The following is a 144,179-nucleotide window of genomic DNA, read 5'->3' as shown; positions in this document are numbered from 1 at the left end:
CCTGTAAGGCTCCATTCAGATGTCCGTATGTGTTTTGCGGATCCGATCCATGTATCAGTGGATCCGTAAAAATCATACAGACGTCTGAATGGAGCCTTACAAGTGGGTGATCAATGATAGACTCCCTGATCCTCCCCTATCATTGATCACCCACTTGTAAGGCTCCATTCAGACGTCTGTATGATTTTTACGGATCCACTGATACATGGATCGGATCCGCAAAACACATACGGACATCTGAATGGAGCCTTACAGGGGGGTGATCAATGATAGGGGAGGATCAGGGAGTCTATATGGGGTGATCAGGGGTGAATAAGGGGTAAATAAGTGACAGGGGGGGTGTAGTGTAGTGTGGTGCTTGGTGCTACATATTACTGAGCTACCTGTGTCCTCTGGTGGTCGATCCAAACAAAAGGGACCACCAGAGGACCAGGTAGCAGGTATATTAGACGCTGTTATCAAAACAGCATCTAATATACCTGTTAGGGGTTAAAAAAATCGCATCTCCAGCCTGCCAGCGAACGATCGCCGCTGGCAGGCTGGAGATCCACTCGCTTACCTTCCGTTCCTGTGTGCGCGCGTTCACAGGAAATCTCGGCTCACGCGAGATGACGCCAATCGGCGTTTGTGTGACCTGGGAGAGCCGCCGCGATGACGCCTTTCGGCGTTAGCGTGGCGGCATGTGGTTAAAAAAAAAATATTGAATATTCGCGATTACGAATATATTTTGCAATATTCTAAATATTCGCGAATTCTCGAAGTGCCGATATTCGCGATTAAAATTCGCAATTCGAATATTCGTGATCAACACTAGTGACATCCCGACGCGCTGGAACTCTACCTTGTATATGCTCGATAGGCTGCTCCAGCAGCAACGTGCTGTTAACGACTACCTGTACGAACTCTGCAGCAGAACAGGTTCTGGGAGCTTGCATTTTTTTCACCGAGCCAGTGGCTGTTCATGCGCGACGCATGCAGACTTCTGCGGCCATTTGATGAGATCACCAAACTGGTCAGTCGCAGCCAGGGTGCCATCAGGGACATCGTACCTTATGCCTTCTTTCTGGAGCGTGCATTGTGTCGTGTCATTGATCAAGCCATCGAGGAGCAGGAGCTGGAAGATGAGGAAGTCGCAATGCTGAATGAATTCCCAGGGGGCTACTCCATCTGAGACAAGTCAGCAGGAGTCTGAAGAGGATTCAGAGGAGGATGGTGGCTGGGTGGAGGAGCAAGAAGAGCAGGCTTTGAGGGAGACTTTAAACTTTTCAGGGATACCTGGTGTTGTCCATGGCTGGGGGGAGGAGACCGAGGATGACATTCTCCTGGGCGATGAGCAGGAGCCAGGGCGCTCCACCGCTTCCAATTTAGTGCAAATGGGGGCCTTCATGCTCCAGTGTTTGAAGAGGGATCTCCGTATAAAAAGCATAAAGGGCAAGGACCACTATTGGGTGGCAACGTACTTAGACCCCCGTTACAAACACAAAATGGCGGACATATTACCAGCATCACAGAGGGCTGTCAGAATGCAGTATGTCCAGGCCTTGCTGCGAGAGATGCTGCATTATGCTGTTGCGGGCGCTGGCAGAGAAATTTCCACCCACAGCGAAACAGGTGCAGCTACCAATCCTACCGAGCCTGAAAGAAGAGGGCAGTTTGAAGATGTGTTGGTCATTTCGGATATGAGATCCTTCTTGCAGCCAACCCATTGACAGCCGCCCTCCAGATCCAGCCTCAGGGAACGCCTAGACCGACAGGTGTCCGACTACATCGGGTTAACGGCCGACGTGGACACTCTGAGAAGCGAGGAACCCCTGGACTACTGTGTGTGCAGGCTTGACCTGTGACCAGAGATGGCACAATTTGCGATGGAACCCTTGGCTTGCCCCTCGTCGAGTGTCCTGTCCGAAAGGACGTTCAGCGCAGCAGGGGGGATCTTGACCGATAAGCGCACCCGCCTAGCTCACGACAGTGTGGACTACCTCACATTTCTAAAAATGAATGAGGCATGGATCTCAGAGGAATTCAACACCTGCGACGACCACTTTTAATTGAATTTCCTCATGACACTCCACAAATATCCACCACCACCCAGAATAAATAATGGTCCCTGTCTTAGGTAAATACAGCGGCATAAAAGGCCTGTCGGGTGAATGCCTAATGTTTGGGGCCTGTACTCCACTGGCCTGCAGTAAAATTGATATCCATTGACCGTCTAATATACCTCCAGCCACATAATCACTTGATCATTTATGTACGGTGAATGCATAATTTTTGGGGCCTGTAATCTAACTGGCCAACAGTAAAATTGTTATATGGTGACCGCCTAATGTACCTCCAGCCACATTATCCATTGTTCTTTTCTGTCCGGTAAATGCCTAATGTTTGGAGCCTCTAGTCCACTGCCCTGCAGTAAAATTGATATCCAATGACCGCTTAATATACCTCCAGCCACATAATTACTTGTTCATTTTTGTCCGGTTTATGCCTAATGTTTGGGGCCTGTACTCCAGTGGCCTACATTAAAATTTTGATCAATTGACCGAATAATGTACCTCGAGCCACATAATGACAATTTTTTGAATGCTGCACTCCCGTGGCCTAAAACAAAATTGTTCTAGGCGCCAGCAGGGCACATTTCTGAGAATTTCCCTTTAAGACGCATAAAAATGGCCCCTGATTAAAATACATATTTTGGGGGGGAATTTTTGCCATTGATCCCCCTCTAGTATGTCACTGTCCATGTTTTGGGACTATTTGTGCACTTCTAGTAAGTATTTGGTGGCTGCAAATATGACCTGAAGGTTTTTTAGGTTCGCCTGCCATTAAAGTGAATGGGGCCCTCCCGCGAACTTGCGGTTCACAAACATTTGATCACGAACGCGTTCGCGAATCATCCCAACTGATGTTCGTCCATCACTATCCAAGACCACTCCCAGAAATGTTACACTTGTAGAAGGTTAAAGACAGGATTTTCCTGGGTTCATCACCCAACTTAAGTCTGTCAGACGGGATAAAAATATTTTTAAATCAGAAGTTAAATGATCGACTGAGTCGCTGATGACTAGAAAGTAGTCTAGGTATGGTGCTAGAATCAAGCCCTCCTGCATCAGATAAGCAACCATCTCAACCACTAGTTTGGTAAATACTCTTGGGGCCGAGGAAATCCCGAAAGCCAGTGATATGAATTGGTAATGAAGAACCCTTTGTATCCCTGATCGCAAATCTTAGGAACTTCTGGTAACTGTGATGAATAGGAACATGGTAATATGCGTCTTTTAGATCGACTGTGCACATAACGGCCCCTAACTTTATTAGTGGAATTATGGATTTCAGAGATTCCATCCATTCCTGAACTTTCTGTATACAATAAATCGGTTTAGACTGTTAAAATTTATTAGATTACGAAAGGAGCCCTCTTTTTTCGTCACTAGGAAAAGTGTTGAGTAGAAGCCTTGTTCTCTTTGAGAAAGGGCAACAGGGACTAGTACTCCCAGTGTTATCAAATCTCGAACTCCTTGCAACACATTTTCCTGGGATTTTCTGGAACCTAAGTTGGTGTTCAGGAACTTTTTTTGGGGGGGAGGACAGTAGAAAACTCTATTTTGTATCCTGATCTTATTATTTCTAGGGCCCAAGGGTTTGAGGTTATATTTTCCCAGGGAACTAGGAGATTCTGCAGTCTCTTCCTTATTCTGGCATCACTGTCTGTCGCCAGATTTACTTTGGGGATTAAGGAGGAAACTCCTTTCTCTACTTCCCTTTGGGTAGCTCCTGCGGCCCGCTTTTCTCTTGCCCCTGTAGGACTTGTCCTGACTAGAATAGGGGCGAAAAGGAAATTTTCTTTTGTATGGCTTATTTTCAGGAAACATCGTCAAACAATTTGGATTCAGAAGGATCGAACAGCAGACGGTTCTTAAATTCTTTGGAAATGACCAGCCTTTTCTCAGGATCAGACCACTCTTCCATAATCATTTCTCGTTTATTGGGAACACTCTGGAACGTTTAACTCTAAGTCTACCAAACATTTCTTCCTGTATGGAATGTGCTTTCTGGACTTCCTCAACCCCCATGGTAGCAAGAACTGCCTTTAAGCGGTCATTCATTTCATCAGATGAAAAGTAGAACTTCCTATTTCCCTCTGACACCTCTCCCTCAGATAGGGTTTCGTCATCAGCCCATTGCTTGGAAGAAGACGCGTCATCTCCCATGCATTTGGAATTCGAGGAGGACACTACCCTCATTTTTAGTCGCTTAGGGGGTTGAGTTCCCTGGGTCATCTCTGTCATAGTCGACATGGAGGACCGTATTCCTTCCTGAATCATGGTTCTGATACCGTCCATATGTGATGGTTGCTCCTCACGAATAACATTAGATATGCAGTCCTTGCAGAGTTTTTTTTTTACACATATGACTCAGGTAATCTCTTGAAGCAAGAGATACATTTTAGAGGCTTTTTAGTTTTCTTCTGCGCCTCCTTTGCCTGAGGATATGAAAAAACAACCCATTCAGGAGGAATTATACATAGAGTTTGGTGGAGACACCCATGTGTAAAAAAAAAAAAAAAGAACACCAAGACTAAGTGCTCACATATTTCTATGTGCATAAAAAGCACAGATATAGATACATAAAAACAGATATCCCACAAGGGGAACTTACAGGAGGAGCGCTGGGGCATCAAGCTCCCTAGGACTTTGCAGCTCAACATATTGAGACAGTGGAAGTATCACTCAGACCTCACATCAGCATTTGTCCGTGGCTCCCCGCTGTTCTTTCATCCTGCTGCGACTGCCTCCCGCTCCTGTGAACTTCTGGGTCGTACCACATGAATGCCGCAAACGGGAAGTGACGTCATGTGTCTTCAGCATGCCTGCACGCCGGCCACGCTACCAGCTCAACCCACAGGGGGAGAGGAGGAGCCAGCAGCCCGGGAGCAGGCTCTGGATGTACCAGAGCGAGCCCTCCTGATTTCCCCAGCCCAGCATTAGCATGTGCAATGAGCAGGACCATGGTGCGGTTACACTGATGCCAAATTATGCAATGGGTCAGGATATGGGTATAGTAGTCTATAGTTTTGTTTGTGACGCCAATTGCAGCGTGCGCAGGGTACTGTCACAGGGTCCTTTAAGGTGTAACTCACGCCCCAGGTTAGGAATTCCAGAGTGGTGAAATGTCTCTGTATGGTAGTAGTAATGGTGTCAACGGTGTCTCCTACCTGGGTACGGCTGGACTCCTGGCTCATTTGCAATAAATTGAGTGTGGTGCTAGTAGGAGTAATAGAGGAATTTGCAGCAGAAATTGAGTTCCAGACCGTTAGATGCAATTCAAACTTGTCTTTACTGAGGGTAACTTTCATCCAAGCAAGATACAGCTTTACTCTTAGGTCCCAGCAGGTATTGGCAATGGTTGGCAGGAATTTATCTTCTGCTCTCTCATGTACCTGGAGCTTGCAGGAAAGGATGTCTGCTTGTTAGCTCTATACTGTGGCAGGAATTTGGCTTCTGCACTCTCTATCTTCTGCTGTATGGGGACTGACTAGCAGAGGAGAAATATGGCTTATCCTGGGTCTCTGGACTTTACTCACAGTTATCTTCTCAGGGTATGCTTTCTTCCTGGAATTCTGGAGTTTGTCTGCTTGCTTCATCCAGCCAAGGCTACAGGGCTCAGGCTGGGGATGATGATCAATGTCTCAGCCGAGACAAGATCCTGGCTTGATTCCCTATGCAGGGGGACTCCTGAAGACTAACACACAACCTTCCCCAACAGGGGTGGCTGGCACACTAACTCTAAACTCCTTCCCTCCCCATGCTACAGGATATAGGCACAGCCCACTCTGCTCACAGAGGGGGGAGCTAAGCTGGAATGAACTATTCCAGCCTAAAAATAATAAACTGAACCTAAGTTCTTGCTAACACATTGCTGCCACCTGCTAGTGAACATGGAAATTACAGCAATATACATTTAACAAGGTTTATAATGCACAGTTGTGAGGATATAATGTAAAATTACATCACATGACAAAGTTAATGCTCTTAGGAGATTATAGCAGGGTAAAAGAGTTTAGTAACACAACTCTGGGATGTTACATTCCCCCTTACTTCGAGTTAAACCGCCCTCGGCTTATGCTTAGAAGGGGAGAAACCAGCTCTGGGGTAGCCAAATAAATACAAAGTGCTGCATGTATTACATATAAAGACATACAAAGACAAAAAATATAACGGCTACCCGAGGTTCCTGCCCGCATGAGTAGGGTGTCCTAAGTAACAGTTTCCCTCTCGGAATAACCAGTGAACCAAAGGTCTGCACTAAGCAATCACTACTGACTAACTTTGAAGTGTTCTGAGCTCTGTAAACACCAAAGGAAGCATGGGGGAGGAATTAGCGTCTCCATGCACTTCTGGCATTCACAGGAGGCGGGTATAGTAATTCCATGAAACTCCTGGAAGACACCTCAGGATAGGAGCAATCCTGAACAAATAAGCAGGAAGGAGGGGTCAAAAACTCCTCTAACCATTCCCGAAGCAAGCGGGGTTACCCGTGTAGTTACTGGACCTGCCAGGACTTACCACTTGGTCCTACCCTGGATACCTATGGGTATATAACACCGGGTGTAGGCCATTAGTATTAAGCGTCTGCAGAGGCAGTCCGTATAAAGGGGGGAGAGAACAAGAGCTGTAAAATAAGGCACACAAGAGTAAGTTGCTACATATCTGGTTAAGTGCAAAGGTTAAGTGCAATTTCACAATCAATAAGTACATGAGGTCACATTGCGGCACCTAAAAGAGAATACACACAATGGGCATATGATACTTGAATGTTACATAACATGTAAACAATAGTGCATAAACAGTGCAATAATATCACATAGAGATCACAAAGAGCTCAGGTACACGTTTGAGTCTTTTCTTTGGGTGCAAGCTTTTTACGTTGCAGTAAACATTTTGGAAAACAGTGCACATATGTTATGCATTTATTAGGGCAATAATATGCTCAAATATGACTTGAGTCCTTTTACTTGAAGTACTTGATGTAGAATCATCTGGAAACAGGCAAAAGTCAATTGTAATCCACAAGAATAATAGAGTTAATTGTAATCCATTAGGCAGTATAAAATGTCATATAAAACACATAAAAGCAGCATATTAAGAACCGTAGTTCCATAAGGCTATCAAGTAACCTGAGAAAGGGGACAAAACAATGTGCAATCTTTGGCACAACGTGAGATGTGAAAGATTGTTGAAGGTGAAGATGGCAATATAACAAAACAATAACGAACACAGGTGCACTCTGCAGTAATACTAAATCCTCAAACCGATTTTAAAATTGAGAGATTAGTCAACATGTCCCACGGTGTAGAACATGTCTTAAGCCCGGACACCGCGACAAGGTTTCTCAAGTAGCCCGGGACCCTACACTCTCCAACCTGAGCCATATGGGCAATACCAGGAGCCAGTGGGCAAATTACAGGAGCATTGGGCCGACTCACAAACAACTCACCAGTTACCTCCAGCATGTGGCCATGCCTGCAATGGGAGGAGGGAGGAGTCTGTGAGTCCCACTCAAGACTTGCTGATATGTCCCAGGCCTCACAGGTGCACCTAAATGTGACCTGTAGATGGAAAACAGGCACATTTAAATAGGAGTTTATACACCTCCAGAAATCTATATATACAAACTAAGAAGACAGGTTGGCATTAGCAGGAGGTGCTTCAAACCCACATGCAGTTGTGCATATATATAGGGGAGCAGATCCTGCATTTGTGGCCCGTTGCTAATGGCAATCCCCAGCAAAATGCATACAATGGAGGATGCCCGCAGCGAACCACAAGTACCACAATAGACATCCTACACAAGGTAACAAGTGCGGATGTAATAATTAATATAACAATATAACAAAACAATAACGAACACAGGTGCACTCTGCAGTAATACTAAATCCTCAAACCGATTTTAAAATTGAGAGATTAGTCAACATGTCCCACGGTGTAGAACATGTCTTAAGCCCGGACACCGCGACAAGGTTTCTCAAGTAGCCCGGGACCCTACACTCTCCAACCTGAGCCATATGGGCAATACCAGGAGCCAGTGGGCAAATTACAGGAGCATTGGGCCGACTCACAAACAACTCACCAGTTACCTCCAGCATGTGGCCATGCCTGCAATGGGAGGAGGGAGGAGTCTGTGAGTCCCACTCAAGACTTGCTGATATGTCCCAGGCCTCACAGGTGCACCTTAATGTGACCTGTAGATGGAAAACAGGCACATTTAAATAGGAGTTTATACACCTCCAGAAATCTATATATACAAACTAAGAAGACAGGTTGGCATTAGCAGGAGGTGCTTCAAACCCACATGCAGTTGTGCATATATATAGGGGAGCAGATCCTGCATTTGTGGCCCGTTGCTAATGGCAATCCCCAGCAAAATGCATACAATGGAGGATGCCCGCAGCGAACCACAAGTACCACAATAGACATCCTACACAAGGTAACAAGTGCGGATGTAATAATTAATATAACAATATAACAAAACAATAACGAACACAGGTGCACTCTGCAGTAATACTAAATCCTCAAACCGATTTTAAAATTGAGAGATTAGTCAACATGTCCCACGGTGTAGAACATGTCTTAAGCCCGGACACCGCGACAAGGTTTCTCAAGTAGCCCGGGACCCTACACTCTCCAACCTGAGCCATATGGGCAATACCAGGAGCCAGTGGGCAAATTACAGGAGCATTGGGCCGACTCACAAACAACTCACCAGTTACCTCCAGCATGTGGCCATGCCTGCAATGGGAGGAGGGAGGAGTCTGTGAGTCCCACTCAAGACTTGCTGATATGTCCCAGGCCTCACAGGTGCACCTTAATGTGACCTGTAGAAGGTGAAGATGGGGTTAAATATAGTTGAAGATGGAGGGAGTCCTTACTGCACATGACCATCAGGGTGAGGACGAAATAAGGCAACCTGTAAAGGAAAACATTAAAACAATGCCAACGGGTCCTCACCCTTCAAGAACAGTCTGTGACGTGGCTCCCAAATAGTTCAGGTGTTGAAGAGAAGGGCATTTAGAGAAGGACGTCCAGGTCCTCCTCGCTGCTAAAGCTACTGAAGCTCATTAGAGGGCGCTCTTGCCTCTGGTAGCTTAATTTCGCAGCTGTAGTGGTGCGCCACTGCCCTCTGGTGGTGCTCTTGGTATTTGGCTGAGCAGACAGCCTGGTGAATGCAGCTGTGACATGCTGCAAACTGGGGTCCCTAGCCGGTGCAGAGGTGGACAATACCTCCGGCTGAAGGGGCTCTGGTAGGCAAACTGAGGGTGCCTGGGACAGCTTCCAAGGTAGGACATATGGCTGCACCCTGGGATTGAAGGTGAGAACTGAATTATTGATCTGGCCCACCCGTAGGGTTGGTGTTGCGGCCAGGTCAGGGATGAGGGGTTCAGGTTCTGGCTGAGGCTGTTCTTTGAACCACAACCTGCCATCTTTGGTCTCTTGAAGGCACCTAACTCTCCCTGCAGAGCCTGGATCTTCCTCCCAGGTCGCTGGGATAACTGCAGGGGACAAAGGTTTGGCCAGGAGGGTCATACCGGCAGCAAACGGGCCTTGGATGGAGCGCATAGAAGTATACTCCACTTGATCCCCTGTGTACAGGTTGTGACGGGCCTGTGGTAGGTAGTGGCGCTTGACAGAGTGGCGGCCCACAAATATTTCTTCCCCTGAATGGCTATCTTGTTGGAAGCCCACTCCTCTCTCTACAGCGAACCATAGTACAGTCCCTGTGCGCCTGATGAGCTTTGGGTCACCGGGCCGTGGGTCATCTAGGACTTTCTTGACCCATTCCTCTATGGCCGACTTGTATTCCCAGGCCGTCTCGGCATCAGCAGTGATTTCCAATGGGACTTCAGGATTTAGGCGTCCTGCTCTGGAGGTGTTGGCTCTGGGCGGCGGAGTGGAAGTTCCGGCCACCTTCGCCGCACCAATATGTGTGTGTGGTGGAGCTGACCTGGGCCTACCAGGGGTATCGGAGTCCACTGGGCCTGATGCAGGGGCAGCTTCGGACCGGGCCTGGGCCTCAGGGAGCGCAACTGCTCCTACCTGATGTTGCGGCCGGGTGGCCGGTTCCGATGCCTCCTGCTGGTGCGCGGGGACCTCCGTGATAGGTGACTTCTCTTTACCAGCTGAGAAACTCTAATCTCTGGTGGGTGGTCCTCATAGACGGGGTCTCCTCCGATGACCATCTGGTCCCACTTAGGTGAAGGGAGCGCCATGTTTCCTGCATCTCCTCTCTCACTTGGTACAGGGAATGAGGGTGGAGCCCAGAGGAAGGAGTCTGCACTCCCTTGGCTCACATTGCAAAGTTCTTGGTGGGCATGCTGCAGGATATGGGCACAGCCCACTCTGCTCACAAAGGGGGGAGCTAAGCTGGAATGAACTATTCCAGCCTAGAAATACTAAACTGAACCTAAGTCCTTGCTAACACATTGCTGCCACCTGCTGGTGAACATGGAAATGACAGCAATATACATTTAACAAGGTTTATAATGCACAGTTGTGAGGATATAATGTAAAATTACATCAGATGACAAAGTTCATGCTCTTATGAGATTGTAGCGGGGTAAAAGAGTTTAGTAACACAACTCTGGGGTGTTACACATGTGGCCGCCGGCAAACTGGGGAGCTCAAAGAAATGAAATGAGCTTAAGGTAAATAGGAGAGTGGAGACCGTTCCTACAGGTCTCCCAAGAAAAAAATAACAAATTTCCACTTCATTTCCCTGACGTGCAGGGAGACTCTTCTCTGCCCCTGGCCTCAGTAGGGACAGGAAACACTGGGGAATGGTGGTGGGATGAGGCTGTTTAACCAGATGATTCTACATCAAGTACTTCAAGTAAAAGGACTCAAGTCATATTTGTTCCTGCCCCTACAGAGGTCAGGGGTCAATCTCCTTGTGATGCCGTCATGGTGATGATATGGAAAAACTGATCCTGTAAAAAAACGGATCCTGTGCATCAGTTATGCACATTTGGCATCCGTTTGGGCCATTTCTGTCTGAGATCCGTTTTTTTTAATGGAAAAACTAAAGTACTGCAGGACTTTTTTCCATCAAAAATATCAGATAGAAATGGCTCAAACGGATGCCAAATTTGCATAACTGATGCACAGGATTCGTTTTTCCATCAAAAATATCAGATGGAAATGGCTCAAACGGATGCCAAATTTGCATAACTGATGCACAGGATTTGTTTGTTTTTTTTGTTTTTTTTACAGGATCAGTTTTTTTTCTTTATTTTTCTGAAAAATAACGGTCCCTTACTCCCTTACTGAAATAAATTAACTTTTCAATTATATTCTAATTTATTTAAATGCACGCATAGTGCACCGAAATGCGTTTGGTCTGATAAGAGACAGTACATGGACTTATGATATCCAAATAAGCTGAAAAAGACTTCTTTACAAAGAAAAACTACAGGTTAATATCCATTAAGCAGATCGCAGACCGCTGACGTAACCATCCAGCTGACCGGAACAACAGGCTGTTCCTTCCAGTCGCATAGAACGTCACTTCCTGCATTGCGTGGAACACAGCAGAGATCCAGGAAGCCGCAACAGAGAGAGACGCCGAGGACGCCGAGGACCACGTGCGCACCAACGCCATCCAGGACCGGATCATCGCTAATACAGACATTCTTCTACAACAGCTCCCTGAGACCCAGATTTATGGGGTAAGACTGTTCTTTTATCCAAGGTGACTGTCTTCCATGATATAAGCAGACTAACATCAGTGCAATTTTAACTTATTTTATGCAGACCACCCCACTTGGTCTTTTTACTTATATTGTGCACACTTATAAGTTTTAAATAGGACCTCTATGCAGACTGATCACCTGCACCTGCAAGTAGGTCAACCATCTTTTATACAGAGGTATATATACAGTATACTTACCTACCTATCATTTTAACTATCAGCTATATAGGGATATATATACTGTATACCTATCTATTTATCCTACACCTTGTGGCCAAGACATCACTACGATTGATTGATACATTTAAGTGGTGTATTTTTATATGCAAATTTTATATGCAAATCTCTATATACAATTAATAAAAAAACGGTTATATACCATATTTGTAATCTGACCATCTATATACCCAGCCATCTGAGTGCCCTCCACCTCGTGAATTTCTATAGTGTACCCAATACTTTGGCAATAGGTACTGCCATATTGGAGAGAGCACCAACCCGTGAGCTGTTGTCAGTAGAGCCTCTGTAATCCTCTTTTTACTATACATATGCCACAAAGCTTTTCAAAGCTGCTGAAAGGCAAATATGCAGTGAAAAAATCATCACTGCGTATGAATGTTATCTATTCAGCTGTACGTCCTACGGGTGGTACTATGTATATACTACAGCTGGTACTAACGTTGGCACTGTTACCAAATCCATTTTGTACTATCAGTATTCTTTCAAACAAAATGTCCATGCTCACTGTGTAGACAAAAGCTATCCAGACTAAACCCAGCGCCCTCCTCCTAAACTTCCTCGTTCACGTGCACTAGCATGAGAGGGGGGAGAAGACATGGATGCCGCCCCCACAGAACAATGTTCTAGGTTAGTTTTCATGGCCAGCAATTGTGATATTAGATGAAACAAAAGCAAATAAAGACTAATAAGGAGATTGTGTTACATTTTGTTAGTTGTTTTTGATTTGTTTTTTTGATTCTGGGTTTAAAGCATAGGCGTCTTCCCCCCCCCCCCCCCCCCCCATTGTGGAAGCGCTCATCTCCATAGTCATCTGTATCGCCGTCCTCAGGACAGCGATACAGATGGAAGTGCTGCAGCAGGGCGGGGAGGGGAGAGAGAGGCGCGTCCCTTCCCCGTTCCTCTGATACTAGGCCTGCAGCCTATCAGAGGCCGATGCAGGCGGCACGATAACGTCATCGGGCCACCTGAGTTGTACAGCGTGGGACACGCATCGCATTGCTACCAGCCTGATGGAGGGAAGTATAAGTGTTTATTTTTTTTATATAGTACTACTACTGGCACATGATTGGGGGGCATCTATGGGGGCACCTGTTACAGGCACATAATTGGGGGGCATCCATGGGGGCACCTGTTATTGGCACGATTGGGGGGCACTTGTTACTGGCACATTATTGGGGGACATCTATGCGGTGTGAGGCAGTGACAGACCTCACGGCTGCTAGGGGAGAGATATGGCAGGAGTTTTGTAAAGGGAGAATATTAATTACCAAAATTTATGCAAATATCAATAATTAATATTCATAAATAGGAGGAGCCGTCTACCTGCCTATTTATACCTTTAATAAAGAATAATACTATACTTTCACTTTACCTTACGCTAATCACTAAACTAGCTGCATGCGCCTTACTAACTACCGCTATTAACCACACGTTACACAGTAGATATAAATAACACACAATATTTATTAACACCTACAGTACATAACACACGCACTAACTATACAGTACTAAAAATACAGTACTAAACTAGACTACACAATCCCAAATTCCACCCACAAACTAACTATACATTACAAAAATACACTTACATACACACAAATATTGGTAACCCACCCGCCTGGCTACTCACCATCCCTACGGGGTAACAAGGGGTTAAACACACAATTGTGGCACTGCAGGGGTAAATACATGCAGGCCAAGGAACACAGGGTTCTGGGAAAGGCAGGGTAAGGGGTAACCCAGGAAAGGGTTAACATGAGGTGATTTCAGGGATACAAGGGTTTAACCCAGAGGTCTGGGATTCCACTGGGGCAGCAGGGATAATAGGCAGAGTACTGGGGTACAGGGACTCTGCAGTACAGGGCTCTGCTGGGCACTGAAGGGGTTATTGGCAGGGGCAGTTGGAATGCAGGAGTTAATCTGCAGCTGGGAGTTCAGCAGGGGTTCAGGGCAGCAGCAATGCTGCTGGGGTTACAGAGTCCTTCAGGGGGGGTGCCGGGGGTCCTGCGTCTGAGCGCCGGATGCGCTCTCCTTCAGGGGGGGGGGTCCCGATCTTGTCTCCTAGTGCAGCGCCCGGTATTTAAACCCCCGCGGCGCTCGCTCCCGTTTTCCCGCCCTGCACGCACGCCTGTAGCCGGGTCCACGTGGGCTGGCGCGGTGATATGACATCACTGCACCAGCCCGCGCTCCCAGGCAGGGGGATCCTTTGATCCTCCCGCCTGTGGAGATATCGCACATCCCTGGCACTGTAATTACAGCGCTGGAGGTGAGCGGCACACAGGTGCAGCATACGGGTAGGTTACCCGACACTGCTAGGTTTTATGTGTATTTCTCTTTAAGGAAGTTAGGCCTGCAGCAGGCAATGCAGATTCCAGTCAGCAGAGGGAGCTCCCAGTTCAGTATAAATAGGCAGGGCCTAGCCTAGGAAGGGAGTTCAGAAGTTTCTAGAGTCAGAGGAAGCTGAGAGAGAGACAGAGGCCAATCCAGGAAAGCAAGAGGTACTCAAGATAACAGAGGAGGTACTTGATAAAGATAAAACCAAGGATAAACGCCAGAGCTAGGGTATTGGGCCTTGGAGAAGATTTTCTATGTTCCAGGATCAGTCAGGAATAGAGTGCAAGCTCCTGTACTGCAAGTCCTGTGTTTAACACTCTGAAGTCACCTTGCTATGTCTATATTGCCTGCATCAAATGTACTGCAACAAACTGTCTGCAAAGGAACTGCGTTTCCAGCTATGCCCATGTATGATGACTACTAAAGTTTGAGTTCTGCTTTAACATCACGTGGTTCCTCAGTTATTCCTGCTATCAGCAAACGGCGTGCCACCGTTTAATTGGCACTGGCGTCACGAACATTTCCTATCATCACCTGCCCTTGCAGAGAGTCAGCCGTCTCAGGTTAGTGTCTATTGCACTACAACACCCACCTCTCTTTTGGCGTCGCGAACAGGATACGCACGCTTTCTAGTGCAAGAAGCGTGAACTTTGTGCCTTATACAGTTGCCCTGTGACCAAAGTGACAAATTGCCTGTTTATTTAAAGTGGACTTTGTGGACTGAAAAACATACCCAAAGTGTACCTAAAACCTCTAAAAAGCGCTGTGCAGTGTTGCGCTATCAAAAGGAAGAAAATTGCTGCTTTGGAGTGTGGTTTTGTGGACTTTTTACAATCCTGCTTGCTGTCAGTGAATGGACAGCGTTTTGCTAAAGATGGCCACCGGCCGCCTGGAGTAAAGTTTCCCGCGCTGCTGAGGACCTTCGTGGGCGGATCCCTGCAAAGACACAGAGAATCCCGCCCCTCGTCATCATCGCACCGCCGCGGCCCTGCTTCTTCTACGTCACCGCGTACTCAGGACGTCCGGAATCTCTCGAGACTTGGACTGCGCAAACCCGGCGATACCGGTAAGAACTTGTAACCGGAGGGAAGGGGATTGTTCCGGCCCCTTTAGTCGCCAGCGGCCATATCTCAATAGACTACCATGTCAGAACCGGGAGTGCCTGAGCAGCCGGCCCCGGGAGAGCTTGCGGCTCCTAATCATCCTACAGCCCCCAGCATGATGCCCTTTACCATGCCTTACTATTTCGGGGCCCCATGGTTCCCCCGCTACAGAGGAGAGACCCATACCCTAAGGGACTTTAAAGAAAAGTTGCTGGCATTAATTAAACTGTACCCCATAAATGCCGACCAGCAAATGGAAATCCTGCTAGCGCAGCTGGAGGGAGCTGCCCGCAGGGAGGTATTATCCTGGCCTGCTACTGAGCGGAGTACTCTAGAACAGATATTCACCCGCCTCAGGGCCACTTTTGAAACTAGGACTGCCTCAGAGATAAAGATGCACTTCTTTGGCAAGAAACAGAAGTCCGGTGAGTCCCTCCGTGACTATGCCCTATCACTTCAGGAGGCTTTAGGGGCTGTAATTCAGATAGATCCCAAAGAGGCTGATAACCAGGACCAGACCCTGAGGGAACAATTTATCAACGGGGTGTCTAGTGAACAAATAAGGACCCAATTAAAGATGCTGTCCGCCCAGCACCCTAACAGTACCTTTCTGGACTTTAAAGAACTGGCTATAAAAATTCTGGGGTCTGCAGTATCTCCTGAGTTGAGCACCCCACCTGAGTCATCAGCCTGCAGGCCAAAACCGCTTATCACTAACCGAGCTGAGGCCGGTCAAGCTGTTCAAGTGTCAACTACCGATACTATTGCCATGCTGACAGAGCAGGTAAATCACCTCACTAAGAGTCTAGAGAAAGTGTGCAGAAAAATAGAGGAATGGGAAAAACCCATAATGACAGAAGAAGAATTCCTGTCACCTCCTAGGCTGTTCCCACCTCCTTACCAAGAGACTCACCCCAGGGATCCTGGGAGGCGTAATAGAGATCGCAAGCGGCCCGTGTGTACATACTGCAAAAAGCTGGGACACACAGAATCCACGTGCTGGCAGTTAAATGGGCAACCCCTGAGGCTGAGGACCACCCCTCGGGAGGTAGAACACTAGGTCCAGAGGATCCAAATTGGATGCCACGCTATGTAGGATCCCATCCTAAAATCAATATAGAGATCAACGGGGTCCCCTTTGAAGCCCTATTAGATACTGGGTCTCAAGTCACTACTATTCAGCTGCCTGCATTTGAAAAGTTCTGGGACACCAACCAATTGACCCAGCCGCCTGAATCCTGGGTGGAGATTATCGCCAGCAATGGCAAACCAGTAAAGATTCATGGATACTGGGAACCCACCCTGCAGGTGGGAGAAGTAACCTTACCGCAACAGGGGGTGATAGTAGTACAGGCCGGCGACAGAGGAGGACATCCTGTCATTCTAGGCACCAATGTCTTCAAAAACTGTTATTCAGAAATACTTGCCGTATTACACCAGACTTTGCCCACTGCTTCCTCTGCATCCAAGAGGGTGATTCAAAAGACTATTACTGTGTTAAGTGCCCAGCAGAGGTTTGCTAATGGGAAAGGAGAAATTTGTACTGCCAGGATTCGTGATATTAAGCCTGTGACTTTGCCTCCTAATTCTCAAACTCTTTTATGGTGTCGTGCTGTCCTGGGAGTCCAAGGCCGAGATTATCCAGCCCTGGTGGAACCAATCCAGATGGAGGATTACCCTTATGTGAGAGCTGCCAAGTGCCTGGTGAACGTCTCCCAAGGTAAAGTACCTGTCCGTCTGATTAACCTGAGTGATCATCCTGTTGCGCTTACTAAGCATTGCCGTGTTGCCCAGCTGTCCCAGGTGTCCTTCCAAGACATCATTCGTCTTCCAGTGACAGAAAAGCCACCAGCTGCAGTCAGCGGACGTCCGTCGGTGACCCAGCCACAAGTGCCCTGGTGGGAAGAGCTCCATGTGGGGGACGAGACTACCCCCCAACAACAACAAGAAGGGATTATACAGCTTGTCAAAGAGTACCACCAGGCCTTCAGTAAGCATGCTACGGATTATGGAGAGGTGAGTGCCATACAACACACCATACCTACTGGCTCTCATCCTCCTATCAAGGAGAGATACAGACCTTTACCGCCTACTTCATATCAGACTGTAAAAGAAATGATCCAAGAGATGAAAGACTCTAATGTAATCCGGGACAGCCGTAGTCCGTGGGCTGCACCCCTGGTCCTTGTAAAGAAGAAGGATGGTGGTATCCGTTTCTGTGTGGATTATAGGAAAATTAATCAAATAACCCACAAAGATGCATACCCACTGCCCCGCATTGAGGAGTCACTAACTGCTCTGGGCTCCTCTGCCTATTTCTCCACATTGGACTTGACCAGTGGCTACTGGCAAGTACCCATGGCCCCTGCAGATAGGGAAAAGACTGCTTTCACCACTCCCATGGGCCTGTTCGAATTCAATTGTATGCCGTTCGGGCTATGTAATGCCCCAGGAACTTTCCAGAGACTAATGGAACGGTGTTTGGGTCACAAAAACTTCGAAACAGTGCTGCTGTATCTAGATGACGTCATTGTGTACTCAAAAACATATGAAGACCATCTGAAACATTTAGCAGAAGTATTTGAAATCCTTATCAAATATGGCTTGAAGGTAAAGCCATCCAAGTGTCACCTGCTCAAACCTGCAGTAAGATACCTGGGGCATGTGGTAAGTGGAGAGGGCGTGCAACCTGACCCTGATAAGTTAGCGGCTGTCCGTAATTGGCCGGTTCCTACTACTGTCAAGGAAGTGAGGGGTTTCCTTGGTTTTGCCGGCTACTATAGACGTTTTATCCCCCATTTTGCTCAAATAGCTGATCCTATCCAGGAACTTCTGAGGGGACAACCCAAGAAAAGTCCTAGAACTCCTGTGCCCATTGAGTGGAATGAGGAAAGAGAGATAGCGTTCCAATTGCTAAAAAAGAAACTGACCGAGCCTCCTGTGTTAGGTTATCCAGATTATAGCAAGCCTTTCCATCTTTATACCGATGCTAGCAAGCGAGGCCTGGGAGCTGTGTTAGCCCAAATCCAAGAGGGAAAAGAGAGAGTGATAGCATATGCAAGCCGCTCCCTGAAAGGAGCTGAGAAAAATGACCAGAATTATAGTTCCTTCAAACTAGAGTTCCTGGCATTAGTGTGGGCGGTGACAGAAAAATTCAAGGATTATCTAGCCGCCACCCCGTTCATTGCATTCACTGACAATAACCCTCTGGCACATCTAAATACAGCTAAATTAGGGGCCTTGGAGCAGAGATGGGCCTCTCGCCTCGCCAACTATGATTTCTCTGTAAAATATCGTGCTGGACGTACTAATGATAATGCTGATGCTTTATCCAGGCTTCCCACAGAGACAGCTCCTGATGATGTGCGAGATGCTTGGGAAGATGTAGAGATGCCGGCTTTCTATAACAAATTTGCTCAACAGGACCAGGCTCGAGCTACCAGTGACAGAGATGCAGTTCCTTCACCCTCCAGTAGGCCTGAACCTAAAGAAGAAAGGTGGGTGAAACTACAGTCTGAAAGTAGAGTGCTGGGTGAGTTGTTGGACTTCATTACTAGTGGCAGAGCCCCTGAGAGGATTCGGCGTAAGAGTGCAGATCCTGAGCTCATCAAACTGTGGAGACAGCGCCATCAACTCTTCATACAAAAGGGCCTGTTACTACGGAGAAGCCTAGACCCAGTGTCCAACGAGAGAGTGCACCAGATTCTCATACCCCGACGAGATGCAGGTATGGTGTTGGAGATGTACCACAATCAATCCGGTCACTTTGGGGTCCAAAAGACTGAGGCTACTATCCGCCAGCGGTTTTACTGGGTGGGCATGAGAGAAGACATGGAGAAGTGGTGTCGGGAGTGTGTAGCCTGTGCCTTAAAACGAAGTGAGCACCATGATCAGAGGGCACCAGTGAGACCCATTGTAAGTACTCGTCCTCTTGAACTTGTCGCCATCGACCATGTGAAACTGGAGCCTAGTCGCTCAGGGTATGCTTATGCCATGACTATTATTGACCATTTCACAAAGTTTGTTGTAGCAGTGCCTGTGAGAGACCAGACAGCCAAGACTACAGCCGAAATGTTCTGGAAGCACTTCCTCCTGCCCTATGGATGTCCAGAAAAGATCCTCACCGACCAAGGACCTGCTTTTGAGTCCCATCTGTTCCATGAACTGTGCCGCTTACACAACTGTAAGAAGATCCGGACAACGGCCTACCATCCTCAAGGTAATGGATTATGTGAAAAAATGAATCAGACCTTGATAGAGATGCTGAGGGCCATGCCTCCTGAAAACAGAGGAGATTGGCCTAATCTGTTGCCACAGCTCATGTTCACATACAATCATACCATACATTGTTCCACCGGGTATACCCCCTTTTATTTGATGTTTGGGCGCCAAGGGACATTGCCTGCTGATCATTCATTGGACATACACGTACCTGATTGCATTAACCCATTACCTAACACCGACTGGGTTGCTGAACATCAAAGGCGATTGAATACAGCCAAAGCCATTGTTCAGGAACGTATGGACTATGCTAGGGACCGACAGCAGAGAGATTATGATCAAGCAGCCCATGCAGAACCCTTGACAATAGGGGCCGTGGTATGGTTAAAGAATAACCGCCGTACCAGTAAATTGGACAGTAAATGGGAGCGAAGTCCCTATGTTGTCACTGCGATCCCAAATGGTGGAACTCACACTTATAAGATCACCCGGGAAGACAAGGGATCACAAATTGTACACCGAAACCAGTTGAAGCTCTGCCTGACACCAGAACCTAGTGCCGAGAGTTCTGGATCTGAATATCCTGTGTCAGAGTCAGCAATACAGCCCGAGGATCCTATGCAGGCTGTTAGTAATCTGAGGTATGACGCTGATCCCATGCATTGGCTTCTGACACCTTGGTTGAACTTGCTGGTGCCTGCTCCGGCACCTACTGTAGCTTTAGCTCCGGAAGAGCTGGTTCAAGATGCCCCGGATCCAGTTCCCCCTCTAGTGGATCTAGTTGTTCCAGTTGTTCCTGACCAAGATCTCCCTGATGGAGACCCTCCTGTTGCTCCTCTCTCTTCTACCTCGTTGCTAAGGGAAGAGGAGACCCCTGTATTGAGAAGGTCTACCCGGATGACCAGGGGACGCCCGCCAGTCCGTTTAGGAGACTTTGACTATTCTGGTGGTGTCTCCTCCCAAACAGTTGCTACTGGTAACACCTTGCTGGACATTTGTGCGCAAGAATGGACTCCTCCACGTGAGCCCTTGCCTGTGATACACCCACAGGAAACCCCTGGGTAGTTCTGTTATTATACTGCCACCAAAGACAAATGGACTAACCTGGTTCACCCCAAGTCCGCTGTGCCAGGTCAGCGGCCGTGCCTAAGAAGCAAGAAGACGCCCCTTTCCCTTGCTTCACTTATTTATGAAGTTACCAATATTATGTTTTTTATGTGTGAAACAATTATTTATCATATTATAATGTAATGTCAATGTTATGTACCATGTTATGCCGATTCAGGAAGGTGTGTGTGAGTACGAGGCCTTACTCACGTTAAAGTCTGGGGGTGTGCAGCATACGGGTAGGTTACCCGACACTGCTAGGTTTTATGTGTATTTCTCTTTAAGGAAGTTAGGCCTGCAGCAGGCAATGCAGATTCCAGTCAGCAGAGGGAGCTCCCAGTTCAGTATAAATAGGCAGGGCCTAGCCTAGGAAGGGAGTTCAGAAGTTTCTAGAGTCAGAGGAAGCTGAGAGAGAGACAGAGGCCAATCCAGGAAAGCAAGAGGTACTCAAGATAACAGAGGAGGTACTTGATAAAGATAAAACCAAGGATATACGCCAGAGCTAGGGTATTGGGCCTTGGAGAAGATTTTCTATGTTCCAGGATCAGTCAGGAATAGAGTGCAAGCTCCTGTACTGCAAGTCCTGTGTTTAACACTCTGAAGTCACCTTGCTATGTCTATATTGCCTGCATCAAATGTACTGCAACAAACTGTCTGCAAAGGAACTGCGTTTCCAGCTATGCCCATGTATGATGACTACTAAAGTTTGAGTTCTGCTTTAACATCACGTGGTTCCTCAGTTATTCCTGCTATCAGCAAACGGCGTGCCACCGTTTAATTGGCACTGGCGTCACGAACATTTCCTATCATCACCTGCCCTTGCAGAGAGTCAGCCGTCTCAGGTTAGGGCTCTTTCACACTTGCGTTCTTGTCTTCCGGCATAGAGTTCCGTCGTCGGGGCTCTATGCCGGAAGAATCCTGATCAGGATTATCCTAATGCATTCTGAATGGAGAGAAATCCGTTCAGGATGCATCAGGATGTCTTCAGTTCCGGAACGGAACGTTTTTTGGCCGGAGAAAATACCGCAGCATGCTGCGCTTTTTGCTCCGGCCAAAAATCCGGAACACTTGCCGCAAGGCCGGATCCGGAATTAATGCCCATTGAAAGGCATTGATCCGGATCCGGCCTTAAGCTAAACGTCGTTTCGGCGCATTGCCGGAGCCGACATTTAGCTTTTTCAGAGTGGTTACCATTGCTGCCGGGACGCTAAAGTCCTGGCAGCCATGGTAAAGTGTAGCGGGGAGCGGGGGAGCAGTGTACTTACCGTCCGTGCGGCTCCCGGGGCGCTCCAGAGTGACGTCAGGGCGCCCCAAGCGCATGGATCATGTGATCACATGGATCACGTCATCCATGCGCATGGGGCGCTCTGACGTCATTCTGGAGCGCCCCGGGAGCCGCACGGACTGTAAGTATACCGCTCCCCCGCTCCCCGCTCCTACTATGGCAACCAGGACTTTAATAGCGTCCTGGGTGCCATAGTAACACTGAAAGCATTTGGAAGACGGTTCCGTCTTCAAATGCTTTCAGTACACTTGCGTTTTTCCGGATCCGGCGTGTAATTCCGGCAAGTGGAGTACACGCCGGATCCGGACAACGCAAGTGTGAAAGAGGCCTTAGTGTCTATTGCACTACAACACCCAGGAACACATTTCTAAACACAACTTCAGTACGCTGCACAGGGGCATAGGAACTCTTTGTTCTCATGTCCCTGTTAGGCATATCATCTCCGGCTCTCCCTAAGTATATATATATATATTGTGGGGGGGGGGAGTTAGCTTTTCTCCGGGGGTCATTCTCACAGATACGCCTTTAGGACACCAGGTTTCAGGTCCAAACAGTGTATTTATTGTGCAACACCAGCAACACTCGCCCGTCCAGGCTCTAACTAAACAAAGTTTCCTGACTCACCTAGGTCCCAGTTCACACCTGTGAACTCATGCGGCTTTGTCAGCCAATGTCCCACAGCCTCCTGGCTACAGATTCCAGTACGCCCACTCTCTCCAGTTCAGTATTTCTTGTGGGGGATTGGGGCTCAGTAGTCTGCCTGACTATGGCCCTGCGACCCTCCCAGGCGTCGCTGCGTCCCCCAACTCCAGGCTATCTCCCAGCCTTGTGGTCCCTCAGCCTTGCCCAGCTGATAGCACACTGACAGAGCCTCCAGGCCTCTGTCCCCAGGTAACACACTCCACCCTTCCGACACCCTGGGAGGTGCTTTATGCCAGGCTGATTACATCCAGCTTGTCTCACCTGTGGTGGAACAGCGGTGTGGACCACACTATCCACCCCTTCCTTGCCTCTAACCTGAGTGAGACCTGTCACTGTCTCACAATATATATACACACACACACACACACACACAGCCAGGTCCATAAATATTGGGACATGGACACAATTCTAACATTTTTGGCTCTATACACCACCACAATGGATTTGAAATGAAGCGAACAAAATGTGCTTTAACTGCAGACTGTCAGCTTTAAGTTGAGGGTATTTACATCCAAATCAGGTGAACGGTGCAGTAATTACAACAGTTTGCATATGTGCCTCCCACTTGTTAGGGGACCAAAAGTAATGGGACAGAATAATAATCATAAATCAAACTTTCACTTTTTAATACTTGGTTGCAAATCCTTTGCAGTCAATTACAGCCTGAAGTCTGGAACGCATAGACATCACCAGATGCTGGGTTTCATCCCTGGTGATGCTCTGCCTGGCCTCTACTGCAACTGTCTTCAGTTACTGCTTGTTCTTGGGGCATTTTCCCTTCAGTTTTGTCTTCAGCAAGTGAAATGCATGTTCAATCTGATTCAGGTCAGGTGATTGACTTGGCCATTGCATAACATTCCACTTCTTTCCCTTAAAAAACTCTTTGGTTGCTTTTGCAGTATGCTTTAGGTCATTGTCCATCTGAACTGTGAAGCGCCGTCCAATGAGTTCTGAAGCATTTGGCTGAATATGAGCAGATAATACAGTCCTGATCAAAAGTTTAAGACCACTTGAAAAATGACAAAAAATCATATTTAGCATGGCTGGATCTTAACAAGGTTCCAAGTAGAGCTTCAACATGCAACAAGAAGAAATGGGAGTGAGACAAAACATTTTTTGAGCATTCAATTTAATGAAAACAACAAATAAACTCAAACAGGCTGTTTTTCAGCTGATCAAAAGTTTAGGACCACACCTCCAAAATAAACCTAAACCCCCCCAAAACAGAAATCCAACTTCCAAACATGAACTCAGTAATGAGTAGCTCCGCCGTTATTGTTGATCACTTCAAAAATTCATTTCGGCATGCTTGATGCAAGCGTTTCCATGAGGTGAGTGGGAACATTTCTCCAAGTGGTGAAGACGGCCTCACGAAGGCCATCTACTGTCTGGAACTGTTGTCCATTTTTGCAAACTTCCCTTGCCATCCATCCCCAAAGGTTCTCAATTGTATTTAGATCAGGGGAACACGCAGGATGGGCCAAAAGAGTGATGTTATTCTCCTGGAAGAAGTCCCTTGTCCTGCGGGCATTGTGTACTGTAGCGTTCTCCTGTTGAAAAACCCAGTCGGTACCACACAGACGAGGGCCCTCAGTCATGAGGAATGCTCTCTGCAACATCTGGACATAGCCAGCGGCCGTTTGACGCCCCTGCACTTCCTGAAGCTCCATTGTTCCACTGAAGGAAAAAGCACCCCAGACCATTATGGCGCCCCCTCCACTGTGGAGCGTAGAAAACATCTCAGGTGGGATCTGCTTGTCATGCCAGTAATGTTGGAAACCATCAGGACCATCAAGGTTACATTTTTTCTCATCAGAGAATAAAACTTTCTTCCACCTTTGAATGGGGCTCAATACCGGAAAAGAACTGATTAGTTTTATCCCCATGCATTCTGAATGGAGAGCAATCCGTTCAGGATGCATCAGGATGTCTTCAGTTCAGTCGTTTTGACTGATCAGGCAAAAGAGAAAACCGCAGCATGCTACGGTTTTATCTCCGGCGAAAAAAACTGAAGACTTGCCTGAATGCCGGATCCGGCATTTTTTCCCATAGGAATGTATTAGTGTCGGATCCGGCATTCAGAATACTGGAATGCCGGATCCGTCCTTCCGGACTGCGCATGCGCAGACTGAAAAAAAAAGGTGAAAAAAATAAATGCCGGATCCGTTTTGCCGGATGACACCGGAAAGACGGATTCGGCATTTCAATGCATTTTTTCGACTGATCAGGCATTTTTAAGACTGATCAGGATCCTGATCAGTCTTACTAATGCCATCAGTTGGCATACGTTTTGCCTGATCCAGCAGGCAGTTCCGGCGACGGAACTGCTTGCCGGATCTCTCTGCCGCAAGTGTGAAAGTACCCTTACTGCGTCCCACCTCAGCAGCGATGGCGCGCTGTGAGAGACCCTGCTTATGCAGTTCAACAACCCAACCACGTTCAAAAAGGGAGAGTTTTTTTGCCTTTGCCATCACAACGTGTGACTACCTGACAGAAAATGACAACGAATCCACATCTTTGCACAGATTTGGCCTTTTAAAGGCATGTGGTCCTAAAATTTGGATCAGCTGAAAACAGCCTGTTTCAGTTTAATCGTTATTTTCAATTAATTGAATGCTCAAAAAATGTTTTGTCCCACTCTCATTTATTCTTGTTGCATGTTGAAGCTCTACTTGGAACCTTGTTAACCACCTCCGGACCGCCTAACGCAGGATCGCGTTCCGGAGGTGGCAGCGCTGCGCACAGTCACGCATATATGCGTCATCTCGCGAGACGCGAGACTTCCTGTGAACGCGCGCGCTCACAGGAAAGGAAGGTAAGAGAGTTGATCTCCAGCCTGCCAGCGGCGATCGTTCGCTGGCAGGCTGGAGATGTGTTTTTTTTAACCCCTAACAGGTATATTAGACGCTGTTTTGATAACCGCGTCTAATATACCTGCTACCTGGTCCTCTGGTGGTCCCCTTTGTTTGGATCGACCACCAGAGGACACAGGTAGCTCAGTAAAGTAGCACCAAGCACCACTACACTACACTACACCCCCCCCCCCCCCCCGTCACTTATTAACCCCTTATTAGCCCCTGATCACCCCATATAGACTCCCTGATCACCCCCCTGTCATTGATTACCCCCCTGTCATTGATCAACCCCCTGTAAAGCTCCATTCAGACGTCCGCATGATTTTTACGGATCCACTGATAGATGGATCGGATCCGCAAAACGCATCCGGACGTCTGAATGAAGCCTTACAGGGGCGTGATCAATGACTGTGGTGATCACCCCATATAGACTCCCTGATCACCCCCCTGTCATTGATTACCCCCCTGTCATTGATTACCCCCCTGTAAAGCTCCATTCAGATGTCCGCATGATTTTTACGGATCCACTGATAGATGGATCGGATCCGCAAAACGCATCCGGACGTCTGAATGAAGCCTTACAGGGGCATGATCAATGACTGTGGTTATCACCCCATATAGACTCCCTGATCACCCCCCTGTCATTGATTACCCCCCTGTAAAGCTCCATTCAGATGTCCGCATGATTTTTACGGATCCACTGATAGATGGATCGGATCCGCAAAACGCATCCGGACGTCTGAATGAAGCCTTACAGGGGCATGATCAATGACTGTGGTGATCACCCCATATAGACTCCCTGATCACCCCCCTGTCATTGATTACCCCCCTGTCATTGATTACCCCCCTGTAAAGCTCCATTCAGATGTCCGCATGATTTTTACGGATCCACTGATAGATGGATCGGATCCGCAAAACGCATCCGGACGTCTGAATGAAGCCTTACAGGGGCATGATCAATGACTGTGGTTATCACCCCATATAGACTCCCTGATCACCCCCCTGTCATTGATTACCCCCCTGTAAAGCTCCATTCAGATGTCCGCATGATTTTTACGGATCCACTGATAGATGGATCGGATCCGCAAAACGCATCCGGACGTCTGAATGAAGCCTTACAGGGGCATGATCAATGACTGTGGTTATCACCCCATATAGACTCCCTGATCACCCCCCTGTCATTGATTACCCCCCTGTAAAGCTCCATTCAGATGTCCACATGATTTTTACGGATGCACTGATAGATGGATCGGATCCGCAAAACGCATACGGACGTCTGAATGAAGCCTTACAGGGGCGTGATCAATGACTGTGGTTATCACCCCATATAGACTCCCTGATCACCCCCCTGTCATTGATTACACCCCTGTCATTGATCAACCCCCTGTAAAGCTCCATTCAGATGTCCGCATGATTTTTACGGATCCACTGATAGATGGATCGGATCCGCAAAACGCATACGGACGTCTGAATGAAGCCTTACAAGGGCGTGATCAATGACTGTGGTTATCACCCCATATAGACTCCCTGATCACCCCCCTGTCATTGATTACCCCCCTGTCATTGTCAACCCCCTGTAAAGCTCCATTCAGATGTCCGCATGATTTTTACGGATCCACTGATAGATGGATCAGATCCGCAAAACGCATCCGGACGTCTGAATGAAGCCTTACAGGGGCGTGATCAATGACTGTGGTTATCACCCCATATAGACTCCCTGATCACCCCCCTGTCATTGATCACCCCCCCTGTCATTGATTACCCCCCTGTCATTGATTACACCCCTGTCATTGATCAACCCCCTGTAAAGCTCCATTCAGATGTCCGCATGATTTTTACGCATCCACTGATAGATGGATCGGATCCGCAAAACGCATACAGGCGTCTCCCTGGAGCCTTCCAGGGGGGGTGATCAATGACTGTGGTGATCACCCCATATAGACTCCCTGATCACCCCCCTGTCATTGATCACCCCCCCTGTCATTGATCACCCCTCTGTAAGGCTCCATTCAGACATTTTTTTGGCCCAAGTTAGCGGAATTATTATTTTTTTTTCTTACAAAGTCTCATATTCCACTAACTTGTGTCAAAAAATAAAATCTCACATGAACTCACCATACCCCTCACGGAATCCAAATGCGTAAAATTTTTTAGACATTTATATTCCAGACTTCTTCTCACGCTTTAGGGCCCCTAGAATGCCAGGGCAGTATAAATACCCCACATGTGACCCCATTTCGGAAAGAAGACACCCCCAGGTATTCCGAGAGGGGCATATTGAGTCCATGAAAGATTAAAATTTTTGTCCCAAGTTAGCGGAACGGGAGACTTTGTGAGAAAAAAATTAAAAATATCAATTTCCACTAACTTGTGGCAAAAAAAAAAAAATTCTATGAACTCGCTATGCCCCTCATTGAATACCTTGGGGTGTCTTCTTTCCAAAATGGGGTCACATGTGGGGTATTTATACTGCCCTGGCATTCTAGGGGCCCCAAAGCGTGAGAAGAAGTCTGGTATCCAAATGTCTAAAAATGCCCTCCTAAAAGAAACTTGGGCACCTTTGCGCATCTAGGCTGCAAAAAAGTGTCACACATCTGGTATCGCCGTACTCAGGAGAAGTTGGGGAATGTGTTTTGGGGTGTCATTTTACATATACCCATGCTGGGTGAGAGAAATATCTTGGTCAAATGCCAACTTTGTATAAAAAAATGGGAAAAGTTGTCTTTTGCCAAGATATTTCTCTCACCCAGCAAGGGTATATGTAAAATGACACCCCAAAACACATTCCCCAACTTCTCATGAATACGGAGATACCAGATGTGTGACACTTTTTTGCAGCCTAGGTGGGCAAAGGGGCCCATATTCCAAAGAGCACCTTTAGGATTTCACAGGTCATTTACCTACTTACCACACATTAGGGCCCCTGGAAAATGCCAGGGCAGTATAACTACCCCACAAGTGACCCCATTTTGGAAAGAAGACACCCCAAGGTATTCCGTGAGGGGCATGGCGAGTTCCTAGAATTTTTTATTTTTTGTCACAAGTTAGTGGAAAATGCTGATTTTTTTTTTTTTTTTTTTCATACAAAGTCTCATATTCCACTAACTTGTGACAAAAAATAAAAACTTCCATGAACTCACTATGCCCATCAGCGAATACCTTGGGGTCTCTTCTTTCCAAAATGGGGTCACTTGTGGGGTAGTTATACTGCCCTGGCATTCTAGGGGCCCAAATGTGTGGTAAGGAGTTTGAAATCAAATTCTGTAAAAAATGACCTGTGAAATCCGAAAGGTGCTCTTTGGAATATGGGCCCCTTTGCCCACCTAGGCTGCAAAAAAGTGTCACACATCTGGTATCTCCGTACTCAGGAGAAGTTGGGGAATGTGTTTTGGGGTGTCTTTTTACATATACCCATGCTGGGTGAGAGAAATATCTTGGCAAAAGACAACTTTTCCCATTTTTTTTTATACAAAGTTGGCATTTGACCAAGATATTTATCTCACCCAGCATGGGTATATGTAAAAAGACACCCAAAACACATTCCTCAACTTCTCCTGAATACAGAGATACCAGATGTGTGACACTTTTTTGCAGCCTAGGTGGGCAAAGGGGCCCATATTCCAAAGAGCACCTTTCGGATTTCACAGGTCATTTTTTACAGAATTTGATTTCAAACTCCTTACCACACATTTGGGCCCCTAGAATGCCAGGGCAGTATAACTACCCCACAAGTGACCCCATTTTGGAAAGAAGAGACCCCAAGGTATTCGCTGATGGGCATAGTGAGTTCATGGAAGTTTTTATTTTTTGTCACAAGTTAGTGGAATATGAGACTTTGTATGAAAAAAAAAAAAAAAAAATCATCATTTTCCACTAACTTGTGACAAAAAATAAAAAATTCTAGGAACTTGCCATGCCCCTCACGGAATACCTTGGGGTGTCTTCTTTCCAAAATGGGGTCACTTGTGGGGTAGTTATACTGCCCTGGCATTCTAGGGGCCCAAATGTGTGGTAAGGAGTTTGAAATCAAATTCTGTAAAAAATGACCTGTGAAATCCGAAAGGTGCTCTTTGGAATATGGGCCCCTTTGCCCACCTAGGCTGCAAAAAAGTGTCACACATCTGGTATCTCCGTACTCAGGAGAAGTTGGGGAATGTGTTTTGGGGTGTCATTTTACATATACCCATGCTGGGTGAGAGAAATATCTTGGCAAAAGACAACTTTTCCCATTTTTTTATACAAAGTTGGCATTTGACCAAGATATTTATCTCACCCAGCATGGGTATATGTAAAATGACACCCCAAAACACATTCCTCAACTTCTCCTGAATACAGAGATACCAGATGTGTGACACTTTTTTGCAGCCTAGGTGGGCAAAGGGGCCCATATTCCAAAGAGCACCTTTCGGATTTCACAGGTCATTTTTTACAGAATTTGATTTCAAACTCCTTACCACACATTTGGGCCCCTAGAATGCCAGGGCAGTATAACTACCCCACAAGTGACCCCATTTTGGAAAGAAGAGACCCCAAGGTATTTCGTGATGGGCATAGTGAGTTCATAGAATTTTTTATTTTTTGTCACAAGTTAGTGGAATATGAGACTTTGTAAGAAAAAAAAAAAAATCATCATTTTCCGCTAACTTGTGACAAAAAATAAAAAGTTCTATGAACTCACTATGCCCATCAGCGAATACCTTAGGGTGTGTACTTTCCGAAATGGGGTCATTTGTGGGGTGTTTGTACTGTCTGGGCATTGTAGAACCTCAGGAAACATGACAGGTGCTCAGAAAGTCAGAGCTGCTTCAAAAAGCGGAAATTCACATTTTTGTACCATAGTTTGTAAACGCTATAACTTTTACCCAAACCATTTTATTTTTTTACCCAAACCATTTTTTTTTTATCAAAGACATGTAGAACAATAAATTTAGAGCAAAATTTATATATGGATCTCGTTTTTTTTGCAAAATTTTACAACTGAAAGTGAAAAATTTCATTTTTTTGCAAAAAAATCGTTGCATGACCGAGCAATAAACGGTGAAAGTAGTGTAGGTCAGAAGTGTAAAAAGTGGCCTGGTCTTTCAGGGTGTTTAAGCACTGGGGGCTGAGGTGGTTAAGATCCAACAATGTAAAATATGATTTTTTGCCATTTTTCAAGTGGTCTTAAACTTTTGATCAGGACTGTATTGCCAGAAACACTTCAGAATTCATCCTGCTGCTTTTGTCAGCAATCACATCATCAATAAATACAAAAGAACCAGTTCCATTGGCAGCCATACATGCCCACGCCATGACACTACCACCACCATGCTTCACTGATGAGGTGGTATGCTTAGGATCATGAGCAGTTCCTTTCCTTCTCCATACTCTTCTCTTCCCATCACTCTGGTACAAGTTGATCTTGGTCTCATCTGTCCATAAGATGTTGTTCCAGAACTGTGAAGGCTTTTTTAGATGTTGTTTGGCAAACTCTAATCTGGCCTTCCTGTTTGAGGCTCACCAATGGTTTACATCTTGTGGTGAACCCTCTGTATTCACTCTGGTGAAGTCTTCTCTTTATTGTTGACTTTGACACACATACACCTACCTCCTGGAGAGTGTTCTTGATCTCGCCAACTGTTGTGAAGGGTGTTTTCTTCACCAGGGAAAGAATTCTTCGGTCATCCACCACAGTTGTTTTCCGCGGTCTTCCGGGTCTTTTGGTGTTGCTGAGCTCACCGATGCGTTCCTTTTTTTTAAGAATGTTCCAAACAGTTGTTTTGGCCACGCCTAATGTTTTTACTATCTCTCTGATGGGTTTGTTGTTTTTTTCAGCCTAATGATGGCTTGCTTCACTGATAGTGACAGCTCTTTGGATCTCATCTTGAGAGTTGACAGCAACAGATTCCAAATGCAAATAGCACACTTGAAATGAACTCTGGACCTTTTATCTGCTCATTGTAGTTGGGATAATGAGGAAATAACGCACACTTGGCCATGGAACAGCTTAGAAACAAATTGTCCCATTACTTTTGGTCCCTTAACAAGTGGGAGGCACATATGCAAACCGTTCACCTGATTTGGATGTAAATACCCTCAAATTAAAGCTGACAGTCTGCAGTTAAAGGACATCTAGTTCGTTTAATTTCAAATCCATTGTGGTGGTGTATAGAGCCAAAAATGTTAGAATTGTGTCCATGTCCCAATATTTATGTACCTGACTGTATATATAAAACAGGGGGTCTGAATGGGCAGTAATAAGCCCACCTACACATATATTATATACATAGAGATGTATGCTGACAATGGGGCATACATACATCTCTATGTATACACCTACCACCTGGACTGGCCCATGCAAAAGGGCCAATATATATGCATATATATGTAAGGGCATATATACATATATATTTAAATCCAACACTTCCCTCAACAAGTTTCCATTTCAGCAGGTCAGAGGCCGCACCAGGTGGAACAACCAGTCTGGGATAAGAGCCCAGTCCAGACTGTTAGGAGGAGGAAGAGTCTGTGTGCAGCAGAGGCCTGGGAAGACTCTGTACAAGTGGGCTCAGCCGAGCTGGCTGAGGGGCCACGGGGCTAGGTGTTAGCCTGAACTTTGGGGGACTCCGCGAGGTCTTGGAATTGACGGTCGCCAGGTGGACTTCTGGGCCACAATTCCCCAAAAGGTACTGGACTTTGTTACAGCCTGGAAGTGCTGGATTGTTAGGCTGGGAAAAGCCGCATGTTCTTCAGTGAGGTCGGGAGTCCTCATGTTTAGGGTCTATTCACACGTCCGTTTTTTCTTTCCTGATCTGTTCCGTTTTTTCAGGAACAGATCTGGACCAGATCTGGACCCATTCATTTTCAATGGGTCCTGGAAAAAAACGGACAGCTCAATGTCTGATTTTTTCCAGGACCCATTGAAAATGAATGGGTCCAGATCTGGTCCAGATCTGTTCCTGAAAAAACGGAACAGATCAGGAAAGAAAAAACGGACGTGTGAATGGACCCTTAGTTAGAGCCCAGCTGGGCAGGTGTTTTATTTGTATTGTTTGTTTTGGTGAGGTGCCAAATAAAAGCAATGTTTGGCCCCTAACCCTGTGGTCGATGAAGATCATTGTGAGAATGACCCCTGAATAAGAGGCGATCCCTTACAGGGGGCACATTTTACTGGCACATTATTGGGGGGCACTTCTTACTGGCACATTATTGGTGGCACTTTTTACTGGCACATTATTGGGTGGCACTATGGGGGCACTTATTACTGGCACATTATTAGGGGCATCTACTGAGGCCACAAAGAAGGGGTATTTTATATGGGGGAAGGGGGAGAGGAACACTATGGGGGCTTCTACTGAGGCCACAAAGGGGTATTTTATATGGGGGGCTCTGTATAGGGGCATTTTATACTGGGGCACATTATGGTGGGTACTATGGGCTCATTTATGGGGGGCAGTAAGAAGGGGTATTTTATACTTGCAAATTATGGGGGACACTGAGGGCATCTACAGGGGCACTATATATGGGGCATTTTATACTGGTACATTATGGGGGGCACTAGGAAGAAGGGGGAGAGGAACACTATGGGGGTATTTACTGGGGGCACTATATAGTAGTATTTTATACTGGCACATTATGGGGGCACTATGGGGACATTTGCTCAACTGGGGCATTAAAAGGGGGTATTTTTTGCACTGGCACATTATAAGGAGAATTATTACTACCGGGGGGCATGATAGGCTTTATTACTACTGGGGGTCTATGGGGAACATGATTACTAGTATGGGCACTATGGGAGCATTATTACTTCTGGGGCACAGTGGGGACCTGTTGGGGGAACTGTAGGAGCACTATTACTACCATGTGGGCTCTAGCAGAGAATTATTACTATTGGTGGGACTTTTGTGAGCACGATTATTTGGGGGACGTTATGTTTACACTATTAGTGTCAGGGGCACTATTTGCTGGGCGCAGTTATTTTAGGGCACTGTGTGCCATTAATTATTGAAGGGAACTATCTGCATGGTACTACTATTACTATTATCAGGGAGATTATCTGTTTCTGCAGTATAGTATTGGGAAGCACAGCGGCACAGTATTGGGGGTGGTAGGATGATTTCTCCACAAGATGGGAGGATGATGGAAAAGTAGTGAACTAAGATTTTTTTTGTCAAACTGCAGAGACGAGAAATGGCTGAAAAATGGTGGTCTGGTCTGAAGGTCTGAAAGGAGAAGATGAGGAAAGAGAACATCTACATCAAAGAGACGTCACGGGATGTAAGAGGTATGGAGCGCTGTATTACCCTGTATGTAGGGGTGGATGGAGGGGTTAGTAGTAAAAAAAAAAAAGTAATCTGCAAAATACTATGTATTTGTGTCAGAAGTTGTGCTTTTTTAATTTTTTTTATAATGATACAGCCATATTATTTGATACTTTTGTGCTGATTCTTCCCCCCCCCCTCTATATTAAGGGACACTATGGTCACCAGAACCACAACAGCTAAACATAGTAGTTCTGGTGTCTATAGCATGTCTCTGTAAGCTTTTTAATATAAACACTGCCTTTTCAGAAAAAAAGGGAGTATTTACATTACTGCCAAGGAACACCTCTAGTGGTCACTCATCATTATTAAAGTTTACTACTCTATGAGGTCTGTGGATTTATTTTATTTTTTTTGTGTGTGTGTGTGTTGTGGTGAAGGGTGGTGATTGCATGCTAGGGTGTGGGAAGGCGGGATCCAGGGGGCCCAAGTAAATTCTTGCCCAGGGTCCAATCAATATTAAAGATGACCCTGGATCTGTTAGTTTTGCCAAACTGAAAGTACTGCCCATGCTGCCCACACGCTTCACTACGGGCTCCTTGGCAGTTGGCAGCCAAGTGAATCTTCCCCCGCCCACCTCAGCTGCTATTGGCTGGGAGGGAGAGGGCAGCACTGCCATTGGCTGCCTATGTATTTCAGCCTAGCAGGGCCTGCAGTGGCAGAACAGAATGCGGCTTGGGGATTTAACATCAGTAAACATCGTTGCGTGCCCCTCCCCCTGCCACCACGCCTAGAGGAGAAAGGCACGAGGACAGAGCATATCAGAACTGTAAGTACCTTTACTATCTGCGATGCACCCCTGACCAGGGCCCCCCTGCGTTACATGCAGCCCTGACCAGCGCCCCCTGCGTTACATGCAGCCCTGACCAGCGCCCCCTGCGTTACATGCACCCCTGACCAGCGCCCCCTGCGTTACATGCACCACTGACCAGTGGCCCCTGCGTTACACGCACCCTTGACCAGCGCCCCCTGCGTTACATGCACCACTGACCAGTGGCCCCTGCGTTACACGCACCCTTGACCGCCGCACCCTGCGTTACACGCACCCTTGACCAGCGCCCCCTGCGTTGCATGCACCCCTGACCAGCGCACCCTGCGTTACACGCACCCTTGACCAGCGCCCCCTGCGTTACACGCACCCCTGATCAGCGCATCCTGCGTTACATGGACCCCTGACCAGCGCCCCCTGCGTTACACGCACCATTGACCAGCGCCCCCTGCGTTACACGCACCCCTGACCAGCGCACCCTGCGTTACATGGACCCCTGACCAGCGCCCCCTGCGTTACACGCACCATTGACCAGCGCCCCCTGCGTTACACGCACCATTGACCGCCGCACTCTGCGTTACAAGGAGAATGAGTAGTATTAGTTGCTCACACCAGCAACACCCACAGGGTTATTTCACAAAAGGGTGAAGAGTTTGGAGAAGTGAACAATATAGGACAACATAGCTGATTTGAAAAAAATTCTTCAATTCAGCTCAGTTTCCTATTCGGTTTTGTTGTCCTAGATTGTTCCCTTCTCCAAACTCTTCACCCTTTTGTGAAGAAGCCTGTGAGCGTCTGTTCATTGGTCTTCTTTAGGGACATGCTTAACCTATGGGATTATTTACACAGCCCTGGTGTTTGCTGAAACTGCTTTACACTATAAAGAAAAGTTTTGGAGAGTGTTTCTCTCTTTCTCAGGTCTGAAGCAATAAGGAGAAAGAAAGGAAAACTCTTGAAAGCTTGTCCTAAGTATTAGGTTAGTATAATAAAAGGTACCCCTGCATACCGCAATACTCTCCTATTTTGTAATCCTATTTCTATATACTTATTTCCTTTATTTCAGTAGTATGATTACGTGGTGAAAATCATTAGTGCCCCCCATTTTTCACTGTGGTATCTTATGTGCCCCCCCCCCCCATATATTGTTCCTAGAGTCGCCACTGGTTTAGAAAATATACTGGACTCATGGCTAAGAGTCCAGTATATTCATAAAGGGGGTAACTCCCCCTGCCCTCCTCAGTGAATGTCTAAGGACATAGCAATGTAAATTCAGCTCCACTGCATACACCTTATCCGCACAGACAGCTCCACTACATACACCTTATCTGCACAGACAGCTCCACTACATACACCTTATCTGCACAGACAGCTCCACTACATACACCTTATCCGCACAGACAGCTCCACTACATACACCTTATCGGCACACACAGCTCCACTACATACACCTTATCGGCACAGACAGCTCCACTACATACACCTTATCCGCACAGACAGCTCCACTACATACACCTTATCCGCACACACAGCTCCACTACATACACCTTATCCGCACACACAGCTCCACTACATACACCTTATCCGCACACACAGCTCCACTACATACACCTTATCCGCACACACAGCTCCACTACATACACCTTATCCGCACACAGCTCCACTACATACACCTTATCCGCACACACAGCTCCACTACATACACCTTATCCGCACACACAGCACCACTACATACACCTTATCCGCACACACAGCTCCACTACATACACCTTATCCGCACAGACAGCACCACTACATACACCTTATCCACACAGACAGCTCCACTACATACACCTTTTCCACACAGACAGCTCCACTACATACACCTTATCCGCACACACAGCCCCACCACATACACCTTATCCGCACACACAGCTCCACTACATACACCTTATCCGCACAGACAGCACCACTACATACACCTTATCCACACACACAGCTCCACTACATACACCTTATCCGCACACACAGCTCCACTACATACACCTTTTCCGCACAGACAGCTCCACTACATACACCTTATCCGCACACACAGCTCCACTACATACACCTTATCCGCACACACAGCTCCACTACATACACCTTATCCGCACAGACAGCACCACTACATACACCTTATCCGCACACAGCTCCACTACATACACCTTATCCGCACACACAGCTCCACTACATACACCTTATCCGCACAGACAGCACCACTACATACACCTTATCCGCACACACAGCCCCACTACATACACCTTATCCGCACAGTCCAATGAGCAATAGCGGAGGCAGCATATCCGGGGGAAAAAAATCCCTTTATTGGGAACTGCTTACATGTAAAAACGTGGTTACAGGAAAATTGCTACGTTTCGGCTATGAGATAGCCTTTGTCAAGCATAGTGTGATCCCCAATTACCCCTGCTTAAAAAGTATAAGCCACACCTCCACAAACGGACGTGGCCAATCACATACTTCAATAATGAATACCTTATCCACCATATATCCAGGTGTGTGAATACATAATCACCTCATATACATACAGCCATCCTCCCGTGTATAGGGTGAGTCGCTAGGGAACACATACCTCCATGAAGCATGCTTGTATCGCGCCCCCCTGCTTCGAGAGCGCATGTCCAGGGAGGCGGAGTCTTGCACTCACGTGCCCGGCTCTGGTCACATGATCGCAGACCAGCCCGTCCTTGCGACCAACAGTGCCGCCGAGCCGCCTCCAACTCCTCCCTCAGAACGCGCTCTGTTGCTAGGGACGCTTAGCTGACCGCCTGCCCCGAGCTGCTGACGTCAAACATCCCCACAGAATACTTAGAGCACAGCGATCATACATCAATCCCCCGCAATGGAGGGGGGCAAATTCCTCCACCGCTGCCTTCTGCGTCATGGAGTCGTGTTCAGTGTTCAGTATAACTCTACAGTAAAAACACGGACGTATTAAAAATCACTAGACTGAGTACATAATTCAGCATTCTGTCTCATGGACCACCTATATGTTCCCCACATTAAATTCAATATTCATCCCAAATGGTTGGAGTGCCTAAAATTCAAAAATCCACTTCAGTTCCTTCTTGCGCAAAATGCGGTCCCTGTCACCCCCTCGTCTCATTTTACCGACCGAGCCGATAATCCGGAACCGCAGCTGATTGACCGAGTGTCCACGTTCAAGGAAATGCTTAGCTACAGGTTTATCCACTAGTGCCCGTCTAATGTTACTCTGATGGGAGTTAATGCGTTGGCGGGCCTCCATTGTGGTCTCACCTATATACACTCACCTTTGGTTGGTTTATGGCAGATATCAGTAGCGATCACCCCATCCTTAATGTATACCCTTACATCTAGAAATTGTACTTCAGCCGGAGAGACCGTCATAGTAAACTCCAGACCAGGTACCATCATGTTCAGATATTGATGCAACATCTGCAATTCCTCCAGGGTACCACCCCAGATCACAAAAAGGTCGTCGATGTAGCGCCACCAACAGCGGGCTCGACCCATATATGAACTTGTCCTCCACCTCCGCCATGAACATATTGGGATCGACAAGGCTCTTATGAATCTTGGGAAGTACATAGAACAGGGGAGTGACCGGGTGTTTAATCCTGAGAAACTCAAGGATGCCCTCCACAAGGGCCTCACTGAGGATGTCCTCCACAAGGGCCTCACTGAGGATGTCCTCCACAAGGGCCTCACTGAGGATGTCCTCCACAAGGGCCTCACTAAGGATGTCCTCCACAAGGGCCTCACGGAGGATGTCCTCCACAAGGACCTCACTGAGGATGCCCTCCAGGATACGCACAATGTCCCACAGGGGATCATTCTGCAATTCTATGTATATCTCCCGGTCACTCAACTGTCTATGCCAATCGTGTCCATCACCACCCCCGCCCCTCCCTCGTCAGCCGGTTTATTAGTCAAGATCTTATTCTGTTCTAATTGCGTCAATGCCGCCCTCTCTCCCCTTGTAAGATTCAGCGAAGAGCCCATCCCACTACCTTCTGCGAATGCGCAGTGCGCTCTCCTTCACTTTCGGGGCTCTGTTCTCGATATAGGTGCGGGTCCCAGCGGTGGGACCCCCACCTATCAGACAATGGGGGCATATCCTAGGCCAGTGATAATGAACCTTTTACAGACCGGGTGCCCAAACTGCAACCCAAAACCCACTGATTTATCGCAAAGTGTTAACATGGCAATTTAACCTGAATACCAATACAGTATATCTTCCATGTACTTTATCATTTAGCTATAATAGCCTGCCTAAATTCAGTGCTTTGCCTGTTCCATTCATAGTGCGCCCTGCACTGATGGATGGCTGGAAACGTCTAAGGCATATTGGTACACCATAGACTTTTTCCAGGGTGCGGGTGCCCACACAGAGGGCTCTGAGTGCCGCCTCTGGCACCCGTGCCATAGGTTCGCCACCACTGTCCTAGGCCAGTGATGGCTAACCTCCGGCACACCAGCTCCACTACATACACCTTATCCACACACACAGCTCCACTACATATGTAGTGTCCCACTAGATAGGCGTGGGCACTACACAAGGGTCAATTGGTGTGCGTGTACTCCTACTCACAAGGAACAGAAATGTTATGTTTAACTATGCAATTAATGTATTTTCTAATGTGCTTTTATATGCAATGTTCCCCTGTGTAAATGCTTAGCAGGCCTAGTTGGGTGTAGTTAGACATCCCAGGAGATAGGGAGCCCCTAGTATAAATGTCCAGGCCCAGACAGGGAGAGGTAGTTCAGAGTCAGGAGTCTGTGGAAACAGAAGTGAGAAGGCACCAGTCAGAGATATGCTGAGGGCCTCCTCCTGACATGCAGCTTGATAGCCCTGGCTGCTAGCTATGACCAGGAGGCTAGTGAAGAACCCTAGCCTGCCTGAAGATCAAGAGAGCCTTAGTTAGCTCAGAAATCACCCCAGTAGCAGGACAGAACCTCCTGGGAGAAACCTGCAGTCATCCTCAAGCCAAGTAAGGATATTTCCAGCCAAGATAAGCAAACCAATAGGCAGAGGAACTATAAAGCAAAGCAAGGATTAATACGGGAGGAAGATATATATTTACCGAGGATTTAAGCCACCATTTAGGCATCCGGGACTTGGGATAAGAAACCAGACAGGAGTTCTAAAGAACAGTGTACGCTATTTCCGAGGAAAGGTACAACCTGATTCTGAGTGTGTTGTGGATTTACCCTCTGAGTATCTTGCATGATCAATACCTGCCATCTTGTGAAATAAGCCTGCTTGTGAAGCTTGTGATCTAAAGGACTGTATTACTATCTTGATGTACAAAGTTGGACTGTTTAAGTAAAGCAACGTTTGGTTCACTATACCACCTGTGTACCTCACTTATTCCAACTATAAATCGGTGTGCCACCGTTACAGGCACTGGTGTCACGAATCCAAAAGGGACCTTGCCCCCAGGCACTCAAAATACCTGTAACATCCAGGGCACCTCATCCACCATCAGGCCTGGTCCCTACATACCGAGTGTGCCCCAGAGGAACTGTGTCTACCTCTCCTTCACTGCCGCATGCCTGCCCAGGGTTCTCCTCCAATACAGTGAGTAACCCTCGATCGCCCATAACCGTGACCTCACTTCGCTATACCCTGCAGGTCTGGCGTGCTGCATAAATTGGCGTCACGAACAGGACAACGAATATTCCTGCGCCATTGCGGATAAAGAACTGTGTGCTGAAAATTGCCTTAAAAGTGATCAAGCCCTATTGCTTTATTAAAAATTGCTGGGCCAAAGAACTGTCATAATTAGCGGTGTGAAGATAATATTTTCTGGACTGTTTACTGCTTATTTGAGCCACCGCTTGCTGTCCGTGAATAGACAGCGTTTTGCTAAAGATGGCCGCTTAGCTTGCTTGAATTTACTGCTGCGTCATCTTCATACTAAATTGGCGGTAAAAGTTGGCGCCTTTTGCTGAAAAGAGCGGGAAAGGCTATCTGTTGGCGCCACCGCTCTGTCTGGACATTTGCATGTCTGCAGAAATGGACTCCGCCTCCCCCATACTGGAGTACCTGGGGGGCGGCCTCCCAGTGCAATGGGAGGATCTGTCTGAAATTATTGGCGCCACCCTGTCGCTCTCCAGGGAAGGATCGAGCATGTTGAAGAGTGAAGACTGCTCTGTTGGGATGTCCGCGCCTGATCTGTTAAAGATGGATGTTATTGGTGTAGAGCCAGAGGACGCTCCACCGGCCTACTCTCCGGGACCGGAGAAGCCCGCCCGCCACAGAGGACGCAACCGGAGAATTACTATGGCTCCTGGAGAGACTTTTTCCAGCCCTCATTCAAGTGGTCAGCATTAATGGCAGAGATACGGGAGGCCGCCATAAAGAGGACGACCAAGACGAAGATATACTATGAGGAACTGGCAAAGACCGTTCATGAGTGCCACACTGACACCCAACCCCGCCTGGAAAGGAGAAAGGGGTTGGTTGTGGCCTTTGACAAGAACCGTGGCTACGGTTTTATACAGGACTATACCACCGGCAGAGACTTATATGTAAATCGGAGGTCCGTCAAGCGGAGTTACCTCTCCGAATATATGCACAACCTCCGCGAGGGAGAAGAGGTGGAGTTCACCCCTGCCAAGGGCCTGCGAGGCCCATATGCCACTGCCGTGACCCGTCCCAAGAAAGAACCGGAGGACTGGGAAGCAGATGAGGACTATACTGGCTGCGAGCGCGAAACAGCGCGCTCTCCAGAACCGGCCCATCATGCGTTTCAAGAGCGGGGCTCTTTCATTGGCCCGAATGTATTCTGGCAGCCAACGGTAGTAGAGAAATGGGTGAGCCCCTATCCGTCCCCTGAGCTACCTCGCCGGGAGAAGACTATAAAGGAGTTAGAGAACCTGGAAAGATTCCACATGACCCTGGACAATATCCGAAAGGGTAAAAGACCGGACGCGTCACCTGAACCTGCAGCGGCTGCGCAGGATGCGACTCTCCTACCTGTACCAGCGGAAGCTCCGGAAGACAGCGATCCCGAGTCCGAGAGCCTAGATGACCAGATTGTCCGCCTGGAGGAACAGCTGCGAGGACTGCGCCGGCTTGCCACCGCCAGAATTCAGACGCCACCTAAGAAGGAAGAGGTCTGCCTTCAGTACTCGGACATCGCTGGGTCAGAGGTAAGGGTACCTGTCCCTGCCGTTCAGCCATCCTCTGTACCTGCAGCTGCATTGAGGCCCCCAAGGAGGCCCTCTTATACTGTGCACCGACGTGTAGAGCCAGTTGTCCAGGAATCCGCTGAACCGCTTGCAGCAGCGGTACCTAGGCCAGCACAGCCTACAATTGTTATGCCTGGACCGATGCGGTCCCCAACTGTTATTACCCCTAGGCCTATGGGGCCAATACCTATTAGGGGTCCTTTCATGCTGTAGTTGCCCCCCAATACCGTATTGTGGGCACATCCGCCTGTTGATGCTTACTACAGGCCCCATCTGCAAGCAGAGCCAGGGAGCACCACTGTGATGTCCAGCGAATCTGACATGCCCCTGTGAATTGGCCTGCTAGGCCATTGATTTGATTTCCTTTCTTTGCCAAGGGACCTACTCAAAGAGGATTTAACCCTTCCAGGACAGGAGTCCTTTGTTTTGGTCCTTTGTTGCTGCTGCCAGTTACCCACGGCTCAGTGGTATGGTCGTCCACTGAAATAAAAAATTGCATCAAAGCCATGTTTGTTTACAGGACCTCCTGCCTGCTTCTACAATATCTCACCAAGTTGTGCCTATTTGTTATGTTGCACCTTTAACCCTTTAACCCCCTTTTCAGGTTGATTAAGGGTATTGCAGCACTTATTTTTATATATATATATATATATATATATGCCAATGGAATAATGTGGGCTATTTTTTATGTGCTGTCTTTTTATTGTGCAACATTAAATTTCAAGGAAACGTGCCCGGAGATAGACTCAAAAGTACCTGAGCCTCTGAGATTTTGCTATTTTAAAGAAATGTGCCCAGAGACGGACTCAAAAGTACCTGAGCCTCTGTGATCCTCTACCTCTGCTGGCTTGTTGGTAACACTTGCTCTAAATAAGAAAGGAACCTGGGTACGGACTCATATTTGTTCCTTGAGCCTCCAAGAACTTTTAATTGTTCTACATTTTTCTACTGTTATATTATGGACAATTTACACTTATGGACTATCCTGGTATTACTGATATGCTGCACCAGGTCAGCGCCCCCGTTCCCTTACACTATCCTGAGAGAAGAGAACGACGCCCCTTTTCACCGTTACTTGCTCCTTAGCCAGCGGAACTGCCTGATTTATGCATATAATGTATTTTTGCAAATATAGATGAAATTTTCCTGCTTTGCATTATTTTCTCTTTTTCAGGTGCAGTATCCAGCTGGGCAGGGCCCCTCCATGTTGCGCCGAGGACGGGCAACGTTTTAGCGTGGTGGTATGTAGTGTCCCACTAGATAGGCGTGGGCATTACACAAGGGTCAATTGGGGTGCGTGTACTCCTACTCACAAGAGACAGAAATGTTTAACTATGCAATTAATGTATTTTCTAATGTGCTTTTATATGCAATGTTCCCCTGTGTAAATGCTTAGCAGGCCTAGTTAGGGTGTAGTTAGACATCCTAGACACTAGAGGGAGATAGGGAGCCCCTAGTATAAATGTCCAGGCCCAGACAGAGAGAGGTAGTTCAGAGTCAGGAGTCTGTGGAGACAGAAGTGAGAAGGCACCAGCCAGAGATATGCTGAGGGCCTCCTCCTGACATGCAGCTTGATAGCCCTGGCTGCTAGCTATGACCAGGAGGCTAGTGAAGAACCCTAGCCTGCCTGAAGATCAAGAGAGCCTTAGTTAGCTCAGAAGATACCCCAGTTGTAGGACAGGACCTCCTGGGAGAAACCTGCAGTCATCCTCAAGCCAAGTAAGGATATTTCCAGCCAAGATAAGTAACACTAATAGGCAGAGGAACTATAAAGCAAAGCAAGGATTAATACGAGAGGAAGATATATTTTACCAAGGATTTAAGCCAGCATTTAGGCATCCGGGCCTTGGGATAAGAAACCAGACAGGAGTTCTAAAGAACAGTGTACACTATTTCTGAGGAGAAGGTACAACCTGATTCTGAGTGTGTTGTGGATTTACCCTCTGAGTATCTTGCATGATTAATACCTGCCATCTTGTGAAATAAGCCTGCTTGTGAAGCACTTGATATAAAGGACTGTATTACTATCTTGATGTACAAAGTTGGACTGTTTAAGTAAAGCAACGTTTGGTTCACTATACCACCTGTGTACCTCACTTATTACTACTATCAATCGGTGTGCCACCGTTACAGGCACTGCCGTCACGATTCCAAAAGGGACCTTGCCCCCAGGCACTCAAAATACCTGTAACATCCAGGGCACCTCATCCACCATCAGGCCTGGTCCCTACATACAGAGTGTGCCCCAGAGGAACTTGTGTCTACCTCTCCTTCACTGCCGCATGCCTGCCCAGGGTTCTCCTCCAATACAGTGAGTAACCCTCGATCGCCCATAACCGTGACCTCGCTTCGCTATACCCTGCAGGTCTGGCGTGCTGCACATACACCTTATCCGCACAGACAGCTCCACTACATACACCTTATCCACACAGACAGCTCCACTACATACACCTTATCCACACAGACAGCACCACTACATACACCTTATTCGCACAGACAGCTCCACTACATACACCTTATCCGCACACAGCTCCACTACATACACCTTATCCGCACAGACAGCTCCACTACATACACCTTATCCACACAGACAGCTCCACTACATACACCTTATTCGCACAGACAGCTCCACTACATACACCTTATCCGCACACACAGCTCCACTACATACACCTTATCCGCACACACAGCTCCACTACATACACCTTATCCGCACACACAGCTCCACTACATACACCTTATCCGCACACACAGCTCCACTACATACACCTTATCGGCACAGACAGCTCCACTACATACACCTTATCCGCACACACAGCTCCACTACATACACCTTATCGGCACAGACAGCTCCACTACATACACCTTATCCACACAGACAGCTCCACTACATACACCTTATCCACACAGACAGCTCCACTACATACACCTTATTCGCACACAGCTCCACTACATACACCTTATCCGCACAGACAGCTCCACTACATACACCTTATTCGCACAGACAGCTCCACTACATACACCTTATCCACACAGACAGCTCCACTACATACACCTTATCCGCACACACAGCTCCACTACATACACCTTATCGGCACAGACAGCTCCACTACATACACCTTATCCACACAGACAGCTCCACTACATACACCTTATTCGCACAGACAGCTCCACTACATACACCTTATTCGCACAGACAGCCCCACTACATACACCTTATCCACACAGACAGCTCCACTACATACACCTTATTCGCACAGACAGCTCCACTACATACACCTTATCCGCACACAGCTCCACTACATACACCTTATCCGCACAGACAGCTCCACTACATACACCTTATCCACACAGACAGCTCCACTACATACACCTTATTCGCACAGACAGCTCCACTACATACACCTTATTCGCACAGACAGCTCCACTACATACACCTTATCCACACAGACAGCTCCACTACATACACCTTATTCGCACAGACAGCTCCACTACATACACCTTATTCGCACAGACAGCTCCACTACATACACCTTATTCGCACAGACAGCTCCACTACATACACCTTATCCACACAGACAGCTCCACTACATACACCTTATCCGCACAGACAGCTCCACTACATACACCTTATCCACACAGACAGCTCCACTACATACACCTTATCCACACAGACAGCTCCACTACATACACCTTATCCGCACACACAGCTCCACTACATACACCTTATCCGCACAGACAGCTCCACTACATACACCACCACTACATACACCTTATACACACAGACAGCACCACTACATACACCTTATCCACACAGACAGCACCACTACATACACCTTATCCGCACAGACAGCTCCACTACATACACCACCACTACATACACCTTATACACACAGACAGCACCACTACATACACCTTATCCACACAGACAGCTCCACTACATACACCTTATCCGCACAGACAGCTCCACTACATACACCTTATCCGCACAGACAGCTCCACTACATACACCTTATCCGCACATGCACCTTACACACACACATCACTCTGCTGCCCTGACATCTGTATCTTAGTTTCACACACACACAGCTCTACTGTCCTGACATCTGTATCTAAGTTTCACCCACACACAGCTCTGCTACATGCACCTCACACACACAGCTCTGCTGCCCTGACATCTGTATCTTAGTTTCACCCACACACAGCACTGCTACATGCACCTCACACACACAGCTCTGCTGTCCTGACATCTGTATCTTAGTTTCACACACACACAGCACTTGCTACATGCACCTCACACACACACAGCTCTGCTGCCCTGACATCTGTATCTTAGTTTCACACACACACAGCTCTGCTACATGCACCTCACACACAGCTCTGCTACATGCACCTCACACACACAGCTCTGCTGCCCTGACATCTGTATCTTAGTTTCACACACACACAGCCTGCTACATGCACCTCACACACACACAGCTCTGCTGCTCTGACATCTGTATATTAGTTTCACACACACACACACACACACACACACACAGCTCTGCTACATGCACCTCACACACACACAGCTCTGCTGCTCTGACATCTGTATCTTAGTTTCACACACACAGCTCTGCTACATGCACCTCACACACAGCTCTGCTACATGCACCTCACACACACAGCACTGCTACATGCACCTCACACACAGCTCTGCTACATGCACCTCACACACAGCTCTGCTATATGCACCTCACACACACATCACTCTGCTGCTCTGACATCTGTATATATTAGTTTCACACACACACATACACACACACAGCTCTGCTACATGCACCTCTCACACACACAGCTCTATTGCTCTGACATCTGTATCTTAGTTTCACACACACAGCTCTGCTACATGCACCTCACACACAGCTCTGCTACATGCACCTCACACACACAGCTCTGCTACATGCACCTCACACACACAGCTCTGCTACATGCACCTCACACACAGCTCTGCTACATGCACCTCACACACACAGCTCTGCTACATGCACCTCACACACACAGCTCTGCTACATGCACCTCACACACACAGCTCTGCTACATGCACCTCACACACACAGCTCTGCTACATGCACCTCACACACACAGCTCTGCTACATGCACCTCACACACACAGCTCTGCTACATGCACCTCACACACACAGCTCTGCTACATGCACCTCACACACACAGCTCTGCTACATGCACCTCACACACACAGCTCTGCTGCCCTGACATCTGTATCTTAGTTTCACACACACAGCTCTGCTACATGCACCTCACACACACACATACAGCTCTGCTACATGCACCTCTCACACACACACACACACACACACACACACACAGCTCTGCTGCTCTGACATCTGTATCTTAGTTTCACACACACAGCTCTGCTACATGCACCTCACACACACAGACCTGCTACATGCACCTCACACACACACAGCTCTGTTGCTCTGACATCTGTATCTTAGTTTCACACACACACACACACACAGCTCTGCTACATGCACACCATCCCACGCTTCATACTACACCTCTTACTACAGACCAGCCTCATGACCCGCTAAGGTGACAGCACCACAAGGCAGCGCGACCCCTCCCCCCGAGCACGTGACCGCTCACATGATCGTGACGTCGGCACAGGTCCTAGAGCCCACCGCTAGGATCTAGCTTCCAGGCTGGATGTGAAGGCTCCGTGTGAGCCGGAGATAATGCAGCAGGTTGGTTAGGGGATTTTTACTGCAATGTACGTACGTATTTAAATGAGTGTATAGAAAAAAACCGGATGACAGGGTGAGACATGACCAGAGTGAGAAGACCGACCCATCAGCCCACAGCACTGCTCTAGAAGGTATAGTAACTGCAGTGCATGCTCTGTGAATGCTGTCAGCGTGGAGTGCTGCATGATGGGCCTGACAGGCAGCAGTATGGGGCTGAGTGCTGCATAGGGCTGGTCTGACTGATCCCCACGGAAAGCACTGCAGATTAGGCATCATGCAGGGGACCCACAGCCCGCTCCCATTCACTGGTGGTTCTGGTGAAGGGGGGGGGGGGGGGGGGGGGGGGATAATATTTATGCTAAACAGGTAGAGCCATCTGCAGCAGTCTATTGGGGGCCCCGTGGGGGCTCCATCCGCCTCCTTCCCCAGTACTGTGATGTATTCCTAGCACACAGACGCCCATACGAATACAATTTGGAGGCGAGTGCAGCGGTGAATTGGCATCCGGTAATTTAATGCTGCTGCACCATAGGCCCCTCTACCAGGTGCACCGCATGCAAGCACTATTGGAAAGCCCTGTCAAATATTATTCTAGAGAATATTTTTTTAAATAACTTTTTTTATTTTATATCGGTAATAGGAATGTGATATTTTATATATTTTTTTAACCTGTCCAAAACTGGATCCAACTTGAAAATGACTGTGATTGGTTCCAGCTGTTGTCACGGTAACAGTAAGCCACTCACAGGCCAGAGCGACAACTATCTGCATTTCTGCCGTCTAAATTGCGCTAATTTCAGATAACGATGTATTATTGCTCGTGGCGCTGACGTGCAACCATAATTCATCAAGGCGTACTGATGATGTCATAGACGGGGTGTACGTAGATGGCTGCTACAGTCAGCCGGAGGGCTCGTTGAGAGATTTACATGCTTTTTGTATAAAAATCTTTGGCAAATCCACATGTGAAGGTGTGGCTGTACCACAAGGCCCCCCCCTGGACACGATCCAGGTCGTGGATCCGCAAAACACCATTGCGGTCAGTGTGCGTCCCGCACTTTCCACAAGCCCCTTTGTAAAAATAGGAGCTGTTCTATAATTTACGGCACGTGCTGTCTGCATTTTTTGCGACCACCCCATAGAAATGCATGGGTCCGCATTCAATCAGCAAAAAATGCTGATGGGATGCAGATGGAAAATCCGATTGTGTGAATAAGGCCTAAGGCCAATTTCACACAAGTGGTTTATTTTTTGTTGCGCGATTGATTTTTAACTATTGAACTTACAGCTCAGTCCAAATGTATGTATTCAGTTGAATGCAATATCCTGGACTGCAGCTGTCACTCAATAGTTAAAATCAATCAGTCGCGCTAGAAAAAAGTCGCCGTGTAGCCCAGGCCTAACAGGCTGCGATGCATGGCGGGCCTGGGCACCATTGTTAGGCCCCTGGATACCATGACAACCCAATGGCAAGTGCTGTGGTCAGCTTTGAGGGGTTAAAGGAGATGTCAGAGTTGAATAAAAATTAGGACCGCCCCTGTACATGTGCTAAAATAACAAAAAAAACTGATGCAATCTTAGGGCGGCGCGAGGGGGGAAACTAATACCAGCGTAAAAAGGCGGTCTTAGTAAATGTGCCCCGCCATTTGTTAGCAGCTCGTGAATAGTAGGTAAACAAAGGATCTTCTGGGCGCTATTTACTGCAGGTGACTATGGTAAGGCGGGCATCATGTCTTGTGTGTGTTCATGCTGATCCTCACCTCTGCCTGGCCTTTGGACTGTAAGATGAGGGCCCTGTATGCTTTTATCCTGCGAACAAAATCCTTGTAGGTCATGTTCCGATGGCTGATTTGAAAGAAAATCTGTCACTAAAGCCCTAGACTGAGCCTCGGATTTCTGCTGCGGATCCTCACATTATTTGGACCCACTAAACGGGACTGATCTGCGTTTGGCTACTTGTTGATGTTTCTGCATGGAAACCGCCCCCAGAATTGGCATGTCAGATATAGATATATATATATATTTTTTTCTGCAATGTAGATGTCAAATCCAGACAGTATGAACTAGGGCACAGATTCCCATTGAAGACAATGGAAGGCGGAAAGAGTGGTCTTCACGCAGATTTCAACACAGAATATACGCTAAATCAGGTTGAAAATCAGCCACCAAAAATATGGAAAATTAATTATGTATTCAAAGGGGAATATAAGGAAATGATGTATAGAAGAAGGATTATTTGAGAGAAGAGATGAACAGCCCAACCGTGGTTCCGTGTTCCCGTTTTGCATTGTATGCTCACTGTCCTGAATTGAGGGTTGAACCTTTTGCGCTGTCACTTTTTAAAGTGACTCTAGTTCAGGGATGGCCAACCTGCGGCTCTCCAGCTGTTGCAAAACTACAACTCACAGCATGCCCAGACTGCCTACAGCTATCAGCATACAGCAGGGCATGGTGGGAGTTGTAGTTTTACAACAGCCGGAGAGCCGCAGGTTGACCATGCCTGCTCTAGTTCAAGGGGAAAAAAAAGAATTCGCATTAACCGAGGAATGAACGCTTACCTGGTGACCTGCTTTTCATCTTTTTAGTTGCCTATCTGCCAGTTCTTTGGTTCCTCTTCGGTCATCCAAGATGGCCACCACCACTTCTTAGACCACCTGATGCACACTGTGCACTTCCTGCTGCCCTCGGATTGGCCAGCACTGCTCACGTGAAGAGTGCTGGCCAATCCAAGAGCAGGGCTGGGCAAGTGGGAAGTCTTTTTTTTGGTGACTGAAGCACAGTGTGCACCAGAGAACCAAAGAAGCTTTGCCCGACAATTAGCAGATCTGCAACTAAAAAGATGACAAGGTGGTCACCACGTAAGTGTTCTGTTTGTTCCTCGGTTGATGTGATTTGTTTCTATCTTTTTCTTTAACTGTAGGGTCACATTCATGGTTTCCCAAGGGAACGTATGGGGATAATCGCTAGAATTTGATGTACAGGGATGTACTTCACATATTGATGAGCATCTGGGCCATGGAACATAGAAAGCAATATCTGAAATGTTAGCATTTCAGGATCTACGTGTTCTGGTCGTGAACAAGTGACCCTTCTAATTGAGTGATTATTTCCCAGTGCTATGGTTGTCTGATGGGAGTGGTGATGACGGGAAAGCAGAAAACGCAGAAGTAGAAAAATTACTTAGTGAAAAATTAAAGCTCTGTTTTTTTTTTGTTGTAGCACCGTACAGCCTCCTAGTCTCCATCACCCTATATACAATGGCAGCGAAGAGTAACCATATATATTAATGATGCTGTGTATCCTCTCACATGGGGTTCTCAGAGAGTAGACTATTGATGACCTATCCCCAGGACACCCAGCGCCCCCTACAGATCAGTTGTTTGAAGAGGCTACAGCTGTAACTGATGGCTGAGGTCTCTTCCCAGGCCGCCACAGCCTCTTCAACCAGCTTGGACTGAGGATGGGGATATGCTATAAAATAATAAATTGTTCATTACTCCCCTGGGAAGTCCCCTTCTACTCCAGTGGCAATACTCAAATGGTCTTTGCTTACTGTGTTGCATGCCCATCTACCCACTGTAGTGACTGGCTGCAGCGCCCATGTTGGTAGACGGACATGCCGCTACTGCAGCACAGTCTGAGATGTAGATGAACAGAAAACTGAGGAGAGAATATTTTTCAGTTGGACTACCATTAGCTGATGCCACTGGTCCACAAACATGGAATTGAGACATAACTTGGAGCATGAGGTGGCCTGAGGCCAGGCAGATGACTCCTTAGCCACCAGTTTAGGTCTGCTTCATGACCATCACGTTATTAGAATGGTCTTCTACACATCTGCACCTGAAAACTGAAGTCCTTTTATGACTTTGATGTCATTAGTCTTGAGTAGTGATGAGACAGGAGAGAAGAAAAGCTAGCGTAAAACCAGCGTCTCCTTACTCATGGGGTAATCTCCACCAAGGCTCATCCGCTTCAGAAGCAGGTCATGTACTGGCTGGGGAGGCTTTGCAGGGGATGTAGATCTATTTGGGGAGGGGGGGGTATCAATATGTTTGGATGTTCATAGGTCACATTTTAATTTCAAGGTGACAAGCCAATGTTGGAAGTAATTAAAGAGTTCATGACTAAACAGTAAAAATGCTTCACTGCATTGCTGACTCTCACAGATTGTGACCTCTACCGAACAGGATAATAATTAATATTAAGTCAAGCAGGGACGGGAATTTACCGTACAGATGGCTAATCATACAGAAGTAGAGCGTACACAAGTAAATGGCTGGTGCAGCTGGATTGTGGATGTGATTTAGCATTCATTTTTTAGGACTTGTGCATATGGTCATGGAGCCTGTATGGTGGTGCACGTAGGGAGCCATGAAGAGTCCAAGGAGGCCGCCAAGTCCTCGACGTGAATAAAGTGGTCCACTGCTCCATTTACGTCTATAAAGATTCCAAGGGGCCACCAAGTCCTCGACGTGAATGAAGTGGTCCACTGCTCCATTCACGTCTATAAAGATTCCAAGGGGCCACCAAGTCCTCGACGTGAATGAAGTGGTCCACTGCTCCATTCACTTCTATCATGTAGACAGTGCTCCTTCAGTCCCATGAATGGAGCGGTTGACTAACATGCACATTACTGAGGATGAACCCTTGTTCTTGGGATTGCAGGAGGTCCCAACAGTCAGGAGGTCCCTGCAATCAGATATGTATTACCTATCCTGTGGGTAGATGATGATTGGCAGCTGTTTTTACATGATCCATCTGTTCTGATCCATTTTGTTCCTCCTGCCATTGACTTATTAGGGGTCTGTCAGGTTTCCATTTTCTTCAACTGCCTGAAATGACTCTACACTGTTCTCCATTCAGAAGCAACAGAGATGGTCATTTACAAAAGCTTTACTGCAGGTTTTTGGCATAAAAAATTAAAACATTGGCACAAATGACCTTTTGTGCAGATGTTTTGTGACTTTTTATGTACACCACTTTCTTAGCCGAGCCTAACGGAAAGGTGGGCATTGTCTGAGATGGGGAAAACCCCTTTAAGAGAGATTTTGCACTTTTCAGTAATATGTCATTTTGGAGAAAATGACTGGCCTATATTCGGGGTACATGTGCCCTCCTCCTATTACTTTTATGTGCCACTATCAGTGCGCCTGTTTTTTGCTCCGTGCCCGTCTGCTTTGTAGAAGTAGTAAACGCGGATGGCGGTGCCAGGAGCAGAGGAGGTCTGCTGCATGTTCAGGCATTAAATATTTGTAGTCCCAGCAGCTGGTCCTGAGTGGGAGGATAACAGACGCAGCGTATCCTGCCAGTACCACACTATTGGAATAAAGCAAGCCTGTATGCGACAGCACAAACATCCCCTATCATAGATGCTCTAATTAAATGTCTGCTATAGAAATGATTTCCGGAATAGATTTACAGACTGAAAGCGAATGACATCATCAGCCAGAATTTTTTTGTAGACTTTGGGCCTTATCTTTTCTATTAATATTTCTCCATTGATGTAGTTGCCATTATCGAGGTATTTTACGAATGAAAGGGCATCTTTCAGCAGGATAAACCCTATTAAACCAGATATAATGCCTGATAGGGCTGCCCCTCATTTGATTAAAATCATCCCCCCCCCCCCATTTAGAAGTAATCTGTGTTTTAAATAATATGCAAATTAGGCCATAAAGGCGCGATTCGAGATGCGCTGCGATCTTGTGCGCCCGGTTTCACATGCCGTACATCGGGCACGTGAGTCCAGTCTGGGGTTAGAACCTGCAGCACACGCGTGAGTTTGAATCTCTTTCATGTGCTTTGCGAGTGAATCAGACTCTCGCTTACGCTGCAGTTTGTAATCCCAGGCTGGAAGTGGCACCATCATGGGAATCGCTGCGCATCTCGGATTTTGCTCCAGGTGATGATGAGAATTACCTTACCGGGCCAGCGCTGCACTCCCCAGTCTAGGATCACGTACTGTACATTTGGAGCGTGATCCTGGTCCAGCTACAACCCCCATGGTTGCACATGTGCGGTCAGGCAGTCCGCACCTGAGATTGTCTGACTGCACACGAGCCACCCGAGGAATTAATCAGCCCATTTAGGCCCCCACTCAGTGACTTACAAATGATGGCTCCTCTGATTGGAGTTGTTCTCTTTCCTTTTTCTACAACTTCTTTCTGCATAACTGAACCAACAGAACACAGGTATTTAGTATTATTGCCTCCTTTTATGCCCCAATTTAGTAATCCTCCCCATTTAGGCCCCAGTAGATATAATGCCCCCTCACAAGTGCCCTCTCACAAGTGCCCTATGTACATATGATGCCCCTCAGTTGTGCCTACTTCACATTTAACGGCCCCCAGTAATGCCCCTCTTTATTACTTATGTATTTTAAGCACTTCTATATCGCTGCTATATTCCGCAGCTCTTTACAGACATTAGCATCACATATAATGCCCTCCCCCAGTTGTGGCCTCTTCAAATAAAGTGTCCCCCAGTACTACCTCTTTACATATAATGCCCCCCCAGTAGTGGCCTCTTTACATATAGTGCCCCCCCCCCCGTAGTGGCCTCTTTACATATAGTGCCCCCCCCCCCCCAGTAGTGGCCTCTTTACATATAGTGCCCCCCCCAGTAGTGGCCTCTTTACATATAGTGCCCCCCCCCAGTAGTGGCCTCTTTACATATAGTGCCCCCCCCCCAGTAGTGGCCTCTTTACATATAGTGCCCCCCCCCCAGTAGTGGCCTCTTTACATATAGTGCCCCCCCCCCCAGTAGTGGCCTCTTTACATATAGTGCCCCCCCCCCAGTAGTGGCCTCTTTACATATAGTGCCCCCCCCAGTAGTGGCCTCTTTACATATAGTGCCCCCCCCCAGTAGTGGCCTCTTTACATATAGTGCCCCCCCCCCCAGTAGTGGCCTCTTTACATATAGTGCCCCCCCCCCAGTAGTGGCCTCTTTACATATAGTGCCCCCCCCCCCAGTAGTGGCCTCTTTACATATAGTGCCCCCCCCCAGTAGTGGCCTCTTTACATATAGTGCCCCCCCCCCCCAGTAGTGGCCTCTTTACATATAGTGCCCCCCCCCAGTAGTGGCCTCTTTACATATAGTGCCCCCCCCCCAGTAGTGGCCTCTTTACATATAGTGCCCCCCCCCCCAGTAGTGGCCTCTTTACATATAGTGCCCCCCCCAGTAGTGGCCTCTTTACATATAGTGCCCCCCCCCCCCAGTAGTGGCCTCTTTACATATAGTGCCCCCCCCCCCCCCGTAGTGGCCTCTTTACATATAAAGCCCCCCCCCCAGTAGTCGCCTCTTTACATATACCGTAATCCCCCCCCCCCCAGTGTCGGCCTACAGCCTGTGAGGTTAAACAACGGGGCACAGGAGCCAACAGTTCCTGTCCCCGCCATTCAACATCGGCACTCCCTGCGAACCAGTACCAGATGATTTGCGGCCCGGTGGTTGGGGACCGCTGCTTTAGAGGACATGTCACCTCTCCTGAAATGTCTGTCTCAGCAAATATTTCTATTTTTCATTAAATAAAATTTTTGAAATCACTTTACTTAGACCTCTGTGTTGTGACATTTCTCTGTTATTACTCCTGAATATTTAGAAATAGATTGACCGTTAGGTGTCCACATGGCCAGTTGGAGGTGTGTCCCTGCATAGGCTGACCCTATCCATTCAGTGCTGCCAGTGTCAGATTGTGCAGGTACACCCCCCAACTGGTAACCCCCATCTGGACCTTCTCTACAAACTGCTACTAATTTATTCATAACTTCTAGCAGGAATAATAAAGGAATGGTACATCATAGGATCATAAGAATATGTTCCAGAATTGTTTTTACGTGAGGACTGCAAGTAGTTACTAAAACGGACAAGTCAGGAGAGATGTTGGGTCCTCTTTAAATGGCCATTAGGCTACTTTCACATCTGCGTTTTTGCTGGATCAGCCAAAACGCTTCCGTTACTGATAATAATAATACAACCGCCTGCATCTGTCAATGTGGGATGGATCCGTTTTCTTTTCTGTCAGAGAAAACTGATCTGGAACCATTGACTTACATTGTGAGTCATGACGGAGCCGTCTTAAAAACTCTGCTTGCAGCGGCATGGGAACGCAAACAGAATAAAATGCATTCTGGTGCACTGATTTGTTCAGTTTTGTCCCTATTGACAATGAGTGGGAACAAAACTGAAGCGTTTTCCTCCGGTATTGAGATGACTGATCTCAAAACCGGAAAGGAAAGGCGTGGATGTGAAAGTAGCCTTAGGCTAAATGCACACGATAAGGATTGCATGAGGATTTTCCGCACAAAATCTGCAATGTAGGCCATGTATATTGTAATTTGAGTTTGACGGATTTTTACCGTGCTTATTTTGACCTACGGTGCTGATTTTAGAATACGCAGCATGTCAATTTATTTTCACTTCAATGGGGAGAGTAAAATCCGCATGCAGAAAATCTGCATCCAATCCGCACCATTTGACGCGGATTGTCTGCACGTAAATCCTTAACGTGTGCACTTACCCTTATAGCGGAAGGGCAGGCTCTGAAATCAGGAATCCGATTGGTTAATAACAGAAGGAAGGCTAGCCTCCTCATTGTAGCAGTATCATAGATGGTGTATATCCTATGCAGTCGGGAAACTGTTAATGGTTGGTGTTTGTCATTTTGTCGCCTCCTTGGCCCTGTGAGCTGTCCCTTCCTTCCTTTATGAAGAACTAGAAATAACCTTTCAATATCTTGTGCCAGCGCAACCGCTCCGCATGTCCATGATCCCCTCCAGCACAAGACGGGTTAATTAAACATAAAATCTCTCCTTGTGGAAATGAATTGGAATTTGCCAGGAGTGGGAGATGATTTATCTCTCTATCTCTGCAGTATCTGTACATGGTAAATACAGCCGCCTGCATTGGTGAATAGTTACTGCCGTGGACTGTACCGCAGGTGAGCTCCAGCTGTACAGAGCTCTACAATGTATCCGTCCTGGCTGAGAACATTGCCTAGACTGGATACAGTTCTACTTACCCCTCAGCAGAGTGGGCTGCTCTCACATCTGCGCTTTCCCTTTCCGCTATTGAGATCCGTCATAGGATCTCAATACCGGAGGAAAACGCTTCCATTTTGTCCCCATTCATTGTCAATGGGGACAAAACTGAACTGAAGGGAACGGGGGACACCAAAATGCATTCCGTTCCGTTTGGTTGCGTCCCCATCGCAGACAGAATAACGCTGCAAGCACCATTTTCTGTCCGCGATGTGGTGCGGAGCAAGACGGACCCGTCCTGACTCACAATGTAAGATTTCTCTGACACAATAGAGAACGGTTCCGTCCCCCATTGACTTACAATGGAGTTCATGACGGATCCGTCTTGGCAATGTTAGAGATAATACAACCGGATGCAGGCGGTTGTATTATCGTGACGGAAGCGTTTTGGCTGATCCATGACAGATCCAGAAGAAACGCTGGTGTGAAAGTAGCCCTTGAATGTAAGCATGAATGCCCTCGTTCGCTGACGGCAAACGCAGCAAGCCCGTAACATTTCAAGGCCCAAATTTACTAATGTATCTGCCAAAAATTTAGTAGCACAATTTGGCGCCTCTGGCTGAAATCTTCAGCTTGCATGCTATATGCGCCTCTGGTTGTGTCCGGAGAAGAGAGAGGACTGGGGCTATAGCGCACACGTGTCGGAGTTCAGCGCTGGGGTGATGCCAAGTTTCCAGTGGTGACTCTGGCGTCGCTGTGAGACACCCCTGTGACTCCAGGTACCTCATCTACGTAAGATTTATTTCTGCAAAATGGCACTGCTGGGAAACGTAGCGGGGACATCATTCATTTCCGTCCAATGTGCCCTGCAGAGCCATTCTATTAGTTTTACATGCTGACAAGTTCCCTATAGAGTCAACCATAAATCCCAAAGAGAGCTGTACATGCTGCGCTGATACAGTGCCCCAGCCCGCTGTGGGACCCTGGCACTCACTAATGGTCAGAGCCAGGAGCAGGTACAGTTGTGTTCAAAATTATTCAACCCCCAATGCTGTAAAGGGTTTTAGGGAATTTAGTGTACATTTGTAATTGTGATCAGAATGAAATCTTCCAAGGACTTTTTAAAGAACCAAATGCAACTAAAATGACATCAATTGTTTTTGTAATACAGTATTAAATGTTTTTTTTGTGATTTCTTCATTGACACAATTATTCAACCCCTTAAAGACTACCACTCTTAAGAACAGAGGTTCATTCAAGTGTTTTCGATCAGGTATTGAAAACACCTGTGGATGTCAAGGAGCAGCAATCAAGCATAATAAGCACCAATTAGGCAGATTTAAAAGGACTGTGATACTCAGCTCCTTCTAGACATTTACTGGTGTGTTTACAAACATGGTGAAGTCAAGAGAATGGTCCAGGAAGACAAGAGAAGAGGTGATTTCTCTTCACAGGAAGGGCAATGGCTATAAGAAGATTGCAAAGATGTTAAACATACCAAGAGACACCATAGGAAGCATCATTCACAAATTCAAGGCAAAGGGCACTGTTGAAACGCTACCTGGTCGTGGCAGAAAGAAGATGCTGACTTCGACTTCTGTGCGCTACCTGAAGCGCAAAGTGGAGAAAAGTCCCCGTGTGACTGCTGAGGAACAAAGATTTGTCAGATGTGGGTACTGAAGTTTCAGCTCAGACAATAAGGCGCACACTGCGTAATGAAGGCCTCCATGCCAGAACTCCCAGGCGCACCCCCTTGCTGTCTCCAAAGAATAAGAAGAGTCGACTGATGAAACAAAATTAGAACTGTTTGGGCCCATGGATCAACGCTATATTTGGAGGAGGAAGAACAAGGCCTATGAAGAAAAGAACACCTTGCCTACTGTAAAGCATGGTGGGGGCTCAATCATGCTTTGGGGCTGTTTTGCTTCTACAGGTACAGGGAAGCTTCAACGTGTGCAAGGTACCATGAATTCTCTTCAGTACCAGGAGATATTGGATGAAAATGTGATGCAGTCCGTCACAAACCTGAGGCTTGGGAGACGTTGGACCTTTCAACAGGACAATGATCCCAAGCATACCTCCAAGTCCACTAGAGCATGGTTGCAGATTAAAGGCTGGAACATTTTGAAGTGGCCATCGCAGTCACCAGACTTAAATCCGATTGAGAACCTCTGGTGGGACTTAGGCTTGCGCGCTGCAACTGCTTTCTTTAAGAATGTGACTGAACTGGAGGCTTTTGCCCATGAAGAATGGGCGAAGATACCCGTAGATCGCTGCAAGACACTTGTGTCAAGCTATGCTTCACGTTTAAAAGCTGTTATAACTGGAAAAGGATGTTGTACTAAGTACTAAGATTGAATGTCACTTGGGAGTTGAATAAAACTGATAATGATGTGAGCACAGAAAAGACATTTGTGGTTATTTCATTATAAATGTTATGTTATATTTGTCTGACTTACAAGTGCCTCTTTGATTTAATTGTAAACAAGATGACTGAAATGATCCAAAGCAATGTCAAACTGGCCAAAACACTCAATTTCAATGGGGGTTGAACAATTTTGAACACAACTGTACCAGGAGAGCAACGGAACCAGCAGCTGACCTCCCCTATGGTTTCCCACTCTCGTCCCCCATCTTTTGTTTCTTCTCTCCAGTTTACTTCAGATCTCCCCAGAGATCCATGAGGTGATGGACGTAGTCATCGTGGTTATGGCTATCTGTATATAGATTTATAGCTGGCTGGAGATATGTGCGGAAACATGTTATATATACAATTTAGAAAAATTGACAATCGTCCTTAATTTTTTTATTTTTTTAATCGCCCAGCCCTACTTGAAATCCATTTAAAGGGAACCTGTCAGCATGATATTGGCCTCCAAACCACCTGCAATACTTTTCTAGTCAGTTCATGTTATCCCCGATGGTGTCATTACATTAGATTCTTTTGTCTTAAAAAAGCATAAAAAATGATCTTTCTTCACTTCTCCTGATGTATGCTAATCAGCGGTTTGAAGTCAAGGAGGCTGGCACCTTTTTGCCTGAAGTCAAGGTTGCTACGCCAAAGTCCTTCTCCTGCCCCTTCTCCTTTGATTGACGTTCCAAATTACAGGTAAGGAGAGGCCAGGACATTGCTTGTGTTAGGAAACATTAGTCAATGAAGAAGAGAGAGGTCTTGGGTGCAACTACCTTGCATTCAAACGCTGCTTAACATAGAGCGGGAGTGATGAATAAAGATGAATTTCACTGCATTCAGAATACCATTGGAAACAACATGAGCTGTTAAAGCTTGGAGACCGATTTTTGCCGACAGGTTCCCTTTAAGGAGCATCTGTCAAAGTGGAGATGCAGAAAGAGCAGAGCCTCTAGGTGTAATGGTAACGCCCCTGTTGCTCCTAGAGGCTCATTTGCATATATTACGAGGTCGATGCAAAGCCCTGGAGATATGGACACCGCCAGAAAACCCGTGGATCCTTCAGCCTCTGCCCTCAGCCCGGTAAGCCTCCTCCCAGAGGAGAGATATGCTTAATAGCGTGTGTTTCTGTTCTTACCTAAAGAGAGTATGTACACACTTGGTGCTTGCTGCTTCCACCACCGGTGAAGGGTCTGGCCTCTTAAATAATTTCTAAAAGCCACTGGTCTCTAAGTATGCCCCATTCTTTGTGTAATTGATCTTAGGCCAGAGAGACCACGACCCTGAAGCCGCCTGGTGGAGATTTGGCACGGAAGAAATGTGGCATTTGTCGCAAAGCACTCTCCTCCAAGTCAAAAAAACCTCTGTGCCCCAAGTGCACAGAAAAAATTGTCTCAGAGGAATCCCCTTCCCTGCTCGAGTCCATGAGGTCAATAATTAAGGAAGAAGTGAATGCGGCAGTAGACCTTAGAATGCGTCATCCCCAAGACCATCCACCTCTCAAAGATCCCTAGCCTCTGACGCCGGGTTTGAATAGGATGAAGGGGAAGTCTTTTCTGAGGTAGTCTCCTCCTCTGAAGACGACTCAGGTAAACCCCTCTTTCTGCCGGAAGAGACAGATGGATTCTTAAAAATCATCCGAGCAACTATGAACATCGAGGAGGTGAAGGAGGCTCACTCTGTACAAGACCGGATGTACCAGGGGTTAGGGGAAAGGAAGAAAAGAACCTTCCCCATTCACAATAATGTCAAGTCCCTCATTGCTAGGGAATGGAAAGATCCAGAAAAAAGGGTGGCTATATCGGGTGCCTTTAAACGCAAATACCCCTTTGATGATGCTGATTCTAACCTGTGGGAAAAAACCCCAAAGGTAGATGCACCAGTAGCCCGGATCTCTAAAAGAACCTCGCTACCCTTTGAGGATACTGGCCTCCTCAGAGACCCCATGGACAAAAAGTGTGAGAGCCTCCTAAAGAAATCATGGGAGACTAACACAGCTATGCTGCGACCAAGTATAGCTTCCACCTGTACTGCAAGAACACTCTCAGTATGGCTGAACCAGCTAGAGGATCATCTGGCGGCGGGTACCCCGCGGGAAGAAATCCTAGCTTCCCTACCAGCCCTAAAGAAGGCGTCTAATTTTCTTGCCGATGCATCTGCAGACCCGGTCAGCGGCCTTATCGAATGCCACAAGAAGAGCTGTCTAGCTCCGCACCTGGTCAGGGGACGCGAGCTCAAAGAATCGCCTATGCTCCATCCCGTGTGAAGGCGATAGACTATTTGGGTCCACCTTGGATGATATTCTGGATCAGGCGGCGGACAGGAAGAAGGGCTTCCCTATAGAGAACCGCTATTTCCATCAGAGGCGTTCCTTTCGGAATCAAAGAAAGCCCAAAGGAGATCCTAAGAAAAAAGAGGGTTCAAAGAGGTGGCAGCCCTCCAGAGGTAGGTGGTAGAGGGTTTCTCTTTAACCCCGAGAATGCTTCATCCTCAAAACAATGAAGCTATACATCAAGTTGGGGGCAGACTAATCTACTTTGCTGCCGTCTGGGAAAATATAGGAGCATCTCCCTGGGTAGTGGACACCCTAAGTCATGGCCTAAAGTTAGAGTTTCTGTCAATACCCACAGATCATTTCATGATCAACAAAATCCTACCTCATCAAGAAAAACAATCCTGCCTAGAGTCAGAAATTACATCACTCATTCAGAAAGGAGTAATCTGTCAGGTTCCTGCGGAAGAACAGGGAAAAGGGTTTTACTCCCCTGTCTTCTTAATCCAAAAACCCAACAAGACCTATCGACTAATAATTAACTTAAAAGGTTTAAACAAGTTTATCATTTACAAACGCTTCAAGATGGAGTCAGTGAGATCCACCATAAATGTCCTGCCCCAAGACTGCTTCATGGCGACCATGGACCTTCAGGACGCCTATTACCACGTCCCGATTGCTGTGGCCCATCAAAAGTTTTTGAGAATCGCTATTTATATAAATAACCGGCTCTGTCATTTTCAGTTCATAGCCCTTCCCTTTGGGCTTTCCTCAGCCCCAAGGGTGTTTTCAAAAGTTATGTCTGATGTCGTCAAAGCCCTTCACCTAAGAGGCATCCAAATTATACCGTACCTGGATGACTTTCTGGTAGTTGCTCCCTGTGAAGAGACCCTTCTGTCGCACCTAGCAGATGTTCAGAAATTTTTTACCACCCTAGGGTGGATAATAAATTTCAAAAAGTCAGACTTAAATCCAGCACAAAGCAAAACCTTTTTAGGGGTAACATTAGATTCCCATCGATTAATGTCTTTTCTTCCACAGATCAAACAGATCGAGCTCCAGGAAAAAGTCTTGCTTTTCTGCAGCCAAAAATCCACAACAATAAGGAACCTCATGACCATTCTAGGTATCCTTACGTCCACGATCCAGTCAGTAAGGTGGGCCCAACACCACACAAGACCACTTCAGGCGTTCCTCCTATCTTCCTGGGATGGCACCTCCTCGGCCCTAGAAAAGCGAGTATTGATTCCGAAATCGGTAAAAACATCTCTTCTGTGGTGGAGAATCAGAAAACACCTTCAGACGGGTGTTTCCTGGAGACAAGGAGATCAAATGATCATAACCACAGACGCCAGCAGCATCGGCTGGGGGGGTCACTCAGGCGGGAAAGTGGTCCAAGGCACTTGGGGAGCGGATCTACTACAAGCCTCCTCCAACTTAAAAGAACTCTCAGCGGTATACAAAGTCATAGTCGCTCTCTTTACGCCTACATCACCAAAAAATATAAAAGTCTTCTCAGACAATACTACCACGGTCGCCTATTTAAACAAACAGGGAGGAACCAGGAGTCGCTCCCTAGCAGCCGTAAGCGAAAAAAATCTTCTCCTGGGCAGAGAGCAACCTGATTTCCCTTACAGCCTTACATGTCAGAGGAGAAGAGAATACTTTAGCCGACTTCCTCAGCCGTCAAACTCTGAAAGAGGGAGAGTGGTCCCTAAATCCACAAATATTTCACCAATTGTGTCTCAAGTGGGGGACTCCAGAAATAGATCTGTTTGCGACAAAGTCCAACAAACAGACCAAACAGTTCTGTTCCCTCTCCCAAAAGGACCAGCCATTATGGATAGATGCCCTATCCCGACCATGGCCAAACTGCCTTCTCTATGCCTTTCCTCCCTTCAGCCTAATACCGAAGTCTCTGATAAAGGTACAGGAAGAGAAGGCCAAGGTAATCTTTATAGCCCCTCACTGGCCGAGAAGATCCTGGTTCCCCTTACTACTTCACCTTTCAGCAGGGGAATCCTGGGTCCTCCCATCCATTCCGAATCTCCTTCATCAAGGCCCAGTAGATCACCCAAGCGTCAAAAACTTGAACCTGAGGGCCTGGAGACTGAACGCAACACTTTAAGAAAAAAGGGACTCTCGGATTCAGTTATTTCTACTCTTATGCTCAGCCGGAAACCCATGACATCCAGAATTTATATGCGGACCTGGAAAGCCTTTCAGAAATTCGCTGGTGACGCGAGTTTGCCCAACATTCCTCAAATTCTGCAGTTCCTTCAAGCCGGACTTGACAAAGGCCTCAGGCCAGCAACCCTTAGAGTACAGGTATCAGCCCTTAGTGTGTTTTTGGACGTCAAGTTGTCAGAATCCTCTTTAATAAAGCGTTTTCTCAAGGGCGCAACGAGAGACTCCTGTAGCCCGTCCTACCATTGCTCCCTGGGATCTTAATTTAGTACTGTCTGTACTAATGTCTCCCTCGTTCGAACCTATAGAAGATATATCCCTGAAACTTCTGACGTTGAAGACAGTATTCCTTACGGCCATTACAACGGCTAGAAGAGTCGGGGAGATCCAAGCCTTTTCATATAAACCTCCTTATCTGACAATCTTCGATGATCGCATAATTCTGAAACATTGCCCAGCCTTCCTACCTAAGGTAGTGTCTACATTTCACTGCGAACAAGAAATATCACTGCCCTCGTTCTGTCCTTCACCAACCTCGGAAAAGGAGAAGAATTACCACGACTTGGATGTAAGAAGGGTGGTAATCTGCTACCTCAACAGAACTTCATCGTTCAGGCACTCAGACCAGCTGTTCTTACAGTACCAAGGGCCCAACAAAGGTCACGGGGCAAGCAAACCTACGATATCCAGATGGACAAAAAATATGATCCAGTTAGCTTACCTGCAGAAAGACCTCCAACCCCCGGTTGGAATAAGGGCTCACTCCACCAGAGCGGTATCATCCTCATGGGCGGAGGCAACATCTGTATCATTAGAACAGATATGTAGAGCCGCAACCTGGGCCAATCCTATGACTTTTTTCAATCACTATAGGCTGGATATCCTTAAGAACCAGGACTTATCATTTGGGCGCAGGGTACTTTCTGCTGCTGTCCCTCCCTAGATCCTATTACTCTGTTAATCCTCCAATAAGTGCCGTTGTGGAGGCGTTAGGGAAAATAAATAATTACTCTTACCGGTAATTGGTTTTTCCAATAGCCTCCACAACGGCACTGGGATTCCCTCCCTAAAATATTATTACATGGGTCTAAGTTTGTAAAGACTTATTGTTTTCCTTCTAATGATGTAATTGTCCTTGGTTATTAATACAAAATTTATCTTGGCATCACTTCTGTGTCCTCTCTTATTGACTGACTAGGTAAAGGGGAGGAGGTTCTTAAATCTTCTGCTTCTACGTCGTTGTTTCCTGTCCGAGGCGGGGACACTCCTCCAATAAGTGCCGTTGTGGAGGCTATTGGAAAAACCAATTACCGGTAACAGTAATTATTTATTTCTCAGCAATGCGGCACATATGGACATGGGACCAACACAGATGCCTTCAGCTGTCAGGTGCACATGTAACAGGTCAGCCAGTGTCATAGGTACAAATCTGCTGACAGGTGCTATGACTAATACCACACCTCGTGCCCGCTTGCCTACGTCGAGCTCATGAGACGTGGTATGGTCACGGGTTACCAAAAACGTGACGTTACCCCCTCCAGAGGAGCAGGTAAGGTCAGCTTGGTACAGTTTACACATGTCTCAGCCCGGGTATCTGCCACCAGCTTCTCGTTTGATATAAGCCCGGTCCGCTAACGGGATTATATAGGGTGAGAAACCAACCCACGGTAGCTTATAACTAGGCCAAAACACGGACGTGGGGATTCGTGATCGAGATACAAGACAGCACAAGATTAAATGATATATTTAATCGGCATAAGGGCACACTAGATATAACACAGAGAATATATACAGTGGTCTGAGGTTACAGATACAGGTTATATGGGTACAACAGGGATAAGCAGAGTAAAAGTCAGTTACCGGGTAAGATGAAAGTTCCTTTGGGTTGTGAGGTGTTCTTTGCTGTAGTCACATGAAGGGCCGTGATCTCCGCTAGTTCCTGTGTCCCCCTAAACACATTACACGATGTGACCCCTTTTCAGAGAAAGACACCGCCCTCTGGCTTCCATGGGCTTATGACCTGTAGCCGGCCGCTCCCCTCCCCGCCTATGGATAGGGTCCACCCCTCCTTCTCTGGTGCTGGGAGCAAATGACCCATAAAACCCCTTAGGGCTCATAGCCCCAGACCAGAATGTCGCAAGAAGATGGTTGCGGGCCCAATTGATCCGCCTGGGTTCCGGCTACAACTAGAGTCTAAACATGGTACCGTTTTTTGGTTTCTGTGGGGAGATATGGATATCTCCTTTCCCTGGCATCCCCCCATCAAACAAAGACCATGGGCACGTACATCGTGGCCTCCGGGACACAAATATCTATCCGGTTTGCGCCTGCGATGGCCGGGTGATTCATAATTCCTTATGAAATGTTGGTGCCAACATGTCTGGAAGGTATCCGTGATCCTGGCAAGGGCTGATGCCTCCTGCTGGGGGTTTTCCTGCAGGATCCGGGCTGTCTGACTGGAGGTGTGAAATCTAAATAAATGTGACCTGCTAGGAGTTCTCTGCCATATGGCTGGGGCTTTGAAGCAGGGCCCTCCTGTGGAGTTCACTACCTCTGCTATCTGTCAGCAAATGGTGTGTGTGTGTGTGTGTGTGTGTGTGTGTGTGTGTGAGAGGACATGGCTGATAGTAAATATTAATCCATATTCCTCAAAGGTGCCCTTTAAGTCCACCTGTGAATTGTGGGTGGTCAACTCCCTATGACAGCATTGCATTATGACCTGGCCTAAGTGCTGTTTGCTATTTGGAGAATGAAAGTGGGCCAGTTAGATGGGTTTAGTCTGATAAGGTGGTCTAGACATCCAGAACCAGGACTGTCCCTATTCATTTAAATGGAACCTGTCATCAACTTTATGCTGACCTCACTGAGTGACAGAAATGCTGATGTCAGCGGTGTGTCACTTATGAGCTAAAAGTCAGTGGTTTCTGAGAACCAGCATCATAATCATTGCAGCCCAGGCCTTAAAAAGAGTCAAATCTACTTGAGAAGAGTCCTGGTTATCCATAATCTCCTGCACTCTCACCCATCTGCTGATGATTGGCAGTTCTCTCCTAGAGAGAAAGGGAGACAACTAGGTAGAAGACTGTCAATCATCAGCAGGTAGGCGGGAGAGCAGGAATTCATGAATAACCATGACTCTTCTCAGGTGGCTGTGACTCTTTTCCAGGCCTAGTCTGCAATGATTGTGATGTTGGTTCTCGCCAACCACTTACTTTTAACTTCTAAATGACAAACCGCTGAAATCAACTCACCTGTCTCTACTTTATTCTGTCGTTAGTACGGGTTCCCTTTAATACCCAGGCATGAAGCAAACATGGCTTCACCTTCTCACTTTGCAAATGAAAGCTGTAGAGCAGTGACGTGTTTGTTGTAACAACCTCCTGAATAATTTACCGACAAATTACACGCTGCCTTGGGGAAACACTGATCGGAGGCGTAGTCTGGGTATATGGATGAGTGGATTTGTATGAAAGGTAAGTAATTGTGGGGGGTTTCTGCAAAATCTGTGTCTTAGGCGGCTGAACCATTGATGGCTCGTCTATGCTGAAAAACGTGTGTGATTTGTAAGCGTTGGCAACTGGGACCACGGGAAAATATATGGAGTAAAACCCAAGAGAAGACATAACTTATTGTGTAAGTCTTAGAAACGAGAGACACACAGCTAGATAAGACCTTATGAATCACTTACAGAGCAACTCGCATTATCCTTATCATTCATCCTTTTACATTTTACATTTTGCTATCGTCAAATTGTAATTTCTTGACACATTCTGTAGAGAAAAAAGATATAAATCTGGAAAGCATCTGTTATTGAGTCTTCAAAGACTATAGACATACGCCTGCTACATGTTCTTCACCTTGTCTCGCTCGTTTAGATCCAGCTGCCTGACTTTTTATGCAATATGAGACATTTTTCCTCGCTGTTTCCACCACATTTTCCCTAAGAACTTATTCAGAGGACGTATCCATTTTTCCGGCCCGGCTGTTTTGCAGAATGGAACGGCCAGACCTATGATAGAAATGCCTTTTCTTGTCCACAATTGTGGACACGTATAGGACATGTTCTATCTTTTTTTGCAGGGCCGCAGAACGGAAGTAATGAATGGGTCTGCATCTGTTCCAGAATTTTTTGGGAATGGATGCGGACACAAACATACGATCATCTGTATGAGCCCTTGGGGTCCATTCACACGTCCGTAGAATGGGTTCGCAAATAGTGGAATGGGTGCGGACCCATTCATTCTCTATGGGGCAGGAATGGATGTGGACAGCACACAGTGTGCTGTCCGCATTTCCGGAGCGCGCTCCAGATCTTTTGGTCCGCGGCTCCGGAATAAAAAGAACATGTCCTATTCTTGTCCGCAATTGAGGACAAGAATAGGCAGTTCTATGGGGGTGCCGGCCGGGTGTATTGCCGATCCGCAATACACTACGGATGTGTGAATGGACCCTTCGTGTGAGAATGGAGAGGCAGTCTATTGTACAGCAGACAGAACCTACTGTGGCCTCCTGCCCAAACCATCCATATAATAATTCATCATTTGAAGCAGCCGCTCCTGTCCCAGGCCTCTGAAGACTCTGCGCAGTTGCACTGTATACATGACACTACAATTGTGTGTTTACTCCAAGAACAATACTGATGACCTATCCTCAGGATAGGTCGTCAATATCTGATAGATGGGAGTCTGACTCTCGCCATGGCTTCCTCAGAGCATACCAAGCACAGCACCATACATTGGATAGTGGCTGTGCTTCATATTGTAGTCCAGGTCCATTCTTTTGTCGGATTTTGATATTCATGACCTATACTCAGGATAGGGCTTGTGGGCCCAGTTGCAACTATGACTGTTGCGACCAGTATAGTTAGTGGTTTCTCAAAGAGGATGGCGAGTATGCACAGAACTTCTAAACCTCTCCAAGAGGTTTCACTCTATAGAAATTTGAAAGCAACAAAATATTGAGTCCCGCAGTCACTGAACAGGCCAAAAGGTTTTCAACAGCAGCCATTGTGGAGTCTGCATTTCCATTGTAACGTGTATCTTATTATCACAAGTATATTCTATTTACGGTAATTGCCATGCCATGTAGAGAGCATGGCTTCTGCTGAGGAAGGCAAGAATTGTATAAGCCAGCAGGAATGGTGAGATAAAAGTAACTGTCATATCAGGTAATACGCAGCAGGATTAATGGTCGTATAGTTAGGGCGCTGTGCAAGAGTCCGCAAAACCTTTTTTTATAATTATAAACAGAAATTGGGTTGCCTTACCAAAGTTTGTCTTCCTTCTGAAGCAACGCAAGTACATCCAAAGAGCAACATTTGTGTTAGGGCTCATGCACACGACCGTATGTATTTAGCAGTCTGCAAAACACGGATGACGTCCATGTGCGTTCTGCATTTTGCGGAAAGGAACAGCTTGGCCAAAATAGAACAGTCATATCCTTGACCGTTATGCGGACAATAATAGGACAAGTTCTATTTTTTGGCAGAACGGACATACGGAAATGGAATGCACACGGAGTAACTTCGTGTGCATGAGCCCTTTAAAAGGGTGCTCCCAAGGTAAAATTTCGCAACGGTGATGCCCCACAAGTCTTTGTACCGAAATGTGATCGCTCCAGCCAGTCGCTTAAAGGGGTTGTTTAGTATTGTTTTAATAACGCTCAGAATAGCGTTAAATAAGTCATGCTCCCCTTACCGATTTCCCCCTGGGAATTCCAGTGGCCTTTGCCGGTCTCCTGGTTCCACTCAACACTAGAAATATGACTGCTCAGCCTATGACTAGTGGTCAGGGGTGGACTTGGCATTTCTGGGGCCCCAAACAAATTTATGTCTGGAGGCCCTAGTCTGCACTCTGGTCATGAAGGTACATGACAAATATCATATGTCATGTAGCTTCATGAACAGTGCGAATAATGTAGTAGATGTCACCTGCAGTCCTATGTAGAAGCACATATAACCAATGATAACTCTTTGAGTACAGATAGTGTAGTAGATGTTACCTGCAGTCCTATGTAACACAACAGACAACACAGTACTAGCAGGGTCAAGGTGATCACTCATGCATTGACTGAGGGAGAAAGGCAATATGAGGCCCACAGCCTCAGATCATGAGTAAGGACAACATCGTCCGAAACGCGTAGATCGTGGGGACAAGTGGGTCATTGTGTCACTGTCGCTGTATGCACCGATATGCTGGTGATTTGAATAAAGACCGGGAATTTTTTCATTACGTCCTTCTGGTGCTGGAGCATTTCTTTTATCGTGCATCTACTATTGGACTGGCTTGTGTCCGCCCCGTGCACCATCACACAGGATCGGAAGGTGAGCTGGCTGTAACCTCTTACCACAGCCCCTTAGTCCAAATACTCATCAGGCTTCATGCCCATACGCAGGGTACAATCTCTTAGTTGTTCAGAGCCATAGGAAACCGTTCATATACAGTGCTGCCCATAATTATTCATACCCCTGGCAAATTTTGACTTAAAGTTACTTTTACTCAACCAGCAAGTAATTTTTTGACTGGAAATGACAGGCAGTGATGGCCAGTTCGCAGTGTTCGCCGACGAACACATGCGATCTGCCATCTTTATTCCCAAGTCCGGCGATGCAAAGGTAAGTCCTTACCTGTGCCTGCGCCGCAAGCCGCTCTGAAACACATGCGGTCACCAGGAGCAGGCAGTTCCGAGAACAGCCCGATGAGGGATGTTCTCGGAACTGCCTGCTCCTGGTGACCGCATGTGTTTCAGAGCGGCGCAGGCACAGGTAAGGACTTACCTTAGCATCGCCGGACTTGGGAATAAAGATGGCAGATCGCATGTGTTCGTCGGCGAACACTGCGAACTGGCCATCACTGATGACGGGTAATAAGACGATGTACAAGAGGCATTGTTGTGGGAAAAAAACATTTCTCAGCTTTTATTTACATTTGAGCAAAAAGTGTCCAGTCCAAAACTATTCATACCCTTCTCAATAATCAATAGAAAAGCCTTTATTGGCTATTACAGCAATCAAACGCTTCCTACAATTGCAGACCAGCTTTTTGCATGTCTTCACAGGTATTTTTGCCCATTCATCTTTAGCAATGAGCTCCAAATCTTTCAGGTTGGCGGGTCTTCTTGCCATCACCCTGATCTTTAGCTCCCCCCTCCACAGATTCTCAATTGGATTCAAGTCTGGACTCTGGCTGGGCCACTCCAAAACGTTAATGTTGTCTTCTAACCATTTCTTCACCACTTTTGCTGTGTGTTTTGGGTCATTGTCATGCTGAAATGTCCACAAGGCCAAGTTTCTCTGCAGACTGCCTGATGTTGTCGTTGAGAATCCTCATGTATTGCTCTTTTTTCATGGTGCAGTTTACGGTGATTAGGTTCCTTGGTCCATTGGCTGAAAAACACCCCCAAAGCATTAGGTTCCCACCATCATGTTTGACAGTGGGGATGGTGTTCTTTGGGTTGAAGGCTTCTCCTTTTTTACGCCAAATGAAGGAACCAACATTGTGACCAGACAATTAAATTTTTGTTTCATCTGACCATAACACAGAAGACCAGAAGTCTTCTTCTTTGTCCAGATGAGCTTTTGCAAAGGCCAAGCGAGCTTTTGTGTGCCTTATCTGGAGAAGTAGGGTCCTCCTTGGTCTGCATCCGTGAAACCCAGCAATGTGCTGTGTCCATTGGATTGTCTGCCTTAAGACATTGCCACCAGCAGAGCCCAGATTCACCAGGATGGCCTTGGTGGTGATTCTTGGATTCTTTTTCACCTCTCTAACTATCCTCCTGGCCAGCACAGGTGTGACTTTTGGCTTCCGACCAAGTCCTCTGAGATTTTTCCAAAGTGCGGAACATCTTGTATTTTTTTTCTCAAATGTAAATAAAAGCTGAGAAATGTTTTTTTTTTTTTCCCCACAATAATGCCTCTTGTACATCGTCTTTTTATCTTTTGGGAGACACCTATGTAATTTCCCGTCAAAAAATTACTTGCTGGTTGAATAAAAGTAACTTTAAGTCAAGGGGTATGATGAATAATTATGGGCAGCACTGTACTTCTGTGGGGCATTACCTGTGGACTGTCTGTAGTGTACATTTAGCAAAGCCAAGATATAGCAGCAGTGGCGAATTAAGCAGACCAAGGGCTGTATGCCACACGTGGGCCCTCTCCTTCCCCTCAGCCACCCTGCCAAAACGGGTCTATAGCCATCACAACCTTTCTGTGCTGTTACCATTCTTGTTCTAACTAGAGTTGCCACCAGAATTTTGAGTTCGATTTCGATACAACGGAAAGTGTTGGGATACTTGATACCAATTTGATCACACGGCAAAAAAATTTTTAATTATCCACAGAAATGCTTGATGGGGGCACTTATTATTAATGTGAGACACATGGAGCTACTAAAGTAATAACACCATGTGCCTCACATTAATAATAAGTGACCCCATCATTTATCTCACAAAATGGCAACATTGGGTCAAGCTAACTCCAGTGGCAGATGGAACTGTGGCCACTACACATTGGTTTCACTGGGGCTGGCATGTGATGGCATCCTAGCCAGTCGAGCCGCAAATGGGGCCATCCTGGGTGACTATGCAAAAGAAAGGCACCACCCTATATAATTTGTGTGTGGCTTGCACTGTACATTCACACAATTTCATTTAACAGAGAAATGGTGTAAATAGCACATTTCTAAATCCCTATATTAAACAAATCTGTCTGCATCTTCCTGCAAACAGCTGTAAAGTTATGGCCACTAGGTGTCTCTTTGTAACAGAAACTCAGAAGGCAGCTGAGAGGAAGTGGGGTCGTGTCAGAGCCAGCTGAGATCCTGAGCTTGATAAAAGAACTGCTTTTAAAGGGTTTCTACCACCAGATTTTCACCTATTTAGCTGTCAGACACTAGCGATCTGCTAGTGTCTGCTGTACCTAACCATGCTATTGTAATTCCTTTCTCTGCAGCGGTTACCCTAAAAAACTTCGTTTTATTGGTATGCTAATGAGCCTCTAGGTGCTATGGGGGCGTCTTTTCAGCACCTAGAGGCTCCGTCCACTCACTATTTCCGCCGCCCAGCGCGCTCCAGCCCACCCCTCTCCTCTAGATTGACAGCCCACTCGTGCCTGCGCTGTGCTTCTGTATTCGGCGCAGGCGCAGTGACTGTTGGACTGCTCCCTGCGCCGTAATCGGCACAGGCGCAGTGAAGATGCCGGCGCAGGGAGACAGTCACTGGCACCTTATCCCCTAGTTTCCAAAATGGGATCACTTCTTGGGAGTTTCTACTCTAAGGGTGCATCAGGGGGGCTTCAAATGGGACATGGCATCTAAAAACCATGTGGAGTTCCTTTTCTTCTGCGCCCTGCCGTGTGCCCATACAGCAGTTTATGACCACATGTGGGGTGTTTCTGTAAACCGCAGAATCTGGGTAATAAATATTGAGTTTTGTTTGGCTGTTAACCATCGATGTGTTAAAGAAAAAATTTGATTAAAATGGAAAATCTGGCAAAAAATGAAATGTAAAAATTTGGTTTCCATTTTCCTTTAATTCTTGTGGAACGCCTAAAGGGTTAACAAAGTTTGTAAAATCGGTTTTAAGTAACTTGAGGGGTGTAGTTTCTACAATGGGGTCATTTATGGGGGTATCCACTATGTAGGCTCCACAAAGTGACTTCAGACCTGAACTGGTCCTTAAAAAGTGGGTTTTGGCAATTTTCTTAAAAATTTGAAGAATTGCTTCTAAACTTCTAAGCCTTCTAACGTCCTAAAAAAATAAAATGACATTTCCAAAATGATGCCAACATAAAGTAGACATATGGGGAATGTTAAGTAATAAATATTTTATGAGGTATCACTTTCTGTTTTAAAAGCAGAGAAATAGAAATTTAGAAAATTGCGAATTTTTCAAAATTTTTGGTAAATTTGGGATTTTTTCATAAATAAAGGTGAAATATATTGACTCACATTTATCATGAAGTACAATGTGTCACGAGAAAACAATCTCTGAATGACTTGGATAAGTAAAGGCGTTCCAAAGTTATTACCACATAAAGTGAGATATGTCAGTTTTGCTAAATTTAGGCCTGGTCAGGAAGGGGGCAAATGGCCCAGATGGGAAGTGGTTAAACAACTAATTCTTGTGAAATTATGTTGCTCAAAATTCTATTTATTTCAGGGCCCCGACCAGGAGAGGGAATGTAGTGTATGCCAAGAGATGTGGAATGGGGCACTTAATGTGGCATCCGACCAACAATTAAGTGAAGCTGTCTAGTGTGAAACAGAAATAAGCTCCTGACTGCTCTGCACCTTTTTGAGTGTCCGCAGCTGTGCAGCATATTGTTACCTGAATTCCTCCAAACACTGGGTGTCCGCTGGAAGAAGGGCCAGCATGTAGGTTTTTTGTGAAGCTTCTTTGTGCAACTGCAACAGTGCCTCATGACTGGAGTTCGGAATGAACACCATGTGACCCCACTGGCCTGGGCCCCTGTCCTTTCATTCTTATGCCCCTAGCACAACCGCATCCTGTCACTATTCTGCAGTGTTGTAACATTGCCAGCAATCGGCCCTCTGGGGCCAGGTGACCGCCCAAACCATCCATATAATAATCACTCGTCTGTCCCAGGCCTGGCGCAGTACACATGACGCACACAATGTCTGAGATGTTATAGCGTCATATGCATGATAGATAAGGGGACCACCGCCAGGAATAGCTGTCAGGACCGCCAACCAGGAATTGCTATTCCTGACAGGTCCCCTATTTGTCCACAATTGACACAATTAATAGTTGGCGCATTATCTGACTAGCCCCACATAGTTGCGTGTTTTCCATGGTGATAAAGACCGCCACTGGTAGCAGGGACTAGGAAGTAGAGACCAGCAGGAGACCTAAAGAGAGCTGCGAGGCACTGGTGATGACTGGTTCACGTGCTTTCTTTATTACGCATTTCGGTCCCTGACTTACAGCCCCAGTGACCTCTTTTAGGCTACATGCACACGGCTGTTAAACTGCAGAGTAGTCCATGCATAGGGGCCGTCTGTCCATGAAAATGGACAAAACCGGACGTGTCCTATTTTTTTGTGATAGCCATTTTTTCACAAGTCATTAGAAAACGGCCATGTGAATAGCCCCGTAGACTGCAATGGTTTTGAGAACAACTGTGTGACGTGTTAATGTACCCTAAAACTGTACAAACCATGAATTGGAAACGAAGGAAATACTAAAGAGTGATGGAAGTTGGAAGAAGTATGTATAACATTTCGGTAATCTATGTCTGTAGAATATCTGTATCCATAAACTCGGGCACGTTCCATCACGTGTCTTTTCTGTATATCAATCTGAGGCATAGGCGGCATGCACAAGGTAGAGCGTTGTGTGTACAGATCTACTGGCATATCTGTACTAGGGAGTCAATTTTCCGACGTATGCGGCAACTGTACTACCCAGAATGACAGAAATATTCTACCTATGCCATGGTATGAAATCTTCGCCTTGCAGGGACACGGTGTAACCACCTAGACCATGGGTAGGCAACCTCTGGCACTCTAGGCTTATATGATACTACAACTCCCAGCATGCACACTTGCTCTGCTCTACTCAGAACTACCATAGAAATGAATGGAGCATGCTGGGAATTGTAGTTCCACAACAGCTGGAGTGCTGAAGGTTTCTGACCTAGACAGTGGTGGGTGCACGATTGGACAACTTTGAGCTTGAGTTTAGGCGTCATACAGCTTATGTTCACATAAGGGACATAGAAGGGAATTTATAATCTGTAGTGTTTTGTGTCCATTTTAAATCATTCTTTGGTCTTTGATTATGAAGTGGGGCTCAGTTTTATTAAATTTGGTGCAAGTGAAATGTGGTTTAGAGCCACTGTCCGTGAGGGGGTTTCCAGGGTTGGAGATGTGACTTTTTTGCGACTTTTTAAAAAAGTCGCACCTGATAAATGAGACCTAAACCTGTTCTAATCTCTAATCCCAGCCAACTTTTCAGTCCACTTTTGAAAATGGCGACGTTCATTAAAATTTCACCAAAAAATGCTGCATGCTTGTCTATCTGGGCCCACCCAGTACTGTTTTATTCCGTTCTTGTTTTGGGGTATATTCAGAAGGCCTGAGCGTGCTACTTGAGATATAGATGTCAGTTTCTGCTAAACAATTGCTTGTTAATAATGCAGTGTGTAGTAATTGCCATGCATACAAATGCCTGGGAGGCTTGTTTTGCATGGTAATCTCAATATAAATCTCCACTGTACAATTAAGAAGGCAGGCCTAATACATTCTGCAGCATTTTTGTAGGATACATGATTAGACGCCTTTTATAACATATGAATCAACTTTTCAGAAATTTGAATTATTTACTTTGAAGTACTGAATCATTCCACTGCGCTTCCTATTCCGATATTGCTCAAATGTTTCATATGTTTATTGTACGGTGAATAAAAATGATGGGGGTCATTTATTCTACTGAAATACTCCAAAATTAGGCGTATTTCAGGCGCAGATGGTTAGATGCCCCGCTATCTGCGACTTCGCCAGGTCTTAAATTGTGGGCTGTGGCCGGTTTTAGGACAGAAGCTGTCTTACATTTAGAACTGGTGCTGGATGCGCCAAAGTTATGGAGAGGCCTGCGCCTCTTCATAACTTCTGCGGATTGTCCACCAGCTATGGGGCTTTATTAATGGTATTTTCTCATCACAGAAAATGGGGGGGCATGTCGCTAGGATATGCCCTCATTGTCTTATAGTTACCGTCCAACCGCCGGGACCCGCACCAATATCGAGAACGGATCCCCAAAAGTGTTGGAGCATGCGCAGCCGCCCTCCATTCATTTTCTATGGGGCCAACGAAAGGGCTGGCTCGACTATTTCCATCTGGCCCATAGAAGTGGCCGGTCACGCACGGTGCGCTCCCATTTATTTCTGTGGAGAGCGCGCTTGGTGGTGGCCAGACCGGAGTCCTCCAGCCACCACCTTGCGGGGCTCCGTTCCCGATATAGTAGCAGGTCCCAGCGGTGGGACCCTCACCTATAAGACAATGGGGGCATATCCTAGCGATATGCCCCCATTGTCTGTGATGAGACAACCCCTTTAAGACTGGCGACTAAAACGCCGGTCTTAATAAATGTGTCCCGATGTTTAAAAAGGGCTCATATTGGTGTCCAAAAAATGGCATACTCTCCTCACCAGTGCCATATATAATATATATTCAAGCTCATGATCTCCCACTGTCCCTGTTCTGATGCTGCCCTGGTCCCCAGCTCCTCTCAGCTTCTTTATCCTTCTGGGCGTGTAGGAAAGCCTGCTCAGCAGCGCAGAGAGAAGAAATGGCAGGGCACTGGTGAGGAAAGTATGACTTTTTTTTGCATATATATATGGTGAGGAGAGTATGCCTTTTTGTGTGTGTGTGTGTGTGTGTATATATAATTTTATTTTTATTTTTTCCGTACACCATTGTGAGCCTGACCAAAACTAATTTTTATTCGCTAGACTGCCTGTTTTACTACATGATTTTGTTTTTCCTATATGTTATGAGGTTATTAAATATTTGTAAGTTGGTTTACCATAGATGTAAAGATGTCTTTGCAATATAGGGGGAAGAACAAAAATCTGTGCTTTCTTAAGAAATATGACATACGTACAATTTTCCAGTATGCTTTGTTTCCATTTCTTGTGGTTTTCCGGATCTCTGCTTGCAGTCATTCACTGTGGACCTTCCTTGTCTACTTCCATGGTCACATAATGTACGCACAGGTGCAGAACTGGCTACAGTTGTCAAGTCGTTGTGTCAGTAACATGACACGTTGGGTTTTGAGCCACTGGAGTTAAACAAGAAAGCTTCCATTGAATGATTGAGCAGAGATCTGGAAATCCATGAGGAAGTAATCCAAAAAATATACTGGGAAATTCTACAAGTTTTTTTACTTGGCCCTCTAGTTTTGTGCATGTCCATTGAATAATGATAGAGAAGCTATGACTGTAGCATAGCTAAGATAAAGTGTTCTGACCAATTTCCATTAGTTGAAATTTTTATTAGTAAAGTTCACATAATTATTATTGGTTAAGAACCATAAACATCGTTTGGCTCCTAGTCAATGATCATTGCATCTATGGCCAGCTTTACAAAGTGCTTTGTAATACAATGGATAACATTATGGCACTGTGTTTACCAAGAGGTCTTCGGTTTGACGGCAAATTGAAATTTTTATTTGTGTCTTTTTCTGTTTTTATGTTCTTCCTAACAGATCTAGAAAACCGGTGGCCCTCTTCAGAATGACCTCTCCTCAGTGGATAGGAGTAAAGCCGGTAATGACCCATTGCTACGTCCTATACAAAACCAGACCCCGGAAGTCTGTATGGTCCCATATGTTTCTATGCTCCTCTGAATGTCAGCACCAAACCCATCGTAGCTACTAATACTCTGCTTAGATGTCTAAAGAGAACAGGCAGGATCATGTTGTGTTGTTCACCAATTCATCCATATTAACCCGCATGGTGTGGGCCCCTCCTAGAACTTCCAGTCCTTGTTGCATTGCATCGTCTTACAAACCAGACAGCACCTGGACAAAAATGTCTACAGAGTGGTTGACTGATTGGACCTGTTTGCTGAAAGGACTTCGTGACCTGATTGCTGGTTGCATCCAGGCTGTGCGTGACTGCAATACCTTCGCACTAACCACCGTTATCTGCCTCCTGCTCTTGTTTGCATGGTATTGTTACCGAGTTGGCAAGGACCAACCCCGTTCTCCCTTTGCCACTGTGAATTTGCTCATCCAGAGTTCAGATGCCAAAGGCTTGCAGAACGGGTTTGCTTATTGCCACTCACGTGAGTGTGTACGCTGTACGCATAATGATGGACTGAACCAAAAACTCTATCACAATCTGCAGGAATATGCCAAAAGGTACTCCTGGTCCGGCATGGGCAGAATTCACAAAGGCATCCGTGAACAAGGTCGTTATCTAAACGACAGGCCATCCATACAAAAGCCAGAGGTTTTCTTCCTTCCCGATTTACCCACCATGCCGTATTTTTCACGGGATGCTCAAAAGCATGACGTGGAACTGCTAGAACAGAACTTTGCCGCCATTCTTAGTGAATTTGAAGTCATCTACAAAGCCTTTTCAAACTGCAACTTGCCTCAAGGGTGGAAAATAAATAGTACTCCCACTGGGGAGTGGTATACCTTTTATCTAGTCAACCAAGGTGTGTGTATTCCTGCCAATTGCAAGAAATGCCCACGGACGTATCGTTTGCTTGGAAGCCTCCGTACCTTCATTGGCAACAATGTGTTTGGGAATGCTTGTATATCTGTGCTTACTCCGGGGACTGTCATCACAGAGCATTATGGTCCCACCAACATCAGGATAAGATGCCATCTTGGTATGTATTTCTTTTATTAAGTATTGAACTGCTGTAGCACAGTAATGTGTTGGTCTTCACACTTGTTTTTACACCATTACGCTAAATTTACTGTAAGACATGGAATGGATTACCCTCTTAAAGGGGTATTCCGGTTGTTAGACGTTATCTCCTAGTCACAGGATAGGGAATGACTAATTCATTGTTGGGGGTCCTAACGCTGGTACCATCACCGATCACGGGAATGGGGGCCCCGTACCCTGTGCAGCCCCCCTGAGATGAATGAAGAAGCCGGTCAGGCATGCATGCGGCCGCTCTATTCATTTCTATGGGAATTCGGGAGATAGTTGAGCGCTGTCCTCGGCTATCTCCAGAACTCCCATAGAAATGAAAGGAGCAACTGTGCACATGCACAATCGTCCACTCCGTTCATTTCAAGGGGGCAGCAGGGCATAAGGGGCCTCCGTTCTTGTGATTGGTTGTGGTCCCAGCGGTAGGACCACCACCGTTCTAATAGTTGTCCCCTATCCTGTGGCTAGGAGATAACTCCTAACAACCGGATTACCCCTTTATCTACCTGTAAATCATCTTTCTGGAAAACGGATTTGAATAATTGGTAATAAATGTATTCTTTATGGCTCTTTGACGTGGGCTGAGGATTGGGACAATTCTCGGGGATGCTCATTTCCAATAATTGGTCCCTATAAATGTGCCACTGATCACAATCCTTTGTCGAGCGATCACATCTTGTGTGCATCACTTAAAATCCTCAGCACATCAACCTGTACAGGGATGTGTTGCTGGCAAACAATCAATCTGTAATGATCGTTCAGCCCCATACAGCAGAGATCATTGCCGCATGTAAATGCAGATAACAGGAAGGCAATGATGGCACCAAACTTTTATGGGAACATTCTTTCCCATTCACTGCCCTCTCGCTTGGCTTGTGTAAGAGGACCTTTAGATGCAGATATAGTTCTTACCTATTATGTCAGGTGAGAGAGAGGAACAGAAAACGAGAGATAATATTTTCTTTAGACAGATAGCTTTGTAGAAGAGCTGTGTCAGGAGTAATGAGGCACATCGAAACACTAATCTAGTAGGCACTAGTGTAACCAAGAGCTTGAAGGTTATTTGTCTTTAGGCAGAAGATGTATTAATGGTATAAAAAAGTTAAGTATCAATTAGTTCCTTTTGTAAAATATTGTACTGTACCATACGGCCAGCATTCACATCGACAGGTAAGTGTGCAGTACATTACAAAGCTGTGGTGTGGTTTACCTTTGGAATGCATTATCTTGAGTTCCATACTATAAAAGAAGTATAAAAAAGATGAAGCTTTTAGAATATGAAGTAAGGGATCATCTGACAGTGCAGGAAAATCGGCCTCCAGACACTTCTCTCCCAGGGGTACAAAAGATTGAACGACTGACTGACTGCTTCTGTGAGATTTCTTTTTGGTTTTAGGTGGCACATTCAAGTGCTTTGTTATCAAAGAGGAACCATTTATTTATTTTGTTTTTTTTAATTTTTTTATTTTAGAACCAGGAATGGCCGAAATGGATCACATTATTACTTAGTCACTGTACTTTCACACAATTTCATTTACTAGAGAATGGTGTAACTAGCAAATTTCTAAATTATTTCATTTAAAAAATATACCTGCATCCACCTGATAAGAAGCTGCAAAGTCATGGCCACTAGGGGTCTCTCTCCCACCTAAGTTGCAGTCCACTGCCTGTTCTCGGGCAAGTTTTGTCCCTGGTAATTTAGAAGATGGCTGAGAGGCAGTGGGGGGGTGTCAGCGGTAGCTGAAATTTTTGAGTCCGATAAAATAACTCCTTCTACACTGCTTCTGAACATCACAGGAGGCCTCCTTAGTGTCTAAGTGTGATTTATCCTTCCTTATCTGTTCTGTGCTCCAAAACTGAAAAGAAACCCAGTGGAAAGTAAGAGGAAGGATGTTAACAGCAGTACAGTGCTGACAGAAGGGAGATATCTGCTGCTTCTGAGTGAAATACATCTAGCTGTGCAGCTAAAATGTAAAATAATATGGCAGAAAAATATAGTAGGAAAGCCCAAACATAACTGCTCCTTCACAGTTACGATTGTACAAAGAAGCACAGCCATTATGCAACTTTTTAAAAGAAACTCAGGTATGCTTTAATGGTCATTTTTATGAATTCTTGCATGTTCTGGCGGTTTAGATTTTTCTGGTCTATAAATGTTCCCCATTAACATGTCCAGAAGAACTGACCACCTAGGACAAAAATTTTTATTAATTTTTGAAAAGGGAGTTTGTTTTCTTTTGTTTGTTTTTTCACTTGAAACTTTTCATTTTTTTGTGTGTAAAACTTAATTTTTTTACTTTTATTTTTTTGTCCCACTCTGGGACTTCAACTTTTGGGGGTTTGATCCCCTCTATAATGCTTGCATTTTTATGGTGTCCAAAACTATCCCATGGAAGGTGATTACCGTCGAAGGGCCTTCTACCTTTGAAGAGGCGACTGGAACGTTGAGCTCTGAGAAGGGACCTAAGCTTGCTGGGTCTGTAGCCTGGTGATTCAACCAACAGGAAATCATCCAGGTAATGAATGACCAGTGGGCAATCGCAGCAGTTGACTAAAATCCAATGCAGGGCCTGCGCAAATTGATCAAACAGCCAGGGACTGCTCTTGGACCCGAAGGTCAGATGGCTAGCAAAATAGTAAAGATTTTGCCATTTGATGCCATAAAACCTCCAGAGCTGCGGGTGGATGGGGAGCAGTTTAAACGCATCTGCGATATCCGCTTTGGATAGCCAAGCCCCTCTGCCTACCTGGAGGATGAGATGGATAGCTTCATCGACTGAGGAGTACTGCATGGAGAATTCCTCAGAGGGAATCAGAGTTTAAGCTCGGGATGTCGGAACCATGAGGCACAGAAAGATCGTAAATGAGAGGACTATTGGAGAACTTTTTAGCCACAATGCCGATAGGGCTGATCCTCCAAGAGTCAAAGGGGACAGTGGAAAATGGCCCTATGAGGAATCCCTTCTCTAACTCAGATTGTATTAGGACTCCTACCGAGTCGGGATCCTTGGCGGCTGAAAGGAGATTAGGACCCTCCCAGGTGGACTGGGGAAGAGCGACCAGACCCGTATGGAACCCCTCGGCAAACCCGGCTGCAAGGAACTGAACGAACCGGGGATTGGGATGGTCATGGAGGAGAGCTGCCAGGAGATTCACGTTGACCCCGACTAGTCATGAGGTCCTAGATGAACGTTGTGGGCAGGTTGTCAGGGGGTGGGCTCTAAAGCAACCAAAGCAAATGTGCAGGGCTCTACATTTATTGTAATTACAGATGGCCATGTTGTAATTATTGCAGTTTTGACTATTGCCCAGGAAAACTATGGGGCGGCCTAATTTATCGGTGGATGGAGCGGGTCTCTGCGGGAAACCAGAGGTGCTGGGAAGGAATCTGCCCTGAGAGACGGGAGGGACAACGTTGGGGCACCAATCTGACGAGTGGAGGATGGAATTGCAAGAAGCACATGCTGGAGCCCTGAGACCAGCGAAATGGCGACAAAAGAGCTCCATATCCATGGACGCCCAATTGGTGGTGTGCCGAAACTGGGCCAGAGTGGCGGCCGCCTTGGCAGAAAACGAGCGGTGGTAGTCGTAAAAGGCCCAGATCCGTGACCCTGTACAGATAGGTGTCCAGTTCCTCTCGTCTCCCAGGGTAGGCAGAACAGATGATGTCTCTGTATAAACTGAAGGCCAGAACAAATTCCGGGATGGACAATTTTTTGTTGAGGCGGACGTCCCTGGCCTTTAGAATGATGGAAACGTCGCCGCAAGCAATGGTCCTATTATCGACGGTGTCATGGGCAGCTATGAGAATGGAAGCTAAATTGATATCCTTGCCCTCTAGAATATCCCTCCTGATGTTGTGTGGGACAAAATGTGCCGGAGCTACCTCAGGTGTGTATGAGGCCCTACCTGGGTAATGAGAACAAGAACCGGAGGTCACTGGAACTGGAGGGACTAGGTGACAGTCCTCTGGACTCTACAGCGATCAATCTAGCCTGCATGTCTGAGACAGAGGTGGCGATGTTGTTAATTGTGGCATGTAACTGTGCCAAAGACAACTGAATGGTTGACATGGGCACTTGTTCCGCCGGAGGAGCCGTTGGCTCAGACACCAAGAGTCTGTATAGCTCCGCCTTCTGAGCCGACGCTGGTTAACGAATCCCTCGGCTGTTGAGTTCCTTAATCAGTTTTGGTATTGTCCAACTTCTGAACGACATAGAGCTGCCATGGCCGGAAGTGGAAGACTCAGCGATTGATAGGGATTCCTCACGGTCTGATAGATGAGACCTACTGTGAGAAATGATGACAGAATTAATGGTCGGACAGCCCTGTAGTAAAAGAGTGACCGTGAAGTGACCAAAATGTTTTTTGTTTTTTTAAGTGGTGGTGCTGGTGAAGACCGGAGTGTGAGCGCTTACCTGTGTGGACCTGAAAAGAAAGTGACAGCTGGCGATGACGTGACTTAAACGAAGAGGGGGTGGACTGTGAAAAAAGGTGCGCACCGAAGTGATAATGACTAGACGGTACCTGAAGAATGACCCAGGAACAAACAAAGATGCAACAACAACTGGCCCCGGACCTGAATTGTACAGGACGATGAAGTTAGTACACATGAGGCTGGCAGGGACGTACCGAAAACATTGCAGTTGTGTATGCCTATAATTTTTTTATAATTTTTTTTGTGCCAAGCACAGGAAGGAAAAAAACCTGACCACTACATCAGGTCACTGATATTTAACGAATTAGAGCGTCAGCCAGCGTGAACGGATAGGCAATGACTAATTAAAATGTAAGCCTGAAAACGTACCAGGCAACAGAAATTATTGAATTAAAACGTAAGCCTGCATGATGTATCAGGCAACAGAAATAATAATCAGAGTTAAAAACCTAAACCTGGATGAACGTGACAGGCAGCATATTCAAGTTAAAAACGTAAGCCTGAAGACTTAGCAGGCGACAGAATTTGAGCATACATGTTTTTTTTAAAAACGTAAGCCTGCATGACGTAGCAGGCAACAAAATTAAATGAATGGCGAGTTAAAAACGTGACTGGCAACGTTCACTTAAATTTTTAAACATGAGCCCGAATGACGTACCAGGCAACAGAAATGATGCATATGGAGTTAAAAAGCGAAAGCCTGGATGACATACCGGGCAACGGACCTGAATTTATTAAAACGTCAGTCATTGCGACTGTAACCTACGGAGACTGTGGCCGGCCGCAGATCTTGAAGGAAAGCTTGGGGCTGAATGAAGTTGGAGGCACCAGGCCTACTTAAAGCTGACCATGCCTGAACTACGTTGGGCCCCTGAGTGACTGAAAAATGTGAACTGGCATGATAATAAAGGCCCAGGCCCCTTAATTATACTGGAGCCTTGGTGACACTACCAGCCGTGTATGGAGTGTAGGGTTAAAGAAAAAACCTCCTGACTGGTTGGGTGACTGGCTGAGGTGAGTCTGCTTTATTTTTTATTTTTTTTTACTTTAAAACTTTATTTGCCCCCCTCGTGTTTCTTATGTTTTCCCAGTTTTTTTTATTTATTTTTTTCATACTGGAAGACTTGGGAGGAATCTGTGACTGACTGCCAGCAGATGCGTGGGGAACGAAGAAGGCCGGAACTTTGACCTGGAAGAAGCGGCAGGTGATGGCGAGAAATCGCGAGATTTGCGGGCACATGTGAGGGAGAGAGAGACGCTGCGACGGGGAGACTTCCGCATGGATCGGGACCCGACGCCCATGCTCTCCATCGATGAGCCCAGGGGTGCAGCGCTTGTGAGGGAGCGGACCGCGGCAAGGTAGAGAGGGCAGGCAGACGGGAAGGGAATACATGATGCCAATACAGGGTTGGCCGTGTTACCTGAGGAGCATTCGGCTGAAGCGCTCCGGGGCTGTTGCAGGTTGTAGGGCGCAGCGGCCCCTGCATACTTATGGGTGAATGAATCGGCGCGTGTGCTGGCGACGTGAGCTTGGCGGGATTGCAGAAAGTAAACTCCTCCTCTCATAGATAGCTCACGGGCATTGGAGGGTAGCACACCTTGGCTTTTAAAGGCACCTCTGCCCCTCCCACAAGTACAGGCTATATTTATATTTTTTCTTTTTTTTTTTTTCTTTTACCCGGGTACTCTAGAAGCAAGGCTTACTGTCTTTCTGCAGGATATCTGGTCATATGTGTACACATTGACCAGGAAGGTTAAAGAAAATGGAAAATCCCATCTGTAACACACTTATGTTGGAGAACCAGGGTTATGGGCCTCATCTTTCCTTCTCCCCATGGTAGTTGGAATGAGTCGGCATAGAGGAATGTTGTCGGCAGGGCTTGTAAATTGCATGTAGTCCCCAATAGTTGATCCTGGACCTCAATATAGTGATGTTTCAGTACAATGTTTCTAGGGAGGTCAGGATTCCTGGGCCTAGTAACCTCCCTGTGGATCTGATCCAGTTCCTCATCTGTTTTCTGGGGCCTGAAATAAAGTGGTAGCTGTGTCTTCTATATTCGTCATAGTCTCTAGGATTTCTCTAATTCTGAGATTCACTCTTCTTGAGCGATTCTCAATATCTTCTGTTTTAAGTGCTTTCAGTTTGGCCACATAATTATCAAAATCAATCAATCTACTGCCGGGGCATCCACCATGCTTTCAATTTTTGCAACCACATCTGCCACTCTCTGGCACAGGTCCTGAATTTGTCAGGTAAAGTCCTTGAAGAGGACCTTTTATCAGGCTAGCTCTAGTCTAATTATCCTACCTTATAGGGCGGCCCCCACTGATGCAATAGCACTTTTTTTTTCTCTACAGAACCCCCCGTTCGTCCGCACTTGGCCCCGTATATTTTGGCGCCTTATATTATAATAAGGTGACTTCGTTATACTAGGCAGAGACATGTATTCTCGGTTATACTAAGCGGAGACTAGTATTTTCCCTGGGAGTGGTTATCTGCTCACTGGCTGTGAGTGCATTCAATCAGAGCGCCCCGCTCTTAGCCAGGGAGAATGAGCTCAAGTTCTCGTGAGAATCGCGAGAACTTGAGCGTGTAGACATCCTTAAACTTATTCTCCCTGGCTAAGAGCGGAGCGCTCTGATTGGATGCGCTCACAGCCAGGGAGAAGATAACCACTTCCAGGGAAAATACAAGTCTCCGCCTAGTATAACCGAGTTGCCTCATTATAATATAAGGCACCAAAATATACGGGGCCAACAGCGGACGAATGGGGGGGTTGTGTAGAAAGAAAGTGTCATGGCATCAGTGGGGGCCGCCCTATAAGGTAGGATAATTAGACTAGAGCTAGCCTGATGAAAGGTCCTATTTAACTGCCTGGGACAGTTTTAAACACCTGCTTGAATATTTGTGAAAAGATGAGTAGATGAAGTTGAATCAGTTACAAGAGTTTCTGGTGCTTAAGGAGTCTGTGAACCCTGCCTGATAATTCACTTCTAGCAGGGGAGCCCAGGTCCACCGTACCACGTGCATCTCAACAAATTTGAATATAATCCAAACGTTTCTTTATTTCAGTAATTCAATTCAAAAAGTGAAACTCCTATTATATAGATTCATCATACACCAAGTTGTCTATTTCAAGCATTTATTTATTTTAATGTTGATGATTAAGGCTTACAGATAATGAAGACTCAAAAGTCAGCATCTCAGAAAATTAAAATATGTAAAGGTTTTCTAAGCCTTTAAATGGTCTCTTGGTCTGGTTCAGTAGGCTACCCAATTATGGGGAAGACTGCTGACTTGACAGTTGTCCAGAAGACAGTCATTGACACCATCTACAAGGAGGGTAAGCCACAAAAGCTCATTGCTAAAGAAGCTGGCTGTTCAGAGTACTGTACCAAGCATATTAATGAAAAGTTGAGTGGAAGAAAAAAGTGTGGTAGAAAAAGGTGCACAAGCAACAGGGATAATTGCAGTCTTAAATGCATTTTCAAGAAAAAGCCATTCAAGAATTTGGGGGGGGGGTCATAAGGAGTGGACTGTGGCTGGAGTCAGAGTTTCAAGAGCTACCATACACAGATGTATTGAGGAAAATGGCTACAACTATCACATTCCTTGTGTCAAGAGACAGAGATAAAGTCAGAAGAGTCTTACCTGGGCTAAGGAGAAAAAGGAGTGGACTATTGCTCAGTATTCCAAAGTCTTGTTTTTGGATGAAAGTAATTTTTGCATTTCATTTGGAACTCGAGGTCCCAGAGTCTGGAGGAAGCGTGGAGATGCACACAATACAAGTTTCTTGAGATGCAGTGTGAAGTTCCCACAGTCAGTAATTGTTTGGGGAGTCGTGTCATCTGCTGGTGTTGGTCCACTGTATTATATCAAGTCCAAAGTCAGCACAGCCATCTACCAGGAAATTTTAGAGGATTTCATGCTTCCCTCTGCTGACAAGCTTTATGGAGAGGCTGATTTCCTTTTCCAGCAGCACTTGGCACCTGCTCACACTGCCAAAAGTACCAATACCTGTAAAATAAAGAGAAAAAAAAATGTCACTGCTTGATTCGCCAGCAAACTCGCCTGATCTAAACCTCATAGAGAATCCACGGGGTACTGTCAAAAGGAAGATGAGACCCCAACAATGTAGACCAGCTGAAGGCCACCATCAAAGCAACCTGGGCTTCTATAACACCTCAGCAGTGCCACAGGCTGAACGCCTCTAAGTCATGCGACATTGATGTGGTAATTCATGCAAAAGGAGCCCCGACCAAATATTGAGTACATATATTGTACATACTTTTCAGTAGGCCAACGTTTCCGTTTTTAAATATTTTTTTTTTTTTAAATTGGTCTTTTATAATATTCTAATTTTTTGGGGTTTTAATTAGCTGTAAGCCATAATCATCAACATTAAAATAAATAAACACTTGGAATAGATCACTTTGTGTGTAATGAATTGAATTACTGAAATAAATTAAACTTTTCAATGATATTCTAATTTATTGATATGCACCTGTACTTGGAAAGGGAATGGAAGATGGCAAGTCTGAAATTGTGTAAAAGTACAGTGGCTCTTCAAAGTGATGGTTCATACATTATAAATCAGACTAAAAACATTAGAAATAATTGCATTAAGAAAATGCAATTAAAAAATGTAGAGTATGAAGAGATAAATGAATGTACATGTTACCACAAGATTAAATCTGTAGCTAGTCTGCTTGTCTAGATTTACTTCATTTGGAGATAAAGAAGTCTATGTTAGAAACAACATAATGACATCCATGATTAGTTTCATCGTAGAGGTTAAAGGTTTCATTGATTAGCTGGTTGGAGGTGAACTTTTGTGCTCCATTTATACACTGATACGCTCATTGATTGGAGCCACTTTTAGTACTAAATGTCCCCTGCTTTTCTTCATAGTTTTTTTTTGTACTGCCGTCACCTTGTGGAATCTTTTCATATCATCTTCTTGTATTCAGATCAGATTCATTTTAGAATCACTGCTCTTTTGTTAAGGGAAAGATTAATAAGTATTGCTGTTAAACCATATAGCAACCATGGGCTGTACATGTACGGAACTTGGTGCTGGGCTGTAATCGGAATCATCATACATGTACTGTGCGGAATTAAACCTCCTGTGCCTGCAATTTAGCATGACAGCCGGGGACCCTGAGGAAAGGACAGAAGCAGTTTATTACCGCTTCTGCCTTCTCCTTTGCTTGGTGCTTAGCAGTCAATGAGCGCTATGCAATGGACAGAAAAAGCAGCTATGCCGCTTCCTCTGTTGGACCAGCAATCTTGTGGTCGCAGAGTGTCTAGGACAGAGCTGAGCTGCTGGGTCTTAGCAGATCCTGATCAGCTCTGTCTGGCTCCTCAGCTCTGGTCCGTCTCCAACTGTTTGTATACAAGGCTGCATTCTCCTGCTGTATACTGGTAAGGCCAGTGATAACAGTAACGGGTATGGGGCAAAATTTTTAATAACTTGGACAAACCCAGACTGCAAGCACATGACTCTGTGCGCTTGAGCCCTAAGGCTCTGTTCACAATAACTTTAAGGCTATTTTCACATCTGAAGCAGCAATTTCGGCAAGCTATTCCGGCAGATTCTCCAGATCCGGCACTACTGAATGCAACCGCAATGCCTGCAGGCTATTAAGTATAATGTGGTCCGGATGGAGATCTGGGAAAAATGCAGAGAATCCACCGGACATAAACCGCTGCATATTGTGGTTTGTTTCTGGCCAATTCTCACAATTTTTCCTGAATCAGGTGGCTGGATCTCCGTGCGCAGATGTGAAAGTAACCTAAGGTGTACATCAAGTTTTCTGGTATCTTTACAGGCCAGAATAGAAAAGTCTGTCTCACTATTCTTGCTGTTGTAGATTCTGGAACTCCCAACCGGTATGATTAAAGTAAATACTCAGGATTTACTGGTACCTATTTGAAAAGGTATTTATAAGGATGCTGTCACGATCAGTGTGGGGTAAAAACTCCACACTAAACACAGGAGGGAAGGGGAACAGTAACTGGGACTGGAAACTAGGGAAGGAACAGGTCACCTCCTAAACAACCCTAATCCAGGCTCTAACTACCTATCAATATGAATAGACCTTGAACGTAGGAATATTCATATGCTGGATACCTAGGCCCTTATATCCCTATAAGGCCCTGGAATGAGGTTAGGACCAGAGACAACCTATTCCTCCCCAGATGGACGAATGGAAGTCTCTGTCTCAGGCCCAGATACAAACAGGGAATATAACAAACACAAAACAATAAGAAAAGACAAGACTTATCTGAAAGTAGATAACTGGCAACTCCAGAAGCACAACAGAGTACAACAGACCAGCTAGTTAGAAGGCAGGATAAAAATCTATAAACCGCACCTCCAAGAGTGAGAAGCGGCTACTTATGGGAAAAGTAAATTACCAACAAGCAACACCTAAAGCAAGGGATGTGGCATTCACAAAAACACAGACACAATAAGATCCACAGTGAACTTGTCAATTTAACCCACGAGTTGCCAGTCTCTCCGATCTCCTGGTATCTGCCACTGGAACGTCCGTGACAGATGCTCGCTATGCCATCTTGGAAAGAGGCGAGGGCGTTATAGAAATGCCACATTAACCTAGATTTAGGCACAGTGGCATTTAAAAAGTTGGAAACCAAGTGTATGCAACTTTTTTATGCCAGAAAAGTGGCATTGGGGAATATCCCCCTTTATGTCTGATGGTTTAAAAAGAAAAAAGCCCTTGTGCGTAGTAGCCCACAGTCCCAAATTTGCCAGGGTTGTCCAGAATCTTCAAAGAGGATCCTGGCAAATTCTGCTTGTCCTAGTCTAAAAATGGGTGTGCCCCAGAAGTGGCCATTATATCAGGTTTGGGGGGGTTTATCCAGGGGGCGGGGCTTAAAGAGGACCTTTCACTGCTCCTGACATGTCTGTTTTAATAGCTACATGCGTTTCCCATGTGATAACAATTCTGGAGCATCTATTCTTATAGCTCTAATGTTGTGCCATTCCTTTATTATTTTTATTAGAAATTATGAATGAATTGCTGTTAGCCTTCAGTAAGGGTACAGAGGGGAGGTAACAATTGGGGGTGTGTATCTGCACAGTCTGACACTATCCAATCAGTGCTGCCATTTTCAGACAGTACAGGTACACCCCCCCCCCCCCCACCTTCTCTGTACCCTTACTGCAGACTGCTAGCAATTATTTATAACTTCTAGTAGAAATTATAGAGGAATGGGACAACATAGAGCCATAAGAATAGATGCTCCAGAATTGTTAGTATGTGGGGAACGCATGAAGCTATTAAAACAGATGTGTCAGGACATATGAAAGGTCCTCTTTAAATGCCCCGAATATGCTTGAAACCTGAAAAACCCATTGCAGAGGATCTTCTCCACACTGGCCAAACTATAAAATGAACATACATTTGTCGGTATGTTCAACAGTATAGTGTGGGTGACCAGAGATGAAAAAAAGCAAAACGAATTTGAACCATTTGAACCCGTGCACGAAATCCAGATGTTCCTGCAGATTGTGTTGTGTCCGGTCACACGTCCACTTCATATAACTGCAGGTTTTGGCGAGGCGGCCCAAGATCTTTGTAGAAAACAATGCTATAATGATTTTTGTGCATTGATTTTCCCTGGCATAGACGACAGAATGAAAACTGATGAGCAATTAGCCGATTGTATTGAACTGGCTAATGGCAAGGCTCTGCTGGACATTCTTCTAGTAAATCAGTAAATATAAAAGAGAGATCACAGCCTGCATTATTAATCTGCGGCCTCGAACTACCCATAATATCCGCCTATAGAAGCTATGAAAATATCAAATCATATCAGTGCAATTTTGCATGTGGGTCTTAAAGGGGCAGATTTATGAAGCTTCCTTTGTTGCCCACACAAACCAATCGCAGCACAGCTTTCATTTTTCTAACAATGCCATAAGAAATGAAAGCTGTGCTGTGATTGGTTGGTGTGGGCAACAAAGACAGTTTTGTATTTAGACAGTATCATTTAATTTCCCCCAAAGTTTTCCTGATTATAGCTTCCTAATTGAAATAAAATCATTTATAAAGCAGCCGTTTAGGGTTCATTATGATCCTCCTGCAGTTTATCTTTGAGGCCACATGCACAAGTTGCGTATTGTGTGGATTTCCCAAACAAATTTTGAACGTCAAATCTACAGTGTAATACAGTAGCAGTATAATCCTATGCGATTTTCCCAAATCTCATGTCCACGTTGCAGAAATTTTACTGGTGAGTGGATTTTAAAATCTGCGGCATGTCAATTTGCCGTGGATCCGTAGCAGATTTGAGGCAGAAATTCCCTATTGATTTGAATAGGGAGGCTATTTTCTGCACCAAATCTGAATGCATTTTGATGTAGATTTAATAAAGTGAGGCAGCAAAAGTCCCAATTTAAAAAAAACTGTACTCCTTAACCTAAATAAGACCTCATCACAGGAGGTCGGGATGTACAGAGCAAGGAAAGCGCAACAGGAAGTGAATATTCGTTTTATTTATTTTTTCCACAGGTGAAATACGGATTTGCTGCTTCATATTTCTCAGCCGTTTCTTTTGCAATTGCTGCATAAAATTTCCACACCAATTCAGTAAGGTGTGCATGTATCCTTAGGCCACCTGCACACGTTGCGAAATGCATGTCGTTTTTCGAAAATTTACCTGTGCGGATTTCCAAATGCGCAGCTTGTCAATTATATTTGCAGTTTTAGCTGGCGATTTTTACCCTTTTTCCAATGAAGGGTGAGATCTGTGGCAAAAATGCATCAAATCCACACAGAAAAACCGCTGTTAGAAATTGTGGATTTTGGTGTGGATGTGCTGCAGAAATATGCATGGAAATTTGTGCGAATCTTATGTGCGTTCACCCACATTCATGTGCAAGCAATCTTAGATTTGTATGCAGAAAATCTGTCTGGTAGACAGGGTGTGCGGACGCAGTACAGAGGTAAATTGGCAGTTCTTTAAATAAAACTTGTGTTTATTCACACATAAAGCAAAAACAAAACATCACTTTGCAGTCTTAGTGTTAGTTCACACACAATGGAAAGTCCACATAACAAAAATCACCTTGTTGGCAGTTCTGCCTCCAGCAGTCCATAGCAGGCTTTTAGGGGTCCCGTTTCCCTTACAGACGGGTCTCAGCCCTCCAGCACGGCACAAGCCTCAGATCACAGCACACACACCTCCTGAGCTCCACTGTCAGACTGAGGTAATCCTCCCCACCTGGCAGTGCTGGCTTGTTTTTAGGCCTGGTACAACCCGGCCTGGAACATGGGGAGAAGTCACCCACCCAGCACTTTGACTACTCCCAGTAAGAGCCATCCCAGATCAGCTATACAGCTATGCTAAATATTAAGGTGTCAAACAGCAACTGCTGCTGACACATAAAAACCCGGCTCTTAATCCACCGAGGCCAGGAACCTCGGTGACTTGTACCTATCATCCACGATGATTCCTTGTACCTTTTTACAGGTTATATGTGGTAAAATCTTTATGGAAGTATTTCGGTCGAAAAACAAAATTTATTCAGCGGTCAGCGCTACGGTTATATGGGGTAAAATCCTTTAGTGATGTGTCTTGAACTTCGCAACTCTTCCGGGCTCAGAGCTATCTTGACGCTTTGTCGTCTCATTGTCTGTAGCTACTAGAGGCCTGTTCATGCCAGGCAGGTTCCCCCAGAAGTATCTGGGTCGATAAGCAGCCGATACCGCACTTGCATCAATCTTGACAGGATTTGTCTCCAGGGGGAGAGATATTGTTTGTTTTTTAGAATGCTTTCTCCATCGTAACCACGTAGTTGAATAAACTGAAGACTGGCAGATTCTCTCCTGTCTAGGCAACACGTAATTTTTATTATTTCATTTATTAAATATTTATTAAAATATATTAATATATATTGAATATTAAATTGAACCAAAACTTGATTCAAATTATAAGAAAGTAAACTTAAATTCGCCAATATATTATCCCAGTCTTCAAGGGAATTTCAGACAATCAATTTGCCAAGCCTTTTTGTTCCGGAGAATGTGTATTATTAAATCGTGTTTTAGGCAACACTTTAAAGTTGAGAAATTTTAACCTTCTGTTCTGTCCCATATTCCCTATAAATAAATAGACGATGCTGCTGCCACCTCCACACTCTGTCATTGTGCCACTTGGTGGCCTCCTCATACTGCTGCAAACTCCAGACTCTGTCATTGTGCCACTATGTGGCACCTGATGGTGTCACAACCTCCAGACCCTGTCACTGGGCCACTCTGTGGTCTCCTCATGCTGTTCCAACCCTCCCCACTCCATGACTGGTCCACTATTTTGCCTTTCGGCCTGGCTGACATCCTCATTTATTTGACCCTTCTTCTGATCTGTCAAAAGGAAGGTAAAATGAGACGCACAACGGATCCTGTCTGTGTAGCATCTGTAAGGCCTGTATGGTCCCATCAGAATTGGCTTGTGATTTGGTAGCCAAAAGCAGGAGTGGGTACAAAACACAGAAGACATTAAATATTCCAGTCACGTGTCATCTCTGTTCTACATCCACTCCTGTTTTTTTTGGCATTAGCAATACTGATAGATTACTGACCAAATGCTGACCGAGTGAAGGCGGATGCTCCACAGACAGGATCCGTTTTTGTGGTTTATTGTTCTGATGGATCAGAGGAAGGGCAAAATAAACAGTGACTTCAACACAAACTTACTGCTGACACCCTCTCCACTCTGTCGGGGGGCTCTACTTGTATAAGCATTTAATAGAACAGGTTCTGTAGACATCTATGTAATCAGCTGACAACGGTGTAAAAAAAGTGCGCTTCTTCTTGGCGCTAACATCGACCTGTAAGACTGAGTTCATACTTAAGTTATTTGGTCAGTTTTGGCCCCATGACTGCCCAAATAAGTGAAGTATGCAGTGATTATAAGGCCCCTTTCACACGGGCGAGTATTCCGCGTGGATGCGATGCGTGAGGTGAACGCATTGCACCCGCACTGAATACCGACCCATTCATTTCTATGGGGCTGTTCACATGAGCGGTGATTTTCACGCATCACTTGTGCGTTGCGTGAAAATCGCAGCATGCTCTATATTCTGCGTTTTTCACGCAACGCAGGCCCCATAGAAGTGAATGGGGTTGCGTGAAAATCGCAAGCATCCGCAAGTGCGGATGCGGTGCGATTTTCACGCACGGTTGCTATGAGACGATCAGGATGGAGACCCGATCTGTATTATGATGCTGGAATGAATGAATGCTCACCACAGGTCCTGTTCAGCACAGAAGGAGACAGACGAGATGCCGGCAGCGCCAGCAAGTGGATTAATTATTATTTATTTTTTTTATTTTATTTTTTTTAAACCCCTCCAGCCCTATTTTACTATGCATTCTGTATTCAGAATGCTATTATTTTCCCTTGTATTTCCCTTGTATTTTCCCTTATAACCATGTTATAAGGGAAACATATGGAAGTAAAATGAAAACTAAAAAAGGAAAAACCTCCAGTATATTAAGGGTTAATGCAATTTTTGGAGCAGTTTTCTGTGTAAACAACCCCACTGTAGTCTATGGGGAAAAACCACTATACATACGGTGCGGAATCGCATGAACAATTGACATGCTGTGGATTTTAAAATCCGCATAGCAGATCCGTTTCTGTACATAAAAATACTCTGTGTACATGAGACTTGGAGGATTTATTTTACTTTGCTGAGGCTGTATTAATGCATGAAAATCCTTGCAGTAAGGCCTCATGCACACGACCATATGTGTTTTGCGGTCCGCAAATTGCGGATCCGCAAAAAAAGGATGCCGTTCCGTATGGCATCAGGTTTTTTTGCGGATCCATTGTAATAATGCCGATCCTTGTCTGCAAACTAGAAAAAAATAGGACATGCACTATTTTTTTTGGGCGGGGCTACGGAACGGACATACTGATGCGGACAGCTTTTTGATGTCCGCCTGGCGATGCGGAGCCAAACGGATCCGTCCTGACTTACAATGAAAGTCAATGGGGACGGATCCGTTTTCACTGACACAATATGGTGCAATTTGTGTTCTGAACGGATCTAAGCGTTTGCATTGTAGGTGCGGATCCGTCTGTGCAGATACCAGACTGATCCGCACCTAACTCAGGTGTGAAAGTAGCCTGAGACTGGAGAGCCCATCATTGTATGTGGAGAAATGCACTTTGGTTGGATTTTTTTTAATCTTGAAAATAAAATGTGTTTGATATAATGGGCTGATCACAACCAGTTGGTACTCGCTGCCCATCTGCGTTATGGCATAACTCACGTTAGTCCTTGTTGATAACCATTATGTCTCACCTCATGTTGACTTCAATGAGAGCAGCGGTGTAGCAACAAGCCTCGTCCATGATAAGGTTAGCAGAGCTGTGCGGTTCTGCCACTGACTTCCAGCGACCAATCTACCTCCGAACAGCTGATTGACGGGGGTGTGGAGTGTCGGATCCCCCACCAATCGGCTATTGATGGCCTAACCTGAGGATAGTCCATCACATAATAAAAGCTAGACAACCCCTTTAAGACATATACTGAAAAAGAGCAGGCACCATAGCAACCTGGTCACTGCTGTTTTACACAGGAGATACTCGTGGGTAATGTTTGCAATCGGTGGTAATGCCCTTCAGATGGCACGGTCAAATGTGACCGTCATCTGGGAGCTCAAAATCCCAGAAGCATGTGGACCAGAGAATCCAGATTGTGTGTGTGTGCGTGTGTGTGGCACCCTCGGTCCTCAAGAATGATCCAAGTCTGCCGCATATCTGTTCCTATGAAGATCCTGGCAGGGCTCCATAGGAACATGGTGAAAACCTCAGACTCCAATGTTAATGCATTAATCTATGAGAGAAGCAATCTGATGGCTGCTTATTCATGTTCCCTGGGGGAACTGTTAAAAAGCATAAAAATAAAAAAAAAGTAAAAAAATATCAAAAGAAGATAAAAACTCAAATCAACCCCCTTCTCCCCCCCCCCCCAAAATAAATAAATAAATAAACAACATGGGCACCATACGGCAAAACGGAAGCAAAAATATGTGATGTGTTGGGTTTGCGCCAGAAAAGTTCAATTTTAGTCTCATCAGACCAGAGCACCTTCCTCCATACATTTTAGGAGTCTCCCACATGCCTTTTCGCAAACTCACAACGTGCCTTTTTGATTTTAGCTGAAAGTAATGGCTTTCTTCTGGCCACTCTGCCATAAAGCCCAACTCTATGGAGAGTACGGGTTATTGTCGTCCTATGTACAGATACTCCAGTCTCTGTTGTGGAACTCTGCAGCTCCTCCAGGGTTACCTTACCTGCCTCTCTGATTAATGCCCTCCTTGCCCGGTCCATGAGTTTTGGTGGGCAGCCGTCTCTTGGCAGGTTTGCTGTTGTGCCAAGTTCTTTCCATTTGGTTATGATAGATTTGATGGTGCTCCTGGGCATCATTAAAGATTTGGATATTTTTTTTATAACCTAACTCTGACTTGCACTTCACAACAACATTGTCCCTTACTTGTTTGGATAGTTCCTTGGTCTTCATGGCAGTGTTTGGTTAGTGATGCCTCTTGCTTAGGTGTTGCAGCCTCTGGGGCCTTTCAAAAAAAGGTGTGTGTATATGTAATGACAGATCATGTGAAACTTAGATTGCACACAGGTGACATCAGTTCACTAATGATGTGACTTCTTAAGGTAATTGGTTGCACCAGAGCTTTTTATGGGCTTCCTAACAAAGGGGGTGAATACATGCGCACATGAAAATTTTCTGTTTTCTATTTCTGAACAATAGTTTTATTTATATATTTTTCTCATTTCACTTCACCGACTTAGGCTACATGCACACGACCGTGGTGTGTTTTGCGGTCCGCAAATTGCGGATCCGCAAAACACGGATGGTGTCCGTGTGCGTTCCGCAATTTGCAGAACGGCACGGACAGCCTTTAATATAACTGCCTATTCTTGTCCGCAAAACGCGGACAAGCATAGGACATGTTTTATTTTTTTTGCGGGACCACAGAACGGAGCAACGGATGCGGACAGCACACGGAGTGCTGTCCGCATCTTTTGCGGCCCCATTGAAGTGAATAGGTCCACATCCGAGCCGCAAAAACTGCGGCTCGGATGCGGACCAAAACAACGGCCGTGTGCATGAGGCCTTAGACTATTGTGTTCTGATCCATCACAAAAAATTCTGATTAACAACACATTGAACTTAAGGCTGTAATGTAACAAAACACAAAAAAAGTCAAAGGGACCCACACCTATCAGACAATGGGGGCATATCCTAGCCATATGCCCCAATTGTCACAGATGAGAATACCCCTTTAAGTCTTGGGAATGATCCCAGTCCTGGGTATAAATACATTTATTAACAAAAAAATAACCAAGATGTAGTTATTGGAATCAAGTGACCTGTGTGAATGCACTGATGATATATGTAAGAAGTGATTACAATGTTAGAGAGAGGATATTTTTATTGGGGAAAACTGTACAATTGAAAGGAGGCTCTAGGACCCTGTTGGGCTACTTCTAGCCTGGATACAAGATGAGATAGAGTTGGGTATGGAGACATTCAGGTTATGTATGATATCCTGCGGTACATTTGTCCACAGAATGTGCTGGGCCTTTTTTTTTGGGGGGGGGGGGGGGGGGCAGACATCTTGTCTTAGCTTTTCTTCTTAACAGCATTTAAAAAGCATTAAGAAAATTGCTTTACAGCAGTCACCATGGGCCATAGACACAATGGTCTGGAGCTGATCCCATTGACTTCTATGGGTGAGTTTTCTAGGCATGCTCTGACCTGTGCAGAGGTCATTGTACATGGAAGGAGTAGATAAGCCGTGACATAACCTGCTATCAATGGTAGATGTATCCTTATCAAAATATAATATATCTACTTAGGATAGATCATCAGTTTAAACAAAGTGCAGAACCCCTTTAATAGGGTTGATCCTGGTGACAGAGCCTCTTTAAATCTCCATACCTCCAGCAATTGGCTTTACAGCTTTTATTTAAATGTGTAGCCCTAGGTTATCTGGCCTGCTAACATATCCTGAATTTGAATGTGCACTTCAGGATCCTCTCGGTGGCGGCATCTCCCTCTGCTCTGAAGAAGATGCTGTCCTGGTGGTATAGACCCCATGGTTTCGCAAGATTTGCCATCTCTGTTAGGGCTCATTCAGACGGCCGTATGCTGTCCGCAAAAATACTGAATGCTATCCGTTTTTTTGCGGATCCGCAAAAAAAATTAAACATGTCCTATACTTGTCCGTGAAAATCAGGACATGGCCCCATTGAAGTCTATGGGTCCGCAAAAATACTGAATGCTATCCGTTTTTTTGCAGATCCGTTTTTTTGCGGATCCGCAAAAAAACGGATAGCATTCAGTATTTTTGCGGACAGCATACGGCCGTCTGAATGAGCCCTTAAGATCACCCTGCAGAGGGCTCTGGGAAGGAACCTTCCCTTGCAACGGATCTGAAGTGGCTGCGGCACCTTTGTGGCTAACCACTTCAGATTTGCTTATCTGACTTTAGTGGCACACACCCCAAAAACGGGGGTTTAGGAACATCAAACAAATGATGCCATGCTTCATTTGGTGACACGTCCTCTTAAGTAGCTTTTATGACTACATTTGACAGAAAGGCAGAGCCATTTTGCCCAGAAGCCTACCACCTGTCTAAATAAACATGCCCAAGCATTTTGCTCAAGTCTTGATCATCTTCAGATATATATTTTCTATAAAATATGTTTTTATATTTTATGTTCTTTTTCCACTTTTACAATAGCTGATCTATAAAAGAAGTGCATCCCAAACTGCAATACAGACGTGGGAAACCTTGCGGGAGATATTTTGATGTTTGACCTAGTTAGATTTTTTGCCGTATATTCTCTTGTAATTAACACTTCGAATCTCACCAAGTGGATGTGTCGGCCCTGAGGAAAGCAAAGACTTTCAGAGCTGCTGCATAGTTGTGATTGTCTCATCCTTCTGTTACTAGCGTCTGCCATGTACTATTGGAGTTCTGCTCTGGTATGTTAGAAAAACTGCTTAGGGCGGGTTCGCGATGGCGCCATAGAGTTATAACGGAATTCTAGAATGGAATGCAAAACGGTAGCCTTTAAAGGCTATGGACACCTTTTGTGCACTAAAAATACAATAACCCCATATCTTACCGTAATACAGCACATAGTAAAATTGCACTTGTTTGTGTACTGGTATCAGCTTTGCTTCACATGCACTCAGTAATGCTGTCATCTCCTGTGAGGCTCTGTGGGCGTTCCTGTTGATTTCACATGCACCAGTACAAGCTCTGCTGCCCCGCCCCCACATCCTGTTACACAGCACAGCTAACAGCCACTTCCATTCAGACTGCCTGTAATCTATTTCTCACTTTCCATTCTGTAGAAAGTCCATTATTTGTAGACACAATAGATATTTCTGCTGATAACATTAGTGCAGCGATCTACAATCAGAACCATGGCGTTATAATCAGGATATAGATCTCCTTACTGACAGCTCTCACTACCTGCACGCTCTTCTGAATACAGTATTGTTTGCAGTCCGCACAGTGAGCTGTCACTTGTCCCACACAGATTAGTATAGTGTGACGACACACAATGCTATGTACATATAGAAGTACACAGTGGGGGAGATTTATCAAAACTGGAGGAAAGTAGAACTGGCTTAGTTGCCCATAGCAACCAATCAGATTCCTCCTTTCATTTTCCATTTGGAGCTGTAAAAATTGAAAGGTAGAATCTGATTGGTTGCTATGGGCAACTAAGCCAATTCTACTTTACACCAGTTTGATAAATGATATATATATAAAAAAATGTCTGCACTCTCAAACACTTCATTCACCCCTGTGGTCGCGATGTTTTCAGCTCATTCACAGAGCCTTTTTGCAATCTATGAGCTGAAACTTTGCAACTAGTGTTGAGTGAACTTGTGTTTCAAGTTCGGCGTACAAGGGTCAGGTTATCTAAGAATTCCGTTATGGATTCCGCTACCACGGGCCATGAGTTATGGTCTATGGTAGCGGAATCCATAACGGAATTCTTAGATAACCCGAACCTTGTATGCCGAAATTGAAACACAGGGGTGAATAAAGTGTTTTTCTTTTCACTCCTTTCTTGTGAGTGCTGCAAATATTTTTTTTTTTTATTCTTATATTGTCCTGGATTTGTTGCCCCAGATCCATTGGCCTGCACCTCCATATTTATATTGGCCTGATGTACTGCCATTGTCATAAAAAAAATATATATATTAGGGTCACTCCTGCAGGATATAAATCTTTTTCTACAGGTACGGTAGTTTGTGCGTTGTGTAAGGCAAGGTAACAAAATGACGGTTCTGGCACAGTCCCCCCCCCCCCCCCCCCCATAATGTTTACCTGACAGGGTAGATCATGTGATATTTTTATAGAGCAGGCTGTTACGGACATGGCAACAGTGGCGTTACTAGGGCTGGTGTCACCCGATGCGGTAGAAAATGGTGTCCCCCCACTTTTAGCCATATATGGCGGGTGCTACTGCCGTAGGGGGGGCATCCGTTAGCTCAGCAGACGCCCCAGCACCCCCTTTCCCCCCTGCTGGCAGCAGCTCACCTAGGTCAGGTGCACCCCACTTTCGCTGGCTGGCTGACCGAGACGCCAATTGCTGTTCAATTTCTTCTGGTGAGCGCTTCTTCGTGTGGTCATCGTGTTCAGACCTGTGCGGACGAGTCACGTAGGGGATGTCCATCAAGCTCCGCCCTGCTGCTGCAGCGCCGCTGACATCCCTTCACGTCCTTCACTGAGCCTGCCGGTAACTGGGGGGGGGGGGGGGGGTTTGGATAGTAAACAGACCACTGATATGGGGGGGGGGCTAAGCAGACAGATCGCCGACAGGGAGGGGAGGTGCTAGCAGTCAGATCGCTTACCGGGCAGTGGCAGATCCAGAGCCTGGTCTCGGGAGGGGCACTTCCAGATTATTTTCTGTCCACCGCCACTAAACAATGGTGCTTATAGAACAGACTACTCAGTGTAGCGGTATACTGTATATTGTGGGGCACAGTGTAGAGGTATACTGTATATTGTGTGACACAGTGGATGCTCTATGTGTATAACTTAAACATATTTCACATGAAAACTTACAGTTGCTTGGCCCTTGGGGAACTCGAACACCACTTCAACACTTTGGCTGGGGGGCTCAGCGGAGCTGATGTTGTGCTTTATCCTAATGAGAAAGATTTCATAATAAGGATTTGGAGAAGGGGCAGAGGAATAGCAGAGCAGGGAGAGGCTGGTGCTGCTACTAGGGGGTCATATCATGGGGGAGTAATAAAGCCCACCATAATGCCCCCCCCCCCCCTTCCCCAGTAGAAATAATTCTCCTTATAATGTGACAGTGCAAAAAATTCCCCCTTGTAATGCCCCCAGTTGAGCTAATGTCCCCATAGTGCCCCCATAATGTGCCAGTATAAAATACCCCTATATAGTGCTCCTCTCCCCCCTTCCTCCTAGTGCCCCCCATAATGTACCAGTATAAAATGCCCCATATATAGTGCCCCAGTAGATGTCCTCAGTGTCCCCCATAATTTGCAAGTATAAAATACCTCTTCTTAGTGCCCCCGTAGATGACCCATAATACTCCTCTCCCCCCTTCCCCATAGTACCCACCATAATGTGTCCCAGTATAAAATGCTACTGTACAGAGCCCTCCATATAAAATACCCCTTCTTTGTGGTCTCAGTAGATGCCCCTATAGTGCCCACCAATAATGTGCCAGTAATAAGTGCCCCCATAGATGCCCCCCAATAATGTGGCAGTAAAATGTGCCCCTATAGATACCCCCATCATGTGCCAGTTATAAGAGCAACCCCCCCATCATGTGCCAGTAATAAGAGCCTCAGCCCCCCACATCGTGCCAGTAATAAGAGCCTCAGCTCCCCACATCATGTGCCAGTAACGAGCCCCCCTCATGTGCCAGTAAAAGTACATATAAAAAAGAAAACTGTTATACTTGCCTCCATGTCATCGATGCGATGCAGGCCTCTTCCGGCCTGTGCCCCCACGCTGTACGGCTCAGGCTGCTCGATGACGTCATCGCGCACTAGGCCGATCAGAGGAACAGGGAAGGGACACGCCTCTCCCTCCCTGAGGACGGCGATACAGATAACTATGGAGATGAGCGCAATGGAAACACTCATCTCCCTGTGCCCTGCCGCCGCCGCCATCAGACTGGTGTAACCCCATCACTGGTGTCACCCGGTGCGGCCCGCAACCCTCCCCCCCCCCCCCTCGCAACGCCACTGCGCAGCAATACCTAATATCTCTATTTTTATTTTATTTTTGGGTTTTACACAATAAAATAATTTTAGGGGGAAAAAAAATCATGTTTCTGTGTCTCCATTTTGATTTTATTTGATTTACAGTATTCACTAGACTGGTTGGATGACATGATATTTTTATAGAGCAAGTCGTTACTGTTGCAGTGATGCCTAATATGTGCATTTTTTGTACTTTATTTTACACCATAAAAGCATTTTTTTTAAAAATCATGATTTTGTGTCTCCATTTTCTAAAAGCCATCTTTTTTATATTTTTAAGGCGATTGTCTTATGTAGGGGCTCATTTTTTGCGGGATGAGATAATGGTTTGATTGGTACTATTTTGGGGTACATATGACTCTTTATATAAATCTTTTTCTACAGGTAGTTTGTGCGTTGTAGCACACTTTTTGTACCATTTTTTGGGAAGTGCGGTGGGCAAAAATGCAATTCCATCATAGTTTTCTTTTATTTTTTTTATTTTATTTTTATTGGCGTTCAACGTGCCATAAAAGTAACGTGATCCTTTAATAGATAAAGTCATTACCGACCCGGCGATACCAAAAATGTTTGGTATTTTTTATTTTTTTTTATTTTTTTACACTTTTTTGACTCCGACCCACTTGGTTCTTGAAGATCCAGTGGGTCTGATGGCTCTTCAGTAAACTGTATAGTGTATTTGCATTTACACTTAGCCTGATCAGGCTCTTGCCTTTAGCAGCAGCCTGATCAGGCTCAGCTATACCATGCCAAGCCGGAGGCCTGTAACCAGACGCTGCCACAGCAGTGCAGCGGCCCGATGGTTAGCCCTTCCATACAGCGGCATGGAAGCAGTTAAACGGCCAACATTGGTGCCAGCACCAATGTTGTCCGTTTCAATAAGAGTGTCCGCTGTATTTTACAGCTGACACTCTGCACCGCTCTGCCATCCTGAACTGTGTGTGTGTGTGGGGGGGGGGGGGGGTGCTGCACCGCCATCCATCCTGAAGGTAACTGGTATTGCGGTCCGTATACGGTCCGTATACGGAACAATTCATTTTAATGGGTCCGCAAAAAAAGTCTTGTCCTATTATTGTCCGCAAATCACGTTCCGTGGCTCCATTCAAGTCAATGGGTCCGCAAAAAAAAACGGAATCCGTATGTCTTCCGTATCCGTTCCGTTTTTGCGGAACGATCTATTGAAAATTTTATGCCCAGTCCAATTTTTTCTATGTAATTACTGTATATGCCATACGGAAACAAAAAACGGAACAACGGATCCGTGAAAAACGGACCGCAAAACACTGAAATAGCCATATGGTCGTGTGAAAGAGGCCTAAAGGAGCTGTGTCTTTATCAGTTCCATTGAAGTGAATAAAGCGGTGGACTGCCACGCGCACTGCTCCTCCATTCACAGTGGTGTGTCTAGATCTGACATTTAACACATGTACTGTGGCTAGGTGATACTTTTTGTGAGATATCTCCTATGACTGTTCTTTTAACAGACCACAATTAAAATAGGGGCCTGGGCAAGTACAGGGCTGGCATTTCCACTAATAAAGGCCCAAGTAGTTGTAGAAGACGGCTCCCCATCTTGGACTAATGGTGGCCATACATTCGAGATAATGATCGGCCTTAGGCCGAGTTCACACAAACGTGTGTGACCCGTGCCCGTGCTGCGGCCCGCAAATTGCGGGCCACAATGCCTGATCGCCGACCGTAGGTCAGCCGCATCGGATTGCGGACCCATTCACTTTAATGGGTCCGCGATCCGCCCGTTCCGCAAAAAGATAGGACATGTTCTATCTTTTTGCGGAACGGAAGTACGGGACGCAACCCCACGGAAGCACTCCGTAGTGCTTCCGAGGTGTCCCGTTCCGTGCGGCCGTTCCGCTATTCCGGATTTGTGGACCCATTGAAGTGAATGGGTCCGCATCCGTGATGCGCAATGCACATGGAACTGTGACCCCTTAAAGGGGTTGTCCGTGTTATTTTATTTATTTTTTTGTTCTTTGTATGTTTCTAACTAATCAAATGTAAAGGCTTCACCATGCACTTCCTTCATCTGTATTGGCTGCTTTCTCAGATTTCACTGAGGGTCACATGACCTGTGATGTCAGCTTCTCTCCCTGCTCTGATGTTTCCTGCATAAGCCTGAGAGAGCAGATATGTGCCTGTACACGACACGTCACTGTTCTGGCCACGGCCCCCTGCACTGCGGTCTGCTGTCTGCTCTCTCCCTGGATTCTTCAGGAAAAACTTTAACCCCTTCAGCAGCACAGACTCAGGGCTGAAGGCTTTACTGAGTAGCTGCAGGCAGTGAGGAGACAAATGCTGGGCACAGGAGCTGACAGACTGCAGAAGTTCTGCAGAGCATTGCACAAGAACAGGTAGGGGGAAGATCCTGTGTGTATCAGCAGTGTAATTGTGCAACTGGAGCTTGTAGTCCTACACATACAACATGCTGCTGAGTATCCAAGCAGGCATACATATCACTCAGGGAAGCACTAGTATTCACTCCCTTTGCAGAGCAGGGGGAGGGGCGGAGAGTGTTATTGTAGGTGAACAAAGGGCCAGAAGAGAACCAGGGAAATGAGGAAATATATATATATATATATATATATATATATATAATATATATATAATATATATATATATATATATATATATATATATATATATAATATATAGAAAATAAATCAGCAGCACTCTGTTGGATGCCGGGTGCAATTCCACAGTTGCTCTTGGATAGGAGCCGTTCAATAGAAATAGAAAAAATATGGCAGCACTCCGGTCTTGTGAAGAAATTCAGTGACGTTTATTCACACTTATTTGCAATGCAGCATTTCAGCCCTCTCAATGGAGCCTTGACAAAGGCTCCATTGAGAGGGCTGAAATGCTGCATTGCAAATAAGTGTGAATAAACGTCACTGAATTTCTTCACAAGACCGGAGTGCTGCCATATTTTTTCTATTTATATATATATATATATATATTTTTTTTTTTTATATTTTTTTGCCTAAAACTTGCTTAGCTTAGTTATATATTGCTGTCCATCAGATTTACAGTGCTATATTTTTTTATTTTCATAACTCGGACACCCCTTTTAAAGTCTATGTAAGTCTAACAGCTGATCAGCGGTGGTCCCAGAACTCAGACCTCTCCTGGTCTGATATTGATGACCTATCCAGAGGATAGTAATACCTGGATAAAGACCCAGATAACCCCTTTAAGTTGGGAGGACTAGGGCTTGAACGAGGAGATGGAATGCAGATACATAGAAATAAAAAGTGCTGGTATGCATTGAGCTAATGGTTTGTGAGATGGCTAACAGAGTAGTTTTTCTGGCAGTAATGCATTTTTTTCAGTAATCTGTTTTTATTTTATGATTTTATTTTTTATACACCTTTATGGGGTAGCCATCTTTGTTAAGTTGCTATGAGCAGCATTTAGAGATTTGCTTTACAGAAGCCATATGGACCATAGACACAATAGACAGGAAATGTTCTTTAACATCTATGGGAGAGTTTTCTAGACATGCTCTGTGAACTTAAAGGGGTTGTCCAGGAATGAAAAAAATGAAAATACTTAAATATTATTTTATAATAAATATATTCACAAATACCTTTCATTACTTAGAATGGCTTGTTTTGTCTAGGGAGCAATCATTAGGAGAAATAAAATGTCTGCCGTTCTATCAGTACACACAAAATCTGTCCTAATCACACAGGAGGACAAGTTACTTCACCACAATGAGCCATAGTTTTGCCTCATCCTCCTCTCTGCTCTGCTTGTCAGGAATCATGATCCTGAATACAAGTGAATCTCTGGGGAATAGAGATGATGAGGAGACATGAGAGGAGGGTGAGATGTGGCTAATGAGCAGCAGCACTTGCATGTACTCTCCATTACCACAGTCTGTCCTGTCCGTCCTCTTTGTACTTAATGTCTCCTCATGACCTCCATTCCTACAGAGATTCGGCTGAAGATCTTATCTGTATTCAGGATAATAATCCCTGACAAGTAGAGCAGAGAGGAGGATGAGGCAGCTTTTTACCTCAGTGTTGTGAAGTAACTTGTCCTCATGTGTGATCAGGACAGGTTTTGTGTGAACTAATAGGACAGCGGCCATTTTGTTTCCCCTGATTTCTCCCCAGACAAAATGAGCCATTATAAATAATGAAAGGTATTTGAGAATATATTTATAATAAAGTAAAATTTAAGTATTTTTATTTTCTTAATTCCCGGAGAACCGCTTTAATAGAAGTCATTTATACAAGGAAGGAGTAGATTAGCTGTGATATCACTGTTGTGACTGGCGGATCCTGTGTTACCTACAGTGTGTATAAATGTATGTATACATATACAGTGCCTTGAAAAAGTATTCATACCCCTTGAACTTTTCCACATTTTTTTCACGATACACCCACAAACTTAAATATATATTTTTGGGATTATATGTGATGGACCAACACAAAGTAGCAAGTATGTGTGAAGGGAAAAGAAAATTAAACATTGTTTTCAAATTTTTTCCATAAATAAAAATCTGAAAAGTGTGGTGTGCATTTGTATTCAGCCCCCCTGAGTCAGTGTTTTGTTGGACCAACTTTCTCTGCAATTACAGCTGAAAGCCTTTTGTCTCTACCAGCTTTACACATCTAGAGCAGTGTTTCCCAACCAGTGTGCCTCCAGCTGTTGCAAAACTACAACTCCCAGCATGCCCAGACAGCTTTTGGCTGTGCGGGCATGCTGGGAGTTTTAGTTTTGCAACAGCTGGAGGCACACTGGTTGGGAAACACTGATCTAGAGGTTGACATTTTGCCCATTCTTCTTTCCAAAATAGCTCAAGATCAGTCAGATTGGATGGACAGTGTCTGTGAACAGCAATTTTCAAGTCTTGCCACAGATTGTCAATGGGATTTAAAGGGTTTCTACCACCAGAAATACTGTTATGTAGCTGACTGACATTAGCGATGCGCTAATGTCAGCACTACATAACAGTATGTTTTTTTACATTTCTCCCTGCAGCCGTTCTGATTAAAAAAAAAGCACTTTTATAATATGCTAATGAGCCTCTAGGTGCTATGTGGGTGTAGATTCAGCACCTAGAGGCTCCGTCTACTCACCCTTTATCCCGCCCGGGTCTCCTATTCTGTCCACCCCGCTTCTCACGGTTCTCAGCATCACTGACGAAATCCCGCGCCTGCGCCGTTCACTTCCGTCTTCGGCGCAGTGAGTGAAGGCCGCTCTCCTGGTGCCGGCTTCCTCATTGTGACGTAGTCGACGCAGTGAGGAATCCGGCACCAGAGAACCGTGACCTCAATCAAGAGGAGCTGGGCGGGCAGAACAGGGGACCTGGGCGGGATAAAGGGTGAGTAGACGGAGCCTCTAGGTGCTGAATCTACACCCACATAGCACCTAGAGGCTCATTAGCATATTACAAAAGTGATTATTTTATCAGAACGGCTGCAGGGAGAAATGTAAAAAACATACTGGTATGTAGTGCTGACATTAGCGCATCGCTAATGTCAGTCAGCTACATAACAGTATTTCTGGTGGTAGAAACCCTTTAAGTCTGGACTTTGACTGGGCCATTCTAACTTTCATGCTTTTATCTAAACCATTCTATTGTAGCTCTGGCTGTATGTTTACTGTTGTTGTCCTGCTGGAAGGCGAACCTCCTTCCCAGTCTCAAGTCTTTTGCAGCCTCTACCAGGTTTTCCTCCAGGATTGCACTGTATTTAGCTACATCCATCTTCTCATCAACTCTAACCAGCTTCCCTGTCCCTGCTGAAGAAAAGCGTTCCCCCAGCATGATTCTCCCACCACCATGTTTCATGGTGTTCAGGTGTGTTCAGGGTGATGTGCAGTGTTTGTTTTCTGTCACACATAGCGTTTTGCATTTAGGCCAAAAACTTTAACTTTGGTATCATCTGACCAGGCCAGATTTGTAGCGTACACGACTAATAGTTGTCCTGTGGACAGATTCTCCCATCTCAGCTGTGGATCTCTGCAGCTCCTCCAGAGTGACCATGGGCCTCTTGGCTGCTTCTCCAATTAGTGCTCTCCTTGCCTGGGCTGTCAGTTTAGATGGACGACCATGTCTTGGTAGGTTTGCAGTTGTGCCATACTCCTATTTTTGGATGATGGATTGAACAGTGCTCCATGAGATTTTCAGATTTTGTGATTTATTTATTTTCTATGACCTAACCCTGCTTTACATTTCTCCACAACTTTATCCCTGTTGCTGTTTGATCACTAATGTTCTCTAACAAACCTCTGAGGCCTTCACAGAACAGCTATAGTTATACTGAGAATAAATTACACAATAAATTCTTTACTAATTAGGTGACTTCTGAAGGCAGTTGGTCACAATGGATTTTATTTATTTTGGTATCGGAGTACAGGGGGGCTGAATACAAATGCACGCCACACTTTTCAGATTTGTATTTAATAAATTAAAACGTATCATTTTATTTTCACTTCACACATACTTGCTACTTTGTGTTGGTCTGTCACATAAAATTCCAATAAAGTACATTTAAGTGTGTGGGTGTAATGTGGAAAGTTTCAAGGGGACTGTATATAGGTGTTACCTTTTTATGTGGTGACATAGTATCAGGTTTAGTGACTAGTGTGGAAACTGCAAGATTTTTAACATGAAAAACTTTTTAAAAAATCCACAAAAATTATTTAAAAAATCTTTAACATAAAACTTCATTTCAACAATAATTTTCTGATGACCTAATCCCTTTAAGGCTTTCCATTTTGGGTCCGCAAAAATACAAATGCAGTCCATGTGCATCCCACAATTTTCATGGGACCCACTGTAAAAAAGCCTATTCTTGTCCTCCAAAAAAGGACAAGAATAGGACCGGTTCTATAATCTGTGGTCTGGCCGCACAGATGCAAGCACACAGATGACATCTGTGCGCTGTCCGTTTTTTCGGTTCTTTTTTTGTGAACCCATAGAAATTAATGGGTCTATGTGCAGTCCACAAAAAAGGCGGATTGGACACAGACTAAAAATGTGGTCTTGTGCAGTAGGCCTAACACAGACTGGTCGCCACTTGGTAATTAACTGTGCGGTCGGCATGTGCCAGCAGGGACAAAGGAGACTTAGTGCGTCATTTATTAAGCTGAAATACGCCTAGATTAGGGGGGGAAGGGGTTGGCGTGCCCATCTCCTTTACCATTTTTCTACGCTTGTTTCAGGCATAGAAAAAAGTCTAAATGTAAGACGGCTCGGAAGCTGTCTTATATTTAGAACTGGCAGAGGATCCGCTGAAGTTATGAAGAGGCCGGTGCCGCCAGCTTAGGGGTTTATTAAGACAGGCGTCAAAAACGCCGGTCTAAATAAATGTGCCCCTTAGTCCCTGTACATGGGGGAGTGGGGGGTGTAGAGACATTTGGCAGGTAGGTGACATTCTAGTTTCCAATAACTACAAAGATCTTCTGTTTTTTACACAGTTTTCTGATCTGAGATGCTCCCAGTGCCGTCTAAGATCTTTCACAAAGCAGTCAGTCTTTTATTATGTACAGTATAGCCTCTGCAATATATACTGAGCGTGTACATAGTTGTCATTTTTACATGTAATTATGTCAATTAAAGGGGTTTTCCGGAGATTGGGCATGAGCGGTTGTGTTGCTGAGGCAACCATCCGACGTCCAGCGGGTATCGTGCTATACTGATTAATGGGACCCATGCACTTTACTTGTTCGGTGTTGGGCGGTTGCCTCAGCAACCAGATGCCCAGTGTACAGTTTTGTTTTTTTCCAAATTCCTTGTCATATTAGGTGGAATTTTCTGCCTGGACAACCCCTTTAATGATGAACAAGTTAACAAAAAAATATATATATTATAATTCTGGTATGCCTCAAAAGGGCGCTGTATAATAACACGGCATCTTTCATTTTAAGGTCTACGAATTCCAGCCAGCTGTGAGCTTGTGGTAGGAGGAGAGCCCCAGTGTTGGGCCGAAGGACATTGTCTTCTTTTCGATGACTCTTTCCTGCATACCGCATTTCATGAAGGTAGGTTCCTTGAATTTAATTGAAAGAAACTATGTATATACTTTACTGGTCCGCATTAAAGGCAAAACAGAAAATGGTGTGCAAAAACAAGAAATAAAATGTGCCCTATAGATTCTCTAAATTATACCCCCTTCCCCCCAAACCCTTCCCTACCTACAGCTTAGGCTACTTTCACACTAGCGTTGTTTTAATCCGGCGTTCAATTCCGACACCGGAATTGCCCGCCGGATCCGGAAAAACGTGTGAAAACAGATTACATTTGAATCCTGATCAGGATTTTGATCACAATGAAAAAATGCATTGGAAAAAACGGATCCGCCATTTATGGACTTTAACTTTTTTTTCACATTTTTCGGGTTTAACATGCAAAAGCCGGATCCGTTTTGACTGAACACACGGCGCCAGATCCGGCGTTAATGCAAGTCAATGGGAAAAAAGCCTGATCCGGCGTTCAGTCAAAGTGTTCAGGCTTTTTGGCCGGAGGTAAAAATACTGCATGCTACGTTTTTCTGAAAAGCCTGATCAGTCAAAAAGACTGAACTGGAGACATCCTGATGCATCCTGAAGGACTGACTCTCCATTCAGAATGCATGGGGATAAAACTGATCAGTTCTTTTCCGGATTTGAGCCCCTAGGACGGAACTCAGCGCCGGAAAAGAAAAACGCTAGTGTGAAAGTACCCTTAGCCTGCTCCCTACTCTCTAGGGGACCCGGATATTACCACTTTCCACTTCACCACCATGACGGCCCAGAGAGATTGACCCCTGACCTCTGTAGGGGCAGGAACAGAGATAGGTTTAAAAGGACCCCTCCCACCACCATTCACCAGTGTGTTCCTGCCCCTATAGCGGCCAGGACAGAGTAAAGTCCTCTCTGGCTTTCAGGGAGGTGAAGTGGACCTCGTTTTATTATTTTTAAGTACCTGGGTGACCGCATCGGTGGTGTTCCTTGCCTCCCTTGCGGGTCCTTTTCACCCAGAGATGCGTCCCCTGCTCCCCGGCGGACTTTGTTCCTAAGCTGACAGGGAGACGCCAGGGTCACGCTCCCTGTTGTGGGAAGCCTGCCCTGAGCTGCCGCTGAGTCGCCTGCTTCCAGGGAGGTAGCCGACCGGAAAGACGCTCAGCGCTGTCGCGCGCGTCTGACGTCACTTCCGGGCCGCCGGCGGAACCCGGAAGTAGACGGAGCTCCTATAAAAAATGCTAACAAGCACCTTCCCGTTGCGCTCTCTGCAATCGTGCTCTGACCGGAACATGTCGGACCAGGAGAAGGAGCCACAGCAGCAGCAGGAGCAGACCGCTCCCGAGCGCCCCTGCGTGAGTAGCCCACCTGGGCAAAACGGCAGCTTCACAGGTGGCAGGGGGGGGGGGGGGGGGATGTGTGCTTAGAGTAAACCGCTTTTCCCCTCCCCCTGGTGTGTCTGCTGGTATACTGCATCAAATTATGCTCCTATACTAGACTGACATAAATTTAATGGGCTGCCTCTCTCACTTTAGGCCAAACTTACCTTAAAAAAAGGAAAAAGGACCGCCAAATGCATCCAGTGCTCCGTCAGGCTTCCTGAGGACTATACTAAAAAGCTTTGCAAGCATTGCATTTCTAAAATAGTGAGAGACGAACAGCCCTCAATTATGCAGGAGTTTAGATCCATGATTCAGGAGGAGGTTAGGTCCTCACTGGCCTCCCTCCGTGAGGATTCCAGGGGGATCCGCCCACCTAAAAGACCCAGGGGGGCGGACATTCCCTCTGACTCCGAGGATTTAGAAGATGATGCCTCATCCTCTAGAAAAGAGGACGACGACCCCCTTTCTGAAGGAGAGATCGTAGAGGACTCTAGGAAATTTTTCTTCACTCCCAGTGAAATGAGTGACCTTTTAAAGGCGGTCAGGGATACCATGGGGGTGGAGGACATTCAGCAACCCCACACAGTTCAGGAAGAGATGTTTGGGGGATTGAGGGTCAAACGCTCCAGGGTATTCCCCATAAACGGAAACATTAAGGAGATGGTGATGGATAAATGGGCCCATCCTGAAAAGAAGCTAGGAATTTCCAAAGAATTCAGAAACCGCCTTGTATTTGACCCGTCAGACTCAAAAATTTTTGACGAGGTCCCTAGAATTGACGTCCAGGTGGCGAAAGTCAATAAGAAAACCTCACTTCCATTTGAAGACTCCTGTCAGTTAAGGGACACTATGGAAAGGAAGGCAGACAGCTTATTAAAAAGGTCCTGGGAGGCAGCCATGTTTAGTGTCAAGACAAACATAGCCGCTACTTCAGTCGCCAGGTCTATGTACCTGTGGCTGAATGAGTTAGAGGGTCATCTAAGCAGTAAAACTCCCAGGGAACAGATACTAGACTCTATCCCCTTGCTAAAGTCTGCCACGGGTTTCTTAGCGGACGCTTCCGCAGAGACAATTAGATTTTCAGCCAAGGATGCAGCCTTGTCCAATGCGGCCCGAAGGGCACTTTGGATGAAATCTTGGTCGGGAGACATCTCTTCCAAGATGAAGCTGTGTTCTATAGCCTTCTCGGGTGAATACGTGTTTGGTCCCGTATTAGACACGATCCTCGAGAAGGCTACTGATAAAAAGAAGGGGTTCCCTGAGGATAGGACCCCTAAAAAGAAACCCTCCTTTCGTGGTCAATATGCCCAGAATAGTTCCTTTCGTGGAAAAGGAAAAACCGGACGTTGGAGTTACCCAAAAGGGGGGAGGGGTAGAGGGTACCTCCTTAATCCCCAAAACAAGGGTGGCGAGAAACAGTGACGCCAGGATAGGGGGAAGACTATCCCAACATTTTGCTCAGTGGCAGCAGACTTCTCCGAGCCTCTGGGCGCAAGATCTTGTCAAGTCGGGATACAGGATAGAGTTATCTTCCCCCCCCTCCAGATGTATTTCTGATTTCTCACCACCCTTCTCCTTTTCAGCACAGCCAGATCTGGAAGGAGGTCCAGAATCTCCTGGACCTGGGAGTAGTAATTCCGGTTCCCGTGCCTCAACGGGGGCGGGGGTTCTACTCCAGCCTTTTCTTGGTAAAAAAACCGGGGGGCTCCTTCCGCATGATCATAAACCTCAAGAGGCTAAACAAATTTGTGATCTACAAAAGGTTCAAGATGGAATCTTTAAATTCTACCATCCCCTTAATTCAAAGGGACGCGTCCCTCTGTACAATCGACCTGAAGGACGCATATTATCATGTTCCCATTCACTCCCAGTCTCAGAAGTTCCTGCGTTTTGCAGTAAGGGATCACAGAGGGTCTGTTCACCACTTCCAGTTCGTGGCTCTCCCCTTCGGGCTGGCTTCAGCCCCAAGGATTTTCACGAAGCTGGTGGTAGAGATGGTCGCCTCCCTGAGACCTCAGGGGGTGACGGTCGTTCCTTATCTAGACGACTTTCTACTAATTTCAAACACGGTGGATCAATCTATAGCAGATCGAGAAACCTTCTGTTCCCTTCTGACATATCTAGGTTGGGTTATAAACCTAAAAAAGTCATCCCTAGTTCCGAATACCAGGGTAAAGTTCCTGGGGGTTTTGCTGGATTCGGAAAAACAAACTACCTTCCTTCCAGCAGAAAGAATCCAGAACCTACAGTCATCAATCAGGGCCTTCCTGAGACGTCGCTCCTTCTCGTTCAGAGAAACGATGAGCCTTTTAGGTCAGATGACAGCCTGCATCGTAGCAGTCCCGTGGTGCCAGGCCCATTACAGAGCCCTTCAGTCCTGGCTTCTAAGAAAATGGGACAAAAATCTGACCTCTTTAGACAGGAAGATCCTGATCCCGGGCCACATAAAATCTTCAGTCCGGTGGTGGCTTCAAACAAAAAATTTAAAAAAAGGCATGGTCTGGTTCAAGACCCCGGCAGTACATATTCAGACCGACGCCAGCCTAAAAGGGTGGGGCGCAAAAATCTACTCCAATCTCTACCAGGGAGACTGGCCTCTAGAAATTGCAGCTCAGTCCTCCAACTACAGGGAGCTCAGGGCAGTTTGGGAAACAATACGAGCAGCTGCTCCAAAACTAAGGAACCAACATATAAAGGTCTATTCAGACAATGTAACGACCGTGTCCTACCTCAAGCATCAGGGGGGCACACGGTCTCAAAAACTGGAAGGTCTGTCCAGAAAAATCTTCCTCTGGGGGGAAAAAAATGTAAGATCAATATCGGCAGTTCATTTAAAAGGAAGCCTAAACTGTGCGGCGGACTTCCTCAGCAGGACTACCATAGACCAGGGAGAATGGTCCCTAAACATCGAGATCTTCAATCTGATTGTCCAGAGATGGGGCCTTCCAGTGGTAGATCTCTTCGCTACAAAGATAAACACAAAGGTATCAACCTTTTGCTCCCTAAACCCAAGGGACAGGCCCCTAACGATCGACGCCTTCTCCCTGCACTGGGACTGGGATCTTGCATATGCCTTCCCCCCGTTCCCATTAATCCCAAGGGTTCTACAAAAAATCATCAGGGACAGAGCCAGAGTCATCCTGGTCACCCCGTACTGGCCCAAGAGAAGCTGGTTCTCGATTCTAGCCAAGCTCTCCCCACATGAAGCATTTATTCTCCCAGCGAGAAGGGATATCCTGATCCAGGGGCCGGTTCTCCATCCTCATCCGGAAATCTTCAAACTCTCGGCCTGGATCCTGAGTCCAACCTCCTAAAACAGAGAGGTCTCTCTGAGGGGTTTATATCTACCTTAAAGGCCAGCAGAAAAAAGGTGACTAACGCCATTTATTTTAAAATCTGGAAAAGATTCTGCACCTGGTCAGGCAACGAGGCCCCAGACCAAACCAGACCAAATATACAGAAAATTCTGGATTTCCTTCAAAAGGGACTAGAATTAGGGTTAAGTCCTTCCACCCTGAGAGTCCAGGTCTCAGCGCTTAGTGCCTATTTCGATTCCGAATTAGCCAGCCATAGATGGATCCAAAGATTCCTGAGGTCCGCAGCCAGACTAAGACCATCTCTCAGATCAAAGGTGCCTACCTGGGACTTAAACATTGTCCTTAGAGGACTCACAGGTCCACCCTACGAACCCGTGGACGCATGTTCCTTGAAGAATCTTTCTCAGAAGGTGGCTTTTCTTATAGCCATAACATCGGCAAAAAGACTGAGTGAGATTCAGGCATTGTCAATAAGACAACCATATCTCACAATACAGGAGGATCGTATTACCTTGAGGTTAGACCCGACATTTTTGCCAAAGGTAGTAACAGACTTCCATAGAAACCAGGAGATCATTCTTCCCTCCTTTTGTGTGAATCCTAAAAATCCTGGAGAGGAACGTTTCCATACCCTGGACGTCAAACAAACGGTACTAAAATACCTAGAGGTCACCAGAGACCTGAGGAAGGTGGACAACTTACTAGTGCTCTTCTGTGGTAAAAATAAGGGGAAGGCAGCTTCCAGATCTACCATTGCCCGATGGGTAAAACAGACTATTACAGACTGTTACAAGATCGAGGGCATCAATTGTCCAGAAGTCATCCGGGCTCACTCCACAAGAGCTATATCTGCCTCTTTCGCTGAAAGGGCAGGCGCTTCCCTAGATCAAATATGCCGGGCTGCAACTTGGTCAAATGTAAACACCTTCATTAAACATTATAGGCTTGACTTATCCAGGTCTTCCGACCTCGCATTTGGTCGCAAGGTCCTACAGGCCGTTGCCCCACCCTAAGACGTATATAATCTGTTATGTCTCTCTGGGCCGTCATGGTGGTGAAGTGGAAAGCCGGAATTAGACTTACCGGTAATTCATTTTCCACGAATCCACCATGACGGCATGATATCCCGCCCTATATATATATATATATATATATATATATATATATATAAAAAAAAAAAAAAAAAGGAAAATTTTTTTTTTCCAATGACTTGGTATGAGTTAATACCAAAAAAAAAAAAAAAAAACACTTGGAGTTGTTTCACTCGTAACCGGTGGTTGTAGCACTATAATCTGGAACTCACTGGTGAATGGTGGTGGGAGGGGTCCTTTTAAACCTATCTCTGTTCCTGCCCCTACAGAGGTCAGGGGTCAATCTCTCTGGGCCGTCATGGTGGATTCGTGGAAAATGAATTACCGGTAAGTCTAATTCCGGCTATTTCACTCTCCGGGAGTTTCTGGACTGCCAAATTGCTTGATTTAAAGACAATGAACACCTTGAAGGGGTATTTTATTATTTTTATTATTATTATTATTATTATTATTATTATTATTATTATTATTATTATAATATATAATTGCATTTTTATCATTTTGCTCTAAAAATCTTCTTTTTTTTTTTTAGTTAACCTATTTATTATAAAATAATGGGTAATCTTTCCAGGATGCCCATCCACTCCTAATATGCCATCCCATTAACACCTACTGTCTGTATTTTTTCACCTTCAAGAATCTCAAGAATGTATATATTTTTTTAGATAAATCTATTTCCCCTTTATTACCCTAGACCTTTTCCAACAGGGACATTCCACAACCTGAAAAACATTACTATCACTTCTAGGTTGCACCATTTGTTTAAATTGACCATATCCAAAATACTGTATACTCCATAGGGTTGCTGAATTCATTACACATTAACACTAAGTCTCTTAAAGGGATTGTGCATCTTTAAACTTTTTTTTTTTTAACAGACCTCACAGAGTGGCCGGACAAGCGGTGGTGATCCTGCTTACCTGGTCCCACCACTGGATTCCGGATGCATCACTTAACGCCACCTCTACAGATCCTAGGTCTCTCAGTATCAACACCCTGTGACCACTGCAGCCAATCACCAGCCGCAGAGGTGACCTGTGACCCATGCGGTTTCTCACTGGGTCACATGCCGCATTGGTGACAGATCACGTGACCTCTGTCAACAGGGTGTTGAGACCTGGGACCTGCGGAGGAAGCATTCAGCAATGGAGCCAGAACCCAGTGGGTCCAGCCACTTTGTGAGGTCTGTTAAAAACTATTAAAGATGCACAACCCCTTTCAATAATCATCGTGAAAAAATTACTACACATATATCAATGCCCAAAACCTACCATCCCCTATTTTATATTCTTCACCCCTATTTAATTTATTTAGAAAAAGTGGAGTGAATTTCAGTGCCCCTTAATCTTACAATGTGAAATACCTTCAAATTATTCATATTGAATTGTCCAGATTCCAAAACTGCACAAATATTAAAATGATGTTAACAAATCTTTTTTTTCTTTTTGATTCACCCCCTTAGCAGCTTCCTTGACCAATGACAGAAGTGTGCTGTATGCCACGGTTGACTGTCAGTTGTGGCATCATGAAGTTCATTTTTGTCATCAAGATTGTGCCAGTTATCCCTTGTTCTGTCTCTTGCTAATTAAGAGACCTGGGTCAAATGTTATGGGACCACATGGAGTTTAGCTTTTGTGATCTGTTCATATGATGCTGTACTGCAGGATGGTTGTTGTTGTGGGGCCCTGTGTGTTGATGGGGCCCTGTGCCAAGGGGGCTTTGTCAGATAGCAGGAATTTTGTTGGTCCTGGGTCTCGCTTCCTGCAGGTGGTATACTGCGGTGGTCACCAGCCGGTGCTGCACCAAATTAGTGTAGGGACCCATTTAAAAGAGGCCACTATGACGTGGGGAGTGGGCTTATGTGTCTTAATCAAAACGTGTATAAAGTGCCTCAATAGAGTAGATCAGTGCATGGCATGTGGATATGAGATCCATGGCTTGCCACAGCTGCCATGGTTCAGAGAACATGCCTGGCACTTTCAATAAAAAATTACAACATGATTATAAAAAGACCTGACTTTTTTTTTAATGATTATTGGGGCATATTTGTAGAGTTTCCAATTAGGAACCTGTTTATATTTGTATGGATAGGCACAATCTGCTGGCATTCAGAAGTTTGACATATTGCTAGGATATGACATCACTTTATGATCAGTTGGGGGGTCTGATTTCTGAGAATGAAGGTGCCGCAGGGTAGTCCCCTGCAGGGGCGGACTGTAAAATTTAAAGTAGCCCTGGGGAAAAAAAACTAAAAGTGGCCCCTATATTGTAGGTGGGCCCAGATTGACGGGAGGCGGGGCAACACAAATATGCAGGGCCAACATATGTATGCAAAAGTAGGCGGGGCCAGCAATACTGGCGTGCAGAACAAAATACCGCCCCAGCAGAACCAAATACCACAGGGCTGCACAAAATACTGCCATCCATGCCACAGTATGAAACTACATCATAGTCCTGAGGACAGCAATACAGTTAGGGCTCATGCACATGAATGTATTTTCTTTCCATATCCGTTTCATTTTTATTTCAGCCTGTATACGGAACCATTTATTTCAATGGGTCTGCAAAAAAAAAAAAAACGGAAGTTATTCCATGTGCATTCCGTTTCCATATGTCCATTCCACAAAAAAATAGAACATGTCCTGTTATTGTCCGCAATATGGACGAGAATAGTACTGTTCTATTAGGGCCCAGCTGTTCTGTTCCGCAAAATATGGAATGCACACGGACGTCATCCATATTTTTTGTGGATCCTTTTTGGGGAACGTAAAATGCATATGGTCGTGTGCATGAACCCTTAAATTCAGGAGGGCTCCTGCGGACGCTGGTCAGGCTGGCTGGCTGGCGACCATGATGAGGGCTTGGGGTATGCAGAATTCCATGTATATGCTGCAGAAACAGTTGTACAGAATGGGCAGGGGCGTAGCTATAGGGGAAGTGGGGGAAATGGCTGCTTTGGGACCCAAACTCAGAAGGGATCCACACAGGAGGAAGACTGAAAGATTTTATTTAAAAGAGATGAAAGACCGGCACTTCCAGGTTGCTGATAGTTGAAGTTTTATTGGTCACTTTTCAGACATCAATGATGTCCTGGGAGTGCCGGTCTTTCATCTCTTTTTGTTCATTAGGGAACCCGACCCCTTGACCGAGCACCCCGATTCATCACACACAGTGCCGACTGGTTTGGACAACATGAAAGATTTTATGGTCAGGGCCCCCTCAACAGTAATAACAATGACATAATGTACAGTATCAGTATATACAGTGACATGACATACATGTGTAGGAGTGGCTGCCGGGCCTCATCTGAGAGAGCGGTCTTAACTAGCCCCAGTAGTGGCGGTTGCACAGGAGTCATTTCTAGTTACGCCACTGAGAATGGGTGTTTCCGTTTCAGTCATTTGTATAAGAAATCTTCTGCATTATACATACCCCTATTCAACGGAGTCAGTCATACAATCTGAAGGGCTGAGACATCACAAAATGTACTTGGTCCGGAGGGGGTTAAAATACATTCACACAATAATATTTGAATGCCGCAAGTCTTCCTCGTTTGCATTAAACGCATTATTTCATTTTTACTACTTCAGGATCAGCTGAGGAAGGACCTAGAGTGATTTTCATGGTTGATTTGTGGCACCCCAACGTTGCAGCAGCTGAACGCCAAGCCTTGGATTCCATATTTGCTCCCGGACGCTGATACCATTTTTGCAACAATACATCTATGCTTATGGGATATTGCCTCAATAAAAAATAAATTAAAAAAAAAGCTTGTCTCTAAAACAAAAAGATAAAAAAAAAAAAAAAAAACTTCTGTGTATATTACCTAGATCTTATGTTATCTATTTAACCATTCCATAGGTTTACCGTTGTAGAAATTATGTGATGACGAAGCATATGCATCAACCACCTTGCAACTCTGGTACGAAAGCGCTCCGAACTCTACTCAGCGGCGGAGAGCACTGGAAGCTATAGACTCCTGGCTCCGCACTTAATAAACAGCACAAACCAACCTTCTACTTTAAAAGCTTATTAACCTTGAGGCCAGGAGAAAATCAATAGGCGCTAATGGGAAGTATTCAGGGAATGGCTGGAAGGACTCTACTAGGCTCAGTTCTATAGCGAGGACCGTATTATCTCACATTGCAGCTACTCCCATATTCTCCATTCTCTACTAGAATGCAGCACTTCTATAGTATGTTACATGTTGCTACTGTATGTTTCTACGACTCTAAAGCGGGTGTACTCCTAACATGAACGTGACGGTACCGTGTAGGATTACCTTCTAGCTATATTGGGGCGATTACACCCTCATTAATCATATGAGAGAGGTCTCTCAGATCCGCTGTCTCTTCTTTTTAAATGCGCTTCAGTACTGCATTCAGAGGTCTCATGAATGCAATAGATAACGCTTAAGTCAGAGATAAAAATTGAAATAAAATTGAGGACCTTCTACTATGTCCAGATTTTTAGAGACTTTTTTTTTTTCTCTATTGACAAATAGGAATAATTCTTCAAATGTCTTTAGATATCACTTCAGATCTATATGAGCTCACTTGTGGGCATTAGAAGGGCTGGGTCAAGATTGTTTTTAAGGAATTTCAGAGATCTTGTAACTTTCTGACCAAAGCATTTTTTTATTTTTTATTTTTGTTTTTTTTTGTTTTGTTTTTTTGTTTGATAAAAGGAACATTTCCAGTTTGTTTGTCTAGTGTTCCAGCTCCAGAGTTAATGATCCCTGTTTATGGTGGTTGTAAAGCAGCCATTTTGTCTTTTAATGTAGAAAGATTTTTATTTTTTTCCTTTGTGTCTTGTACTCGCGCAGTGCAACAGACTCCATTTTGTTCCGTAATAAAAAAAATAAAAAAAAGAAAGTGTCTAAGAAATGCGATGATTTCATTTGGTGTTTTCTTGTGGGATAAGATGAATAAATGTATTTCCGTGTATGAAAGATGTGACTCAAAATTTCCATTTGGGGATTTTAAAGTTTGTTACATAGCGACTTTACATGTGCTTATAGTAGAACATGTATGTCTCCATACTGCATGTGTTTACTATGCAACGTATGATCACTTTGAAACCTAGCATAATTCTAACGAGAGGATGGTAAAAAATATATTAGATAAATATACCAATTAAAAATATATTTAACTGCACAATGCATGAAACATTGTGTTGTTTAGAACTCACGCACACGACTGTGTTTTGTGGTCCGAAAATCACATATCTGAAAATAATGGATCCCGGCTGTGTGCATGCTGACGTTTTCTTTTTCACTTCAGTAGAAATTTCCTCTCCTTGTCAACAAAACGGAAAAGAAAGGGACACGTTCTATCTTTTTGTGGGGCCGTGGAACGGATGTGTGGATGCGGACAGCACATGGTGTGCGTCTGCGTCTTTTTTTGCAGCATCATTAAAATGAATGGGTCTGCATCCAGTCCACAAAAATTGCAGATGGAATGCGGACCAAGCATACGGTCCTGTGGATGAGCCCTTAGGCCTCTTTCACACGGGCGTCGCGTGTGAGGGCTGGATAGGATGCGGGTGCGTCATGGGAAAATGCGCGATTTTTCCACGCGAGTGAAAAGTGTTTTAATGCGTTTTGCACACGCGTGAGAAAAATTGGCATGTTTGGTACCCAGACCCGAACCTGGACTTCTTCACAGAAGTTTGGGTTTGGGATCGGTGTTCTGTAGATTTTATTATTTTCCCTTTTAACATGGTTATAAGGGAAAATAATAGCATTCTTAATACAGAATGCTCAGTAAAATGTCCATTGAGGGGTTAAAAATAATAAACTAATTTAACTCACCCCATCCACTTGGTCGCGTAGCGGATCTCCTCTTCTTTCTTCAGGACCTGGCTAAAGGACCTTTTGATGATGTCACTGCGCTCATCACATGGTCCATCACCATCGTGATGGACCATGTGATGAGCGCAGTGATGTCATCAAAGGTCTTTTAGCCAGGTCCTGAAGAAAGAAGAGGAGATCGGCTACGCGACCAAGTGGATGGGGTGAGTTAAATTTAGTTTATTATTTTTAACCCCTCAATGGACATTTTACTGAGCATTCTGTATTAAGAATGCTATTATTTTCCCTTTATAACCATGTTATAAGGGAAAATAATAAAGATCGAGTACCCATCCCGATCGTCACCTAGCAACCATGCGTGAAAATTGCACCGCATCCGCCCTTGCTTGCGGATGCTAGCGATTTTCACGCAGCCCATTCACTTCTATGAGGCCTGCGTTGCGTGGAAAACGCAGAATATAGAACATGCTGCGATTTTTCACGCAACGCACAAGTGATGCGTGAAATTCACCGCTCATGTGCACAGCCCCATAGAAATGAATGGGTCCGGATTCAGTGCGGGTGCAATGCGTTCACCTCACGCATCGCATCCGCGTGGAATACTCGCCCGTGTGAAAGAGGCCTTAAGGTGACAAAAATAAGAAAAATAAATAGTTTAGACCACTAGGGAAGTTAAAATGTGAGTTTTAAAGTAGAGGAGGGGCTAATGTCACTATGTCCGGTGAGTGTAGGGTTGGGGGTTCATAATTGGTCTAGCATTTAAATTGCCTTCCCAGGCTCCATTTTTGTCCTGTCTGGGACTGTGTGTTATGTCAGATTTCTCCTTGCGTTCAGCTTCTCTTCCTACCATGTACTAATCATACCAATCACTTGAAAAAAAAACAAGGAGTGACTGCATCTAAGTAGGTGCAAAAAAAATCCAAAAATATGCAACTGAAACGTAGAAAAAAATGCTTTCTCAAGCAAAATCTAACATCTTATTATATAGGATATTTATTTGACTTGCTTATATAGTGCCAACATACTAAACAGTGCTTTCCGCTGACTCACTGTCCCCTGTCTTTATGTCTTTGGAGTGTGGAAGGAAAACGCAGTACCCAGAGGAAACCCATGCAGATGATGTCCGTGGTCGGATTTGAACCCAGGACCCCAGCACAGCAGGACATCAGTGGTAACCACTGAGTCCCCATGCTGCCCCTAGATACCTCAATAGTGGAAAAACCAATTATCTTCACATGTCTTACCCCCTTCTTCAATACAAAATTAATCCATCTGGCATCAACAGTGTCCCCCCCTCCCCTCCATGTAACACTTGTATTTATTAAGCAGATTGATTGATTTACCTCATGAGGTGGGACAGTTTATATCAGTTGGTTAATTTTTTATTGATGAAGGGATGGGACATATAAATATGATTGTTCTACAAATAGTTAATTTATCTATACATATTCTGTATACTGAGATGTTAGATATATTTTAAGGGGTTGTGCAGAGGTTTTATACTGATTTCCGATCAGGAAAGGTCATCAATATGTGACCTGCGGGGGTCAGACTCCCGGCACCCCCGCCAATCAGCTGTTTGAAGAGGAGGCGGCATTCCATGCGAGCGCTGCTTCTTCTTCATTACACTGGACGTCGTCCATTCACTTGAATGTAGTGAGTACTTGTAATTGCACTACTCCAGATGACCCATAGTGCATGGAGCAGCGCCTCCTCTTCAAACAGCTGATCATCGGGCGTGCCAGCTGGCGGATTCCCAACTATCAGATATTGATGAGCAGCACACAGAACGTGCTGTAGGACTAGGACGTAGAAGAAATAAGTGTGTGGGCATTTTGCGCTGAGCCGACATTAAAAACGTGTGAGCGGGGGCACCGTAATAGCTGCGCAGCCAAATCAGCTCTGCAGTAAGGCGGAACAGCCTCATACAATCTCTCTGGGAGCTGTATTCCCCTTGTAACTGGGGCTAAAATGTTAGCCCTTGTTATAGGAGAAATTGGCAATAAAAAATTGAATGTTTAATGTCCCAGAAATGTCTTGTATGATTTCATCTTATGGCGGGTAAAGTGTGAAATAAATGAAAAAATAATAAAGGCAATAAAAATAAAAAATAAAACACCACCACACAACACACTGCAGCTTGTAGCCCGATCCCAGTCCCCACAATCAGAAACTATTCATCCCTTATATCAAAATGAACATTACAAAAAGGGGCATCACTTCAAAAAATCTTTGTACATTTATTTGTGCTATTAGAAAAATATATTTAAATATACAATTTTCACATTTTTTTTTTTTTTTTTACATTTTCCCAGGTATATAAAAATGCTAAAATTAAAGATATAAAAATAAAGCCCCATGTATCCCTAAAAAAGGAGCAAAGATTATTTCCGCATGTACTGAAAAAATGGGTTGAATGGCCTAGTCTTTAACCAGTTAGGAAAAGTAAAAAAAAAAAAAAATTTGTTGGAGAAAATAATTTTTGATATTTTTCACCTATTTGGATGCTGTCACTGGTCATGTCCTTCATGTGATATATGGTCCAAGTGGATTCTTGGACAGTGTGCTTTTACATCCTTTATCCACCGCACCGTGGGGCTGGAGATATGAAAGGGTCTTGCAGACTTTCTTTTATTTTTAATCATGCAGATGAATGATGGACAGGGAGAAGGTAAAGTACAGTTTATGAATAGCTGCGTCTCAATGATCAGACAGGACCACCTTTATGAGCGTTCTGCCTGATTATTAAGGAAGCAGTCCAGGAGATTTGAATCTTTTTTTCTTAGTATGAGTAATGTTTTAAAGTATGGTATATCATAAAGGTGCATCCCACATTTAGTTTCTTACATAAAAACAAAAAAGTTTTGTAAAACTAAATCCACTTACAACAGAAATTCTCAAAAGGAAAATAATTTCATATTCTGTATTTAATAGGGGTGTCTTGGCAAAGTCAACTCCTTTTTAAAATGTGGCCAAAGTGGTGATCAGTTGATCATCCGAGCAGGTCCTACTCCTAGTAAACTGCGCCAACATGGCAGCCATTCAACCAGCTCGAGTCTGCCAGGACTGGAGCCACTGTCTACACAGTGACGCTCTTTTCAGCTTCTAGTTGGGGACCCCTCTATGATGTCCATGTGCCCTAATAACAATTATGAACAGGGTTATCTTTATGAGACAACATACATTAATGAATTAATCAAAGTTTAATTATATACTAATTGAAAGGGCTGAATAAAACTGTAAATGAACCTTGTAGGTCTAATAAATATTCAGAAGAATAGTGTTAGCTCCAGTATTATCTAGAAAATTAATTCTACACAAATATACCGTACATTCATATTGTGGTCACCATCTATTAAATGGACATGGTTAATATTTTTTATAGGGAATTAAAGGGCATCTGTCAGCAGATTTCTACCTATGGCTGACCTGTTACATGTGCACTTGGCAGCTGAAGCCACTCGAGCTGTTGTAAAACTACAGTTCCCAGCGTGCTCCATTCACTTCTATAGGACATGAGAAGAGCAGAGCAAGTATGCATGATGGGAGTTGTAGTTTCACAGCAGCTGCAGTGCTGGCCTAGACTGTGTGACACAACGTTCATCGGTCACATGGCCCAGGCGCAGCTTAGCGCCATAGAAGTGAATGGGGCTGAGCTGCAATACCAAGCACAGCCACTATACAATGTACGGCACTGTGCTTGGTGAGCAGAAAGAAGGCTGCACCTATGATCGCCCGCTGATTGGTGGGGGTCCCCGGTGTCAGACCCCCACTGATCAGTGACTGTTGACCTGATGAGTATAGGTCTTGGAAAACCCTTTTAAGGTAATATTTACTTGTATATAAATTTTGCTGAAGTATCTACGAAAAGAAGGATTTACTGAGTTGGATGGATTTAGTTTTCTTTGCAAATCGGATTTTGGTGAATGGTAAATAGTTTTAGTTCTAGTTTTATAAGTTGAATTTTTCCTGTAATTTGCAGTTTTGCATACACTTGTTAGTGACTGCTAGTGCCATAGGTAAGACATTGGCCAGATGAGTTTGCCTTTCCTCCTCTCGAAGAGCATTACTCAACTTTCCTTCCAGATACCTCAATGTTAGCAAATTTAGAAAAGAGGAATAAGCGCCAGGGGAAGGTTGCCTTTCTCTCCTATAAAGAATAGAGGACAGATAAGCTCGGAGCCCTTTTGTTCTGCAATTGGGGCAGACAAGGTGGTGTAAACCCATACAGTGATCCCTCAGGATACAATATTTTCAAGATACAATGGTCTTTTCTGACCCATCGTAAGTTGAAACTAGACTCAACATACAATGTCTCAGCCTCAGATCCAACCAATCAAGGCCACTTCTCTGGTAAGGCTACTTTCACACTAGCGTTAATATTTTCCAGTATTGAGATCCGTCATAGCAGGCATGCTCAACCTGCGGCCCTCCAGCTGTTGTAAAACTACAACTACCACAATGCCCTGCTGTAGGCTGTTTGGGCATGCTGGGAGTTGTAGTTTTGCAACAGTTGGGGGACCGCAGGTTGAGCATGTACCGGAAAAAAACGCTTCCGTTTTGTCCCCATTCATTGTCAATGGGACAAAACGTAACTGAACAGAACGGAATGCTCCAAAATGCATTCTGTTCTGTTCTCATACCGGAGAGCAAACCGCAACATGCTGCGGTTTGCTTTCCATCCTGAGATGCGGAGCAAAACGGATCCATCATGACCCACAATGCAAGTCAATTGGGATGGATCCGTTTTCTCTGACACAATATAAAACGGATCCGTCCTCCATTGACTTTCAATGGAGTTCAATTAGAAATGAATGGGCGGCACTGCGCTTCAGTCGCGGTCCAGGTGCACGGTCAAAAGGTAGATACCTCGATACTTGTAATAGAAAGACCAGCACTCCGTAATTCCAGTGATGAAAGAAAGGTTTCTTTATTCGTCACCCATATGTGACGCGCGTTTCGACACTAGTCTGTGTCTTTGTCAAAGTACAGGTGATAACAGCTCAAAGTAATATACAAATGGCACCATTAAATACAATTCAAATAACCCGCCTCCTAGCCACGTCAGTGGTCAGATGGCAAGGGGCGGACTGAACCGCCCCCAGCCATGTGATCAGTCACGGGGTCAGGGCGTCATACTGCTAGGCAACCCATCCAAACAGACTGACCATGAGTGGAGTACGGTAAGACATGTATCTGACCCATATATTATTATCTATCAGAGCGATCTTTGATCCTTTATACATCTGGTTTACACAATTTTCTGAGTAGCAATACATTAGAATTAGACCGTCTCCTCCTCATGTAAAAAAACATATGGTCACGGAAGCAGCAATGCCCGTCATATGATGTGTCACATGACATAGCACTGTTACGTCTCAGATCCAAAAAGTATTACAAAAAATATCAAGTCTCATAGAAGATAGATTGCGCTGCGTATTGAAAATTCATGTCAGGTTCAAATATATTCCAGAGAACTGAGGTATCCATATTTGGTTACAAAACAACAGCATACATAAATACACAGTAACAATCTACAATTATTTACTGCACTCATTGAATCAGAGGAAACTACTCAGTGAATATTCCTTATTGAGGCCTTTGGGGGCGAGCGTCTCAAGTCGATGGATCCAATATGCTTCACGCTGGTGGAGCATCTGGATCCGATTTCCTCCACGTCGAGGTAGGGTCACTTCCTCTATAATTTGAAAACGCAATTGTGAGATGCGGTGATTTTTTTCTTTAAAATGTTGGGGAATAGGTAACAAGATGTTTTCTTTGCTAATTGTGGACTTATGTTTTGCTACCCGGTCCTTCATACGCATCGTCGTCTCTCCAACATAGCACAACCCACAGGGACATTTAAGTAAATAGATCACAAAACTGCTGTCACATGTGAAATGACCCCGAATGGGGATTTGCTGTCCTGTCTGAGGGTGTGCTATGTTGGAGCCTTTGATCACGTTAGAGCAGTGAACACAGTTAAGACAGGGAAATGTTCCCTTCCTAACTGTAGAGAAAGTGAGCTGTCGCTGAAGCATCCTGTCACTTCCTACGTCCGCCCGCACAATCATGTCTCTAATGTTTTTATTTCGCTTAAAGCACATCATGGGGCGGTCCCTAAATTCCTGAATTGCAGGATATGATTTTTGTAAGATGTTCCAGTGTTTGTAGATGACAGCCCTAACTCGGTCCATCCAAGGATGGTATTTTACCACTAGTGGTATTCTCTGTCCTTTGTCTTTCCTTTCTGTGGGGTTTCTTATCTTGTCTAGCTGTTGATGTAATAGACAGGGCGGATAGCCTCTGTCTATAAATTTCTGAGTCATCTCCCGTAACCTAAGATCACGTGTGTCCTGATCCATAACAATATTGGCCACTCTTTTATATTGTGAGTATGGCAAGGATTTTTTTACAGTTGATGGGTGATTACTCTGGAATGACAAGAGACTATTCCTGTCAGTTTTCTTGACATATAAGTCAGTAGTAATCTTATTGTCAGTGCCCCTAATCACCCATGTGTCAAGGAAGGAGACACGTTCTGAGTCTTGGTGCAGGGTAAATTTCAACTCTGGTCTTATATTATTAATGTAGTCCACAAAGGTCATAAGGGTCTCAATGCTGCACCGCCATACGCAGAAAACGTCATCTATGAAGCGTTTCCAAAATATACAGTGATTTTGATATAGTTCACTTGGGTAAATATATTCTCTCTCAAAGTGTGCCATATAGCAATTTGCGTATGGCGGTGCAGCATTGGACCCCATCGCGGTCCCACACCGCTGCTGGAAAAAAGTGTCCTGAAATAAAAAATAATTGCGACGTAAGACAATGGACAATAAAGAAAGAAAAAACTTTTTTTCTTGTGCCGTGTAAGGGCTGTCATCCAACAACATCTGGACAGATTCCAGACCTTTTTCATGAGTTATGCTCGTATATAAGCTGCAGACGTCTAGAGTGACAAGGATGCAATCATGCGACAGCTCAATTTCCCGTACTGCCTCCAAAAAATGTTGGGTATCCCTGAGATAGGAAGGGGCCTTTTTGGTAAGTGGAGTCAACACTTTGTCAAGAAATACTGCAGGGGGAGATAGGACTGAATCCGTAGCTGCAACAATGGGGCGACCCGGAGGCTTGTCCAGGGATTTATGCACTTTCGGAAGTGTGTAGAACACGGGTGTCACAGGGTGTTGGTTGATTAAAAATTCCGCTAATTTTTTGTCAATAACATGTTGTGATAAATTTTCATCAACCAAAGTCTGTAACTCCCGATAAACAATGTACCGAATTACAAAGTTCTATACAGATTACAAAGCGTACAAAATACATTCGGGATATGGAAGACTACCAAAGAAACCAAGTGTACAGATGGCAGGACAAGGCCGGCACTGCTACATCTCAACCACCGCGTCGATCCGGTCGCAGAGCGGGCACAGCATCATCCGACTCTGGGAGCGACTCCACAACAGGTCAGCGCAATTTTTTAGGAGCACGCAGACGCCCAAGAAGGCCAACACCAGGCGCTCAGGCCGACACCATCATCGGGGACGCCGAAGCTCCACGTCTAACCCGGTCACAGGTACTCAGCACACCTTAGTGTTAAACTTATCATCTAAGAATCTCTCTCCACTCCAAATTGGACTTCTTTGAAAAGGGACTATCTTTCAGTCCGACCACTAGTCTGGACACATTTGGACTGGACATGGATTTAAATCGCTTCTTTCGGAGCATACGGCTTAAAAGCCACTTTTCAAATGTATCAATGCATGATCCGGTCCCTATTGAAAATGTACCATCACTATTAAATTTGCAGCAGTTTGGCCTAAGGCTTAAGAGCCATTATATGCCCCCGAAGACATATCACCCCAGTGAAACGTACATACAACTTGTACAACGTGATATTGCCATACTACTTGCGAATTTTAAGAAAGGTGATTATTATATTCACCATAATTTGTCCGTAGAGGAGAGACAGGTGGTCAATCATCTGACTGATGATGACTCCCTGGTTTTTAAGCCTGCGGACAAAGGCGGTGCCCTTGTTATATTAGACAAAGATTATTATGTTAGAGAGATTTTGGGACAATTATCTGACCACAATGTCTATGAAATATTGCAGGGGGATCCGGTCTGGACCATTAAACGGGAGTTACAGACTTTGGTTGATGAAAATTTATCACAACATGTTATTGACAAAAAATTTGCGGAATTTTTAATCAACCAACACCCTGTGACACCCGTGTTCTACACACTTCCGAAAGTGCATAAATCCCTGGACAAGCCTCCGGGTCGCCCCATTGTTGCAGCTACGGATTCAGTCCTATCTCCCCCTGCAGTATTTCTTGACAAAGTGTTGACTCCACTTACCAAAAAGGCCCCTTCCTATCTCAGGGATACCCAACATTTTTTGGAGGCAGTACGGGAAATTGAGCTGTCGCATGATTGCATCCTTGTCACTCTAGACGTCTGCAGCTTATATACGAGCATAACTCATGAAAAAGGTCTGGAATCTGTCCAGATGTTGTTGGATGACAGCCCTTACACGGCACAAGAAAAAAAGTTTTTTCTTTCTTTATTGTCCATTGTCTTACGTCGCAATTATTTTTTATTTCAGGACACTTTTTTCCAGCAGCGGTGTGGGACCGCGATGGGGTCCAATGCTGCACCGCCATACGCAAATTGCTATATGGCACACTTTGAGAGAGAATATATTTACCCAAGTGAACTATATCAAAATCACTGTATATTTTGGAAACGCTTCATAGATGACGTTTTCTGCGTATGGCGGTGCAGCATTGAGACCCTTATGACCTTTGTGGACTACATTAATAATATAAGACCAGAGTTGAAATTTACCCTGCACCAAGACTCAGAACGTGTCTCCTTCCTTGACACATGGGTGATTAGGGGCACTGACAATAAGATTACTACTGACTTATATGTCAAGAAAACTGACAGGAATAGTCTCTTGTCATTCCAGAGTAATCACCCATCAACTGTAAAAAAATCCTTGCCATACTCACAATATAAAAGAGTGGCCAATATTGTTATGGATCAGGACACACGTGATCTTAGGTTACGGGAGATGACTCAGAAATTTATAGACAGAGGCTATCCGCCCTGTCTATTACATCAACAGCTAGACAAGATAAGAAACCCCACAGAAAGGAAAGACAAAGGACAGAGAATACCACTAGTGGTAAAATACCATCCTTGGATGGACCGAGTTAGGGCTGTCATCTACAAACACTGGAACATCTTACAAAAATCATATCCTGCAATTCAGGAATTTAGGGACCGCCCCATGATGTGCTTTAAGCGAAATAAAAACATTAGAGACATGATTGTGCGGGCGGACGTAGGAAGTGACAGGATGCTTCAGCGACAGCTCACTTTCTCTACAGTTAGGAAGGGAACATTTCCCTGTCTTAACTGTGTTCACTGCTCTAACGTGATCAAAGGCTCCAACATAGCACACCCTCAGACAGGACAACAAATCCCCATTCGGGGTCATTTCACATGTGACAGCAGTTTTGTGATCTATTTACTTAAATGTCCCTGTGGGTTGTGCTATGTTGGAGAGACGACGATGCGTATGAAGGACCGGGTAGCAAAACATAAGTCCACAATTAGGAAAGAAAACATCTTGTTACCTATTCCCCAACATTTTAAAGAAAAAAATCACCGCATCTCACAATTGCGTTTTCAAATTTTAGAAGAAGTGACCCTACCTCGACGTGGAGGAAATCGGATCCAGATGCTCCACCAGCGTGAAGCATATTGGATCCATCGACTTGAGACGCTCGCCCCCAAAGGCCTCAATAAGGAATATTCACTGAGTAGTTTCCTCTGATTCAATGAGTGCAGTAAATAATTGTAGATTGTTACTGTGTATTTATGTATGATGTTGTTTTGTAACCAAATATGGATACCTCAGTTCTCTGGAATATATTTGAACCTGACATGAATTTTCAATACGCAGCGCAATCTATCTTCTATGAGACTTGATATTTTTTGTAATACTTTTTGGATCTGAGACGTAACAGTGCTATGTCATGTGACACATCATATGACGGGCATTGCTGCTTCCGTGACCATATGTTTTTTTACATGAGGAGGAGACGGTCTAATTCTAATGTATTGCTACTCAGAAAATTGTGTAAACCAGATGTATAAAGGATCAAAGATCGCTCTGATAGATAATAATATATGGGTCAGATACATGTCTTACCGTACTCCACTCATGGTCAGTCTGTTTGGATGGGTTGCCTAGCAGTATGACGCCCTGACCCCGTGACTGATCACATGGCTGGGGGCGGTTCAGTCCGCCCCTTGCCATCTGACCACTGACGTGGCTAGGAGGCGGGTTATTTGAATTGTATTTAATGGTGCCATTTGTATATTACTTTGAGCTGTTATCACCTGTACTTTGACAAAGACACAGACTAGTGTCGAAACGCGCGTCACATATGGGTGACGAATAAAGAAACCTTTCTTTCATCACTGGAATTACGGAGTGCTGGTCTTTCTATTACAAGTTTCAATGGAGTTCATGACGGATCCGTCTTGGCTATGTTAAAGATAATACGACGGATGCAGACGGTTGTATTATCAGTAACAAAAGCGTTTTTGCTGAACCCTGCCGGATCCTGCAAAAACGCTAGTGTGAAAATAGCTGTATTAGTTGCTAGTTAGCAGTTATTACTGACTGTTATATGTAAGGACTTGGTTTATCTGTCTTAGTTATCTGCTTATTTTTCTGAAATCTTTACTTTCTATCATCTTGGATGACATTTTGGGAGCTTGGAACCGATTACTTAAGTTCCAATGGTCATCCTGGAACCAATTAATATTGTAACTTGAGGGGCCACTGTCTACTCAGTCTTCAGCCATGTTCCTCATCAGATTTGTAGCTGATTGCATACCAGACTTGCATATATCCTAAAGCTATTGATTATGACAATACATAATACTGATTTAAGAAATGTTTATTCAAATATTTTTCATAAGAAAAGGAATCTTAATCCACACAGCAAGTGACCCATTAAGGAATTAAAAAAATAGTCCATAAATATATCTTACACAAATAAAGTGCCCATTGCATGTACTTCCGCCCCCCGACTACCATTATGTGCACAGTGGAAGTATGTCACCTGCACTGTACACATTGCTAATATGTCCCACACGTCCAAAATATCAGCAGAGATGAATAAACTGTCAAAGATGGAATATTTAAAGCGTAGCTAACAATTTGAAGAACTTAAAACTTTTCTAAATTCCATAAAATACATTTTTGTAATATTCTTTTTTCCCCATTTTTACTTACAAAATAGGCACCCAAAGTTCAGGGGATCTGTAGCGCTATGAAATATGTACACTCGTACACCGCTGACATGTCGGTGGTGTACGGTTTCCTGAACTAATACAGGAAATAAATAAAGTATATTACAAAAACTACTTTTATGTCATTTACAATATTTTTGAATAAAGCTCTTCAGAAGGTTGGGTACACTGTAACTGGCCCAGTAATAACGTAAATTGGTTGTCATCCTATAAGGATTGTAATCCACTGGGGTATGTCAAATTGATAATGTGGAACCTCTGAGATCACATAGGGCTGTGTGTGCCTTGTATGGCCATCCATAGTTAACGGCAAATAATTAGTGAATAAGCCTATTTGCCCAAACCGAAAATGTAGCCTCTTTTTCAGAAAAATATAAAGTGCCAGAACAAGAGTTTATGCTACAGGGGAGAATGACGCGTTCCATTGTGTTCCGGGTTCCTGTAACCATGTGAACACATTGCACTGACTGCCAGGGTCACATTTCATCTCCGCTCATCATAGCACTGGTTCTTAGTGTTTGTAATGGTTGCTTCGATGAAACATTCATTTCCATATACAGTAATGCTATGATATGGTATCACTCCCAGTGAAATGCAGAGATTTCTTCAACCATGCCGTACTCCCACCATTCAGCAGACTTCATTACTGCTCTCAATATCTCTGTGCAATCGCAGTTTGAAGACCAGTCCTGTCCCTATTACTTGTATTGTAGAGTCATGAACGGAGACTGAAGAAGAAATACTCTGTGAAGGTCACAAGGGACATGAAGATCGTTCTGGATACATTGTAACGACAAGTTCAGCTCTGTTACTTCTTCCTTCTCTGCATCCACCGTCTCTTTCTCTTTTAAGGCTTGTAATATGGACATCACATCAAGAGTTAGGTCTACAACATGGCCACTCCTTATCTGTGTGAAGCTGCCCAAAAAAAAAAAAAATAATTAGATTACAATGTGTTATATAGACGGAAGCAACGTTTTAGAAATGTTCCTCAAGCCTTTTATCATATTCATTGTTTGCCTAATTCCAAATTTATGAATACAATTCATCGAGAAAAGAACTGATAAAATATGCTATGTGAATGTTACATTTCTACATTCACTTTTCTCAAGTTTTTCTAAAACCTCTCCCATGCAAGCAATCATTAATTGCTGCATATAAATGGGCCTTAAAGGGGTTGTCCAGCAAGAACAAATTATTTAGAAAAAAAAGCTTAAAATGTTTGAAAATAAAAAAAGGTCCTACTCCCCTTACTAGTCCCTGCCACTCTGGTCCCGACACTTCCCAGGTCCCCTGCCGGTCTCTACTTCCTGCTCCCTCTGAAATGGACACTGCAACCAATCGCTGGCACTAGCAGACCACCATGCGGTCAGTGACACTGGTTGTATTGGGTCAGTGATTGGCTGCACACGTCCATGTCCAGAGGGAAGAGCAGGAAGTAAGAGACTGGGGCAGCTGAAGATCGATAAGGTGAGTATGACTTCTTTTGTTAATGTAGAACGTTCTAATCTGTTTTCTAAATAATTCTTCAGGCTGGACACCCCCTCTAATTTACGTCATACCTTTCACTATGTTACTTAGCCTTTACGTATCACTAATATCCAGCTCTTTGCAGATGCCTAGCTGCTTGGTTACAGCTGAGTACCACAGCGCTGAAAGGGAGGCATACTTACCTGCTCCCTGGCGCTGGGTCCCGACTCATTTCCTCGTTTGGGTCTCTGGCTGTCAACATCCACTTTGATACGGCTGCAGCCAATCGCTGGCTGCAGCAGTAACCTGCTCCCCTTGCGTCATGTTGGTTGGTCATGTGATGCAAGGGGAGAAGATTGGCTACAGCAGTGTCAAAGCAGATGTTGACAGTGAGGGACCCAAGCGAGACAGCCAAGGCTGCCGAGCGAAGGAGCCGGGAAGCAGGTAAGTATGCTTTATTAAGAAGGTTTGCCCAGGAGAGGGAATTTGCAAAAACAATTCCCCCCAAAGGTGGCCAACCCCATGAAAATATATGACCATGTAACGTATAATATACCTTGAACGTCTGAGTCCATTGATGTTAAGTACAGGAATCACGGTCAGTTGTTCGTCAGCTGAAACTTCCAAATGTATTTGGGCTCTCTGAATGGAAAGGCTGAGGATATCCAAGTCCATGTAGAAAGTTGCCTCTCTTCCTCCTACACCAAAGCACATGTCTGTTAGTTTATCAGCCAGCTTCATCATTTAATATGCTAGGCGACTGAAATATGGCTTTCATTTCTTTTGCTGCTTTCACCGCTTTGTTCATTGTGAAATATGGAAATCATAAAAATTAAGGAGATCTCTCCAAGCAGCAACTGAGTGATTAGACGGTAATGTGCGTGTAAGGCCTCAGGCCCACGACCTTCTTTTTCTTCAGTGTGTTATCCATTATTAAAACGGGTGGCACACTGACCCATACAAGTCAATGGGGCTATGCACAAATCCGTTTATTTCACAGATCTGTTTCGCCAGTCTGAGAAGAATTAAAAAGCAGGTCCTGTTCTTGTGTGAGAATAGCCCTATTTATGGGGTTGATACAAAAAGTGGAATGTGCTCTGAAGCTATCCGTTTTAACAAACTAGAACCAGCCCTGTACCTCACATGGATCCAGAGATCTCCCAATTCATTGCTCCAATTGTTCTGCTAGATTTATTTCAAGCTGGCATCTCGGGGGTGGGTGGAATACGGAAAATAACAAACAGCAGGTGGCGCTATACAGATACATTTAACTGAATAGCTCAATGGCTATACTAAATTTGTAATACCATGCAATTACCAAAGTATCCACGTGCTGGTTAGAAAAATGTAGAATATTTTTCTTGGGACAACCCCTTTAATAGAATCTTTTTATGGTGTGCTGCCTGGATCTATTGCTGTGCACGATGCCTAATACTAAATGATGCATATAATGTAATGTATGTTGAGATTTAGAAAAAAAATAACATTTTCTTACATTTATTCTATACACTCAAAAATAGTTTAATAGTATATAATCGATAATTATAGTTAATAGATTATAATAGGTTATTTTTAGCATTTAATTCATAACCACTTTCCATCAATGTTATAAAAACCATCGGTAGAATGAATCTAACATACTGATAATTACATTATATTGATGAAGTATTATAATATCTAATCCATGACAGCTGACAATCAATTTTATCGCACTACACCATAATATAAAATGTGCAATTGCAAGTGCTCCTGCCCAAATGTGTATTTAAACCTCTGTCTTAAGAAAATCTATTATCAGACTATGCAAACAGTAAAGATTAAGTAGTATGTGAAAAAATATTAAGAGTACATACCTTCATCTAGGGTTCCTTGGAGACCCTTTATCCTTCTGCAGCTGAATCCAAGTCTACAGCACTTGTAGATCCTACTCATGTATTGGAAAAGGTTCCTTTGGGGGAATGTCGGCTTGAGAGGTCCAGTAAAGATTTTGAGTGTGTACTCAGAGCCCAGGTCTTCATTATAAGTTGAGCCTTGCCATTGTATCCACGACTGGTTCATGTGGTTGCATTGTGACCGGTGGTATTTCAGAATGTCCTGTCCCTTAGACCATCTGTCAGCACCAAGCTTTTGAAGGATACTCTCCATCTGATCTGGTCTGTGCTTCTTGATGAAGTTATTGGGTTCCACCGCTCTTCCTATCTTGTTGTGCTCTGGTGAATGTCCATGAGTTTTCTCTGAGTACATGGGCAAAGTCCAGGAAAACTGGAAAAATGCACACAGGCAAAGCCAAAATGTAGACATCCTCCTTACTTTGAAAATAGCTTCTTAAGACTGTGCACCCTCAGCTTAAATACTCTAGCCCAGATCCTCCTCAAAAGCTTCTTTCTCAGGATGTGTCATGGGGCATTGAATGGAAAATGGCCTTTCATATAGGATGATGGTGTTAAATCTCTGAACAATGTGTTTCTCATGCTGAGATAATGACTTGTTTGCACAGCTACCATTATGGTAATGAGAGTTCTAAGCTTTTTTACTCAAGTCAGAAAGCAAGGAAAAGACTAGGATATACAGTCTGGTGACACACTCAACATGTCTTGACAGGAATAAGAGAAACCAAATATACAATGAGGTTCTACATACAGTAGCATATCGACTCATATCTATTGGTGTCTCATATTTGGCTACGAGATAATCTATAAAAAGTAATTAACACGACTAAGGATTTTTTTGCTATCTATTTATTACACATCAGTCCAGGTCCAGACCAAAACTCCTTTAGATTTGTATGCGTTAGGTTTTTCATCTTGTTGGTCAATATTATGATGTCCACATGGCAGGAGAAGTCTACCCTGGGCCATGCAATGTCTAGGTTAGAAGCATTTGCAAAAACCTTTATTGCTTTGAAGTGCAAGAATGAGGTTTCATTATGCAGGACAGGACCATTTAAATGAAAGGGGGTGCAGGTGCACAACATACAGGGATGGTCCCCACTTAGCAGGACGGTGAGTAGCCTTTTGATCTCTAAAAAGCCCTGTATTTTCCCATTACTACTTATAGACCATTTCTTCCATCATCTATTTGTACATCTGGTGACATCTTTCTTCTGGCACTTCCCCCTCCTATTGCATTAATATGACAAATTGAGTGTCATTTAGCTTATTGCCATTACCCTAGTTGTTTCCATATTTTACATCCCCACTTTAAAAAATTACAAAAATGGAAGTCTCTCAAATCTTCAGGAGATATATACTACTAAGTTCAGCTCCACTACATCACATATCTGTTATGCTCAGATTCCTATGCATTTTTGTGGCCTTTATTTGCATCTCTGTTTAGGAATCAACATTTATTGACTATTTAAAGTTTTTGACAAAAAGTCTGGGCAAGAACATCTGCAAGTGCCAGAGCTGAGGACTGGCCATACACATGGTAATAGATCTCGGCGGGGGACACTGCTGAAGAGAAGTGAGGATGAATTGAACAGAGGATCTATAGAATAAAAGCTTTGAGGACAGGACTGAACTTGTTACCTGATATGTTCCATTCATATACAAGTCAAGAAAAGAGGTATACAATTATGTCCTACCTCTGTGAAACTATGTCTACAGATTGCTGGAGTATATGTATACTACAAGTTTTGCAGCAGTAACCTTTAAGCATGTGGTTGACAATTAGATTTTCTTAGGACTTAGGATTTCTAGGACTTCGCTTCCAATGGTTAAGTCTGGTGATGCCTCACCGTAACATTTAATTATATGAATAAGGCTACATGCACACAAACGTTGTTTGTTTCCATGTCCGTTCCATTTTTTTTTTCCAGATAGGATGTGGACCCATTCATTTCAACGGGCCCGCAAAAAATGCGGATGGCACACTTATCCGTTTTAGGCATAGTTACAATGGATACGCAAAGAAAAACAACGGATGGCATACAGATGTCATCCATATTTTTTTTTGCGGACCGCAAAACACATATGGTCGTGTGCATGTAGCCTAACAGTGACCTAAACATGTAGGCCAAGACCTATCTAAAAGGTTTGCATTTTCTCTTTTTGTACAATCTCTTTTTCTTTTAACATATTGTCATAGTTCACACAACCAATGAATAACATGACTTGGATAACGGACTAGGGGGTTTACTTCTATTGATCACAGGCAAGCTATAGACTAAACATTCCAGTTGTAGCTTACTGGTAACTTTTTTTAATGCCACTGCACCAAAATTTAGGCACAATTGCCATTTCTAATCCACTCTACTCCATATAGGTACTGCCGTAGATTTCAGTCTAGGCACACGGACTGCCAGAGGATGCGCCTAATTTATGACAAGGCCTGTGCATCCTCCAGCGGCATCGGGGAATATCAAAGACCATAGGATGGCGTAAATTAGAGTAAATGATGGCCTATAGCTCTGCCCATACCACACCCCTTACCTGTCCCATTACTCCCCCTTTTGAAAAAAGTGGCAGGGGTTGCTTAAAAACATCATGTGTGCCTAAATTTTAGTGCAATGGCATTCAAAAAGTCGCAAACCACAAGATTGCAACTTTTTTATGCCAGTTTCGGGCGTAGGGGGCCATAATAAAGGACCCCCATGTCCTCCGCCTAATTTACAGAGGAGACAGATCTGAACTTTGCTCATCTTACTTAGATCTGCAATGCATTAATGACTCAAACCAAAGAAATCCAGCTAGTGTAACTGATACACTATGGGGCACATTTATTAAGATCAGTGATTTACAGTGTCTAGGCTGCTGGAGGACGCAACAAAGTTATATGGAGGTGCAGGCCTCTACAGGTCCTCAGGACATGCAACAGTCTACACCAGCTCTCTTGCTGGCGTAGATTTAAGTCATTTTGTATGCCAAAAACTGATGGGCGTGCTGGCCGCCCATGTCCTCTTATTTTTAGACCTGTTGGCAAAGTGGTGTGATTGGGAAAAGTCTAAGATTTTGTCGCAAGATGAGTTAATAAAGGAGCCCCTACGTCTTCACCTTGCTCTATTCAGGCGCCTGAGGTTTCCAAAAGATCTGCTGAAGATTATTTCATGGAGGTTGATGTTGTGCACTGATTACCTGGATTCACCATGGTTGGGCAGGGCAAATTTCTGAGACTTGTGTTACTATAAGTATTCAGCCTGTGTAGTCAAATATTACATTTTATGACACTTTACACATCAGCGATATACCCTATATATCACCTTTCACTGTATGTAGTGTAGCACTAGAGTCTTCTATCGCAAACACATCTTCTGGAACTTTTTCCTGATACAAAGGTTTGCTGACAAGATCTAGTTTATGACGGCAGTTGTATGCCATCAACTACAGCAGGCATGCTCAACCTGCGGCCCTCCAGCTGTTGTAAAACTACAACTCCTACAATGACTGGGAGTTATAGTTTTGCAACAGCGGCAGGGGCGCAGGTTGAGCATGCCTGAACTAGAGTATATCTGCAGGGATGGAGAGGGCATCCTGCCAACAGGTACAGAGAAGGAACTGGCTTGTAACAAGATGCCGATACGTTTCCATTCCTAAGGGTAGACTTACACAGGTCTGTCTCCAAGGTGTTAAAAGACGTTTCTCTATAGTAATACTAGGTACCAGTGCTATAGACAGTTTTTTTTATAGTCATTCTATTACTGGAGGGGTTACCCTTGCCACCTTCATTACTAGGGTTTGGGGGGAGTTGTGTATGTTTTACATCTCTGCATTCAAAGAGCTGAAAGTTTTTATTTTTCCATTAATGTGGCTGTATGAGGGCTTGTTTTTATTATTATTATACTTACTTACATAGCGTATTCCACAGCACTTTACAGACATTAGCATCAGGCTGTCCCCAGTGGAGCTCACAATCTAAGGTCCCTATCAGTATGTCTTTGGAGTGTGGGGGGAAACCGGAGTACCCGGAGGAAACCCACGCAAACAAGGGGAGAACATACAAACTCCATGCAGATGTTGTCTATTTAATGACTAGTCATATTTTTTAACAGCACCATTTTGGGGTGCATATAACCTATTAACTTTTATTACCTTTTTTTTTAGAAGGGGGGGGGGGGGGGTGGAAAAACAGCAATTCCACAATAGTTTTTTAAACTAAATAGATTTTAAATTTGTTATTCACTGTACGGCATAACCATTACCTTTTTTCTCTGGGTCACTGTGATTACAGAAATACCAAATTTGTCATGTTATAATGTTATACTTTTTCACAATAAATACACCTAATCATTTTTTTTCTTGTTTCACTATATCACTTATTCCGTTTGTTGGGAGGTCGGGTGACCAAAAACAGTATTTTTTTTAGTGTGCAATGTGTGGGTTAAATAAGTTTAGGTTGTTGCAGATGTGGAAAAAAAAAATTTGTGTAGGGTTTTTATTTTCATAATAAAGCCTTTTTATTGTGAAAAATTAGATTTTTGTTTGATTTTAGATTTGTTGTACAGCGATCCTTCGATTGCTTACATAGTACACTGCTGTGTATTATGACCAGGGCCTAACAGGTTTCCTTACTTGGCAGAACTGGAAGCCATTGTAAGGCCTCAGAGTGTCCTACAATTGCATTGCGAGAGAGCAGATGGGTGACAGAGGGAGCGATTCCCTCTCCCTAACCATTTAGATGCCGCAGTTGATGCTGACCGTGGCATTTAGGGGGTTGCTGTACTCACTGCTCCTGTTTTTCCTGTGTAGTAACGGCACAGTTACAGGGTGCAGGCCATTACATGAGGCAGCTGCCGTATCTGCTATGACATATGTAGCTGTGTGGCAATAGGGAACTGGTTAACTAGTGCTTTACCTTCGTCTGCATTTATAGGCCACTTTGTGACTACGCAGTCCGGTCTGACAGCCAAGGCAGGAGGCCAGTGAATAAATGAAGTAGAAATGGCAAAAGAGGTGAAGGCAAAATTCACTGAGCTGATAGCGCAAACGACCAGAGATAACAGGATTGTATAAAGGCTCCGTTCACATCATGGCAGAGAACTACATCAAGGGTGTTCCCTGGCGTATTAGGCATACGTAGGCCATTGGTGGCATTGTTTTCGGTTATGGTCTACTGTATAGAAAACTCTGGTCTGCTACGCTTTCCCATACAGTAAAAAAAAGGTATGCCTTTTTTTTTTTTTTGTCCTCCTGCGCATGAATGTGGCCCCTAAAAGACAGGCTACTTTCACACTTGCGTAGTTAATTCCGGTATTGAGATCCGGCAGAAGATCTCAATAGCAGAATTAAACGGATCTGTTGTAATTTTGCACTTCAAGATGGATCCGTTCTGTTAGGATGCAGTTCTGTGAAATCAAAATGGAGAAAAAAGGATTAGTCACTAAATACATTGAAAGTCAACGAGCTCCTAAAAAACGTATCCATTGACACGTACATTGATACATTGTTTTCAGTGACTGATCCGTTTTTTTCCCCCTGTTTTTATGACTGGACACAAAACCGCAGCTTAGGCTACTTTCACACTGGCGTTTTGGCTTTCCGTTTGTGAGATCCGGTCATAGGCTCTCACAAGCGGTCCAAAACGGATCAGTTTTGCCCTAATGCATTCTGAATGGAAAAGGATCCGCTCAGAATGCATCAGTTTGCCTCCGTTCCGTCTCCATTCCGCTCTGGAGGCGGACACCAAAACGCTGCTTGCAGCGTTTTGGTGTCCGTCTGACGAAACTGAGCCAAACGGATCCGTCCTGGCACACAATGTAAGTCAATGGGGACGGATCCGTTTTCTATGACACAATCTGGCACAATAGAAAACGGATCCGTCCTCCATTGACTTTCAATGGTGTTCAAGACAGATCCGTCTTGGCTATGTTAAAGATAATATAAACGGATCCGTTCTGAACGGATGCAGACGGATGTATTATCTGAACGGATCCGTCTGTGCAGATCCACGACGGAGTGTGAAAGTAGCCTTAAAGCGGTTTTGTGTCGGGTCACAAAACGGAATGCTGACGGTACGGACCAGATCTTGATCTGTACGGAATTATATTTTTTTACGGTATTGAGATCCTCTGCCGGATCTCAATACTGGAAAACAACAACGCAAGTGTCAAAGTAGCCTTAGGGTACTTTCACACTTGGGTTAAACTTTTCTGGTATTGAGATCCGTCCTAATGCATTCTGAATAGAGAGCAATCTGTTCAGTATGCATCAGGATTTCTTCAGTTCAGTCACTGTACGGTTTTTGGACGGAGAAAATACCGCAGCATGCTGCGGTATTTTCTCTGTCCAAAATTCCGGAACACTTGCCATTATTTTCCATTGAAATGCATTAATGGCGGACCCGGCCCCAAGTGTTCCGGAAAAACGGATACGGTTTTGCGGTCTGAGCATGCGCAGACCTTTAAAAATGTGATAAAGATAAATACCGAATCAGTTTTTCCGGATGATAACCGGAGAGACGGATCCGGTATTGCAATGCATTTGGCAGTTCCGGCAACGGAACTGCCTGCCGGAATCCAACAACGCAAGTGTGAAAGTACCGTTAATCAAATATTCACACTCTTGTGGGGCCGTTCATCACCATTCTACATCATTTTAACCTATTCGATTTCAAGGACTGTATGCAATTTGCGGACTGTATGCAGAACAATTCATTTCAATGGGATCCCAAAAAAAAACAAAAGTTACTCTGTGTGCATTCCGTGTCCGTATGTCCATTCCGCAAAAGAATAGAACATGTCCTATTATTGTCCGCATTACAGACAAGGATAGTACTGTTCTGTTAGGGGCCAGCCATTTCATTCCGCAAAATACAGAATGCACACGGACGTCATCCGTTTTTTGTGCAATGCAAAATACATACGGCCATGTGCATGAACCCTAAAAAAGAGGACCAGTGTAATTTTCAATCATTGCACTCATTTCTTGTGGCTAGTCCAATTATTGTAATGTGCCCTTTTCAGCAAACAATAGGTGTAAGAAGCTGAGGTCTGGCCTATTGTTCGTTCATTCTGCATGACAGTCAGTCAGTGGGGGACACGTGGGTGTCAGGTGTGAAGTGAAACTGGGCCTTATCATTTCATAGGAATTGACAAGTGAAGCACTTCACACCTCAGTGCCAATCTACAATCAGTAAGCAAAGGCGCTGTAGCACAGATGAAACCATGAGAGAAAATCCCGAAAATCCTAGCTGGTGAAGAACCCCCCTCCCTATC

The 144,179-nt window shown here is 45.0% G+C and overlaps 2 protein-coding genes and 3 long non-coding RNA genes across 7 annotated transcripts; 1 reads left to right on the top strand and 4 right to left on the bottom strand.

Moving 5' to 3' along the window:
- Window positions 1–45,507: 45,507 nt before the first annotated feature.
- LOC120988833 lies at window positions 45,508–45,792 on the bottom strand. Its single transcript, XR_005776189.1, has 3 exons — window positions 45,769–45,792; window positions 45,658–45,723; window positions 45,508–45,612 (listed from the first exon to the last, which is right to left on the bottom strand). It is a non-coding gene; the product is annotated as an uncharacterized LOC120988833 (long non-coding RNA).
- A 160-nt stretch (window positions 45,793–45,952) lies between these two features.
- LOC120988831 lies at window positions 45,953–46,626 on the bottom strand. Of its 2 annotated transcripts, XR_005776187.1 has the most exons (4): window positions 46,614–46,626; window positions 46,440–46,509; window positions 46,177–46,248; window positions 45,953–46,103 (listed from the first exon to the last, which is right to left on the bottom strand). It is a non-coding gene; the product is annotated as an uncharacterized LOC120988831 (long non-coding RNA). The 2 variants fall into 2 exon arrangements; XR_005776186.1 differs by having other exon boundaries at window positions 45,953–46,248.
- Window positions 46,627–47,077: 451 nt separating this feature from the next.
- Window positions 47,078–47,433, bottom strand: LOC120988834. The gene is made up of 3 exons (XR_005776190.1): window positions 47,378–47,433; window positions 47,236–47,294; window positions 47,078–47,109 (listed from the first exon to the last, which is right to left on the bottom strand). It is a non-coding gene; the product is annotated as an uncharacterized LOC120988834 (long non-coding RNA).
- Window positions 47,434–47,519: 86 nt separating this feature from the next.
- On the top strand, window positions 47,520–120,161 carry ASPHD2 (aspartate beta-hydroxylase domain containing 2). 2 transcript variants are annotated; one of them, XM_040416563.1, is made up of 4 exons: window positions 47,520–47,614; window positions 77,688–78,823; window positions 110,542–110,655; window positions 119,994–120,161. In XM_040416563.1, the coding sequence occupies exons 2-4, from the start codon at window positions 77,872–77,874 to the stop codon at window positions 120,101–120,103; spliced, it is 1,176 nt and encodes a 391-aa protein (XP_040272497.1). In that variant the 5' UTR covers window positions 47,520–47,614; window positions 77,688–77,871; the 3' UTR covers window positions 120,104–120,161. The 2 variants fall into 2 exon arrangements, with proteins under 2 accessions (XP_040272497.1, XP_040272496.1); XM_040416562.1 differs by having other exon boundaries at window positions 47,533–47,745.
- Window positions 120,162–134,187: 14,026 nt separating this feature from the next.
- On the bottom strand, window positions 134,188–137,616 carry LOC120991448. The gene is made up of 3 exons (XM_040420262.1): window positions 136,882–137,616; window positions 135,585–135,726; window positions 134,188–134,476 (listed from the first exon to the last, which is right to left on the bottom strand). The coding sequence occupies exons 1-3, from the start codon at window positions 137,327–137,329 to the stop codon at window positions 134,257–134,259; spliced, it is 810 nt and encodes a 269-aa protein (XP_040276196.1). The 5' UTR covers window positions 137,330–137,616; the 3' UTR covers window positions 134,188–134,256.
- Between the last annotated feature and the right edge of the window lie 6,563 nt (window positions 137,617–144,179).

This window comes from Bufo bufo, chromosome 2 (genome assembly GCF_905171765.1).
Source record: "Bufo bufo chromosome 2, aBufBuf1.1, whole genome shotgun sequence".
Lineage (NCBI taxonomy): Eukaryota > Metazoa > Chordata > Amphibia > Anura > Bufonidae > Bufo > Bufo bufo.
The sequence above is the reverse complement of the archived record's forward strand: the minus strand, read 5'-3'. Positions and strand labels throughout refer to the sequence as shown.

Excerpts from the sequence above, each read along its gene's own strand:
- ASPHD2 (XM_040416563.1), top strand. The coding sequence starts at position 77,872 with ATGTCTAAAGAGAACAGGCAGGATCATGTTGTGTTGTTCACCAATTCA. Across the intron at positions 78,824-110,541 it reads CAGGATAAGATGCCATCTTG|GTCTACGAATTCCAGCCAGC; the intron begins GTATGTATTTCT and ends TTTCATTTTAAG. Across the intron at positions 110,656-119,993 it reads GCATACCGCATTTCATGAAG|GATCAGCTGAGGAAGGACCT; the intron begins GTAGGTTCCTTG and ends TTACTACTTCAG.
- LOC120991448 (XM_040420262.1), bottom strand. The coding sequence starts at position 137,329 with ATGTCTACATTTTGGCTTTGCCTGTGTGCATTTTTCCAGTTTTCCTGG. Across the intron at positions 135,727-136,881 it reads CCAAGGAACCCTAGATGAAG|GAGGAAGAGAGGCAACTTTC; the intron begins GTATGTACTCTT and ends GCTTTGGTGTAG. Across the intron at positions 134,477-135,584 it reads AATGGACTCAGACGTTCAAG|CTTCACACAGATAAGGAGTG; the intron begins GTATATTATACG and ends TTTTTTGGGCAG.